The sequence below is a fragment of the Pogoniulus pusillus genome, chromosome 37 (assembly GCF_015220805.1).
Source record: "Pogoniulus pusillus isolate bPogPus1 chromosome 37, bPogPus1.pri, whole genome shotgun sequence".
Taxonomy (NCBI): Eukaryota; Metazoa; Chordata; class Aves; order Piciformes; family Lybiidae; genus Pogoniulus; species Pogoniulus pusillus.
In genome coordinates, this window is record NC_087300.1 from 5,148,166 (window position 1) to 5,285,768 (window position 137,603).

The 137,603-nt window shown below is 51.9% G+C and overlaps 7 protein-coding genes and 3 long non-coding RNA genes across 13 annotated transcripts in view; 3 read left to right on the forward strand and 7 right to left on the reverse strand.

Moving 5' to 3' along the window:
* Positions 1-15,490: 15,490 nt before the first annotated feature.
* On the reverse strand, positions 15,491-18,861 carry LOC135190977 (uncharacterized). Its single transcript, XR_010308702.1, has 3 exons — positions 18,795-18,861; positions 18,003-18,142; positions 15,491-15,565 (listed from the first exon to the last, which is right to left on the reverse strand). It is a non-coding gene; the product is annotated as an uncharacterized LOC135190977 (long non-coding RNA).
* Positions 18,862-27,764: 8,903 nt separating this feature from the next.
* On the reverse strand, positions 27,765-38,633 carry YRDC (yrdC N6-threonylcarbamoyltransferase domain containing). Of its 2 annotated transcripts, XR_010308610.1 has the most exons (7): positions 38,482-38,633; positions 38,153-38,348; positions 37,824-37,938; positions 37,389-37,508; positions 36,603-36,745; positions 36,278-36,408; positions 27,765-27,851 (listed from the first exon to the last, which is right to left on the reverse strand). XR_010308610.1 is itself a non-coding variant. In XM_064172385.1 (6 exons), exons 1-6 carry the CDS (start codon positions 38,624-38,626, stop codon positions 36,345-36,347), a joined length of 783 nt encoding a protein of 260 aa, XP_064028455.1. In that variant the 5' UTR covers positions 38,627-38,633; the 3' UTR covers positions 35,538-36,344. The 2 variants fall into 2 exon arrangements, 1 of the variants encoding a protein (XP_064028455.1); XM_064172385.1 differs by lacking the exon at positions 27,765-27,851 and having other exon boundaries at positions 35,538-36,408.
* MANEAL (mannosidase endo-alpha like) lies at positions 32,193-35,451 on the forward strand. Its single transcript, XM_064172384.1, has 4 exons — positions 32,193-32,675; positions 33,024-33,133; positions 33,469-33,545; positions 33,960-35,451. The coding sequence occupies exons 1-4, from the start codon at positions 32,252-32,254 to the stop codon at positions 34,594-34,596; spliced, it is 1,248 nt and encodes a 415-aa protein (XP_064028454.1). The 5' UTR covers positions 32,193-32,251; the 3' UTR covers positions 34,597-35,451.
* Positions 38,634-39,893: 1,260 nt separating the features above from the next.
* Positions 39,894-56,778, reverse strand: MTF1 (metal regulatory transcription factor 1). The gene is made up of 11 exons (XM_064172415.1): positions 56,690-56,778; positions 55,912-56,370; positions 51,742-51,980; positions 51,222-51,353; positions 50,610-50,683; positions 49,993-50,126; positions 49,637-49,714; positions 48,307-48,406; positions 47,594-48,153; positions 46,688-46,754; positions 39,894-46,012 (listed from the first exon to the last, which is right to left on the reverse strand). The coding sequence occupies exons 2-11, from the start codon at positions 56,323-56,325 to the stop codon at positions 45,630-45,632; spliced, it is 2,181 nt and encodes a 726-aa protein (XP_064028485.1). The 5' UTR covers positions 56,326-56,370; positions 56,690-56,778; the 3' UTR covers positions 39,894-45,629.
* Positions 56,779-58,696: 1,918 nt separating this feature from the next.
* On the reverse strand, positions 58,697-75,407 carry INPP5B (inositol polyphosphate-5-phosphatase B). Its single transcript, XM_064172405.1, has 22 exons — positions 75,245-75,407; positions 74,828-74,907; positions 74,299-74,396; positions 73,892-73,921; positions 73,350-73,460; positions 69,543-69,636; positions 67,900-68,070; positions 67,151-67,252; positions 66,637-66,751; positions 65,882-65,998; positions 64,927-65,114; positions 64,239-64,350; positions 63,965-64,074; positions 63,179-63,314; positions 62,505-62,615; positions 61,700-61,862; positions 61,313-61,548; positions 60,625-60,738; positions 59,958-60,042; positions 59,475-59,602; positions 59,114-59,225; positions 58,697-58,812 (listed from the first exon to the last, which is right to left on the reverse strand). The coding sequence occupies exons 1-22, from the start codon at positions 75,299-75,301 to the stop codon at positions 58,697-58,699; spliced, it is 2,586 nt and encodes an 861-aa protein (XP_064028475.1). The 5' UTR covers positions 75,302-75,407.
* Positions 75,408-82,264: 6,857 nt separating this feature from the next.
* SF3A3 (splicing factor 3a subunit 3) lies at positions 82,265-92,759 on the reverse strand. The gene is made up of 17 exons (XM_064172545.1): positions 92,477-92,759; positions 92,346-92,393; positions 92,101-92,153; positions 90,501-90,606; positions 90,000-90,072; positions 89,101-89,192; positions 88,647-88,729; positions 88,153-88,291; positions 87,413-87,481; positions 86,691-86,758; positions 86,378-86,485; positions 85,993-86,062; positions 85,412-85,576; positions 85,215-85,325; positions 84,156-84,246; positions 83,192-83,247; positions 82,265-82,568 (listed from the first exon to the last, which is right to left on the reverse strand). Exons 1-17 carry the CDS (start codon positions 92,570-92,572, stop codon positions 82,491-82,493), a joined length of 1,506 nt encoding a protein of 501 aa, XP_064028615.1. The 5' UTR covers positions 92,573-92,759; the 3' UTR covers positions 82,265-82,490.
* On the forward strand, positions 92,701-94,162 carry LOC135190805 (uncharacterized). The gene is made up of 2 exons (XR_010308638.1): positions 92,701-92,884; positions 93,757-94,162. It is a non-coding gene; the product is annotated as an uncharacterized LOC135190805 (long non-coding RNA).
* A 2,987-nt stretch (positions 94,163-97,149) lies between these two features.
* On the reverse strand, positions 97,150-128,225 carry FHL3 (four and a half LIM domains 3). Of its 3 annotated transcripts, none has more exons than XM_064172394.1 (6): positions 127,367-128,225; positions 101,678-101,859; positions 101,425-101,599; positions 100,525-100,694; positions 100,161-100,347; positions 97,150-98,983 (listed from the first exon to the last, which is right to left on the reverse strand). In XM_064172394.1, exons 2-6 carry the CDS (start codon positions 101,831-101,833, stop codon positions 98,832-98,834), a joined length of 840 nt encoding a protein of 279 aa, XP_064028464.1. In that variant the 5' UTR covers positions 101,834-101,859; positions 127,367-128,225; the 3' UTR covers positions 97,150-98,831. The 3 variants fall into 3 exon arrangements, with proteins under 3 accessions (XP_064028464.1, XP_064028463.1, XP_064028465.1); XM_064172393.1 differs by having other exon boundaries at positions 101,678-101,862; positions 127,367-128,223; XM_064172395.1 differs by lacking the exon at positions 127,367-128,225 and adding an exon at positions 104,718-104,739 and having other exon boundaries at positions 101,678-101,862.
* Positions 128,226-128,254: 29 nt separating this feature from the next.
* UTP11 (UTP11 small subunit processome component) lies at positions 128,255-134,438 on the forward strand. The gene is made up of 8 exons (XM_064172396.1): positions 128,255-128,426; positions 128,561-128,622; positions 129,160-129,262; positions 130,027-130,140; positions 130,872-130,970; positions 131,248-131,373; positions 133,052-133,162; positions 134,157-134,438. The coding sequence occupies exons 1-8, from the start codon at positions 128,364-128,366 to the stop codon at positions 134,238-134,240; spliced, it is 762 nt and encodes a 253-aa protein (XP_064028466.1). The 5' UTR covers positions 128,255-128,363; the 3' UTR covers positions 134,241-134,438.
* Positions 131,367-137,603, reverse strand: part of LOC135190716 (uncharacterized) — an 8,442-nt gene continuing 2,205 nt past the window's right edge. Inside the window, exons 3-4 of the long non-coding RNA XR_010308611.1 lie at positions 136,446-136,573; positions 131,367-131,616 (exon numbers count right to left, since the gene is read on the reverse strand). This is a non-coding gene — a long non-coding RNA (uncharacterized LOC135190716). The remainder of the gene's footprint in view (positions 131,617-136,445; positions 136,574-137,603) is intronic.

Below are 137,603 nucleotides of genomic sequence, written 5' to 3' on the forward strand. Positions count from 1 at the left end.
GGCGACGAGTCAAAGCCTTGTTTCTACGCTACAGCTCCGGAGGCAGTTGGGCAGGGCTCATTACTTCCCATGCCTGCAAGCGATGCCCAGGAATGCCAGGTTTATGTCAAACCCTCTACTCTGCCTTTTGGGGTTGAAGTTTGATTCCCAGCTTCACCTCAAGGACCTCCAAGCCCAGCAGATGCTACCACTGTCCAAACGGTCAGGGGAAATCCCAGGAAAAGGCAGCACCAGACAGGGTGGGTCCTGCCAGACCAGCATGACAGGCAGTGCCATAGCAGCAAATGCAGCACAGCTTGTTTGGGCTGCAGCACCCCATGCACAGCCTATGGTCATGGGTGCCAAGAAGGAACATCCCCAGCCTTGGCATCACTGCTGGACCCCCACTGTCACAGCTGACCACACAGGAATTTTGCTTTTCCAAGAGGACTGGGAGGCTTTGCATCCATGGATGCAAGATGATTCACAGTTGGATTTGACAATACCTGACTCTAATATTTTTACTCACTTTCCATGTCTTCCAGCACTCCACTCCCACTCCAAATGCTCTTCAGCCACCATCTTGGCTGTAGCCTGGCAGATATGGGGCAGAGACCTGTGACAATATGCAGACAGCCCTGCTGCGTGCCTGGAGCCAGAGGGTGTCTCCAGCTCTCCTTCCAACTCTCAGCCCCTCTGGACACATTGCTGCTACCTTTTCTCTTATGACCAAATTGGTGAGAAGTTGCTGGTCCATTTATCAATACTGTTCCTCGCTGGAAGCACTCAGCATGGGATCACAGACTCACAGGATGTCAGGGACTAGAAGGGACACAAAGAGATCACCAAATCCAACCCCCCCTGCCAGAGGAAGACCACACAATCTAGCTCAGGTCACAGAGAGACACATCCAGACAGGCCTGGAGAGGATCCAGAGAAGGAGACTCCACAATTCCTTTGGGCCACCAGTTCCAGTGCTCTGTCACCCTTACAAGTCAAGAAGTTCCCCCTTGTGTTGAGGTGGAACCTCCTGTGCTGCAGTTATATCCCTTGCTCCTTGTCCTATCACAGGGAGCAAGTGAGAAGAGCCTGTCTGCCCCCCACCTGACACCAGCCCTCAGGGCTGATACTTTGCCGCGGTGCTGCCACTGCACATCAGTGCTCCAAGCCCTGACGCTGCCAGCAAGCCCAGGGTCCAGCCCCGACGGCTGAGGTCACAAGTTCATACCACTAAAACCCTCTCCCCATCACATTAGAGGGCAGAAAAGCAAGAGACAGGGTTTATTTATAACCTTCCTCGAGTGGAAACCAGAAGTGACCCACTATTACCGGCGATTTCTCAAGCCTCCCAGGAAGAAAAGTGATATTTAGTTGTCGTTAAAGGCTCATAACTGCCTAACAATTTCATGCTATGTTAACTTCCAGGTTTTCTTTAGCATATAAATTTTTAAGGAGTAAACCAGAAAAAAAAAACAAAAAAAAAACCACCAGGCACTTGACCTTTAATCACAGTTATTTGTGTGATCAGTCAAGTGTGGGAAAAAGCCAGTTTGTGCTTGAAAGATGCCCTTTAAAACCAGATTGCTCTAATATGACACACGACTCACACAGTGTAATATATGGGATCTGGCTCACCAGCCCCTGGGGCACAGCAGCCTCCCATTCAGAATTCACGTGCTGGCTCTGGCTGGGGGAACGTTGGGAGGTGTTAATATCACCAAGCAGATCAATGCAGACCCCTGGGACAGCTCCATTCACCAAGGAGCCCCGTGGGAGCTGCACGCATCCCTGTCACTGAAGAGCCAGGCAGGAAAGAGCATTTTCAATGCATATGGAGGGTTTGATGTTAGAGATGTTTCACTAGAGGACAGGTCTGTCATGCTAATAGAGTAGGAAGCTTCTCTGCCTATCTGAAAAATTCTTCCAAGCGTTCAAAAAAGCTTAATATTAGAGCAGCCAGAGAGGTGTTCTAATTATGATTTTTGAAGTGTTGTGTTGTTCTGGGGAAATGATCTCATGAATTTTCCTTTGGTGAGGCTGGATGGCTAAAAGCCATCACTGGAGGAAAGGAAACAGAACACAGAACCATGGAATCAGTCAGGGTTGGAAGGGACCACAAAGATCAGCCAGTTCAAACTCCCCTGCCATGGGCAGGGACACCCTACCCTAGAGCAGCCTGCCCACAGCCTCAGCCAGCCTGGCCTTAAGCACCTCCAGACATGGGGCCTCAACCACCTCCCTGGGCAACCCATGCCAGCCTCTCACCACTCTCCTGCTCAACAACTTCCTCCTCACCTCCAACCTGACTCTCCCCACCTCCAGCTTTGCTCCATTCCCCCAAGTCCTGTCACTCCCTGATAGCCTAAAAAGTCCCTCCCCAGCTTTTTTGTAGGCCCCCTTCAGATCCTGGAAGGCCACAAGAAGGTCACCTGGGAGCCTCCTCTGCTCCAGACTGAACAGTCCCAACTCTTTCAGTCTGTCCTTATAGGAGAGGTGCTCCAGCTCCAGCCTTTAGATTTGAGACTATTGGTGGATGGGTTTGTTGTCAGGCACAGCTAATGATCAGCAGTGGTGCCCTGAGCCCAAAGACTGGCTGGGGCAGGAGAGAGGGACTGTTAATGTCAGCAGACACAGGGCAGGGTTGCTGTGCCAGGATGGCCCAGCATAGCAGCTTGTCCACAAGCAGCAGCAGCACACCACGGAGCTGCTTCTGTAAGTGAAGGAAGAGGCATGCCCCGGTTGTCTGGTCACTGCTGTCACTCACGTCCAACACACGAGCAGCTTCCCCTGCAATGCTGCCCAGTGCCACCACGGCCACAGGATGAGCTGAAGAGACAATAATGGGAAAGCAAAGATCCTTGGTTGTCCAGGTTCCATATTTCCAGGAGATCTTCTGCAAAGAGCTGGGGCCAGAGCAGCCCAGAAAACGTGTAATTCTCTGAGCTGAGCTATTACCTGCTGTAAGTGGAGACAGAAAGATAGTTTTGAAGCCACGGTGAAAATAACCCTCCTGGAAAAAAAGAAAATCGATACAAACACCAAGGAAAGAGGATCAGAATCCGAGACCATCAATTCCTGAGTCTCAGTGGGAGGACAGTCAGATCTGGACTGAAAACAAAACTTTGTTTCTTTTGCTGACAAATGACTTTTTATGCTAAAGGACAAAGGAACCCTCAGTATGTGGCTGTAAGCTGCCCTTGAAGAAAGGAGGAGCAGGCAGAAACCTCACAGAAGCTTTTGCACCTCTCCATCCTCTTCCACAGTTGAAAGGATTTTCTTACCACAGAAAACAAGGGATTTGTGCAATTTAGTGCTGTTTGGAGCATGCCACAAAAACCATGCTCCAGGACCAGGTTGGCTGCTTCTGCTGTGATGAGGCTAGGGCAGAGCAGAGCAAGCAGCAGCCAACGCAGCACAGACTTACCTGGCGTGGAGTGAACATCCCACGCCAGATGCAGCGAGGTTAGTGCAGCTCCGACGAACACGCAGCAGGTCCCTCCATGCCTCGCCAGCCCCTGCCTGGCTGATCCCGGGGCTCAGACACTGCCTCCCAGGAGGGTCACGCTCCAGCACCGTGCCGACAGTGCCGTCTCATCCTGCACCCTCTCGTCCCTGCTAACGGGTAGAAATCACAGCGAAAATAGAAGTTAAAGTAAAGCTTCCCCATAAATCTCCCGAGCAAAGCCTCCCAGCCCTGCCCTGTAGGCTGCCAGGCTCCGTCTCTTAACTCCTCTTAACTTCTGTGCTGTTTCTCTGAAAATAAAAGCAACCTGAGCTATGCCTTTGTTTTCAGAGGCTCGTTTTTTTCTGTCGGCTCTGCACTCCCTGCTCCGGCATCTCTGTGCTAGAAATGTTTTGCATTTGCAAGCTCTTTAGCTTTTAAGGTAATCACATAAAAGATCCTTGACTACATAAGGGCAGCTAATCTGGGTAAATGCCTTTAAGCATCTTTACATTTCTTGCTAATGGATTTCCAGGCAGCCCAGAGAGATCCATGTTCTAGAAAATAATATAAAATATAGTAAGTGTCTGATTGTTTTAAATGCCTCACATTTGTCACATACTGAGAAAATCCAGAGCTCCAGGCAGCCTAAGATCATTACACTTACATAAGTAATACCCCTGTTCTGTCATCATCAATAAGGAGCCAGCCTTTCACTGGGGGGCAGGGATCCACTCAGCATCAAATTCCAACTCAGTTGGAGACAAATTATCACACGCTATTAATTAGAGCCAGGCAGGAGGGATCCAGGCGTTGCAACCAGGTGTCAGCATCTGAAGGGCAAGCCAAGGCATTTGCTGAGCCCAGGAGTTCCCTCCCCATGCTGGCCAGATCCTGCCCACCTTTGGCCACAGCGCTCCACAAACACCCTGAGCACAGGGCAGTCGGGGACACACACACAACCCCTGAGGGCTGTGGCAGTCACCACTGACCTGTCACTGACCACAGCTCCCACACCCACCTGGCTGGCATTGATCAAGAGGAAACCATTTGGTGCTAATAGAAAAGCAATTCGGAGCTCCAGAGTAGATGTAATTTAGCGCTAATTAATGCCCAATTACTTTAAGTAAACATATTGACTTTGGGCAGGTGCCCTGCCCTACCCTTCCAGTCACTCCTGAGCACCAGGAGCAGAAATGACCTGCTGCACTCCCCCAGCCGATTAGCAGGGGCACCAGTGTCAAGGCCCTCCCAGACGGGCCCCGGAGTTGCAACCAGGCTGGGGATCCCAACCAGAGAAAGGCCCCAGGGAGAGTGGCCCTGCCCTGCAGAGACCCTTTGCTGACGGTGCCCAATACAGGACAGGACACTGCCACCTTGGTGCTCCTCACATGCAGCCCTTCTGCTGCTCTTCTTCCCCTGGCTGGGAGGCAGAACTTCAGGCTGAGAGCTCAGGTGCCTGAGCCTCCGAGAGCCCAGGTCTGTGATAGAAATGATGATATACTTCAAGCATAATGGTGCAAACAACCATTATCATAATTTTGATACCAATTACATGTAATTTGAACAAAGGAGTTGTCCTAGCTTTGATTTGCTCTCCTTGTATTCCTGGCTGGTTTCATTAAAATCACTTACAGAGATTTGCAGCAGTTCTGTTTGAAGTGCTGTCATTAGGATGCTCATTTTCAGTGGCGTCAGAAATCATCTCACAGCAGGCTGTTTATGTTTAACAAAGGGATCTGCAGCATGTGGCCCTTGCTTGTGGCCCCATGGGTTTCAGACAGACTAGCCCTGCTGGCCTTACAGCCAGACGAGACAAGTGCCCAGCCCTGGGTGCTAGGATGGATGCTCCAGAACAGCTACACCATAGCCCAGTGCCTCCCCTGGTGCTGAGTTCTCACCGCACCCCATGGACCTCCTGTGACTGCTCCCAGCAGCACTGTGCTGAATTCATGCCAGGCTGGATCGTGCTGCTCCTGAGGAGACCCACAGCTCTGTGCATGCTCCCCTGTGCAACCTCAAGGTTGCCTAGGGAGGTTGTGGCTGCTCCCTCCTTGGAGGTGTTCAAGACTAGGTTGGATGAAGCTTTGAGCAACCTGTTCTAGTGGGAAGTGTCCCTGCCTATGGCAAGGGGTTGGAACTCGATCTTTGAGGTAGTTTCCAACCTAACCCATTCTATGTTTCTATGATTCTATGGTGGTCCAGATGTGCCAGCTTGCCCCAGCTGTGCATTTCTCTTTTCCATGCTTTCCCTGCTTGTTAAGACCGTTTTTACATGCAAGTGTTTGCTAAATCCCCGTTCAAAACCAATTACCCGGGCTTCTGACTTCATTGGCCCCTCAATAAAGTGGCAGAGAACATCCCTGAGCAGCAAGGGCGCTGAAGTTGCGGCACCGAGCCGCCGCGGCTCTCCTTGGGGTGACACAGCCCCAGCTCCTGTTCATTAGGCAATCAAAGATGCAAGCTGCATGGCACACTGATGAAGAGAGACACCTCCAGCCTCAATCACCACAAGGCGCTCGACAATTATCCCTCAGCGGCCGGGTGAGGGTGATGGGGAGGTCGCACAGAGCGAGGCTTTTCATCTGTCCCTGCTAGGGGAGGGGAGAGCATTCTGCAAGTGATAATTAGCAATTTACTCCAAGCGGGGCTAATTCCGCCACGCGTTTTGCGCTCCAGGACTTCGCGCTTGGGCATGCTCTAAACAAGGCTCCAGCTCGGGGTGTCCAGCTTCATTAGAGCTCGCTGCTAATTGCAGGGCGCTCGATGCGCGGCAGAGAGCTGAGAGCTGGAGAGAGCTTCCCACGCCCGTAGGCGACTCCGTTCCACCTGCCACCAGCCCCAGAGAAGCCACCAGACCCTGGCCACGCTGTTGCCCAGGACACCTGCCTTAGGGGTCCTGCCACCTCTGTCACAGAATCACAGGCTCACAGAATTTCTTAGGTTGGAAAAGACCTTCAAGCTCCTCGAGTCCAATCATTACTTTCACACTGACAGGTCCTCGACTGAACCAAATCCCTCAGCACAACCTCTGATCACTCTGAATCGCTGTGGTTGGAAAGGACCACCAGGATCAATCCTGCTGTCCTGCTGCAAGAGAGGGACTCTCCTGGACCCACGCTTGGCTTTGCTGCCTGTCCCGGCTCAGCACAGCTGCTGGTGGAAGGAGTGGTGGGGAAGAGGCTGCAGCTCGGGGAAAACCATAAATTGGGTTTCATGACAACAGTGCAAGCACATCCCAGGGCAAGATTGCCGTGGAGGTTCACGAAAATACTGCTTAAATCAACAGAAAGGGAGGAAATGCTGGGGAGAGCGTCCAATCTGCATTGTAATTAGGGGAAAGAATAACAAACGGCAGAAACAACCTGTTCCCATCAGCAGCTGCGGTTTGTTGCTACTGTCTCCAAAAGGCCACGCACCACCCCTACCAGGAGCTTTCTCGGGATGAATTTTTCATTCAGCAAATGTGGAAGGAGAGGAGAAAAAAAAAAAAGGCAGCTTTTTTTTTTGCGTGTTTTGCAGATTCTGCTGGAATGAAGCATCAGGGAGAATTTAATCAACCCAGACACTTAACTGTTGTCTCCAGCCTGGGGGCTGTGCCCCTGAAAGAGGCTGCGTTGAAGCAGAGCCAACCTGGGCAGCGGTTTGGGATCACTCCAGTCACATCTGGCCACACTCAGTCAGAGGGTGCAGTGCTCAGTGGATGCATTTGGAGGCATCATCCAGTTCCAGACTGACTAATTTATCCATAAACCTTCCTAATGAGGCTGCTGGTGTAGAGATGGAGAGAAAGCAGCATTATTATCTGTAAACAGCAGTGGCTGACAGTGTGGTTAATCACAGGCTGTGCAGTGGTACCATCGGTGGAGGACAAGATTAGACACTTCTCCAATTAGTCATCACCAACGGCAGGATGCCTGAGGGTCACAATGCACAAGCCAGAGAAGCAGTGATCCAAGCTGGAGGCTGTCCTGGGATGTGGGGCAGGCAGGGCTGGAGCCATCCCTGACGCCTTGACTTGTGCCCCCAGTGAGCAGAAGAGCCCTGGCACTACCACAGAACTGAAGCCACTGCCTGGCACCCAGCACCCCTGTTGTCTTCCAGCCCTGCTCCTAAAAGGATTGTGCAATCTGTGGTGAATGTGCTAATGGGATAAAGAGGTAAAAAGTTCATCCCACTCAGTTTCCTCTGCTTCTTCCCTTCCTTTATTTTTTTTCTGAGCATCTCTCACTTTCTCTGGCTCAGCTCTCCCTGCCTGAGTGCTCCTGAGGTCTGCAGATTAAAAGCATTAATAAGAGCCAGAAATGATTATGTGATTCCTATTTATCACAGAGCAAGTGGTATTTAGAGTGCTGCAGCCTTGGGAGCCATGGCTACTGCTGCACAAGAACTGCTGTGGAGGCTGGGGGTTGTTTGTCCCTCTCCAGTCCCAGGTCTTGGCAAGGTGGCTGTGGGTGAGCACAAAGAGAGAGAGGAGAAAGCAGCTGCAGGAGCCCCTGCCCATGAATCACAGCAAGAGCACAAGAGGCAGGCCAGACTCTGAAGAAGACATCTCAGCACCATGATGGCCTGAGACTTGAGCTGGGAGAGGTTGGCAGAGCCTGCAGAAACTGGAGAGAGTCAGGCAATGTGCAAGGCATCACCAGGCAGCTGCAGGAGCCCTTGCCCATGGATCACAGCAAGAACAGCAACAGCACAAGAAGCAGCCCAGACTCTGATGAAGACATCTCAGCACCATAATGGCCTGAGACTTGATCTGGGAGAGGCTGGCAGAGCCTGCTGTGATGGTTTGGGTGTTCCCTGCCCCCACACACTTTGGAAAATCACCCAAAGTAGACTCAGCTGATCTGGAAATTAAGTGAAGCTTTCTATTTACAGCTGAGCACAACAGACGAGCAGCTATTTACAATTGATACAGAAATATACAGGTTAAAAAGTAACAGAGAAACACAGCAGCCCTCCCAGAAACCTGAGACCCCAGGAGGTGCTCCCAACCACCCTTCCACCTTCCTCCCACCCCTCTACTTTACCCAAAACTTTGCCTTACACTTAGGGTAGTTTGGAGGGTCAGTCAGAGGGGTTAGGAAGCAGATGGATTAGTCACACAGGCAGCAGGTTAGGTTAGAGAGAGAGGTTCAGCCCCAGAGAGACAGAGAGTGACTCCATTATCTATGCTTGTGTTCATCTCAGCAAGCCTGTGAGTGCAGCACACATCACCATTGGTTCATTTTCACAGCCTGTAATCTAATTCTTCTCACCAAAACATTCTAGCTAGCTCCAAACCAGCACACCTGCACAAACTGGAGAGAGGCAGGGAATGTGCAAAGCACCAGCAGGCAGCAGGGTATGGCCCTGACCCCAGGATAAATGGGAGCTGCAGCATTCCCACTGCCAAGCCTGCTTCCACAGCAGACAGATTTTAGCACATGCCCTCTCTTCTTTCTCACCCCAACATCTTGGGTTAAACCAGTAGCTCCTCCGTGGTGAAATCCAGGTGGTTTGATTTATCTGTGAGAGATCTCATTACCAGCCACGGCAACAGAGACTCTGACCTTTCATGTCAGGGCCCCTTTGAATTTACTTTCTGCCCCGAGGTACAAAAGAAACCATGAGAAATCAATTTTCTTCCCTCCAAGACCCCCTAGTTTTCAAGAACTTTTAAAGGGCAGAGAAACCATAACTGGGACATCTTCTACCTTTAAAAAGGTAGAATCTTCATCACATGAGATTTTGATTCATCAGCCTCCTACTCTCTCGTCACTTCCAAAAGAGAGAGCACCACAGACCTCCTTGCAGCACCTCTGCAGGGGAAGGGGAGAGGGAAAAGAGGAGCAGAGGGAGAGGGAGAGGGAGAGGGAGGAGAAAGAGGAGGGGGAAAAGGAGGAGGGGGAGGAGGAGGAGGAGGAGGAAGAGAAGGAGAGGAGGAAGAGAAGGAGAGGAGGAAGAGAAGGAGAAGGAAGGCTTCAGTGGCTGAGGAAGCCATGGCTGCCTGTGGGGAAGAATCTAGCCTCAGTGCCAGCCTGCCCTCCTGGTCCTGGTCCCACTCCCATCAGCAGGGCCATGGACACTCCCATGGACACTGCTAGTTGCTGATTCCTCCTCACTAATACCACTCTCCACGGCTGTCTCCAGGCTTTGAGATGGTTTCTGTGGCTGCAAACCCTGAGACTGCCCCACCAAGACTCCCCAGCTTGCTCCAGCAGATGCGGGCATCACACTCACCAATGAGACTGGCACCACAGGGCACAAGATTGGCTCACTCCAGCCCCAGCCCTAGCCCTGGCCAGCCAGCCTGAGGGCCTGGAAGCCCTGTAGGCTCTGAGTGGCAGCAGCAGCAGCCTCCCCTGCCGCAGATGACATCCATAATTCAGGTGAAATATTCATTTAAGAGCGTCTGAGCCATGGTAATAAAGCAGACATTATGACAATACAGATCAATAAGACCAGAGAGGATCCTTTGGTGAAACTCACTGCAATTGTTCAAACTCTTAATTGTGACAGGAATTGATTTCACTTTTCTAATATCCCTGACTTTTAATTAAAAGGTAGTTAAGTAGACGATACATTTCCAGAATCATTTAGAGGCAGGACAACATCAAGGAGCACACACTTAAAATGCAGAGATGGTGCCTTGTTAATACGAGGAACCTGCAGCCTGGGGAGTTGCTCCATGCTGCTTCAGGGATGACCACAGCTGAGTGGGGCACAGGGAAGCCAGGGTCCCCGTGCCAGCTACCACAGACTGTGCTCCTGCCACCCCAGCCCCAGAAGGGGCGTGGGCATATCCCCACTTGTTCTCTGCTGCTCCCCAGAGCCCTGCATCCATCTGTGTTTCACACCCTCTTGCACACACAAATGCTCTAATAGGTCTGATTATCCTACAGACTCCAGCGCTTGGCTTTGCCCTTGGACAGCAACACGCAACAGAGGCAGGCAGAGGCAGGCAAAGGCAGGCAGAGGCAGGCAGAGGCTGGCAGAGGCAGGCAAAGGCAGGCAAAGGCAGGCAGAGGCAGGCAAAGGCAGGCAGAGGCAGGCAAAGGCAGGCAAAGGCAGGCAGGACAGGCAGCCCTGCTGCCACAGCACACTGGGGAAGGTGATCACTGCAGCACCAGCTGCCCCAGGAGCTCAGCGAGGCAGCTGCAGCTCCAGCTCAGCCTTTGCCCCGCTCCCACCTCATGGCCATGTGCTCCTTGGGATGGTCCTGAGATGTGTCCACAGCAAGGAGGAGGCCTGGAGGAGGGAGCACTGGAGCCCTTGGAAAGGCAGGAAGGAGCTCCTCCAGGCCTTTTCAATTTGGTTTCCAGAAAGCTTCTCGTTAGCAGAGTGGCCACAGCACAGCAAGAGGTGTGAGGAAGCCAACTGTGACCCAGCCAGACTCTTCTCAATCATGCCCTATTAGAGCAAACCAGGCCAAAGCACCTTAATCTGACTGGAAAGAGGCCATTAACATCAGAGACTCCATTAAAAGAAGAAATGGGCCTTTTATCTACTCATCAAGAATCATAAAGGAGAAAACCTTGGAAGACACCCATAAATCCCCTAATGCATCCCAGGGGAAACCCCCATGCTGCAGCCCACAGCTGCCCCTCTGCCCACGCCCAGCAGCTCTGACTCAGCACTCAGGACAGCTCCATCCCCACTGCCCTCAGATGTGGCACCAGTGTGGCCAGCTCAGACACGGCACGGGCAGAGAAAAAGGGATGGGTCATCTCCTCATGAACTCCAGCCATGGAAATGGGAAATGCAGCTGGAGCAGTTGGGCATCCAGAGCACAACACTTCAGCTGTGAGATTCAAGGGACAGCACAGGGACGGTATGGGGACAGGCTGAGCACCAGTGAACAGCCAGAGGTGATGCAGAGCTCAGAACCCCCAGAGGAGCTTTCTCAAAGCAGCAGTGCAGCGCTGGAATTTGGAGCAGAAGCACAATGCAGGGAGAGGTCCAGGTTGCAGCCCTGTCTCTGCATTAGAAGGTGCTGGGAGAGCTTTTGGGCACTCTCGTGAAATCTCTCTGGTATTTACTCTGCTGGTGGGTCCCTAAGTGGTCAGACACTGCAGCAAATCCTGTTTTCCTAGGAGTGATTAGATTAGGGAGCAGAGGTGCCTGAGAGCTTGCTGATACTGCCAGGGAAGAAGAGCAAAGACTGCAAAGAAGATTCTCAGAAGCATCCACACCCTGCTCTCCCTCCCCAGAGCTGTTTGTCCACGCAGAGGTCTCCCCTTTGCAAACACAGCCCATTTATTTGCGTTACTTGGCCAAAACACAGACAGTGACAAATGCTTTCCTGGCTCTTTTGGGCCCCTCACCAGCTCACAACACACTGTGTGCCTGCCAAATACACCCAGCGTAAAGCGCCACTCCCTGCCCATTTCCTGGCTGCAGCATGTCCCCGAGCAAAAGGGCAAGCAGTGGCACTGCCACAGTCTGCAGTCCCCTACAGCTCCTTCCTAGAAAGGTGGAAATGGCAGTTCAGCCTCTGAAGAAGCCTGAGGGAAGCTGTCTGGCAGGGACACCAGTCTCAAAGAGTGGGATAGTCCAGACAAGTTCCCGAAGAATCTGTGATGCTTTAACACCTCTTCATGCTGTTAATCTTTTAATTTGCCCAGCTTTGTTACCCTGGCTGCTTCCTTCTCCAAATCAATGCAGCCCCCAGAATGATAAAACCCTTCATTAACACCACTGGGCTGCTGCCTAAAACAACAGCACACGAGCTGGTGCCTTTTAGTTTGATTTTGCTGTCGCTTGAGACAGGATTAGAGAGAAATATATCTACTAATTCTTCCAATATCCTTCAGCAAACATCAGCTCGGACCAAAGAGGACATGGGATGCCAGTGCTAGTAATTGGAAAGAAGCTCTTCACTTGCAGATGGTTGGAGACCCTTGATGGCACTGCAGGCTCTGACATAATTATGGCAGGCGCAGAGCAGCTGCCAGCCAGCGCAGTGCTCAAGTGCAAAGGGAGAGAGCTGCTTAATCACTCAGCCTCTCCTCCTAAAGCAGCCTTTCATCCTGGCTCAAACCCTTCGCGGGTGCTGCGGGACACACAAATCAAACACCGCGGCAGGGCTCACACACAACTGGTGCCTCCTCTTGCCCGGCTGGGAGCCAGCTGCTGCCTTTGAGTCAGGGGGGTGCACGACACCTCCTGCAGCAGCGTTGGGGTAGCTGTCAGCAGGAACCCAGACCCAGGTTACCAGGGCCTGCACCACGTCAGCTGGGTCCTTTCTGCCTCCATCTCTCTGACACTGTGCTGGCACTTTCCGTGGCACTGCTTGCAGTTGGGTCTCCTGCATTCCTGCTCTCTGGCATGTCACCACTCAGATGCCTACCTTGCCTGCCTAGGTCACTTGCTGAGGAGCCCGTGGTACATCTCACCTGCCTCTCCAGTTCCTGCTGGGTTTTTGGAGCTGATCATAACCCAGCTAGCTCAAGTGTTGCAGCATCACAGTGGCCCTTCCCAAACAAGGCAGAATTTTCCAGCCAGACACCTCTGGCTTTGTGTCAAGTTCCAGTTTGCCCAGCCAGCAGGTCCCGTTGCCTGCCAGTCATTAAGTCCACATCCAGTCATTAAGCCGAGCTGTTGGCCACCGTGGCAGGGCAGGGCTGGCCGTGCTCAGTGCTGACAGCTCTCCAGGGCTGTTTACAAGCCTGTTGGAAAGGTTTGGCCTCACTGGACATCCCCAGAAGGGAAGGTGACAGTGGGGACTGAGCTGATTTCCCATCCATCCTCATCCTTACGAAGGACAAGGAGCATGGACGTTGCTCTCACAGGCAGAGAGCTAATTAATAGAGGGCTGAAGACAGCCTGGGCAGGGAGCGGAGCTCTGGCACCCTCGAGCTGCCAGCGGAGCCCTGCGGCACCGGGCACAGAGCCGAGGGAGCAGCCTGGCCCCGCGTCAGCGCAGGGCTGCGGTTTGTCTCTTGTTTTCTCTTGCAACTCTCCCTTCCTGACCTCGCAACTGTTAACTCTCAAAACCTGACCTCCAGCCCCGCTAAATACATTTCTCCTCCGCGTTACCGTAAGGGCTGAGCGATGCCGGGAACGCTGCTCAATCAAGGCGAGCCGGAGCAGCAAAGGGTCTCCCCGGGGCACGCCAGGCACGCAGCTGCCAGGCTGAGCGGGGCCCGGCGGCTTTGCCAGCTGCCAGCACAGCCCAGCACCCTGTGAGGCATTTGCCTCCCTGCGCAACAGGGCAGCAGGGGAGTCCCCAGGGGGATCTGCAGGGTGAAAAGGCAGCACAAGAGGGATGTGGAGATGATGAAACCCTATCCAGAGAAGGGCCGTGAGGATGCTCAGAGGGCTGCAGCAGCTCTGCTATGAGGACAGACTGAAAGAGTTGGGGCTGTGCAGTCTGGAGAAGAGGCTCCCAGGTGACCTTCTTGTGGCCTTCCAGGATCTGAAGTGGGCTACAGAAAAGCTGGGAAGGCACTTTTTAGGCTCTCAGGGAATGACAGGACTGGGGGGAATGGAGCAAAGCTGGAGGTGGGGAGAGTCAGCCTGGTCATGAGGAGGCAGTTGTTGAGCATGAGAGTGGTTGAGGCCCCATCCCTGGAGGTGTTTAAGGCCAGGCTGGCTGAGGCTGTGGGCAGCCTGCTCTAGGGTAGGGTGTCTCTGCCCATGGCAGGGGGATTGGAATTAAATGATCCTTGTGGTCTCTTCCAATCCTGACTGACTCTACAATTCACTAACTGGGATCCATGGTCAAAGCCTTACAGGAGCTGAGCAGAACTGAGCAACTGGCACAGGTTGTGCCGAGAGTGTGCAGGACCAACACTGCACAGGCACTAACCAAGAGCCAGCTGTGAGCTGCTACAGCAAATCAGCCCCATAAGACACATCCCCCTGCCCCTCAGCTAAGTGGCAGCAGTCAGGGTGTTGGGGCAGGGGAGGGAAGGGAGAGGGGCAGGCAGATGCCAGGTAGACTTCAGAGAGCAGTAAAGTAATTAAGTATTGACTGTGAATGTCCTCGGCGTGCCCCGGATGCACATTACACTCTCTTCCACTCTATAATTACCATATATATTATCCCTTCCCACACTCTATCTTTATTAAGCTAAAAGGTCTGTAATTAGCTACTTGGTTTAAGTGTAAGGCTTTAATTAATTCGTGTAATGAAATATAATTGCTTATTAGAGATAATGTTGCAGGTTCTATCACGCCAGTATCTCTCTGTAGTATTTTGACTGAAATACAATGGTTTGTCACCAGTGGGTGAGCAGAGGTTTGATTAGTCAGGCATTGGGGTGCTAAATGTCTCCTACAGAGTCCAAAGAAACCAAAACCTGTGAAAGATTTGGTCCAAACCCACTTTCAGCACCGGATCCCCTTCCAAAGCCAAGCAGAGTTTTGTCCTCTCTGCCCTGGGAGAGGTTCTGTCCCAGTTGGACAAAGGTCTGCCATGGCTGCACAGCAAGTGCCCACGGGCACCAGCACCAGGAAGGGACTACAAAAGGACACTCCTGACAAGAGCTACACCGGCAGGCACCACGCAGAAACACGAGCAACAGCCACATCCTCACAAGCAGCCAAAAGCTATGCCCAGCAATTGCAACAGGCAGAGTTTCCACACTGTGCTCCCAGCAAAGAGGAGATGGCTCTGTAGTATCCCATCCACCCGAGCCCCATCCCAGCAGGGGCCAGGGCAGAGAGCAGTTAGCAGGAGGGGAGCAGTAGCTCCGTCACCCTTCCCAGCTATCCTGGCAAGGAGAGGAAGGCAAGGAATGCAGTTTGGAGGGAAACATGTTCTCCACTCTACCAGTTCTGTCAGCAAACCTCACCTGAACTCATACCTGAGCTTCATCACAGTATCACAGTATCACCAAGGTTGGAAGAGACCTCACAGATCATCAAGTCCAACCCTTTACCACAGTGCCCAAGGCTAGACCATGGCACCAAGTGCCACATCCAACCTTGCCTTGAACTGCCCCAGGGATGACGACTCCACCATCTCCCCAGGCAGCCCATTCCAGTGCCCAATGACTCTCTCAGTGAAGAATTTTCTCCTCACCTCGAGCCGAAATTTCCCCTGGCGCAGCCTGAGGCTGTGTCCTCTTGTTCTGGAGCTGGCCAGTGACCACAAGCGGAGCACAGTTCAGGAGAAGGTTGCAGCTCTGGAGTCCCTGACACAAGAAGGGCATGGAACTGTTGGAGCAAGTACAGAGAAGGGTCACAAAGATGCTCAGAAAGCTGCAGCAGCTCTGCTATGAGGAGAGGCTGAGAGAGTTTGGGATCTGCAGCCTGGAGAAGAGAAGGCTTCGAGGAGACCTTGGAGTGACCTTGCAGGATCTGAAGGGGGCCACAGGAAGGCTGGTAACAAGGTAACAAGGTCTTGTAATGACAGGAAGAGGAGGAATGGGTTTGAACTGGCAGAAGGAAGATTTAACTGGATGTTAGGAAGAAGCTGTTTGCAGTGAGGGTGGTGAGACACTGGAACAGGTTGCCCAGGGAGGTTGTTGCTGCTCCCTCCCTGGAGGTGTCCAAAGCTAAATTAGATGACCTGTTCTAGTGGGAGATGTCCCTGCCTATGTCAGGGGGTTGGAACTGGCTGATCTTTGAAGTCCCTTCCAACCTAACCCATTCTATGATTCCTGCTGCCCAGCCTAGCCTTGACACCACGACAGCCTGGCACCTGCAAACGTATTTACCTGATGATTTAAGGTTTTTTTTTTTATTCCATTTAATTCAGATGTTAGAAGAGCTTTATTTTGGGCCTAAATCTGTTATTTATGAAGGTATGTCAACACAGGACATCAATCTGGCAGCTGCTGCAGTCTGCCAGGAGGCGCAGCGGAAGGCAGGACAATCTGTCTCACCGCGTAACCTCAACTCTGTGGCACTCACACAAACGCAGACATCACTACAACATTAGGAACAAACAACAGACAGACCCGAGATGTGGAGAAATACCTCCTAAACAGCACGATAAATTATTGACTTTATGGCATTTGGTGCTGAATTCAAATGATAAACTGAAGTTTTTATCTGCCGAAAGCTGTTTCCATGGCGTTAAAGGAGCAGATGGTCTTTCCTGCAGATAAAGGGCTTCAAAGCTTTGCCAGAGCAGAGGAGAACTGGAGATTTAACATATGTATTGCAAAATTTAAGAGGAGAGCACCTGGTGCTGCAGCCTGGCTGGCTGGCAGGGTTCTGCCTCACAGGTGGCACTTTGCCCTGCCCCGGAGGGCTGAGCAAGGCCAGGAGCCAGCACCGCCGCAGAACGTCAGGGGTTGGAGGGGACCTCAAAAGATCTTCCAGTCCAACCCCTCTGCCTGAGCAGGGTCACCTAGGGCAGGTCATTCAGGAGGGCATCCAGGTGGGTTTTGAGTGGCTCCAGTAAGGGAGACTCCACAATTTCTCTGGGCAGCCTGCTCCAGGGCTTTGTCACCCTCACAGTGAAGAAGTTTTTCCTTATGTTCACCTGGAACCTCCTCTGCTCCTGCTTGCAGCCATTGCCCTTTGTCCTGTCACTGGACATCACTGAGAAGAGGCCAAGGTCTACAAGAGGCTGTAGAAATCATAGAATAGAATCATAGAATCAACCAGGTTGGAAGAGAGCTCCAAGCTCAGCCAGTCCAACCTAGCACCCAGCCCTGGCCAATCAACCAGACCATGGCACTAAGTGCCCCAGCCAGGCTTGGCTTCAACACCTCCAGCCACAGAGACTCCACCACCTCCCTGGGCAGCCCATTCCAATGCCAATCACTCTCTCTGCCAACAACTTCCTCCTAACATCCATCATAGACCTCCCCTGGCACAACTCAGAACTGTGTCCCCTTGTTCTGTTGCTGCTTGCCTGGCAGAAGAGACCAACCCCACCTGGCTGCAGTCTCCCTTCAGGTAATTGTAGACAGCAATGAGCTCTGCCCTGAGCCTCCTCTTCTGCAGGCTGCACACCCCCAGCTCCCTCAGCCTCTCCTCACAGGGCTGTGCTCCAGGCCCCTCCCCAGCCTTGCTGCCCTTCTCTGGACACCTTCCAGCACCTCAGCATGTCTCTTGAATTGAGGACTCCAGAACTGGACACAGCACTCAAGCTGTGGCCTGAGCAGTGCTGAGCACAGGGTCAGAAGAACCTCCCTTGTCCTGCTGCCTACACTGCTCCTGAGCCAGCCCAGGATGCCATTGGCTCTGCTGCCCACCTGGGCGCTCTGCTGCCTCATCTTCAGCTACTATCTACCAGTATCCCCAGGTAGAGGGTATAGGGACCCTGTGAGCTGCCAATCAGAGGTTTCTCCATAGTTGCTCAGCAGGGAAACCCCAGCAGCCACATCTTTCCCTTCATCCACACTCACAGCCTGTTCTGGCTCTGGTTTATGAGTCATTAATTCCTAATAAGTAGAAAACTGCATGATGGGCTTTGGATAGGAATAGTTTACTGTATCAGAGACAATCCATGATCTAAATTACCAGCTATAAATCAATTTTTGAATGTTGACATATCTTTAATAATGATAAATGAAGAATTTATGAATGCTGCTAAAGTTCACATCAAGATTCTGATTTATGAGCACACTGAGCTCAGGTGGAGCAATCAGCCTTAGGCCCAGCACCTTGTCCCAGCCACAACCAGTGTGTCCCTCACCTGCACTGTGGTGACTGCCAGCCCCATCACCTTCCTCTGCTATGGGGCTGGAACTCTCCATGGACCTGTCAGCTCCAGGTGAGTCTGAGTTTCAACAGCTTCTAGCTCCTTTGCCAGCTCCTGCCCTCTTCACCTCCAAGCTGCAACCAAGTGGGACAGTGAAAGATGCTCCCCCTTGTCCAGATCTTGTTGTTCTCAGGTGGTGCTCCCCCCTGCCCCTCTGTTTCTCTTGTCTTCACCTGCAGACACTCATTATCACCATCCATGAGGGTCCGTGAGGGGGACTAACACCAGCATAAGGTGAGCTTCCACAGAGTTCAGGACACCAAGCTGACACAGATCTACTGCTGAGAGCAGTCAGGCTGGAGCAGACAGCTGGGAGCCAGGAGACACTGAGACATTGGCTGCAGGAGGTCAACAGAGACCGAAACATGGGCTTGGTCCCCTGCAAGGCTGGAGATGGTCTCATTGTGCAGTAGCACCACGGCAATGGCAGGAGCTCCACCATGTACTGCACACACACATGACACATGAACAGCTACCAGCACAGCCCTCCTCTGTCCATCTGTCTGTCTGCTGGCTCTGCTTGTCTGTCTGTGCTACCTGGTGCTACAGGATGTGCCTCCCTGGCAGGGGCTGTTGTTCTCACGCATGTGTGCCAAGAAGGGCTCTGGGCTGGAAAGCTGCTTTTCATTTGATTTCAATTTACTGGTGGAATTAAGCTGGTGTAAAACAGTGTGTGAAGAGAAAAATTACCATGTCTGTTTAGAGAGCGTAAAATAAGTACTTAACTGTTTGGCCACTTTGATGGTGGGGTCCAAATCAATCTTCACCCAGCTCACGTCCTGCCACAATTAATAAGCTGAAAATTATGCTTGTTAGAAGCACACAGTAAACAATAAATAACCTCAGTGTCCCTCTCCTCTCCCCTTTTCTCGAGTTTTCCCTCTCCTCACCTTCTCCTCCCTCTCCTCTCCTCTTCTCTTCTCCCCTCCCCTTCCCTTTCCCCATCTCCTCTCCTCTCCTTCCCCTCCTCCTCTCCTCCCCTCCCTCTCCTCTCCTCTTCTCCCCTCCCCTTCCCTTTCCCCTTCCCTTTCCCCATCTCCTCTCCTCCCCTTCCCCTCTCCTCTCCTCACCCACTCTTGGCACTTCTCTCTCCTTTCCCAGCTGGCAGAGCCATCCCTGATCCATTTTCTCTAGTGAACACAGCCCAAGAGCTGCAGAGGACAAGGCAAGGTAGATGGGTGAGGAAGTGTTCTGTTCTCCATACCAAGGGCAAGAGCACAATCATTGCTACCAGCACCCCCACATGCACACTGGACCCTCAGGGCTAGAGCAGCACCCACCAGCCTTGTGGCAACAGATGGGTCACAAGAAGGGGACTCTCTTGCTCAGCTGCAGTGGTGCTGGGGCTATTTGGGGCCAAAGTGGGGTGCTGGACCCCTTCCCTGTGCAGCTCCACACCTGACAAGGTCTGGGAGCTGTGCAATGAGAAGCATCGAGCTTTCTGTCACCAACCATGGCCATGACAGCTCCCCAGCCAGAGAAACATTAATTGTGAAGCAAGTAATTAGTGGCTACAAAATATGACCAGTACAATTACACCCAGGATTTTTTCCTCTCTCTGTCTAACTCTTGGCACTGAACAGTCTTATAATTAGATGACAAAAGTGACAGGAAGCTCCAGTGAAACTGCTCGTCCTCGCCCTTTGCAGAGGCTCCCCCTGTGTTCTGCACCGATAATCACTAATCAGGTTCTTCCCTTAGGTATTAAAAGCCTCTTCCGTGGGTAATTTGATCCTAATAGCACAGGCTTGGCACTGGCAAATAGCCCCACACCTCCAGTGCCCAGTGGGTCTGGCACAGCTTCAGCATTGGGTTCAGCCCTTCTCTCAGCCAGGACCCTCCTGTGCTCCCATGCTCTGCACAGCTCCCTGAAATTGCCACCCAAGGGCACTCAGCATGGCACAGCACATGGCCCTGGTGATGGGAGCACTGTGGCACAGCCAGGACATGGGCAAGGCATGGGGCAGACAGGAGGAGTGAAGCAATGCCAGGCAAACCCTGCTGCCTTGGCCTGGTGTCAGGCACAAGGGCAACCAGCCTGGAGGAGGATGAACAGGCACAGGAGCAGCAAGGGTGCCCAAGCTGCCTCTCCAGAGGTCCAGCCTGCTGAAGTCAGGCTTGCCTGGTGCTCACCTGCACAGGGACACATCCTCCTCGGCACCTCCTCCACCTCAGGCAGGTAGTGGAGTTGCTGTCCCTGAAGGAGTTGAAGCAAAGCCTGGCTGGGGCACTTAGTGCCATGGTCTGGTTGATTGGCCAGGGCTGGGTGCTGGTTGGACTGGCTGAGCTTGGAGCTCTCTTCCAACCTGCCTGATTCTATGATTCTATTCTATGATTCATTCCATCCCAGATGTTCACAGCTGCTGCTGCTGCTGTGTCCTGGCTCACTGGCACTGTAATGATGTCATCCATCTGCATTTTCTAGGACTGTCTGGGGGGGGGGGGGGGGAAGCTCTGCCATTCCATAATCTGTCATTATAACCCAAAGCTGGAGAGCAGCAGAACAAACTACTAATATTGAACAAACAAACAAACCCAAGCCAATAATGGCTCCTATCGAGCAGAGACCCAAAGCTGATGGATGACCTGCAGCAGCACAGGAGAATTATTTGTGAATTGCAATTGATTTCCAAAATCAAAATGTAGATTTTGCCTCACAATTGAACTATCAGGGGAAGTTTTTGCTTTCAGAAAGTCTTTTCTCTCCCTTTGCCTTTTTTTTTGGGGGGGGAGGAAATCATAGAATCAACCAGGTTGGAAGAGACCTCCAAGATCATCCAGTCCAACCTAGCACCCAGCCCTACCCAGTCAACTAGACCATGGCACTAAGTGCCTCATCCAGTCTTTTCTTGAACACCTCCAGGGACGGTGACTCCACCACCTCCCTGGGCAGCCCATTCCAGTGCCAATCACTCTCTCTGTGAAGAACTTCCTCCTAACATCCAGCCTAGACCTACCCCGGCACAACTTGAGACTGTGTCCCCTTGTTCTGTTGCTGGGTGCCTGGGAGAAGAGGCAACCAGCAACAGAACTCATGGGCACAATGGTTAAACTCTGGAGCCACATCTGGAGGCTGGCCAGGACCAGAGCATCAGAAGGGCATCCTCAGAGCCTTCCTGGCCACTGGAATGCTGACAAAGGGGCAGGGCAAGCAGGGTGAGACTCAGAACAAAGGTCTGCAGGGCTGGTGTGGCACCAGGGCAAACCTGTGAGCCACCGCATCTGTCTGAGTAGCACCAACTGCTGTCCTGTGCCAGCGCCAGGAGGTCCCAAGACCTCGCTGGTTTCAGCATGGAGCAAGTGCTCACATCTCTGCTGCAGTGCATGAGCAGGCTGTCCAAGATGAAGCACCCAAGCCTGTATTTCAGAGCCAGATGGGTGCCCAGGGAGGTTTCTGAAGGACCAAGCCCCTGCCGCGCCACAGTACAAGACTCTGGCTGACCGCTTTACCCCAGCAGCCCTTGCCTGCGACCAACGAGCTCTGCAGCTCCTGCCCTGCTGCCTCCAGAGCTGGCTCTGCGCTCGGGCAGGAGCCGAGCACGTTGCTGCGAGATGCGAGCCCGCAGCGCTCGCCCCGAGCCGTTCCGTGTCATTAGCAGAACATCTGCCGCGCTGCCACCGCCGCTAACAGCATTAGTCCTGCTGCCACCAACCGAGCTTGCCGAGGCCACGGCCTGCCCACGCCTGCCAGCCTCGACACGCTAGGGACAACCCCTCTCTGCCCGGTGCCACCCGTGCGTCTGAGCCGCCCTGCCCTGCCGGCCCTAGGGTGGCACCTCCCGCACCAGCACCAGGCTGGTGGTAACTGCCACTGGTGCACTGCTCTGCTTCCAGCAACTCGGTGTTTTCCTTCCCCAGCCTTTTGTCATTACCCAGCCCGTGACAAACCCATTATGATGCTAAAGATTGGAATTACTGCGATCCCAGGCTGGTGCCCGGGAAGTGGCCCAGAGAAGCAGCAGCGTTTTGCACGAGGCAGTAATAAATTACTGAAGGTCACCTATGATTTATCACTGCTTTGGATTAGAGGCAGTGACACTGCTTCACCCAGGGAAGCAGCCCCATGGGTGCCAGAGCATCTGCTCTGGTTGAGCCTCTCACAGTGATGGTTTTGCTGGTGCATCTCCAGCAGCACACTGTTTGAGTGATGCCTCTGCCACGCAGCACTGTGCATTTACATCCTGGCCCCTGTGCACAACTGCTCTCACAACTGGGGGGAGGACAACCTCCAGGAGCTGCAGGCAGCCCCCATGCAGAGTGAACTCGGCTACATCAGCCCCCTGCTCTGCCCAGCAGAGAGAGCTAAGGGCATGGCTAAGCCAGCTTCCCTCCAGAGGAACATGGCACCTTCTGGCACCATCTCAGTGACACCAGGCCCTGCAGAGCTGGCCTGGCATGGGCTGGAGACACATCCTCTTCCTCCTGTGCTGCTCCACGTGCTTGGGCCACCCTCTTTTCCAGGGCTCTACTTCCTTCTGGAGCATCCCCATTCCTGAGGCTGGGTCTCCTGAGGTTTCCAGGAACACTGAGAGGGTCTTGGAGTCAGTGGAACCTCCTCCTCACTGGACACTTCCCTGCCAGGTAGGAGGCAGCACGGGCAACCCCCAGCCACGTCTCCTCTGATGGATGCCATTCCACACAGATGATCCCTCAAGATCTGCATCTGTGCAAGCCCCCAGGCCGTCCCCCTCTCCTGTCCCTACAACACTTTGCCCCAGGGCTGTCCTTCCTCCAGGCTCTCATTCTGCCTCTCCCAGGGCTGGGAGAGCCCAGCACAGACAGAGGGGACTGAAGAGCATAGGCAAAAACTCACAGCAAGACACTGCCAGTCTACACTGGCAGTTGCAGCCTCCCACTTTGGAAGCAGGAAAAACAATTACCAGCAAGTTTGGGAAGTAAATAAACAGTTGGTTAGCTGAGCTGCTTGAATTATTGATGGTCAGCTCAACTCTTCAGGCACCCTGGTTGCTGCTAACAAGAGTATCTGATGCCAGCAAAACCCTTTGCCTATCATTCTGCCAACATAAAATAATCCAAAGTGTGCATGATACCAGCTACCCTTCAGCACAAAGAAATTGCCTCAGAAACAAGCTCAGGAGCTGGCAACCCCCCAAGTGGTGCAGGCTGGGTCATTATCACCAGGACAGAGAAATGATGCACACAAAGAGGGGAGCAGGGCTCAGGCTGGGGACACCTGGGACATGCCAGCAGCAGTGGGAGGCTCAGAGGACCCAGAGACGCTGAGAAAACTTACAGATGCTTTTGTTGCAAGTGCAAAGGACAGACAACAGCACATCAGCTACCTGCCAGAGGCTGCTCTGTGCTGGGCCCAGCAGAGCTGCTGGAGACACGAGACACGTTCCTAGCTTCGTCCATGCAGCTCCCCAGACTCGGTCCCAGCAGGGATGGATCTTTGCTGTGCTCATGAACGTGCCAAGAAGGGCTGCAGGTGACAGGAACTGCCAGAGAGATAAGGACTGTGCAGCACTGTGCTGTGTTTTCACCTTCAAAGAGCTTTAAGATGCTAAGAAATTAACAGCAGCTTCTCCTGGGCACAGCTTTTGTCCCTGCGTGAAGGTCTTAGCTGCCAGGGCTGCTCTGCAGGCTTCAGCTGCTAGGTTAGGGATAACTGGACAAAAGGGCAGAGGCCCCAAAGGGAGAGGCTGCCTCTCACATGGGCTCTTGTCAGGGCTTCTGCTGCAGCTGCCACCGGGCAAGGCTGAAGTGGCACTTGTGCCAGTGCCATTAATGCTCCTGGAGCCTCCAATCTGTCAGGGAGCAAGGACAAACTGCTCTTAGCCAGCCTTTGCTCTGCCACCACCCACTTAGCAGGGGCAGGGTTTTGAACAGCCAGGTTTCCTCTGCAAACAGCTCTCCAAGTCACAGTATCACAGTATCACCAAGGTTGGAAGAGACCTCATAGATCATCAAGTCCAACCCTTTACCACAGAGCTCAAGGCTAGACCATGGCTCAAGGCTAGACCATGGCACCAAGTCCCTGCACAACTCCCCCAGCCCCTAGAGCCAGGAGCTCTCTTTCATCCACCCATCCCTCCAGGCTCTCCTGCCTGTGCCCTAGGTGTGAAGGGGCTGGGGACTGCAGCGCAGGTGGCAGTGGCTGTGCCTCCAGACACCCCTCTCATCTCATCAGGGGCTGCTACATTTAATTCTCTGCACTTTGGTGTAAAGTCAGGGTCCCATCCAGAAAGCAATTTGTGTCTCCCAGAGCAGGCAGTCGTAACATTTCCCATTAAAATGTAAATTGGGCTAAGTTTCCTGGCATCTCTTTCCCTTCCTTAAGGTAAGAAGAATATGAACTTGTATTATTTTTTCCATCAATGTTATCCTCCTCTCAGTTTTGTGCTGAGTAAAAGAGCTGCCCAATATACACCTTCTGCAAATTAAATTTGAATTGAGGCTGACAGCACAACAGGGATCCAGATTACAAAGAGATGTGCCAGCCTAATTGGAATCATTTCTAAGAGGTTATTCGCAGAAGCGTTAAGCACGGGAGGCACAAGTGGAGCCAGACGTGCTCTGCACCAAAGGCTCCTCGCAGCTGAGCCGCCCAGCTCGGCCAGCACAGCCCTGGTGCTGCAGGCAGGAGCAGGCAGCCACCCTCAACTAGCCTGCACTGACACCAGCAGCACCTTGCCGGTGGTGTCCCATCTTGGGAAGATGCTGGATGCTGAGTTTAGTTTTGCTGATGAATGCAACCCCCAACCAAACGCAGCCTTCTTCAGGCAGACACTGCAGACCCCACCACAGGTCCTGCTGGCAGCCCTTCAGGCTCCTGGAGCCAGGCACCAGGAGTCCCAGCTCCACCACCACTCCTGCTCCACCACGATGCCCACCACCATGGTCCCTGCTCCACCACGATGCCCACCACCACGGTCCCTGCTCCACCACGATGCCCACCACCACGGTCCCTGCTCCACCACGATGCCCACCACCACTCCTGCTCCACCACCACTCCTGCTCCACCACGATGCCCACCACCACTCCTGCTCCACCACGATGCCCACCACCACGGTCCCTGCTCCACCAGCAGTCCGTGCCCCACCACTTACCTCCCCAGCAGCTGCAACAAGGTGTCCTGTTCCCCGCAGCCCTAGCAGAGCAGGGAAGAGACCTCTTTAACAGGTGTAGGATTTTGGCCAAACAGGCTCAGAAATGCCAAGCCAATTGTCCTGCTCATGCTGTGGGTTTTTAAAATGATCTTTCATGATTAAAACCCCAAAGCCCTGGGGACTCACCACTCCTTTTGCCTTCAGACACCAGGAGGCAGGGAATTGCTCTCTCCACGCCTTGAGAAGCCTGTCAGAGTCTGAAGGGTATTTAAAGGAGACAACTACAAACCAAGGAGAAAAACCTGAAAACTATCTTTTGATGGTCAACTCCCCAGAAGCCAAGGGGGGACCAGACTGCTGCCCCCAGGACCAGGCTGCTGCCCCCAAGGGTTCCTGCCCAGAGCTGCTGCTGGACACAGCTCATCAAACCATGCTGGAGCAGAGCAGCTGCAGAATTAATACAGCAGCACAGCAAATTAATCAACCATCTCCAGCTGCATTCCTAGTGGGGGTAATTTCAGGTGCAGTGCTTTGAATGACAGCATTTCAAAGAAGAGTATCCCATTCTCCTGACTAATTTGAGGTTCACTAAATGTGTTTCTCACCAGGAGAGAGTTCATCAGCTCAGCCCACAGTAACAACAGCTCCACAAGCTCCCACACATCCTTGGGCAGCAGGAGATGCTCTGGGGCTGGTCCCCAAGAAGAAGTAAGGTCAAGTTGTGCCTTAGCCTGGCTTCCCATGCAGATCCCAGCACCCAGAGATGCAGCTGGCAGCCCTGGCACTGCTGCTCCAGAGCTGTCCCATTGTCCCATGCATGGCTGCTGGGCACCACACCATCGTAACACACTTTGGGCAGCCACATGGAGCTGGGGAGGCCCCCGCAGGCTGGGGAGCTCCTGTCTCCCCAGAAATCTCATGAAAGCAAGCTGTGGCTAATGAGCTTGCATCACAGGGTAATGAAGCTCCTGCACTTGACAGAGCTGCAGCCAGCCCACTTCCCAGCTACTTGTGGGCACAGTTAATGGAGAGCATCATCACAGACTCAGGGGAGAGTGGGCTTCTGAATTAAAATTAACAGCACTATTGCAAGAATCCTGGATGCCTGTGCCAGAAACTCTTATGCTCTGGGGACAAGGGTGCTCCCCAGGCAGCCCCAGGACTTTAGCCCAAGGCCTGGCTTTCCTGCAGGGCAGCTCCTGCACAATGCTGGCTCCTGGAAACCCGCACGTAGCTCAGACTGCAGCCGAAACCTCTGTCCCCTCAGCAGCAGTTAAGTGAATTAGCAGAACCAGCCAGCATTAATTATGCAAAGAATCATTTGCTGGTGAAATTAAAAGAAAAGGGAAAAAAAAAAAAAAGGAAGGATCTAATTTAATCAAAATATAATTAAATGAATAGTTAATTTAACAATTCTGCAGTGGAAACCCCTTGACCTCTGGAGCTCTCCTCCCAGTCGAGCACAGGCTGCTCACTGCTCCAGCACTTGGGCTCTGGCAGCAGGAGCACTTCACCTCATGGCACCTCTGGCCCCCACCTCGACCTGCTCTGCCCAGGGTCCTCTCCCCTGCAGCCAATCCCAGGTTGTCAAGACCAGAAAGGGTAGATGAGCGCCTGTTTGAAAATGGGAAGAGGGAAGAAAAGAGCTGGGTGTGCACAGACCGTGTCACCCTTGAGCCTCTGAAAAATTCCTGGTCCAGTAAGTATATTTTTTTTTAGGAACTGGAAAATAGGAAGATGAGCAGCAGCCAGGTGGAAATCCCTCCAGAAATGGGAGCTGAGTGCAAATCTGACAAATGTGTTTGGAGTGAGTGGGAAGAGGGGATGCTGTCTGGGGAAGCGGACTCTCCAGATGGCCTCAAGGTCCCTTCTGTCTCTCTCCTCTATGCTTCTACAGACTAATTCCTTAAATCAGCATCCTGTGGAAATCTGCCAGGCATCCTGCCAGCTCTGGAGCTGGAAGAAGGACTGGAGGACAGCATTAGTGGATATGCGTGCACAGCATGTGAAAGGAGACTGGGTTTTTGCAGCAGCCCCCTGTAATCTCCAGAGACAGACTCCAAGGAGCATTTCACAGCAGCCTCCTCTAAAGACAGCAAAGCTCTGCCTCAGAGCTGCCCGGGCTGAGAAGCTGAGCAGCCCCAGCCCAGCATTGGCTGCCTCACGGGTGCCCCCCTCCCACATGCTGCTGACAGCCCCCTCCTGCTGCAGGCAGACACATTCCTGCAGCAAACCAAGCAACTGCAGCTCAGCATCCCCCCTCTGCGTGCAAAAAGGGCCTAGATGGACAAGATATCTCTCCTGGCTGTACCCACTGTGAGTGACAAATTCTCACTCTGAGCTCCAAGCATCTGGCGAGGAGGACTGTGCTCCACCTGGAAGCTTTTCCCCATGCTCTGGACTATCTCCTAGTCCAGGCATTATAAGAAAATAAATCAGAAGGAGATTAACAGAGATATTGTTTGAAGGATTTAATCAGCTACGATTTGCAGTGTTATGTTTCCAGCTTAATTAGCCCAAGCCTGGTTTCCTTTGGTTCTGTATTATGAGGGCATTCAGAAGCAGCATTGCAGACCTCAGTTTGTTGGGATGGAGGGAAAATTCTTCCTGGCTGGAGCCAGCAGGTACCTTAGACAGCAGGATCTTGAGTAGAGGCTGCAGGATCTCAAGGAGGAGCTGTTTTTTGAAGCAAGAATGGTGGTCCAGAGGCTTCCTGTGTGAAAATGTGTAAAAATCATTAAAACAACTAACTACGTTCTCTGAGGCACCTTCCTGTAAGCAAGAGTTATTCCTGAGCTGCTGTGACTCGTGTCCTGCTTCCTACAGCACTCCAAACAATAACCAAAAGCCCACAAGGAAGGCTGCTCCTGCCACACCAGCTGTGAAAAGTTCTCAGCACAACTCCTCTGCCATGAAAGAGCTGCACAGGGTTAAAAAAAAATTAGAGTAGGGAAAGCCACCAACTGCAGCAGCAAGAATGACATTGTGGACATGGGGAAGCACTCAACAAACATCAGCTGCTAAGATCACAGTGAGGAGCAGGAGTTACCCAGCAACTGCCTGACATGAGGCTTCCAAACACAACTCCCTGACAGCATTTTCCCCGACAGCTTCAGCAGGCATGGCAAAGGGTCAGACACTCAGCAGCTTCACCTCTGCTACCAGCACAGACTAAGCCTGCCTGGGCTGTTGTTGCTCATTCGAATCATCACTCGATGAGTTTGAACTGGCCCTGCTAATGAGGTTCTAAAGATGCATTTTGATTCGGAGGGCGAGCGCTAATTAAGATGCAAGCTGTGTGCTTCCTGCTCCGAGCGCTCACGCCAATGTGATTTCAACAAGGGTTGCAAGCACAGGAGTCACCCTGATCCACACTGCTCCTGTGAATTGGCTCATGAAAGTGTTTAGAGTTCCACCTACTGGACCCAAGAAGGCATCTCTCTCCACTCCAGCAGAAGCTGTTTGTCTCATCATCCTCTCCTAACATGTCTACATTCACAGTTGACCTCAGCTAACAGCTCACAGTGTCCCAGATGTTCTGCACTGCTGTGCCCCCACCCACTGCACACACGGTTCCTGCCACCAAGTCTCCTCACTCAGCAGCAGGGTCCTGGGTTTGGAAAGGACCAAGAACATATCAATAAGCAACAAAGCCTGGGTTTGCTTTTTGGTCCTGTGTCCCAGAAGGGTTGACAATGTCCACATGCTGACACAAAGGCTGGGGATTTCAGCTAGTGCTGAGTACATCACCCTGACAGCTGCAGTGGCCTGCAGACACCAAGAGTCAGAAGAAAGAAGTAATTTATAGTGGCTGCATTTCCTGCAAGGGAACAAGGGCACCAGCTGCTTCACCCGTGCCTGACGTGCCCCTCGTCCTCTTGGTGCTGGTGCCACAAATAAAGCTGTCACCTGCAGGGACAGTGAATGCCAGCCAGAAGCAGAGAACTGCCTGAGATGCCAGTATGTTCCTCAGTTTTCTACCCATCAAGGCTGCTTGCAAAGGAGGCACCAGACTGTGGCAGAGACAGGCTTTGGGCACCCCAGAGGAGACTGCAGAGCCAGGCCCTTCCAAGCAAGCCTCAGGGCTTGGCCTCACCTTCTTGTGGATCATTACTGCCCACCCAGCTCCCTCTCTGGCTTCCCTCCATCTGCTGCCTTCAAAGTCCCCAAGGAGGGGACAACCTGGTGCAGTGTAGAACCATAGAATCAAGCAGGCTGGAAGAGACTTCCAAGCTCATCCAGTTTAGCACCCAGCCCTGTCCACTCAACCAGACCATGGCACTAAGTGCCTCACCCAGTCTTTTTTTGAACCCCTCCGGGGACAGAGATGCATCAGCTGGGGAACAGCTCGCAGGAGGCGCCAGCAGCTCAGCTGGCTCCAGCCACAGAGGGCAGAGCCGAGCGCGGGTGCTGCGGCAGTGGCAGCACAGAGGTCAGAAGCACAGCTGCACCCCTATTATTGATGGCACCAGATTAGCTTGTCTGAACAGGGAAATACATCACCGGAAAACAGGAAACATTTGGAAAGTGGACGGCGGGCGTGAGAGTGATGAACGAGCGCGGAGCGCCGCGGAGATCAATGAACAGCTGATGAGCCGCGGGGCGGGGGAGCTGCCTGCAGGTACAGAGGGAGCAGGTCTGCAGCGAAAGGGCTCGCCGTGGAGAGACACTACAGGGAACCTCGGAACAGCTCAGAGGTGCAGGGGGTGCCAGAGCTGATCCTGGCACTGCTCAGTGTGGGTGTGAACAGGAGGCTGTGATGAGCAGACCATCCTTACTCGCAGCCTCTCCTGTGCCCCACTCTGTCCGCTCTGCCGTGCCACAGCCTCTGCTCAGATCAGTGCCAACCAGCAGTGCAGGAACAGTGGGGGACAGGAGAGGCCCTGCACTGGCCAACAAAAGCAAAGAGATTCCTCTCACTTCCCTCGGACCCAGTTCAGCAAGGTGAGGTAAGAGCAAAGGCTCAGAGAAGGGAAGCACCCAGAGGCCACTCACGCACAGGCTTTGCAGATGATAGCAACCCAGCCAGCCTGGGGCTCCCGAGCAGAAGCTCCACGGACAGGCAGACTCTGTGAAGACATCATCTGGGGGTCAGCTCTCTGTGTATTCCAGTCCATTAGTAGCATCTGAGACAGCTGCTCATGAGCAATAGACACATAACCACTCCATGGCACTCAGGCACTGGGGAAAAAAAAAATCACTGCAGCATGGGGGCTGTGCAAGGACCAGACACGGGCAGGAGCGCAGAATCATGTCCTGCTCTCCCCAGCAGTCCAACACAGTGCGCTGAGCCCGTGGGCATGGCCCCAGCGCAGCACTTGCTTGTCAATGCCCTGAACAAGCAAGCACCATCGGCGGCCCCGGGGCCACCAGCAGTGACCGAGCACTATCTAGTGGTGGGAGACACAGCTTCAGCAGCTTGGCCACCCTAAAGCAAAAGGATGGAGGTCCAGGCCAGCTCCCAGGGCTGCTCAGAGAATGAAAGCCACATAGATGGAGGCACTGGGGAAGCAGGATGGTCGTTTGGGACAAGTGTCGTCTCCAGGATGTTGCAGTGAGAAGTGTCCTGGTGTGGTAATTTTGGGGAGCTCAGGTTTCTGGGCCTTCTGCATCACAGGGCAATTGAGTTGGGCAGGCTGAGGAATGGGGACTCCAGTAAAAGCTGATCCTTGAGAGGCTGCTCCAACACATTTCCCACAGGCAGCACAGACCCAGACTGGGCCACACCACTGTTTCACCAGGTGAGATGGGGCTGTTAGACCTGGAGATGCCAACTTGTACACTATGTACCCACTGCTCACTGCTTCCAAGTGATTTCTGTTCAGATGGTTCTGCCCTGCCTTCATCTCCTGTATCTGACAGGTCATAAATTAAACATCACAGAGTTTCTAGAGGCATTGTACTCACAGAGGGAGAACAGTGACAGCAAATTCACTGGTCTGCAGATTTCTGTCCAGTGTCCTTGTCCTTGGCAACAGATACAGAAAGAGAAAGCTCTTCCCACTTCCCTGGAGCATCCACCCTCTGCAGCCTGACCTCTCCGAGTAGCCTGAAGGTAGCTATTTGAAAGAAAATGACAGCAGCTACTTGTGGGATGATGGGCTGAAGAGGGCGATTTAAAGCTGTCCATCAAGAGGCAGTGGCATTTAGCTCAGCTGTCTCCTTCCCTGCAGTTGGCTCTTGGTGGCTCCTGCATGCTCAGTGCAAGGATCTGGTAACCAAAAGGTCACCACCAGCAGCATCTTTTGCACTGCATGTGCAGAGAGAAGTGAAGAGAGACAGGGGCATCACCCCCAGCCCCCCGACCCTGCTGGCCCTGCACAGTGCTTGTTGGACCCACAACAGGCAGCTATGAAATGACCTCCCAAAGTGTCCTTACCACCAGTAGCTGACAGCGAGTGAGGCAAAGCAGGGGAGGAGGAGGGGAAGCTCACAGGTCCCTGAGAATGCTGGAGTGGATGGAACCGATGAAAAAGGACACAGGAGTGACACTTCCAGACATGAATCAGGCCCTTAAAATGGCCACACCGGTCTAAAGAGATTTGAAAAACTAAGAAGGGGAGCAAGAGAGGCTCCTCCTTGCCTTACCCACCCTGAGGCTCTAAAAGAGTTTGCACCCTGGGTTCACATCTCTCTCTGAGATCCGAGGGAGGTCGCTCAGCTCCCACAGAAGGCTCAGCTGCATAGACCTAAAAAAGGGGACTGATCAGCTCCCTGCTCTCCCCAAGATGCAGCACTGGATGGATTTACGCCCGGGAATGAAACCCTCCTGCGGCGTCCCGGTTCAGACTCCAGCAGCACTCATTGCCGCATTCCCCTCCCCGCAACGAGACCGAGGCTAAGGACCGTGTTCCCCGCTATCGGGCTGGAAATGCGCCCCACTGCTTTCCCCGTAGCGGCTCTGCACGCCGCTCACAGGGAAATTCACCGGGGGACGGGACCGACCCTGCGACAGCTGCGGGCAGACACCCAGCCGGGGGTTCCTCCGGACCGGACAGCGGCGCTGCAGTCTCAACGCCGCCAGCAGGGGGCGCCAGCGCCCGGGGCTGAGGCTCCGCGGCGCCGGGCCGAGGAGAGCCGAACGGAGCCGAGCCGGGCCGGGCCGAGCAGGCGATGCGGCGGCGGCAGCGGCGGAGCGGGCGGGTGGTGCTGCTGGCCGCGTTGCTCGTTCTGGGCACGGCCCTGGTGCTGCGCACGCTCCGTGCTACCGCCGCCACCGGGGTCCCCGCCGAGCCCCTCGGGAACCCGCCCGCCCCGCCCGCGGCCCCCGCCCCGGCGGCGAGCGGCCCCTCCTATGACCTACACGCCTTCTACTACGCCTGGTACGGCAGCCCGCGCTTCGAGGGTCGGTACCGGCACTGGGACCACGCCCTGGTGCCGCACTGGGACCCGCGGGTCTCGGCCGGCTTCCCCCGCGGCCGCCACCTCCCGCCCGACGACATCGGCTCCAGCTTCTACCCCGCGCTCGGTCCCTACAGCTCCCGCGACCCCGCCGTGCTGGCCGAGCATATGGGCCAGCTCCGCGCCGCCGCCATCGGTAAGCGCCCCCCGGGCAGCGAGGGCCCCGATGCTGGGCGGCCAGCCCCCTAAGAGGTACACACCCGCTCCTCAGCCCCGCACCGCCTCTAGCAGCTGCGGTCCCTCCCCGGTGCCGGGCCGCGATGACCCAGCACCAGGCATTCCTCTTGCAGCCAGCGCCCCTTCCCGTCCCCCCGCACAGCGCTGCTAGCATCCAAGGCCCCCCTCATTGCCCCTACCTGGGAGCGGTGGTTGCGGGCTCGGTACCCGGGGATTAACCACGGCAGAACTTCGAGAGGACGGGAGAGGAGCTGCACAGGAGGGCTCAGGAGCAGCCCTGATCCCTGCTTCACCCGTGCCATTGCAGGAGTGCTGGTCCTGTCCTGGTATCCCCCTGGCCAAGGAGACGACTCCGAGGAGCTCTCGGACAGCCTGGTACCCGCCATCCTGGACGCCGCGCACAGCCAGGCCATCCAGGTGAGTCCCCGAAACTGGCCCCTTGTGCTCGGGCAAGGGCTGCCCTGCGTCAGTGACTGCTACAAGGGCACTGGCGTTTAAGGCAGTGGGATTCATTCTGCGATAGAGAGCTTTCCCTCGTCTTCATAACGGCGATTTTCAGTTTCCTCATTACTGGCACTGGGAAAGCCAGGGCCAGCCGCAGCAGTGCCAAGTGGGCAGGAGTATCCTGCGTGTCAGAGGGTTCTGCCCAGCCTGTGCACAGAAGGTTCTTTACAGCAGACCCAGGAGATCATAGTGCAGAAAAAGCAGCACCAGTGTGATGACAATTACCATCTCTGTGGTCTCTTTTGAAGGTTGCCTTTCATATCCAGCCATACAAAGGGCGTGATGACCACACCGTGCATGAGAACATCAAATACATCATGGACAAGTAAGTTTCTCAGAAGGCTAAATCCTGACATGCAGGGCTGCTTTAAACACCCACAGCAGGCAGAACTTTGAATTAAATGCATTAGAATAGTGTCCAAAAAACAGTGTAAGGGAAGGAGCTGCCTGGAGGGAGCCACTAATCAAACACTGCTTTCTCCAGCACTTAATATTTTGCCTTCAGAACCCAAAATTGCTTTCTTCTGCTCAGGTTTCTAAGCTTATCAGGCATAGCCCTTCTCTGCACTTCTGCCCTTTCTCTCAGAAAGCTGCAGGCACAGCACTCCATGAAGGCACAGATAAGGGCTGTGGGGAGGGAGTCCCCCACATCTCACACTGTGTTTGGCATGTAAGGGAAACAGCTGCCAAGGGCTCATCCCCCTGTACAGCCCCTAGACAGCTCTGGGCTCTCCTCTAGGTATGGATCACATGCAGCTTTCTACAAGTACAAGACCAGCACCGGCAGGAGCCTCCCACTGTTCTACATCTATGATTCCTACTTGACACCTGCTGAATCCTGGGCCAACCTTCTCACCCCATCAGGCTCCCACTCTCTCCGCAACACCGCGTACGATGCCGTGTTCATTGCGCTGCTGGTGGAGGAGGGACACAAGCACGACATCCTCTCAGCAGGCTACGATGGCATGTACACCTACTTTGCATCCAACGGTTTCTCTTTTGGCTCATCCCACCAGAACTGGAAAGCAATCAAAACTTTCTGTGATGCCAACAACCTGATGTTCATCCCTAGCGTGGGACCAGGCTACATCGACACCAGCATTCGCCCCTGGAACAACCACAACACTCGGAACAGAGTCAATGGGAAGTACTATGAGACAGCTCTGCAGGCTGCCCTGACAGTCAGGCCAGAGATTGTCTCCATCACATCTTTCAACGAGTGGCACGAGGGCACCCAGATCGAGAAGGCTGTACCCAAGAAGACACCAACACGCCTTTACCTGGACTACCTTCCCCACCAGCCCAGCATGTACCTGGAGCTGACGCGCAGGTGGGCAGAGCACTTCAGCAAAGAGAAGGAGCAGTGGCTGATGTGACCTCACTCAGGAAGCCATCCCTGCCCCGCTGATAGCACGGGGCAGTGCTGTAGGAGAGCACTCAAAGAGATGCAGCCACAGATCTATCAGCCTGACCAGGTGCTGGGCACGAGCAGCTACCCACCAGGATCCCAGGGACTGTGCAAGCCTCAGTCCCAGGCTCACAGAAGTGATGTTACAGGGGAGATCTGCCAGCAGCAGTCAGACGTGCAGATCTGGTACAGGGGACCCTTATGGAGCTCCTCTGAAATTCACAAGGGGTGCTGGTTGTTCTTATTGTGTGTTTGGTGGTATTGGATGTGGTCAGCTGGGCTTCAGCACACTTCACCACAAGCTCTTGGCCCACTGCCTGCAGCAATCAACAGATCCCTCCCTCCGTCAGCAACTGTCACAGCAAAGAGGAGAAAAGACTACTCCAGTAGGTGACACTGAGCTGTGTTGTTATCCATCTTTTACTTCACTCAGCCTCTCCTACACCAAGGAGTTCTGCGTTGGGCACTGTCACTGTGGTCCCTTGTACCCTAAAAACTACAGACAACTCAAGCTGGAACACCAGAGACTATTTCCTGCTGCTACTGTATGTGCTGGAAACCAGGGAAACACAGAGATCTATCCTAAAAGCTCTGACTGTTTAGTGTTCCAGGGTTTGAAAATTCAGATCTAGAATTGCTTTCTCTCCTTCTGAAACAGGGAGAAAAAAATACTTGCCATAAAAATGCAACTGAAAGCACCATTAGTTTGTGCTTTCTAAGAGGTGCAGCTCGCAGCAGCTTTCCCTTTCTTTCCTTGGACCCTTCTAAATTAGCCATAAAAATAATTTATACTTGTCTGTATCAATAAAATGAGAAGTGGCAACTCTGGGTGTGAAACAAGGTTTTGTTCATGGCTATCACACACTTTCTAAGCACTCAAGTCCCTCAAAAGTCATGAGCAACATCATCTAAAAAGCAGCATTTATACTCAAACCGTGCAAATTGTTCACCAATGTTTAAATTAAAAGCAGTTCCATACAGTTTGCATTGCATGAAGAGTAAATAACCAGCAGAAACTTTCATCCATTGCCCACTGCCTTCTGGCTCAGCAGTGCTTTGAGAATATGGAGAGTGGGAGGTCCACTAAGATCACACCAAAAGCTTGTTCTCAGTTGTATCCAGGGAAGCCAGTTCTGAGCAGCTCTGGTCCAGACAGTGAAGAGTGAATACTCTTCATTCTCAACAGCACTCAGTGGTTAAGTTTTGTTTTGGAGGTTTAGACATTTGGAACAGAAAAATGGTCAGTGGACCCCACAGCAGGGACACTGTGAGAGCTTGAAAAGCCTCTCTTCCATCTTTGCTTCTCTAAGTGCAGAGACAATAAACAAAGACCTGGGCTAGGTGTGATGGGGAGGGTGGGTCAGACACCATCACTCCATCTTGGAGCAGTCTGATGCTCACATCACTGGATTTCAAAAGCCTAATCACATGAATGAAGCAGGCAGGGATCTGGGAAGGGTACAGCACACAGCTCAGCAGACCTGTCTGGGTTGGTCTCCCAGACTGTAGCAGAGGAGACACAAATTAGCAGATACCCACCACCTGCTGCTCCTGGACTTATCTTTTTTCTTTCTCTCCCCCCTAAATCTTGTGTTTATTAACCTTGACATAATCCATTGACCTCACTAAACAAGGCCACCAGTGCCCACCTCCTGAGCACACAGGCACACAGTGCCCAGCTCCAGCAGCTCTGCAAAGCCTCCTCAGTCTGAAGTCTCAAGGTGACTCTGGTGTCAGGCCATACTTCTGCCTCAGGATCTCAACCGTGGATGCCAGAGCACTGTGGGGGCAACAGAACTGTCACAACAAGGCTTTGGGGTTCAAACTTTTTCTGAGCATGCTGGGAATTAAGATAAACAAGGTTAATGGGGAGGTTCAACTGCTATGGAAGAAGCAGCAAACCATTCCACTCTAACTGGAAGAACTTCATTTCACTGAAGGAAAAGCTGCTGTTAGTCAGCAGAGAGCACTCACCAGCCAGGACGAATGATGCTGAACTTCCCTGACACAGACAAGTCAACCACAGTGGACCCCAAACGACACTCTGGGCTCTGGATGTCCCCTATGGGGCCTCCATCGATGATTAAGGACAACTGAGGCCATAGGTCTTGGAATTCCTGTAAAACAGACAAGCAGCAGGCAGTTGTGTTTTGTGGATGTGCTAACAGTCACTGCAGGGAGTCCTGCTGCTGAGGGAGGTGAGGTCTCCTCTCTTTCAATCATGAACACATCTCAGTTTCTGAGCACAGTTTGTCTTGGATGTGCAGGAAAGCCACACAATCATCTGGCTAAAGACTTCTTGCTGCATCACTGTTGCTAAGCAGTGCATGAAAAAAGGCAAAAGCCTGCTAAGATATCTAAGGGAAGGACAAAGCATGTGCCTGGTCCTCTGCCCAACTACATGGTCACAGGCTTTGCAAAAACATCTCCTTGAGAGATGGCAGGTTACTGAGTTGCAAGGAGCTGCACAGACAGCAGCAGTCTCATTGCACACCCATCCCTCCAACAGTACTTTCTGCCTTTCAGATCTGACAGGCACTTCAAAAGATGCATAGAAGCCTTTCAATGTTACTTTTGAGCTCTGCTCTCCTTGCTTTTCAAGGTAAGGATCACACCAAGACACCTGTCCCACATCCCCTACCCACAGGCTGCTTTAACTCCAGACTGTAATTTAAAAAGCTCTTGCTAAAGCTTGCCCCCAGCTGAGAGCCCAGGCCCTGGCAGATGATTGCAAGGACCTCCACAGAGCCCTAGACTCACCGACACAGCCAGTGTGCTCCCTTGGCAGCTGATGTTGGCACTCGTTAATGCCAGTGGTCCAGAGCAGGCCCGTGCCAGCTCCCTGATAAAGGGGTGGTTTGGGACACGAACACCAACCAGCTGCAAGAGAAGACAATGAGTGTTAGACAGAGCAACTTGTGAATCCTGCACTGCCAGGCACCCTCCTGATGTAAAGCTGACACCCTGGAGTGAGCCAAGATCCAGCCTCTACTGCTGCAGCAGTGATTTGAGACCTTCGCAGCCTTATCCCAGTGTTAGGTTCTGGAGTGCTCAGTCCCAGTGAACACCACAGCACCAGAAGCAGCCTCAGGAAGTGCCAACTGCACAGAGGAGAAATAAAACCACTACAGCAGAAGCACAAAACCAGCACAATGTCCTTCAAAACCAGAAGTGTGCCCTGTGACAGAGACCTACCGACGTGAAAGGATTCAAGTCTTTATTCAGTTCTTCTGAACGTTTCAAGACCAGGGTCACAGGTCCTGGAAGCAGGTCCCGCAGCAACTCATCAGGCACATTCACCTGGCAGTACCTGCAGAGCACAGGGCAGCGTCACAGGCTGCACCCAGATCCCGGTAGTGGGCACTGAGAAACAGCTCCCATGCAGCCTGTCCCCTCAGCAAGCAGAAAGCAGCTGCTCTCTGCCACCGCCAGCCCCGTGGGCAGCACGGTGTCGCCGAGCTCCCACGGCAGCGCCACTCACACACGGTTGTAGGAGGGCTCAGGAGCGGAGCACCACAACCCACCTGTAGAGGTGGTCCACGTCCCCGAGGCAGATGGCCAGCGGCTTCTTTCCGTTCCGCCCCTTCAGGCTGTAAATGCTTCGCACAGCGCCGGAGTCCTGGGCCAGGCAGGCCACGCCGTACACCGTGTCCGTCGGCACCGCCACCAGCCCACCTGCCTGCAGGGCACCGGCAGCGGCTGCCACCGCCTCCCTCCAGCCTGCGCGGCACCGGCGGGTCAGCGGGGCGGCCAGCAGCTCCCGGCAGCAGCATCCCGCCCCAGGCCTCTCCCCGCCAGGTCGCTGCTCCTCCCGCCCCAGCCTCTCCCACCCGCCAGGTGACCACACACATACCTTGCGGGTCCGGCCGGGTCCCGCCGCCGGGCGGTAGCCGCTTCAGGCGGGCACCGCAAGCGCGGCCCGGGCCCGGGTCCCGGCCCGGAGCCTCCTCCCCGGCCCGAGCCAGCGCCGCCAGGGCTGCCCGCCCCACGCGCAGCATGCACCAGCCGCTTCCGGCCCGCCGTGACGCACATCCGGGGCCGAGGTGACGTCCATCCGGGGTGCGGCCGCCGCGCGGTTCCCATAGCGACGCGGGCAGGGCCGTGGCGGCGGCGGCGGCGGAGCGGGACCGGGACCGGGACCGGGACGTCCCCGGTGCTTGTTGTGCTCGGTCCTGGGAGAGCGCCGGCGCCCGGGAGCGGTACCTACATACCTGCGCCGCAAGTTACGAGGAGCTGACGGCGGAGACACTCGGCTCTTCGGGCCGTGCTGGTGCTGGCCGCCGTCCGCCTGGCTACGGCTCCGTCCCAAACGGCCCCGCCCGACAAGTCGAGCTCTGTGGCCGGCGGCGAAAGGGACCGGAGGAGCTGCGGCCGGAAGCGAGTGCAGGAGTTCGGCTTTGCGGGGCCGCGGCTGGAGCCGGCTGTCCCAAGCGAAACTAGGCAGGGCTTGGCTCAGCCCCAGGCTCCAGGGACGCCTCAGTTCGTGCCAAAGGCCAAACGCCTGCGGTCGACTGCCTCGGCTATGGCCCTGGACTTTGCTCTCTTGCTGCACCGATACCTTATCTTGCTGCAGCTGCAGTTTAAAACAGAGCAAGGTGGGTTCAGTATGTCTGTCATCGGCTCCTCAGTGGGGAAGGTACAGCCTTCAGACCTTGCAGCAGCTTGGCTCAAGTGCTGACTCCTCCTTAGCAGGATCAGGGCTAGTTAATGACTGACCTGATTTACTGGGGCAGGGGAGCACACAAGCTAGGCCTGTGGCTCTGTAGGTACCTTCAGCCTCTGTTGCTAACTGCAGGCCTGAAATCAGAGCCCTGAACAAGCTCCAAGTGCCCCAGGCTGGAGGTTTGGGGATGGGCAATGCAGATTCCCAGCATCTGCTCTAACTCCTAGAATCACAGAATCAAGCAGACCTCCAAGCTCAGCCAGTCCAACCTTTCACCCAGTCCTATCCAATCAAGTAGACCATGACCCTAAGTGCTCCACCCAGTCTTTTAAACACCTCCAGGGGTGGCAACTCCACCACCTCCCTGGGCAGCCCATTCCAACGCAAATCGCTCTCTGTGGCAAAGAACTTCCTCCTAATATCAGTATCTCCTCAACCTGAGGAGACAGAGCTGCTGAAGGTCACTTGGTAAGGAGGAAGGAGCCTGCCAAGGGAAATGACATGTCTTGGTCTGTCCAAAAGGGGCAGGGGAAGGGGGATACCCACACTCATCCCCCCCATATCATGTATAAATACTCTTAGGAATGACTCCTAACACGAAATTTAAATAAGCATTTAATTAGGATTCCATTAGTATTAATATTGCTTTCAATTCCAAAAAAAGTTAATAATTTCCACTTCTTTGCAGATATTTCAAAGTACAATATTAACTCCATACAAAATGAGCAATTAAGCAAACACCATTATTTCACATTTTACATTCTTCAAAAAAATACAAATTCATATTTACTTCTTTTTTTTTTTTTTTCTTCTTTTTCTCTTTTTTGGGGTTTTGGAGATGCTCTTCCTTTGGAAGTACTGTACGGGTAACTAACAACTTCACATTGCTCAATGTAAGCACATTTGTTCCCATGTTTCATAGTTAAATAAATTCCTTTGAACATCACACACACATTCTTGTAAAACTGGGGCTCTTTTGGCATCTCCACTGCCCAGTTCCCCATGCATGCCCACACGACACGGCACCAGCGGGCACCACTCGCAGCTCTCCTGCACTTCCCAGGCTGGCACCCACAGCCACCAGCACTGGGGACAACCCAAACCCCACCCAAGGCTCAGGCCTGCAGGTCCCTGCCTGCTGCTGCTCCGTCACACAACCACAACTCCACCTCTCCAGAACTAGGGCCAGACAGCTCTGGGTCAGCAAGCGAGCAAAGGGCACAAAGCTACACAGCAAGGAACACCAACTCCTGTGACTGGGGGACTGAAAAACAAAACCACCATACCCTTGGTTCTGCTGAAAAAGATCTTGTGAAAAAAATGTAAGAAAAAGTAGAAACTGCATTTAGTTGAAAGTGTACACTGCATAATGAACCAAATTTTGGCCAGCTTGCACACCAGCGAGGGCGTGGTGTGGGATTGTTACGCCAGTCCCAAGAACGCACACAGACTCTGAACACACCACTACATAAATATCCAGTTTAATTTGCATTTCTCAGTGCAGACAGAATCCAACTTCTAGGACAGAGGACAGCTTAAAAGACAAAGACACAAAAAAGGTTCAAAGTTCAGCCCTGTCCATGAGTATCAACTATAGGTAACAGGTATTAAAAAAAAATGGGTTGGATGTTGTTTCCAAAATGTGTTATGGAACAAAAAACAGTTTGCAATTAGAAACTCGTGATCAGAACTCACAGGGTCTCTTAAAGATATCTTTCTGGTTGGGTTTCTTTTTGCCTTACAGCCCAAACTGACTCGAGCAGCTCTGCCCAGCTACCTCAGATCACCAGTGCCAAGGACGTCCCACCCGTGCATCACGGAGCAGTTGATAAAGACAAGTTCATTGTCCTCATTTCATAGGGAGGAACCAAGGCACGGAGAGGTCAAGTGACTTGCCCGAGGTCTCTTGGCCAGTGAGCAGCAGAATCAAGGTGACACCAGAATGTCCTCTACACCATGGACCTGGCTGCCTCTCTTTTCAGCTGCCAGCCATGCTCCCCCCAAATCAGGAACAGCTTTTCAGCTCCAGTCAAGTCCAAGACAAATTACCCCTTTAACTCATCTCCCCAGCAGCCCCCCCAGGCCAACCAAGCTGCATTTACAGCCAGCACAGGCAGAGTTCTGTAAACAGTTTAACAATGCTGCTGCCACTGCAAACACAACACCCCAGATGGCTGCAGGAGCACCATCCCCCGTGAAGTAAGGCAGGTAACGACATCAAGAACGATCTCAAAGAGAAATTTCAAAGGTGCAACATGCCTGTTTCAGAACCACTTGTCACTTCTGTTGGTACTGGCGTGGCAGAGCAGAACAGAGGACAAGGGAGAAGGGAGACAGAGACCAGAACCTTGGCCGCATCCAACAGAAGTGACAAGCAGCCCCCCAGAAAGCATGAGAGAAAAGGCTGCAAAGCACAGTGCTCTCAGGAGTATTTGCATAGATTGGACGTTTGCTAATGGTGCATAATTTCTCTGGGGTCAGACAGGGAGGGGCAGGACATCACTGAGCTACTGACTACATCTACTCCAGCGACAGACACAGACAGACCACGTGGGACAATGATCTCCAGCTACAAGTATTGCACCAAGTTAAGTGCTCATCTTTGCACACCCCTGTTAACTTTTACTCAGAGCAAAAATAAACTTTGTGAAAGTATATACAAAAGAAATTGCAGCAATTGGGTTAAAGACAAAATAACCTAAAGTGCATTTTAGATATCAGTATGAGGTTCTGCAAACTAGTCTGGACACAGTCAGCATGACACAAGTGCCCAGTTCGTACTTTGTTCTATAGAATTCAGTACCAGCATTCAAACAGTGCTGATCTCCCAGCCCTCTACCACCTACGAGCATGAGAAGCAACTTCTACAGCCTCTAACTGCATGTCAAATCACTGTGTGGTGACCAGAGCTACTCATGTTGGTAATTTGATCCATTCTACACCTTCGAGCTTCTGCACCCCTGTCTAGACAGCACAGGTAACCAAGCAAATCCCCATGAGCCACAAAACAACAACACTTTTAACACAGAATGACCCAGAGCAGAGCAGCTTTGCTGTCTGATTGATAACTAAAGGGCTTCATGACGTGGAGGCTTTGAAGAGGAAGGGCAGATAGTTCTCAGAGGCTCTTTCTGTGAATCCCACATCTGCAACAGAGGAAGCTCCCCTTTACTAAAGATGCTATTGTGAATGTTCTAGATGCTGGGGTAGCAAGGGGGAGAGGACACAAAGCTCCCTGCCACTGAGAAATCCCAGGGCTTTGCTGTGACTGCCATCCCTTACCAGCCACTCGGGGATCTTTCCCATCCCAGTGTATTCACAGCCACCCCAGCAGCCTCAGGGATGATGAAATGTCCCCTGCCAGACATGCAGCATGGAACACTCTGGGAAGCAGACCAACAGCTGGACAGCAAAAGCACACATCTGTACAGCACAGTGGGGTGGAATGTGTGGTTTGTGATGCAGCAGCCTGTGCCTTCAGCCACACTCCTCTGACCTCCTTACCAGCTCTAATTAGTTTCATCTAAATTGCAGCCTGTCAGATGCACATGCAAGAGGTTAACAACAAACCCTACAGACCTAAAAGTGACAATTAAACTTGGAGCACACCATCAGAAAACAACAGAGGTTATCCTCTGGCATGTGCTCTGGTAGGACACCTGCAGCACCACCCTGCTGCCCATCGCTGTGCTCCCAGGCCAGCTTCTAAAGCCTGTGGCAGAAACTTCTACTAATTTGTATCACAAAGGAGTATTCTAAAGATGCTACCTGCCACAACCAGAAGCTTGTTTTACCTGGACTAAGTCACAAGTAGCAAAACTAACACTGAAAAACATCTCCCTGAAGGACAGCATGGCTCTGCAGAGGTTGCTAAATCCCCCAGCTGTCACCATTTCATCTCGTCTGGTACCCTCATCCCATCAGAGAAAACCCCAGCACTACAGGGGGATCTGCATGCTCCTGCACTAGCAGAATCTCACACTCATAAACCCTCTGAACCTCAACCATCACTGTCATGCTGTGCTATGAGAAGGCTGTGAGGCCTCTTGCAGTGAGCTCTGCTTCAGGGGAACCCCCATGGTTCCAGGCACCACTCACACTCCTCTGAAGCAGAGCTCTACCAGAGCTCGCAAAGGAATCATCCCACCAGGACAATCCCAGCCACACAGGCTTGAGACAATTTCTTTTGTGTTCAAGGCAGTTCTTGCTGCTCTGCAACCAAACTGCAGCACAAAATGAAGGAGAAAACCAAAGGAGGCCACCATTTCTCTGCCCTCTGCAGGGATCACCACTGCAGGGCCAAAACACAAACCACTTCATTAATCTGCTTTTCGGGGTGCAGGGCCCACCTCCCCGCTGGGACAGCACTGCACCACACACCAACACACCCCCAGAGGAAACACAAGTAGCAAGGGAACACAATCAGCCTGTTTCCAGCTCAGCTGCTGCCACCAAGCTCTCACCGCAATCCTCACCACAATTACCAAATGGAGCACTCTGCCCTGGCAGAGACACAGCATCCTCTGCATGGCCTCTCCTCACACACACCCACCCCAACAGGGTAGGATTTTGCCCTGCTGCTCTGGGCAGCTGGCAGCCAGCTGACAGAGGTGAAAAACCATCTTCCTGCAGCCTGCTCCCAGCTGTGCCACCGCAGCGCACTCACAAGGGAACAGCAGGAGATGGCCAAAGCCACTGTCCCAGCTGGGACGTGACAACAGTGTTGGTAAGGCTGCTGGTCACCCTGGGGGGCTGGTTGCACTCCTGCCACTCCCTCCAGCAGGTAGAGAGGGCAGCTCTGATCAAACACCCAGGGACACATCTCTACCCACTGGAGTCTGAGTTGCTAAACCTGGCGCACAGAGAGAGACTCCAGGCTAATTGGCTCTACAGTCGTTAGCTTTGCATCTCACTAATGACAACACTGTAAACTGAATAAAGACTATTTAATATTCTTTCTTTTAACATAAGAGACTGACAGCCAAAGCCAGAAAGATGGATAAAACACTATAAAATTACATCTTTTAAAATAATGCAGCATAAATAAACCATTTAGAATGAGACTGCATTTATTGCAACATTACAGGCTTTTTGGTGGAAGGGGAGAGGGGGTTGTGTTTTATTTACCCTGAGTAGGTTAGAATAGAGACTCTCAGTTTGATATGAAAGAAAAAACTACTATGTTGTGTAACATCTTTTAGTCAAGAAATAGCCCCGTGCACAAAAAGCTGGCATTGCAGTAGGGTGGAGGCAGAAATGATACAGTTTAACAGGAAAAAAAAAAGGAAGCATTTCTGGACAGCTGAAGGAGAGACTCACTGAATTCAAACGGAATTGAATCATTCTGAACATTTCCCTAGAGCTGCTCTTGACAAAAGATGAGAGTAACCAGCAAAGGCACCGTGCTCCTGATTGAAACAGTCGCAGGAGTTAAGAGGGTGACTTGTTTCTGAACAGAGCCAAACGAATCAGAAGAGCAGCAGACACCAAGCTGCCTACCCCTGGGACTCACTGCACCCTTCCAAAGAGAAGCAGACAAGCTCCTAAGCCTAAGGAAGCCAGGGCTCCAGCTGTGTTTCCATGCTGTGAAACAGGGTTTGCCACCACACTCCTAAGTCCTAATGAAATTAAATGAACACAAGAAACTTGTGCTGTCAGGAACACAAGGCACTTGTGCTCTCCTGAAAGGACTCCCCAAAAAGCTTCTGTAGGCTTCAGTAACAGCATTAGCACAAAGCAAACCTCAACATCAGCTCCCACTACTCAGTGACGTGACAATTCCATTTCAATTCAACTGCAGATAAACCATCTGCTACAGTAATGTCAGCTCCTACCACAGCAAAGTCCTCTCCCAGGCTCCCCTCGTAGTGCATGGTTAGCATCAGACATAAGAGACAGAGAAAAATCACAGACCCAAGGAGTTGTAACAAAGACCCACTTGCTGCCAGTACCTTTAACCCAAACATTAAGTGATGTGCAATTGGAGACAAACTAACCCCCCCTTTTTCTTTTTAAAAATCATTTTTTTTTGCACACAAGTAACTTTTTAACTTCTGTGTTCACATATGACAAGCAAAAGTGACAGACAGTGCAGCCAAAACAGTTCATATATAACTTAGCTTTTTTTTTTTCCTTTTTTTTTTACCTTTTTTTTAAGATAGATTCTCAAAGATGGATGTACCTGGGACGTGACTAAGATGACATCTGTGAAGCAGAAATAAGCCACAAAAACTTCCAAAGAGGGAGCTAAAAAACAAAGAAAGAATCGATCCTTCAGTTTCTGCTTCTAAGGAGAAGGGGTTTTACCCTCCAGGTGCAAAAGGAAATCTGGAACATCTTCACTTGGAGAAGCTGCTATTCAAACCAATTTCTTCCTCACCCTGCAGTAGTGCTTCGATTGGAATTATGTTAGAGGGAGTGTCAGGGCTCTGGAGGGACAGGAAGTCTGAGACATCCATGGCACTTAACGTTTCAGTCTGCGAGTCTGAAGGGGTCACTATCTGACTGCTCTGCCCACACGAAGGAGAAGGGGAAGGGAAGGTCTGAGGCTGCAGCTGGGGAGCTGGCTGCTCCAAAGCTTTAGAATCAGGTGAAGAACATTCCTTCTTAACAGTGGCTTTGTCCTTGGCAGAGTCTCGGCAGGCACACTGACACTGGCAGGCCTCCTCCTGCTTGATAATAATGACAGGAACACTGAGACCAATCTGCTGAACAGGGCTTCCTGAAGGTGAGACAAAGACAAAACACAACGGAACTACATCATTTCACAGCAGGGAGAGACAAATCACCTTTGGTAAATGAGATCGTGTGCCCCTGGCAGCAGAGATTAGCTGTTGCTTTGTTCAAGCACAACAAACACCTCCAGCAGATGATCAATAAGAAGAAAGTGGCAGGTACTCTCTGCCGTGAGAAATGAGCATAAGAAACCTTTTCAGTCTGCACCCAGGCATTAGAAGTCTGATCTAATATTTTTACACAGTAGAATGTCTCTTCTCTGACAACTACTGCAACTGTTACGGCATCAAATCAAATGAAGAGCAGTGTTCAACCCCCCAAGTCCCTAAGCACCAACTCGTGAAGATGCTACAACACTGCACTTTATTCCTCTCTGTGAGCTCCACTAAAATACAAATTTTTTATGGCTACTGGATCTAATTTGTGAACTTGATTATCTTAAAGTCATTGGAGAAACTCTCACAGGACAGAGCTCAGCACAAACCTATATGTCTACAGCAGACTGCACTTCAAACCTCAGAAAGTAGAAAAAAGAAAGGATTTTCTTCAACATTTTTGCAAGCAACAAAACCACCACAAATGCTGATCAAGCTAAATGTGCTACAGTGAGAGAAAGAGGGGATGGGGGGGCAAAGAAAAGCAAGTTCAGAGCCAGGCTTACCTGTGCTGCCAGCTACTGGTAATGCGGTGGTAAAAAAAACCTTTTCCACTACTTTTGGAACTTGTGGCTTTAAAGGGAAAAAAAAGAGGAAAAAAAAACATCTGAGTCGATTCCAATCAATTTTTTGTTGTTCTAAGTCTGAAAAACTGCAATCAAAAGAAAACAGCTGCACACATATTCCAGAGACAGTACACAGGAGAATTAATTCAAAATGGTAGCATTTAGCTTGGTTCTGAGCCATGCTGTGGCCATCCCAGAACTCAGTTATTGTTTCAGTAGTCCTAACCATAGGGAGCAGCCACCCTCCACACCCCACCCTCATTTACACAGCCTGGGGATTCTGACAACTGAATTCTTAAAGTTATCCCTGCAGCTATTCAATGCTGACCATCTGCAGCTGAGAAAGTCTACAACTGGCAAAAGTATTCCCAGAGCTGAAGCATGAGGGCTCAGCTCTGCAGATTTTTCAAGAGAACACAGCATGGGGGCTCTCTGCTCTCCAGATTTCCCAGAGAACAAAGCATGAGGGCTCAGCTCTCCAGATTTCCCAGAGAACACAGCATGGGGACTCCTCACACTCCAGATTTCATAGAGAACAAAGCATGGGGACTCTCTGCTCTCAAACTGATTAAACCCTAGATATGTTCTCAGGCCATGTGGTATTGTCTTGGATAAAGCAAGCTGTTGCCTGCTGTGACAAGTCTGTGACTGGCTCAAGACTTTCTTCAGTACTCTATTTTCTATTCATTTCTCTGCCTGCTTTAGGGTTCTACACACATTAATGTGACAGGCATTCCACAACACTGCATCTCAGCTTGTGGCTTACAGTTCCAAGTTTGATCCTTTCCCTTTTCAGGAGCAAGGGCTCTAGGAGGAAGAGCTCAAGGCCCTTCTGCACGCACTCACCATTTGTTCTTGGCTTTGTGGGGAACCAGTGGCACCGTTTAAGATCCATTGCAAGTTCTGCTCTCCCATGACAATGCTGGACTGCAGGATAGCAGTGCTCTGGGAAGGAGTAATGGTTATGGTCGGGTTACTGGTCAGAACAGGGTTTGCACCAACAGGCACAGTCTGAACCATAGCTGGCAGGGGCTCAGCAGCACCAGGCGCTGCCGGGGCAGGTGCCCCAGCCACCACTGAAAGTCCTTGCACCATGGGCTGCGGCGGGGGCTGCGGTGGGGGCTGCAGGAAGTCTTGGTGACTGGCTGCAAACTGTGTGCTGTGAGGAACAGGCACTTCTGGGGACTGTAAAACAGTTGCAGGATTTCCAAATGCAGCTTGCTGTGAGCTGGTTCCTATGGAGGAGGGAGCAGCAGGGGCTGCTGAGGCTTGTAGTGCTGAGTGGGAAGGCTCAGAGATGCCAAGCTGCAGGACCAGTGGAAGAGACAAGGACGCTGAGTCTCCTGCAGATGGTGGAGCAGCAGAGACCGAGTCCGTGTCACCATTAAAACCTTCCATCAAGGCAGCTGCCAAAAGAGACACATCAGTTCTTGTGAGATCTGAATCAAGGACTTTTCCAATGAGCTTATCAGGCAGCAGGTGGGTTTCTGCTCAGTGCAGCACTGCTACCTCCACACCTCTAGACCAAAGGCCCCTGTAAAACCAGACACAAGCCGCACCTGTCTGCTGCGAGTCGTCCTGGCCTGCAGGGTCTGGGCTCTGGAATATCGACTCGAAGATGCTTGCTGGTGAGATTGTGCTAAGGTCTTGTCCATGTGTCTAGTGAACAGAAAACAGAGGAAGACATCAGATAGTGCCTTGCCTCAGGTCTCCACAAACTTTGACAAGTCCCAGTCAGGCAACAAACGGATGTCAGAAATAACTCTCTAAGTATCAACCACCTTCAGGAAAGGCAAAAATTCCTGAACATGCTCCACTTACCTGAGGTAAAAGGACAGTTTTATTATCCACAACCAAGTTTATCAATATGAGGAGCAAGTCCTTAGTAAAATAAGTCTTTCAAAAGTAAAATATATTATTCTGCATCCACATTTTGTTTAACCCTTATTTCTTGTAATACTCTGTTAGAAACAGAAACAGACATTAAGCTGCTCTTGGTTGTTTGTGAGGCCTTTTCTGAAGCAGAAACAAACCAGCCCTAGATAGATTATATCTTGGAGTGTCACTCAGCCTGCCTTAGGAACAGACTAGATGAAAAAGCTTCACATTGCTTCCACACCAAAGCACAAAGGATGACTCTCTCATCAGTGGATGATTTTCCTCTATGGAAAATTTCAGCTCAGACAGCAATTATCAATGAGCAAGAACATGATTGCAGTAAAGTCACATGCAGAGCCTTTAAAGCTAGGCTGAATGAAAGTGCCTGTTTTGGAGGAAAATCCCTCTCCTCTTCACTCTGTCACTCTGCTTTTAGGCAGAAATGTATATATTTTGTTTCACCACTCAGAAAAAAAAGACAGCAATAATAGATCACATTTGCAGGCTCAATAGGGTGTATAAGAAACATACTCGGGTTTTTGTCAAGACACAAAGCAGAAGCATAGAATGGTTTAGGTTGGAAGGGAACTGAAAGCTCATTCAGTTCCAACCCCCTGCCATAGGCAGGGACACCTCCCACTAGAACAGGTCCCTCAAGGCCTCATCCAATCTGGCCTTGAACACCTCCAGGGAGGGAGCAGCCACAACCTCCCTGGGCAACCTGTGTCAGTGTCTCACCATCGTCACTGTAAAGAACCCTTTCCTAAGATCTAGTTTGAATGTCCCCTCTGCCAGTTTAAACCCATTACAAGACCAATAAAAAATGGCTCTATCCAAAGAACATCAGAATGAAAGCCTAAAGCAGAGCAGGCTGGAGGCTTGAACAAGCCACACACAAACCACCAGCCACCAGCATCTCATCTGCTGTGCTCTCCTGGACAGGATGAGCATGCTGCCAGCAAAAGCACAACCCAAATGTCAATTTGAGGACAATTAAGGCCAGTGACTCACTGTATTGGAGTTCTCCCGCAGCTCAGAATCTGTTGAAATGAGGCTCAGGTCACTCAGACAAAGTGAGTGGCTTGTATCCTGTACAGGAGAGAATGAAAGTTGAGTTACATATTTTTAAGTGTCAGAAATGCTTTCAATTCCTTTTCAGAATCCATACAATTCTGCCCATGTGGACTTGACTTTACCCAGGTCTCAGTTCTAAAATCAAAGGAGCAATATTGCTGAGCAAAAGGTATTTTGGTAGCTATCAGGATTTTTAACATCTCTTTCAAACCACTTCCAGAAAGCTAAATCATTTGCAGTTTTAATTTAGCAGAGGAACAGATCAGCCCACAGGAAAGAGAAGTGCTGCTAACCTCAGACACGTTGTTATTGGGAAGTGCATTATAGGACTGTCCTTTCTCGTGACCTTTCATGTGACTCTTGAGACTGTACTGGGTACTGAAAGTCTTCTCGCAGCCATTACTGGGACAGAAGAAAGGTTTCTCCCCTACAGGCAGCAGCAAAGACATGAAACAAAGTTACAAACATTTCAGCAGAGGTATTTTTAAAGCACTTAGGCGAGTCATATTTTACACATTCAGCATCTCTGGGAGTCTTGCAGAGAACAGCCTCTGTTTCCCCACCTGGACTGACACAAGAACACAGCACTAAGTTCTCACACATTATTACTGGCATGTGCTACACACGTAGGAAACTCAAGACTTGACAGGCAGAAATGGAGTATTGGAGGTTGCCTTGATTCAGGCCCAGGAGCTTGCACCTGGCCTTGTTACTTCACAGGGTTGACATAGGCACAGTCCTCAGGCCGCCCAGGTCCCTCTGGGTGACAGTCCTTCCCTCCAGAGCATTGACTGCACCACTCAGCTTATGTCACACATTATATAGAGCTATAAATACATATGAGGATTCTGAGAGTTGGTACCAACTGAATAAGCTCCATCAAAGAAAATAACAAGCCCCTGGGACTTACCAGTATGTGTCCTGACGTGTGTTTTAAGGTGGTGGCTTGCAGCAAAAGCTTTCCCACAGCCATCATGCTCACACCTAAATGAGGCATCATAGGAGGGTTAGCATCAGTGGCAGCAGGTTCCTCTGTTGCATTAGTTACAAGTTTAGATCATGCTGAAGAACAGACCCAGCACTAGTCTGTGTCAGAACCAAGGACTTCCCAACAGCTGCTCTGTGTGACACAGATAAGAGCAAGGCTCTGAACAGGGTGTAAAGAGTCAGTCATGAAGTCAGCATCTTGGGGGGAGGCTTTCTTCATGGAATAAACACTTACTGCATTACAGCAAAGCAACAACAACTTTTAAATACATTTCTGAAACATGCTCATCATGCCACACACTGATGTTTAAAACAACAGCCTGACTCTTGTCTGTGAAGACAACCATTTCACCCACTCACACCGGCAGCTGAGGGAGCTGCAGCACACACACACCCCCACACCAGCCACCTTCACCTCCACATAGAAGTTTTTCCACTCAGGGCAGCAATAGCTGCCTCATGTCACAGTCACAGCTGCCCTTTGGCACAGCTGCCCCTTTGCACAAGTCCCCCAGACCTGCCCACATCTGCTTACCTAAATGGCTTTTCTCCTGTGTGTGTCCGGATGTGCTTCCTAAGGTCGCTGTGCGTGGTGAAGTATTTACTGCAGCCTTCCGATTCACAGTTGAACGTTTTCCCCGTGTGAAGCCTCTGATGTGCTTTCAACCTGAAATGTATGCCACAAAAGTCCCTCTTAAGACTTGCAGGAAGAGACAGCCCCTGAGGCAAGAAAGCCATTTATTCAAACACGCAGGACAGGATCAAAGGCTGGATGTGTTTGGAAGTGAAGGTAAGTCACTCATGGAAATAACTGATGGCACTTCCCAAGTTCTTAAGCAGATCTGAGAGTTCCTCGTGCATCATTTTCAGCACTACTGTGATATAAATAAGCTATATATGTCATTACAGGTCCTGCCACCCTACTCCACATTTTGAGGGGACTTGTATTTCTATCTGTAGGAAGGAGGGTGACAATTCCATTCAGACACAAACAAAAAGTAGATGCCAGCTGTCAAACAGCGACAGCCAGCTCTGGAGAGACAGAGCCTGCCTACCTGTACAGGGTGTTGAACGCCTTCTCACAGCCCTGCACATCACATTCAAAAGGCTTTTCCTTAGTGTGCACTCGAACGTGGATTTTGAGGCTGTAGGAGGTAAGAAAGGCCTTGCCACAGCCCTCTTGATTGCAGACAAAAGTGTACTCCCCACGGTGAGTCTTCTGGTGAGTGCGCAGGTTGCCGGCAGTGCTGTAGGTGCGTGGGCAGCCCTCAAAGGTGCACTGATATCGCTTCACCTAAGGGGCAAAATGCTGCAGGCTTAACAATTCTGAAGCATTTCTGGAATCCAGACAGGGTAGAACTACAGTCAGACATCAAAGACAACGGACAAGATTTTGACCTCCAAGGCAAAGGGGGAAAAAACCCCAAAAATTCAAAATTGCTGTTTAATTATTTAGCTGACTTCAGATTTCTCTGCACTAGATGAGGAAGGGGTGGCACATTCTGGAGGCATGCTCACCTTACAGACTAACAGCAATCCAAGTGAAAAGAGAAGAGACAAAGAAAAACCCCACATTTTGAAATGTTTGTAGCTAAAAGCCTGATAAAATAGTTGGAAAGGATGCCAAGAGGCCATCGAAGCAATCCACTGTCCCCAGGTGTGGCACCTGCACTTCACCTGGGTGCTTCTGGCAGAGCTGCTTATGCAGAAAGGAGGAAGACAAGGGGAAATGTGCTTTCACAATCTGAGCCCCAAAACGTGCCCAGTTCCCATTCACACCTCAAACAAGAGCTGTAGCTTTCCCCATCCCCTTTAATCTAACCATCAGCCACACATTACTTCATTTTATCTCCAAAGCAGCCTTTGCTGTGCTTTGTTCTCTGCTGTGCTTGCTGACAGTCAGCACCTGAAGTGTAACAAATCAAAAAGGTGATTTCCATGCTACACATTTCTCAGCCAGCTATCTGCATCACCAAGAAGGAGCTTCACATTGAACTGAATCTGGTACCTTCACAGCGTCTGCAACAGGCAGGCAGAGACCATGCAGAGCCTCCCAGTGTCACCAAGTTTAATTAAATCTTATTCTCTCTCATGACACAGAAGGAATAAGCCAACTGATATCCCTGAATAACCTGATCTTCAGTATTAATTAGCAGACTGATGGCTGTAACAGTTGTGAAATCTTAACCTCTAAGAATGTTTACAGAGTCTAAGAGAGGACTCGATGGTTGGCAGGCAAGAAGTAGAAGAGTGTTCCAAGAGATGTTGATTTGGAATGTTCAGAAAGGCAACATGGACCACAAAAGAGGGTCAGGATCCTGCAGGTTTAGTGTACTAAGAGCTGGTCAGGGAGAGGACACAGCAGGAGCCAAGCCAGCAGCTCTCCTCCCTGTCAAGGCACAAAGCACCCATCTCACAGCACCCACCACGTTGCTGAGGAAAGGCTGGAGCCTGCCCCTAAAAAACAGACACTGAACTGAAGGCTGATACCAGAACTGATAAACCTGCACCCAACCAATGTGTCACACCTGTGGGGTTCTGCCCATCACATCACTCAACAGCTGCTTTTTTCCTTTACAGACACCCCTCAGAAAAGAGCATTTGCTACTCAGGGTTCTTTGCTGCCACGGCTGGCAGCTGAGAACAGAGTAACACAGGAAGCCTTCATCACTTGTCAGGGAAGTACAAAAACACTGTACTGGAAGTTGTGCTCCTCTCAGAACAACGGGAATTTCATCAGGAGTAGCTGCAAGAACATCATGGCTGGCGAGCAATGGGAGTGGTACACTACACCAAACCCAGATCCTCCCTTGGCTTTGCACAGGCAGTAAAAAGACAAAGATGACAAACATCTAGTGCTTAAATGGAACAAACCACCTCAATGAAACAACCAAGCAGTAACTTGAAGGGGAAGAGATTTTGGAGGACTGTGTATTTTTATTCAATCACTCAGCATTATTAGAATGAAAGTGATTTCAGTGAAAGGAGCTTGCCCTAAATTTATAGTTTCAACCAGGTAACAGCTATCACTAAACATTCAGACATTACAGTAATTAGCAAGATAATTAGTAAGTTTGGTTGTGTTGAGTCAGCCAAAACCCAAGGGCACAGATTGGTAACACACAGACACGAGATCTCAAAGTCCATTTTATCAGACAGGAAGGGGCAGATTATCTTCACCAGGGATCATCAGATTTAGTACAATTTATGTATCAGTACTGAAGTAAATGTTCCCTGTTGGAGTTTTAAGGCTGCAGGCAATTAACACTTTACAATCTGCATCCCAGGGCATTCTCCACAGCACTTCCTGTAACACACAAATGGTCTGACACGAGCAGGAACTACAGAAGAATCAGGTGGAGCCTATTAAGCTTTCTTGGTGTTCACATTAGGTCTAGAAAGTGAAAGGAGCACATTAACTACAGGTGAAGGATTTGGCTCCTAGCTGCCAGTGAACATAAGGAAAGTTGGCAATGATAGGTTCAGCTATTCACAGGTCTTGAAGTGTTCCCTCAATGGCCAAAGCTTCATTTCAGAAATCATTCTAAGAGAGATCCTGCAAGACAGAAGCAATGCTCCCACCATGCTTTAAGAAATAAAATGGTCTGTGAAGCAGCTCAGCATTTCTCTTTTCACATTAGGAACAGCAGCACATCACATAAATGCTGATTGCACACAAAAATCAGCTAAATATTTGCCTTAAAGGCTGGTGGTTACAGCAGCATTTGAGACAGAACAAAAAGCAATTTTACAAGATGGAGGAGTGTAATCCACACTTAAGGCTTATTTCAACTGCAATAAAATCATAGTGTAACTCGTCCTCAACCCCAGAAAATTCATTCAAGAGATGGAAACATCAATTTAGATAAAGGATTTCCTTAGGAAATCCCAGGGTTTGTACAGCTTTTCCTAAAAGGAGGGAAGAAGAAATAACATCAGTTGAGTTGCACATGCAGCCAGCAGCACCTGTTCAGCTGCACAGGCTGCTCTCAGACACTGCAGCTGCACACGTGGTACCCACAAAAGGAGAATGAAACACTGGTGTGGCTGACATACAAAACCGAGATCTTGGCAGCTAGCAAGGTAGCACAGAGCAGCTGCTGGTACAAATAACTGAGCAAAAGGAGTGCTTTAGGCCCAAATCTCTCTTGTTGAATAAACCTCTGGCCAGACATTTCGTAACTGCAGAGCTGACCTCCTGCAGCATCATCTCCTCACTGCCCAGCACGTGGTGGCAATGGTTCCCTGCTCACCTGAATTATTCAGTGCTCAAACCCAGCTTCCCTTCTCAGCAAGGGCTCACTTCTGCAGTACTTTGATACCAAGTATCAATTACACAAGGAGCTGATACCACTGATCCTGGCCCAGACCCTTGTACAGATCACCCCTTAGTGAACTAAGAGAGGACAAAAAAAAGAGCCCAACGTTGGCATTTCACTCAGCTCTGCATTGCTTTTGTGCCTAAAAACCCAGACTCAGCCTGCAGGAGTCCTTAACACTTTGCATGCAGGTAGAACTCATTAGGGAGACAGAACTAAAGGTAATTGCCATTTTAAATAGGTAAAATGATTTAAACTTTCAAAATCCAAGAAGTGATAGGTTACAGTTTCCCTTACTTTCATCTGACAATCCCTCTACAAGTGACACAATAAAAGAGTAAAGCAATTTCAAGCTTGGAATCTTAAATTTCACACTTCAGCTACCACCAACAGTCTGGGATTTAACTGACAGCTCAAGACAACAGTTAACTGCAGGAACAGCAGAGGCCATCTTCCTTTTAGTCATCTCTGAACTTGGGAAACAACTGCCCAACCAACCTAAAACCAGGAGAGCACTCAACTCACACATTACTGACCCAAGCACGTTTTCAGTACCTCAGTCTCCTACTCCCTGGTGTTACCACACCTCACAAAGTGCTTCCTGGCTGATTCACCAGGAATAATTAGGGCATTAAGACTGAAAACTGGTGACACTCACAGCTTTGCTGCTACCCCACTAAGTGACCCAGCAAAAGTTCTGCCCACCACCACAAAGCACTACAACAGCCAGAAGCAGCAACGGATCTAAGAGTGCAGTTCACTTCACCTGACAGGAACCTTTAAGAACAAGGCAAAATCTTTTCTGCTTTCTAGCAAAAAGCTTTAGGAAAAAAACATCTTCACAGCATTTAAAGCCACCAGGGGCAAAGCACATTAGGCATAAAATTCATGATCTCAGTCACTTACTTCTTTAAGCTTCGTTTCTGGGCATTCAGACTGCAAAGTGAGCGTTGCTCCTTCAATATTTCTTGGCATAGGAGTCGAACCAGGATTTATTGTTAGGTGAATCTGATCTGGAGAAATAATGTGTTGCACATAACCCTGGGACATTCCTTCATGATCTGCTATTAAATGAAATCCTTCTTCGTGACCCTCTGGCAAAAAAGGCAAGTGATCACCACATTGTCCTTCATCCTCATCGTCTTCCAACACACTGTGGTCCTGTTCTATGAGAACAGTCGTCCTGTCATACACCGTCCCGGATGACGAAGAAACCAGCCCGTTTTTATCGGCAAACCTCATCATATTATCGTCCTGGGTTAAATCGTCTTCCTCTACTTCATAGTAGATAACGTTGCCTTCAGGGCTGTTCTCCCCCATGGCTCAGCGCTTCTCAGGGCGACACCGTGCACCTTAGCGACTCATCTGCAACAGAAGGACGGGCGGCTGGGGTCAGACGCCTCTGCCTCGCCGGCCCGGGTCGCGCTCCGCCCTCACACGCAGCGCCTCGAGGCCGGGCCAGCGCTCCGCAGCAGCGGCCACCGCAGCAGCGGCTACAACCCCACCGGGCCCCGGGCGGCGGCGGGGCAGGTGCCGGGCCGTGCGCCGCGGCCTGTCACCCCGCGGGCCGGGGCGGGCGGCCCTTCCCCGAGCGCGGCGCTACCCCCGCCCCGCCGCCCGCAGGGCCTGCTGGGGCCACACCGCCCCCAGCCCGGGCGCCACGACGCGGCCCGGCGGCGCTCACCCAGCTCCCGGCGGCGGCGGCAGCTCCTTCCCCGCCCCAGCGGCACCATGATTTCCAGCGCACTCACTTCCGCTTCCGGCCGCGCACGGCCCGACGGGAGCGCCGCGCCCGCCGCGGGGCCTGACGGGAAGGGCGGGTGGGGGCTGCGCGGGCCGGGCCGGAGCTGCCGCCGGGACCGGGACCGGGACCCCTTAGCCGCAGCCCCGCTTGGTTGTCGCTGCTGTGGTGTTGACATAAGATGCAGAACATATTCCCCCGCCCCCAGCGTGGAGAGGAGGGGGAGCAGCGGCAGGACGCGGCGGTGGCGGAGCAAAGCCGCGGAGCTCCCGCGGCGCAGCGCAGCCGGTGTGGGACGCGGCCTCGCCCCCGGTTACACCGCAAACGGCTGCTGCAGCCGCGCCGAGCGCAGGTTCAAAGCAGGGCACGCTGGGCTCAGGTGGGCTTTCCGTGCCTCCCGTTTGGCGTCAGTGCTCTCCCCGCTCCCTCCAGGGATCCCCACAGGACGAGGCACAGCTGCTGTGCCCACCCAGCAAAGGGCTGCAAACACCTTCAGAGCTCGAAGCACATTCTGAAAGCCTGGGGCCGTGCTGGGGTAGAGGCCTCACCCCTCACACCCGCCTCTCCTCCCACACCGTTCCTACCGTCTGCAGCGTGACATCGCACTTGTGTTATTCCAAAGTAACTTCCTTTCCTGCAGGCCTGTCCCTTTACCTCCGCTGGGTCACCAGCGCAGGTTGCTGCCTGGTCTTAGGCAGGGACAAGTCCTCCAACGCCTCGACCTTGCCACCCACACCCTGTGTCAAACCCTGGCAGCACTGCTCCAGGCCTTCTACAGCAACTTCAATAAACCAAGAGCCTAAACTAACCAACACCAAAACCAGGCAAAGGCTGTAAGAATACACTGAGATCTTTTTATTTAAATAAGAAGGACTTAAAAATTCTTTTAAGACAAGTTAAATAAAATAGAGTGTAAATAGCAACTCTTTTTCTAGTTTTGCCTACACACAGCTTATTTAGAAATCTGATACACTTTACAGCATAAACAGTGACACCTGGTTCAAACTGCTTGAGCTATGCCTTCAAAAGCAATAGATTGTATAAAATACTGTGATAGAAAACCCCCCCCCCCAACACTATACTGTACAAAAAAATACCTTTACAGTCATTTGATCTCTAAAAATCAGATTAGTTATATCTGAAATTCATGGTGAATTGGATGGGTGGGCAGAGGCCAACAGGTTGACATTTAACAAGGCCATGTGCAGGGTTCTGCACTTTGGCCACAACAACCCCAAGCAGCACTGAAGGCTGGGGACTGAGTGGCTGAGAGCAGCCAGGAAGAAAAGGACCTGGGGGTACTGATAGATAGTAGCTGAAGATGAGCCAGCAGTGTGCCCAGGTGGCCAAGAGAGCCAATGGCATCCTGGCCTGCATCAGGAACAGTGTGGCCAGCAGGACAAGGGAGGTTCTGCCCCTGTACTCAGCACTGCTCAGGCCACACCTTGAGTACTGTGTCCAGTTCTGGGCCCCTCAATTCAAGAGAGATGTTGAGGTGCTGGAAGGTGTCCAGAGAAGGGCGACAAAGCTGGTGAGGGGCCTGGAACACAAACCCTATGAGGAGAGGCTGAGGGAGCTGGGGGTGTGCAGCCTAGAGAAGAGGAGGCTCAGGGCAGAGCTCATTGCTGTCTACAACTACCTGAAGGGAGGCTGTAGCCAGGTGGGGTTGGGCTCTTCTGCCAAGCACCCAGCAACAGAACAAGGGGACACAGTCTCAAGTTGTGCGGGGGAAGTATAGGCTGGATGTCAGGAGGAAGTTCTGCACAGAGAGAGTGATTGGCATTGGAATGGGCTGCCCAGGGAGGTGGTGGAGGCACCGTTCCTGGAGGTCTTCAAGAAAAGCCTGGATGAGGCACTCGGTGCCATGGTCTGGTTGACTGGATAGGGCTGGGGGATAGGTTGGACTGGATGATCTTGGAGGTCTCTTCCAACCTGGCTGATTCTATGATTCTATGATTCTCTCAAGAGGAACTGATGGATGAATTGCTGAGCTTTCCTCTTCTCTGCTATATCAGGTGTAGGGTGTCCAGGAGGAGGTCGAAGTAACAAGCCACCAAATATACTAGCTGCATTTGAAAAAAGCCAGAGACACACAGTGAGAGCCTGCCAGCAGCAAGAGATCAAAGGTAATTCCACCAACCCCACTCAAAGTGAGGGTGCCTGGCTTCAGAATGGAGTGAGCAACCACCTTTGAGTCCCTGCACTGCTGTTCCCACACTTCAGGGACATTTGCTGGTCATTTGGATGGTTTGCTCGGTTTTAAATGCCTCAAAACAACACAGGCTATATCCACGCTCACTCTGGAGACATCTTTTGTTATGCAGATTGCAAAACTCCTCTGAACAAAATGGTTGGTTTGTGCCTTACCAAGAATATTCACATCCAAATGGTTTCTCTCCGAATTTTTCAGCAGCTCTCGTAGAAATGCCATTAGATATTCAAACACATTTTTATGGCATCCTGGCAGGTCAGAGATAATCTGAAGAGGGGAAAAGAAAAAAGCTTCAAGCTTGTCTTGTTGAAGACAAGGCAATGGTTTAGCAGCTTTGCCTACTGGCAATATCACCCTGTCTGCAAATACCAGCAGCTCCTTATTACCAGGAAGCACCAGTTCTAGATCCTTTCTACTATCACATGATTGTTTCTGAGAACAAAAACATGTTACTGGTCCAGCACCTTCCCTCCCTCTGGAAGGGCAACAGGAGTCTTTCAGTGAAGCCTGCCATACCTGGCTGCTCAGCAGGTAGCTGTTGGCACTCTCCAAACAGCTGCTGTAGAAGCTGTAGCAGATGACAGGCTCGGGCAGGCTCTCCAGGAAGAGCAGCAGGGCTTCTGCCACTGAGTGGTTGCTGCCAACTGGTCCAAAGGCAGTTAAGGAAGAAGCAAGCACAGCATGATCTGTTTTAGTTGCATTTCTGCTGAAGCACTGTTTGCTCAGCTCTCCCAACAACTCCTGCCATTGTTCACAGCTTTGACTGCATATCTGCTTTCTGTTGGCAGCTGGACACTTGGGTAACTCATCAACAATCATCAGCAGCATAACAGGGACTCGGCAGAGACTTTTGCAGCAGGGAGAAATGCAGACTTTGGTCACCCCAAGATGAGACAGTAATTTAAAGACATGGTGGAGGACAGAAGACTGCTGACATTTTCCTCAGCTTCAGCCACTAAGGCTTGGAAAGCCTCACTGGACCCCACTCTAAAAGGATACAAAGGGTATCATACATTCCTGTGTCCAGACAGTCTCGGATCTGCTCAAATTCGGATCTGAGGCCCGGCTGCTGAAACAGGTCCTCCTGCAGAGAAGGTCAGTCAGCCATTCAAGTTATTTGAATAAATAGAGCAATATCATTATAAGCTGGATGGAAAAATGCCTCCAAATCAGTCATCAGCACAGATTTCACCATGAGCAGCTCTAGTAAGGCTGCAGGGCTGAAGCAGAGAGCGGTGCAGAAGGATGGCTGCTGATGCATGCCACATACAGACAAGGTCACCACTACAGAACAATGCAACCAGGGGCACCAGGATCAGTGGTCAGAGATCCTTTACCTTTCTTACCATTGACCACACATCCACAGTTAACAATGAGCATCATTAGGAAGAAGTTCTCAACCATGAGGGTGGTGATACACTGGCACAGGATGCCCAGAGAGGTGGTAGAAGCCCCATCCCTGGAAGTTTTTAAGGCCAGGTTGGATGTGACTCTGAGCAACCTGCTCTACTGTGAGGTGTCCCTTCCCAGGGCAGGGGAGTTGGAGCTAGATGATCCTTGAGGTCCCTTCCAGCCCTGACAATCCTCTGATTCTATGATTACCAGTGTCTTCAAAAGCAAACCTGACACAGGCAGCTGATGTGTGTACAGTACAAACAGTGCCCACCTGCTGGGAAGCATTGCGGTGCAAGTGTTCCACCATCATCCATAGCTCCTTTGGGATGTCCATAGGCTTCTCAGCTTCAGCAGCATCTTCACTCATTTCTAGTGGCATCAGGGTCTGAGACAGGAAGGTATGGGGAGAAGGGGAAATAAATGATAGAAAAGGTAGCCATGTTGTTATTCAGCTCTGCAAAAATGCTTCACAGAGGTTATACCTGAGAATGAAGAGCTGTTAAGAAACTGTGGAGCTCCCCTCCCCAGTCCTCATACAGACTTATCTCACAGCCACACTGATACCAAAAGTCCAGTTAGAAGAACCAAGCTGCTCTCACAAACACACTTCTCAGCATCTCACTATGGAAACATTACATTGTCCCCCACAGACACACATCTCTCTCCATTTCAGTGCAGAGAAAGCTAAAGCCTGCAGGGAAAGGTCCACATGTGGAAGCTGCACACCTTTGTGCAACGTACAGGCAGAGCAGCTGGGATATTATTGTCAGTGCTCTCATATGGAATAGGTTGGTTCAACCACGTGAAGCAAGGTTTGGAGACAACAGAGCCCTAGAGAGCACAAGCTACATCAGCATTCTCAGGCTATGGACCAGGGAAGTGGAAGGTGGCTCTTTTATCAATAACAGGACTTCACATTCAGTAGGTAGGTTTGAGAGGGAATCTTGCCTTTAACTCACAAGTTTCCGAATGGATTCAGCTGACATGTCCTGGATCGGTTCCCTCATGTAGCAGAGTGTGTGAATAGGAGACCCAAAGCAACTTGGCAAGTAGTTGCCTGTTACAGACAGAAAATAATCCTTCCCCCCAATAAGATGCAGGACCAAGATATCTTCAAGCTTTTCCTCTCCAGAGTTTAAGTGTGTAGCTGTTGACTTATTAACAAACACCTCCAACTCAATTGTGATCTCAGCATCTGCCAGAGAGTGACAGAAAAAAAAACCCCACATTCAGTTAAAAAAGGTATTAAACCAATAAGCCTGCCAACAGAGACAGCAGTCCCAAAACAGCAGAGAGCTGAACCAGATGGTGACACTATTAGCTCATTAAGAAGGAGCTGAGCTCACCTTCCAGCAGAAAGCCCTTACTGGGATTAGCAATCAGCCACTCCTTGCAGTAAGTTTCCTCATTTAGTTTGCTGATGAATTCGAACTGGCAGGGCACTGGCCCATTGCGGACTGTAAACTTCTCCACCTGCAGCTGCATGTATTTAACATCCTCGAAATGGAACTAGAAACAAACAGTCAACAATCAACAGCCAGTTCCACCTTGCCCAGCACCAACTCTTGTCCTGTGGTTTAATCATTAAGCAGCAAGATAGCCAGATTAACCTTCTTGCTCCTTCACCCCAGCTCTTCCAGGACTCTGCAGGGTTACATCTGCTTACTCTGGATGCCTAAGTTTGTTTGCATCAATGGGCCCTTTAAAACCAACACTCCCCTCAACAAAACTCAAAACTAAGATAGCTGCAGCCTCAGAGGTCTCATTTGCTTATCTTTTTTAGTCCTCGACATGCAAAGCAATTGCTGGTGTTATGAGCCTCTCCAAATCCTTCATGGTTTACGTTTTATGTTTCAAAGAACAAGTCAGAGGCAAGGGCCACAAACTACCTTTTTACTTCTCCCCACCTCAGGGAGTAACACACCCTGCATTTCAGCAAGGTACTGTGGATGGAATTTACCTGCATCTGACCAGAATCAAGTATTTCTAGGGCTTGTAAACACAGTGCCTGGAAGTCAGAATATTCTGCTTCTTTGGAACTAGACTCTGGAGTCCAGAATCCACCTCATGTCTTTTTACAGCTGGAGACACTTCTGGGATGAGGGAGTACTCAGCTCTCCAGTGAGTCACAGCAGTCACACCATGACCTACCTCTCCCCTGGACAGGGTCACTGAGGGGATGTTGGCATTCTCCTCCTTATCCAGGGAGCGGACTATTTCTTCAAAGGCTTTTCGGTGGAGCTCCTTGTTCACCACCTTCACCTGAAAAGGATACACACACCTCACCCACTGGCATCGCAGCGCCTCTGCAGGAGAGCTGGGACACAGCTGGGAACACAGCATGAAGTGGTTGGACTTCAGCAGCACACTAGTGCATACAACACCTGTAATGAACAGAGCCAGTGCTCCTCAGGATCCAGGGGTGAGCCAGCCCACTAAAACTAGCAAGAGAGTTGCCCTGTCAGGACCAGATCAGCTTCCTTTTAAAAAACAAAAGAATACTGACAACACAGGCAGTGTTGTGTTATCAGTGATGCAGCACTGCCACACTGCAAGCTTCTGTCAAAATTATTTGCAAAAATAGGAAAAATAAAGGCCAAAGATCACTCCTGGAAAACCACCTATGGATGTTCACGTTCTGCTTGACTGAAGTACCTCTGAGCACAGCCCTGGCTTACAGTGAACAATCCTGTCAGGGTTTCTTCTCTAGCCCACCTTTTAGGCCATTGCTCTCTGTGGGTGTCATAAAGGCAGAAGGAGAACCTCTCCCCTCTTCCCCTCCTCCCCAGGCAGAGGCCAGGGGAGCAGAGTGATTTCCTCCTCACCCCGATGTCGAACAGGGAGCTGACAGGCTTGTGGTCGCTGATCTTCAGAGCCATGTGGCTGCGGTAGCTGCGCTGTGCGATGTTCTGCCCCTTCCAGAGGATCCGGTCACACCAGGCTGGCACACGGCACTTCTCACTAGGGCAGAGGCAAGCATTGCAGCTTCCAAATACAGTTCAAGGGCAGCATCACAGGGCAGGGTCCTGCTCTCCCAGAGACTCTTCGTGACGCAGCCCAGAGCCAGTTCTGTGTTCAGGTTCGTTTGAGTGGTTATAAAGGGTTTGTTTGTCTGCCGTTGGGGATCTCTGTATCACATTTCACTCGCTACTTCTCCAAAGACACAATTGTTTGCTGTTCTCTCAATACAATTGACACACAAAGCAACACTCAGAGACTTTTAAATAAGAACCATGAAAAGTAAGAGCTCAGGCTTTGGAGCACACACTCAACTACAGACAGCACAAATGCACCATTTCGAACCTCAGCTGGCCTGACCCAAGTAGGTAGAGCAAGTACCAGCAAAGAAAAGATGCTCAAAATTTTGCTTGGGAAAAAGAAATGAACCAAACCAAACTAGCTAAAATGACTTCTCAATTTTGTGCACCTCTAACAAATAGGAAAGCCAAAGGATCCTGGGGAAAAAAATCAGGACTATCTAAGAAATGAACTGGAGAGGGATTTGAGAGTCAAGGGAGTGGAACAGCAATAATCTCAGAACTGTTCCTTTTTAGCTGTTTTTAGTCCCTTCATTGATAACACCAGCATCACAGACCAGGTGACCACTGTACCTTGTGTCCCAGTCATCACAGCCTGCATCATATTTGTAGGTTGGCTGGAAAGAAATCTCTCCCTCTGTAAAGCCTTCAAAGACCGCATGTGCATTCATCTGCCTCTTCAGCTAGGAGAGAGAACAAAAGGCAAAGCCCAGTAAATTGTAAACAAGCCCAAGCACAGTTCCCATCTGAGTTCAAAAGGAGGTGTTTGGCACCAAGAAGGTCAAGGATTATTGGGCAGTTTTTAGCCAGCACCCTCAGCACCACCTGAAGGTAGAGACATCAGTACCTGATCATACTGACACAGCTCTGGAAATGCTTTCTCATCCACAAGCTGCTTCACTTTTGCCACATTCAGTTCCTCCAGCCGATAGTTGAGGTCACCCAACCATAAAATCACACTGGAAGAGAATGTAGAGTGGAGGTCTGCAGAAGGACCTAAAGATGTCAGAACACAAGCACAGCTCCAAAGCAGTGCCTTCAAGCACCTAATGCAAGCATGAGTTGTTCTAATCTCAACACCAAGCTGAGAACAAATAAGAGTGAACACTTAGAATCACAGATTCATAGAATCATAGAATCAGTCAGGGTTGGAAGGGACCACAAGGATCACCTAGTCTCAACACCCCTGCCATGGGCAGGGACACCCTACCCTACTTGAAAAAGAAGTTACATCTTCCACCTCTGCCATTTTTATGCTTTTAATATTCCATACCAACTGAATCCCACAGCCCACTGGGGAAATGACTGCCTCTTTCCCACTTCATGTTTGAAAATGAAACAAGGCCTGAAGAGCATAAGGTGGCAGCTGACTTGTCAGAGCTCTACATGGTTAGCCAGGTTAGAGTAAAACATTTTTGGCCCTTCCAGGCTGACAATGGATCACTGGGTACCCTTCTCACACCCCTGCTGAGAAGCCTACTCCCCAGTACACCCACAAGGCTCTGCCTTGCCATGGGCAGCCATGGGATGCTTACTCATGTTTGCCAATAGTGAGAGGGGGCAAATCTGAATCTGTCTGGTAGAACTGCATCCGGGAGCAGATGTCTTTGAAGTCCTGGTTCCTCCGCTCATATTCCTCCGTGTGAGCTGCCAGGTGAGAATTCACAACACACACACTGGTGTTGTGGAATCTAAACCTTATGGCAACACCACCTTTGTTACCCTGAAAGATAAAGAAGCTTCTGCACAAGAGATAAATCCACAAATGAGTTGCCAGCAGTAGACAAGCCAGAAGACACTGAGGCAGAGCATTTAATTCCAAGGGAAAGAAAAGGCTGAAAACACCAGTTAGTGACAACTACTTAGTGAATCCAAATCAGTAACTCAATTAAGGGTTGCACATGGAATTTGGTTTGTAATCAGGGAATCTGTAGCAGTAGAGCAGGTGATCAGTTATTTCAGCAAACCCTGAAACCTATTTAGAAATAAACTGGATCCTTCAACACATAAGAAAAGTTGTAAGTGGAGAAGGAGGCACAAAGCTCAGCTGACCAGAGTGCCCTTCACGAGTCAGAGCTGCAGTGTTCACAGAAACTACATTCAGAATGCACAGAGTACATTCTGGTCATGTGGAATACCAGGAGGCCAGGAAGTCCTCAGGAAAACTAATCTGGACAGACATGATTCTTCTCCTCATGTTTCCTTGTGTTATTTGCTTTGGGCAAACTCAGCCAGCATCAAAATCACCTGAGAGCAAGGCCCCACACAGCCCAGCACACGCAATCGGAACGAAAAACCTTCAGGGAAGATTCTCCCTGGAGGTCTCTGAGCCTTGGTGAGCACAAAGCAATTGCCTGAGCTGTGAGGACTCTCTGCTTCTGAAAGCAGCTGCATCCCTCAGCTGGAGGAACAACCGCTGCAGCTAAAGAGAGGGGCCCTCCAGGGCTCTTCTGACTCTCACCCCTCCTCACGCATAGTCGCCATTCTCACCATCCTCCCCATGATTCCAGTTCCCACAGTCTCGACTTCCACCTCGGAGATGTTCAGCGCCAGGTCTGCTTTCACATACAGCAGAAGCATGATCCCCACAAGCCGCACGAGTTTCACCTGAAAAACAAATCCTGTTCCATAGATACTGGGACAAGAGAGGTATGACGAGAGAAGGCACACTGCCCCCACTCCAGAATGCAGGCCACCAAATGCAGATGAAGAAAAGAGAGGGCCAGGCTCATCCAACAGGGCAGCTGGGTTCCTGCTACCCAGGCACTCCAGCAGCACAGCACAGGAAGGAGACAGAGAAGAAGAAAGAACATCCCAGTAGATGAAGCTGAAGACCAAAGCAAAGCCTACAGGCACAGGTACAGCCCATGGAGCTTCCCTTCAACAGCAGGGACAACAGGCAGACCTGAGGAGCAGAAGCCAAAGCATACACAGTATTCCTACCAGAACACCTTCCCAGTTCATTGTGAAGATGACAGACATGAAAGAAGCCAAGACCCTTCCTATTCTCCTCCCCAAGGCAGCTGGAGCTTCTTCTATGCATAGGTGCCTAGCTCTGGTCTCCTGTCCTGCTCCTGCACAGCAACACTATCAACTACACCTTCAGAGCACTCCTGGCTGAGCAAAAGCCTGCAGATCACAAGCCTCTGGCAGACACAGCAATTGAAGACAGCAAAAAGCAAAGGGAAAAGAGACCAAACTGGAAAATTATTCTAGACTCAACCCTCCCCAAAAGCCACATTTACCTTTGCATATTTGGCATCTGGGTGCAGACTATCAGTTACAGCTTTAAACCACTCCTCTTCCTTCGGTGTGTCATTGAAAAAGAAGGCCTCTTTACTCAGATCAAGCTCCTGGAAACTGTGTTAGAGGAAGGAACCCATGGATGCATGCATTTGTTTATAACTCTCCAGCCCTTTCCTCTGGGAAAGAACTCAATCAATTTATACTCACTAAATTTATAATTGAAAACTCAAATTCAGTTATGCTGATTTCAGAGCCATGTTAAATGTTAATTACTGTTAGTGTGCACTGATTGACATTAAAGAGTCTATAACACTACAGTGCTAGAGAGTGCAAACACTACCAGAGTGACAGCTTCAGACTGCAGAAACACTCCAGAGCTGTGCAGTGGGAGGGAGGCAGCACAAACATTCCTCAGCTGCAGCGTTCTGGCAGAACACCCCCATGCTACAGACTGACCAGCAAGCAACCCTCAGTCAAGGCTTGGAATGGCAGACCAGAGAGAGAGACACTCACCCCACACAGTAGACATCTGGAGGCTCAGCATCACAGCTCAGCCAAGGCTGGAGGCTCTCTCTGGGTGACTGACCATTCACATTGTATGTCCCAACAAAAAACCTGCAATGCAATTTAACTAAATCCCAGAGCTGAAAACTGCAGAGCTGATGGAAATGTCACCATGACTAACCCATGCACTTACCACTACATGTAACTGTTTAGGAGTAACACGTTTCTAGGAGGGAATTAGTCTAAATGTCTAAAATGATTTAACTGCAGCAGCACCTTACAGAAGGACAGAGAGTTTTATATAGAGTATATACATTAAAAATGAAAAGCAGACTAGAGCTGTTTGTGGCAGTTTGAAATGATCAATTCACAGACTGATACACATAAAAGGATTTTGACCACAGTAAAGTCTTGGTCCTAAATATGTATTTCACCCAAGCTCTTATGGGCTCATTGGAATAACACCATGGATTAGTGTAGTGGGGGGAGAGAGAGGGCCAGAGGTACACAGGACTGATGCATTTTCAGACGTGCATGAGATAAGCACAGGAAAAAGTCTTTTCAAAAGAGACATTTTCTCAGCAAGAACCGTGGAGGGAAGCCTTGGCAGAGACACAAATGCCTAAGTGAGGAAAGCAAAGCTGCATGGACCACACTCTTCTGCAGTGTCTCCTATTGGCAAGGGTATCAGGTGAAAAAACAAACACATTTTAACTTATTCTGCATGAAACCAAAGTCTTCTCAGGACTGGCCATTACCTGAAGTTCTGGATGTGTGTGTAGGAGTCTTCCATTTGCACAAGCTGAGATTTAATAATGGTATCTCTGAGTCCAAACTTTGGCTCTGATGCAATGGAAGTCTTATTTGAAACCATGATGCTAGAGGACTGCACTGCTTCAGCTGTCGGTTCAGGTTTGAGTTTGTTTTGCCTGCAAAAGAAAGCAAAACTGCTTGATGAAACCCAGGACATACACACCCCAACCAGCTTATTTCTGCCACCAAGGACTTGATTTGCATTCATCTGTTTCACTAAACATAGATAATCAATGTTTGGGACAAGCATCAAAACCAAAAGAAGCATTTCTTGGAATGATTCAGATCTCTAGATAAAGTAGTTTAATAAACTGAAATCACAAAGGGTTTTCACTAACCCAGTGCAGCCTATTGATTCAGAGCAGGCCTTACTCACACCTGGATGCTGGTACAAAACCTTTCCACTTTTTCTGCTCACATGCAAATCCCATCTTCCACTGTCTCTGCTCAGCTCTTCTGACCTCAGTAGAAGACTGAAAAATTCTGTGTGTTTAAAAAACTTTCTAGTGGAAAATCCCAGCTCTGTTGAGAAAGGAGGCAAAACAGCATGGGTGGAGGTGGAGGATCCTGTGGCTCTGCAAACTCCTTTTGCAACACTAACAGTGCCCCAGCTTGGGAGTTCCCACAGTAAGTGGATGGTATAAATTTAAGGTCAACAACCTACACACGAGTGCCAAGGACAGCAGCACACAGACAGACTTTGAAGGATATGCAGCAGGGTCGACAAAGTCCTGGGAACTGGAAAAATCAAACTCTAACATTTTAAGAGTGTATCTATGAGACACTGTGGCCCCAAGCCAAAGGTCTCTGAATTCAAAATAAACAATGCTGGTGAGTCCTGCCCCACTAACAGCAAATATATGCCCAAATAGGGGACTAGCAGGACCAGCTCCAAGAGACTGCACTGAAATTCCCGCTGAGGTTCTGACAGCCTGCTCATGCTGAACTTTTTCTCCCTTCTAACTAGAATCTGCAGATTCTTGGCTCAAAAAATTGCCAATTTCTGCTCTAGATCCCACCACCTGTAGGGACTGCAGCCAGCATGGTCACCAGCACATGGAAGGAGACAATGCAGCTGCCAGGTCGCTTGAGCACTGGTGTGTGCATAGACTTCACTAGGTGCCACCAGAGACACCAACTTCCTCCGGTGGTTCCCAGCTGAAGACCAGGAAACCCTGACAGAAAGCTCTCTGCAATTCCTTTTTGTTCCTGGAGATATCCAAGCATTTGCCCACCACATACACCCACAAGAACTCAGAACTTTGGTGCTCTGCATAGGTACCGTCACTAAACAGACCTTCTGTGGAAGGGAGGCACAGCCAAGCCAGCAGAGGAAGATTACAACTACATTTACTCATCACTAGACCTTCCCCAAAGAGCTGACATGCACAAGTCACCAACTCTGGATGTGTTTAAAAGTCGTTTAGATGTGACACTTGGTGATATGGTTTAGGGTGAGCCTTGTGGAGTAGGGAGATGGCTTGGACTTGGTCATCCTGAGGGTCTTTCGCAACCTGAATGTTTCCATGATTCTGTGACTCTCATCTGCTCCACCAAACCCACACAAGAAGCACCAGACACAACATACCTGGGAGCACTTTTACTGGTGCTGTTGTGGCTCTGATCCTCACTAACCACAAGCTTTTTTCCATTCAGTTTCACACCTTCAGAGTCAACCACATCTGGGGGAAAAAAATAACAACCAAAACCCAGAAAGTTCCACATTAAACACAACCACAACTGTGTTCTTTCATTTAGCAACACACTAGGTGAGTGCTGGCAAAGATGTTTGAGCAGAATATCATTTGGTTTCTCCACACAAATTCAAGTGCACCACAGTCTCTCTCCCTCTGTTATCTGGAGATTTACCCTATTTTGACAGAACTGTTCTACGACCATGCAGCTTCTCCTCCAGAGAATGAAGGGATATGAATGTACTGTGTGACTGTGGAGAGTGGCACAATGGTTGTGTGCTGCCTGCCCATGTGCTGTTGGTTCTCCCTTGCAGCTAAGCCAAACCAAGACTCAACAGCAAAAAACCCAGGACTTATCCCAGGAATGCAAAAAAAAATGTGTTAGTGACAGGTTTTGCCTTTCTGAAGCAAGATTGGAGGTCTGAAGGAGGGAAGAGAAAAGGGGGGAAAATAACAATTAAAAAAGAACCTCACAAACCAAACCAAAACAACTCCACAAACACCAGAACCCCACAATACCATTCCAAGGGTTTCTAACTCTGCAGACAGGCAGCAAAGTGCAAGTGCCTCCTCACTCAAGGCAGTGAGCACAGTCACCACAAGAACCCTCTGTCTCCAGCAGAAGTGAGTGCCTGGGTGCAAGCTGAGGGCTGCTCCCACGCAATCACAACAAAACTGAACTGAATACACCACGCTGGGCTTGCACAGACCCAACCAGTCCTTCACTTACATCATTCAGCTCCTCCAAGTGGCAAAATAACAGTTAAGAAAATGAAGGTTCTGCATGAGGGGTCTCCACATTTAGGATGCACAAACAGCAACCTCAAGATTATGCTGCTTAGCACACAAATCTAATGATGATATAGAGACTGTTCTTAAGGTTCTAGTCACTGAGCTGAGCTTCTCCTCGACTCAAGAGAATTAAAATGTCACTGCTGTCATAGGACATTGTCCAGGATAAGAGCACAAACCAGGCACAGAACATGAAGTACTTGACCTAAGCAGAGTATAAACAAGCTGGTAAAAAGTGGCCATATTCTCAGCTTGGAAAACCTCTTCTGCCCAAGAGCCCTCTGAGGATAAAGGCTGTGTAAGAGGATTTGTCAGAGGCTGACCCAGACCTCATTACAGATCACATCACTGAAGTCACACAGGGCTGACCAAGAGCCATAAGCATTCTGAGATGCACTGCCAACATGTGGCCCCACTGAGCTGGGCCTTCAATATTTAATCAGTGCTGCCCCAGCCCCACCAAGTTCTCCTGACCATGCAGTCTGTCTTGACAGTGCCAAGAACCAGCATGGACTTTCACTTGCAGCAGGAAGCAGCAGCCCAGGCTCTGTCACCCACACAGCATAACACCACTTGCCAGCATGCACGAGGTGTCAGTGGCCGCTCTGTGCTGCTGACACGGTTGCTACACCATCCAAAGATCATGGTCACACCCCACATCTTTCTAACCTCTTTAGCACAGATCAGGTTCAGGTAGTATTCTTCCAAGAAAGAGATTTGTCCTGGAAAAGGGCTGTTTCCTACAGATAAATGTGCATCTCTGCACATCACTGTAGCCAGAGGGACTTAACACAGCAGCAACTTGAAGTGGAATGTTTCAGCAAGATAATGGTCTTGTTCAAAACTAAACTGGGCACAGAAATGCTGAGCTGTGTGCAGAGATTACAGAACAGAGGAAGGCATCTGGCCTCAATCAGGCAGGATTTGCATTAAAGAGATTTAAGCAGTAATAAAGAGCTTCTTGTTAAAATGTGCAATAACATTTTAGTGCTGCTCTACCACAGGAAAACATATCCTATCATCTGGATAAAGCAGGATCCATGCCCAGTGCTCAGAAGGTGAATTAAATTGGCCCTGCCACTGGTGATAGAAGTCTTTACTTAACCAATGCATGAGCAGCAGCTGTGTGATGCTGCTCTGCTCCAGGCTGGAGGGGGTAGGTTTGCTCTGCTTAGGATTCCACTGAGGCAGTACTGCAGGTGTGCCTGTGGCTGCACACCCAGACACACTTTAGGGAGGGGTTCTGCTGAAATGTTGAAGGTAAACCATACAGGGTAAAGAACACCTAAAGCCTTTAGATTCCTTCATAGATGCTCTCATTCATCAGCCAGCCTTAAGTCACAAAAGGTGTCATGAACCAATAGCACTCTAAGAGCAAGTGGCAGCAGTTACACGGCAATGAAAGATGCTTTGATTTGCATGTGGAAGTTGCTCTCTCAGTGCATGTGTTCACTGAAGTAGTTATACCTATTCCTGGAGGACAGCAGACAAAACCTCATTCTAGATCAATTTGTTTCAAAAGACCCCAAATGATGACAGAGAGCATTTTCTTCTGTTAGCATTAGGGGGGGGGAAATCCCTAGAGTCCTCTGACTCAAGAAAAACACAATGAAGCCTTGAAAGGCAACTCTGTCAAAGCTCAAAAGTGTGGTTTGATAAGAGAACTACTCCCCAAGGAGCTCATCACTGAAAGAGTGCTGCTGTGCTCCAGATACAACACAAACACCACAGAACAGCAGGGCTGTGCTTCCTTCAGCCTTCCCTCCTAACCATGGGGAAATGCCCAGGTCTCTCCCAGTCAATTCCAAGCTACATCCACAACCAAGGGGACATTCCCATACCCAGACTAGCTCAGGCCACACCACTCCCCGAGTTATAGGGCTCGTCCCTTCCCTGGTTTTGCTGATGGACACAGAGCAAAGGAATGCCAGCAGCACCAAAACGCATGGAGGAGCCCAGCCAAAATCAAACTGGGTAAACTGGGACATGCACAACTGAGATTTTGCATCCCACACTGCCTCCCGGGAATGCCCCAGCTCCCCGCATCTCCCCACGCGTGCTCCGCAAAGGGACACACGGCAAAAGGCGCCGACACCCGCCGGAGCAGTCAGCGAGCACCGACCCGCGCCGTGCAGAGCCTGACGACATCCCGGGGTCGGGGACCGGCACGACCGGGGCAAGCGGCGCGCAAGGAGCGGCGGCGGCGCGCCAGGGAAAGTGCCGGGAACCCCAACGACTTGCGATCGGGGCGATACGGACCGAACCCCGCGGTACCTGCGCGGTTTGCGCTGCCCCTGGATAGCTCTGCCCACGGGATGCGCCGGCAGCCTCCCCCGGCCCCAAGCCGCGGGCGATCTCCGTGCAGGACGACCGAGCCGAGCCCCCGGACAGACGCCGGGTACCGCGGCTTCCCCTCCCGGTTCCGTCCCAACCCGCGGCGGCAGCAGCCTGCCTGGCCCCACTCTCACCTCGACGGGACCGACCGCCCTTGGACATTACCGCCGCTCGTTCCGCCACTCGAACCGCCCCCGGGAGCCACCCCCGAGAACCGCCCCGTTCCCGCCCCGGCGGCAGCTCGGGGCGCATTCCCCGCGCAGCCGGTCCCGGCTCTCCGAGCTCCGCGGGTTGACGGCCCTGGGTGAACGCCGCGGAGGCGAAAGGACACGAAGGGAGGCGCCTGCTCGGTCTGTCACTGCACCGACCCCATGCACAAGCTGGCTGTCGCTTGTGGCCCCTGTTCAGCCCAGCTCCGATCTCTGGCCGTGCGGCATCGTCACCGCGACCGCCGCGGCCCTGGCAAGCTCCCGCCGGCACCGCACATCCGCACCGAGCAGCAGCGGAGCACCACCGCGGGACCACCGCACCTCCATCCCTGCCCAAACCCGCGTCTAGCACCCGGCAGCTCCTACCTGGGCTGCACCTGCCAACCTCCGTAAGAAACGCGCGGGTGTGGGAGCCGAAGGGCAGCTGCACCGTGAGCCGGTCACCTCCCGAACGGATCTGGACAGTGACGTCAGAGCCTAGGGACACCGGGAGAAGAGCTGCTCTGGTGGTGCCCTGGGAGCCCAGCACCTGCTGCACTCCATGCAGCGGTGCATGCACGCAGCTTCAGCAGCAGGTCCCCCCCCGTGCCTCCTTACCCAGGTCCTTCCCCACGTTTCACATCAGAGTGCCATGCAGAGATACAAAAATCAGTGTTTGTAATAATTAGGATTCTGCTCACTCAGTGACAATAATTAACCTCCCAGGAGCAGTTTTAACAGCATTTGGGAAAGCCCTTCCCATGGCTGCGCTGGGGTGATAATTCTCCTTAGCATGAGCTGAGTTGTGACACACAAAGCACGAAAAGACCCCCCTCCCCAGTCACTAAAGCCTCTCCCCACCTCACTGAGCACAGCTGGCACAGGGCTGAGGACACCTGGAACAGTGCTTAAAGCAGTGACAGACTCACCAATGACAGGAAGGTCACTGTCGAGCACAACTGCAAAGGCAAAACAAAGTCTAGTTACAAAGCCAGGTACAGGCTAGGAGACTGTGCTGCTTCGAGGGTTGCAAGCTCAGGAAGCATCTCAAGCCCTACAAGCTCCTTGTAGAGCCAGAGAGTGACACCACCACCTGTGAGGCAGGAGGCCACAGCCAGTGCTGGGAGGACACTGGGCTCTGGGCTGCAAGGCAGGTAATCTAGCAGGGCCCTCCAGCCAGATTTTGTGACATGAGCACCACCAGGGATTACAAAGTGAGGAAGAAATGTGCAGGTTGAGTAGACCTTGAGTCTCAACAAGGAGAACACCAAAATATAGAGTCCAAACCCCTTCATCCTCTTAGGAGGTGACCACTAAGCCATGAAAGCGTAAGTACCTTCTTGCACTGCAAACCCTTCTGTGATGGGGATGACTTTCTCCAGGCAGACATCCTCAGCCGTGATGGCCATCCGCCGGTGGGTGTACACATGGATCCTGCAAGCATGGAGCAGACATGGAACCAACGCCTCCTCGACTCTGGCATCTCTGCAGCTATGGGCAGACTCATCCCACCCAGCAGTGCTTGCAGCACAGCCTCATGTGAGCCCTCGAGCAGCCTGACGTGCCCACCACTGCCCACGCCATCACTGAAACGACAGTGTGTTTACACCACTGGCAAAACCCACCAGACCAAAACCTGGAGAGCCTGGGCTTCGTCCCAGCCCACCCGACACATGCAGGAGGGGAAATGCCACAGCACCACCCCATGGACTCCTGCCCAGAGGAATGAATGCCTTTGGGACAGGAAGGGGTTTTCAGATGGTTTCCAAGGCCTGTGGAAGACCAGCAGAGCTCTTGGCTTCTGCATGGATGCTCCCCACGGGGCCCCCTGCCCTCCCAGCCGCGGACTGAGCCCCAGCACCCACGCGTGCTGCCCGCCGCTCTGCACCAGGCCCAGCAGCCGGCTCTCCACGCTGTCCCCGGCAGCCAGGGCGCCCTGCACGGCCTTCGGCGCGGGTCAAGGAAGGACCGGGACAGACGGAGCCGGCGGGGCCGCCGCGAGAGGGCGAGACGGGAGGGAAAGGAAGGCGACCCGCAGGGGAGAGGAGGGAGCCCGGCGAGAGGGGAAGGGAGGGAGCCGACCCGGAGGGCAGAGGAGAGAGCCCGGCGAGAGGGGAAGGGAGGGAGCCGACCCGCAGGGGAGAGGAGAGAGCCCGGCGAGAGGGGAAGGGAGGGAGCCGACCCGCAGGGGAGAGGAGAGAGCCCGGCGGGAGGGGAGGGGAAGGGAAGGGAGTGAGCCAGGCCTCCCCCGCCGCGCAAGCCACGGCCGCAGCAAAGGATACGATCCGGCAAGTGGCGCCCTCAGCCAGGCTCTCCTGGATGGCGACTGACTGGTCCATTCCGGGTGCCGGGGACAGCGGATGCCGCCCCCCGGGCCCGGCCCCGGGACTTGACAGCGGCACCCCCGGCCCAGCCGCTCGGCGCTGCTGTCGCGACGCGTCGCGCCCGGCCCCGCCCCGCCCCGCTCGGCCGGAGCCTGCCCCGCGGCCTTTCCCGCTGCCTCGGCCCCGCCGCTGCCGTCCTGCCCCGCGGCCTTTCCCGCTGCCTCGGCCCCGCCGCTGCCGTCCTGCCCCGGCGCTCCCCGAGGCCTTGGCTCTGGGCCCGGCCGCAGGCGCGGTCCGCAGCTCCGGACGCTGAATGAAGTGCCTGGGCCGCGAAAATAGCGGCACGGGCCCGGGAACGGCCAGAGGCCTGCACGGTGCGGCCGGGACCCTGCCCGATCCCCGCCCTGGGCAGCGGGTTCGCAGCCGCCCGGATCCCACGCATCCTCCCGGCGGGGTGCAGGCGGAGGGAGGGCACGGAACCGCTGGAGCTAGCGGAGACCAGGCGGGTGCTTCCCTCAGAGCAATCCCGGCAGGGTAGGGAAAGGAGGGGAGGAGACGCTAGGGTCAGCGGGAACTGGGGAGGTTCATTCCCGGTACACCGAGGAAAGCTGCTCAGCAGCACCTGGAGTGACCTGGGCGGAATTCCGAGAGTGACCTTGCAGAGTGAATCCGCGGGTGCCAGGACGTGTCCCCAGGATTTTGTGCGGTAGAGGTGGTAGAGTTTGGCCCAAGTCAGCGCTTTTCCGTGGATGCAGAAGCAGCAGCCAAGATCTAGAGATTAGGGAACACCGAACGATCCCTGCTGCAGCCCCTGCCTGCTGCAGCCCCTGCCTGCTGCAGCCCCTGCCTGCTGCAGCCCCTGCCTGCTGCAGCCCCTGCCTGCTGCAGCCCCTGCCTGCTGCAGCCCCTGCCTGCTGCAGCCCCTGCCTGCTGCCCGCCGGCGTCCCAGCCGCATGGGCTGGAGCCTACCAAGAGGAAACAATAGGAGAACTGTCTGAGATGTCTGCTGCAAACACTAAACCTCTGTTCTTCGCAGACGCGGTGCTGGATGATGTTTCTGAGGCGGAGCACCTCCGAGTCTCACCCTGGTGTCACTGGCTGCGGACGCGCCGACACTGTAGCTCAACAGACACATCCCAGTTGCCGTGCTGCAGTTTGAGGCAGAGCAGCTCTGCCCGAGGCTGCCCTGCACCGTGAAAGCGGCACCACTGTTCCTGTGAGCCTTGTCCCATCCACCCCACACACCTGCCCAGGGCTGCTGAGCGAGGCCCTTCTGTGGGCTGAGGCACAGGGGACCACAGGCGTTCAGTGCCTCAGACCAGTGCCCCTCGGCTCGCCCTCCCCACCAGCGTGTTCAGCCACTCTCGAAACACCTGGCACTGACCCACGGCTGTGTTTATTGATTTATTGAAAGAGAAAAGGGGCAGAAGGCAGTGGAGCATTTGCACGATCCCAGCACACGGACACCACGGGTGGGAGGCACCTGCAGAGGGGGAGCAGCAGCCACCTGCAGCTGAACCACCTTGTTCTTGGGACAGGGATGTAACTGAGGGCATTCGATAGCGACTGGCTGGAGTCAGAAGGCAGCAGGGATCCAGCAAGTGCTGTGGAGCGCTGCTGCAGGAGAGCCGGCAGTGGAGCACCTGGATGGCTGCTTATCCCCAGAGGGAAGTGGAGACCCTGCAGTTCAGAACAACCACCCCAAATGCCATGAGCTTCAGGAGTGGGGCCAGAATGAGCTGCCCAGCGCTGTTGACGTGAACTTTGCCATCCAGTTTCAGACAGCTAGCCTTCAGGGTAGCTGGGCAGCACTCCTGGAAACAGGCAGCCTTCATCCCACTGGCACAGACTGGTTTGGCAGCCTTGCAGGCTTTGCTGCATCCTGCCACGTAATTCAAGCCTGTCTTCTTCATCTGGAAGGAGGAGTGAGACATTAGCCTGGGGGCCCTGCCAAGCTTTTGGTATTCACATTACAAGAACCACACAGGCTCCTGAACACAGCCCAGCTCCTGGACTGCCCTGTTCCTTAGTCCCAAGGCCATACCTCACAGAAGTCCTGCCCAACAATGCATCTAGCAATAGTCTTCTTGCCTTTGAAACATCCATCCCCGTGACAGGAGAATGCTGCACACATCTTCCCCTGCAAGAGAGCACCAGAGGAGAGCAGGACTTCCAGGACAAGAACTGAACTTCTTTCTCATGGTCTCCTTTCTAACCCTGCTCTGTTCTGCAGTGTTTGGCCAGTGCTATCTGAGGTGCTTCAGATACAGAGATAAAGACTACCAGCACCTTGTCTGAAACTGCAGGAACCTTTAGTGAAGCAGCAGCATAGCAGGCAAGTTTCAAGCCTCCTTTTCCTTCCTCTTAACAGACCTCTGCAAAGATAAGCACCTTCCCCTCCCTGGAGGCTCAAAAGAAAGGCTGCAGTGCCTGGTTGGTCCTCACGTCCTCCTTGCAGCTGTGAGGATGCTGCCCTGCAAGGAAGGCTCCCAGCCAGCTCAGACTGGGCTTTGGGAGCAGGCTGGTTTGGCAGGGTACATTACAGGCTCTTCTTTCAAAGCTTGGTAAGGATTTATTCCCCTTCCAGGGGCAACTTTTGACCCTGTAAAGAAGGCACAGAAGGGACTTTTCTCTCTCCCTCCACTCCAGTGGAGCTCAGCAGCCCCAGGAGCAGGTACCTACATTTCGGGGGGGAGCTCGGGTGGCTGTGGTGGTCATAGGTGGCACAGTGGTGGATGGTAGATCACCTGCAGACACACAAGGAGCCCTGTGAGGCTGTGCACAGAGCCCTCCATGGTCACACATGGCACAGATTCGCCAGCACAGCTCAGCATGAGCCAGATGTGCTGGGCCACCCTGTCCCCTCACCCAGCTCTGCAGGCAGAGCAGCCACAGCCAGCCCTCTGCTGTGGGTTTTGCCCACTCGTGTCCCTCCTGTGCAGGGGACTGACCTCATCCCCCATGGGCAGTTACCGTAGGCGCTGGCATTGAGGCGCAGGCAGAGCGGGGTGGCACAGCAGTCCAGGGCACAGGGCTGCCTGCCCCTGCTGCTGTTGCTGCTGCACATCTCCTCCTTGCACCTGCTGCTGCACCTGGCCGTGTAGTTCGTGCTGGAGAAACGGTAAAGCTGCAAGGCAGAGCCAAGGGAAACAATGCTGGGAGTCTGAAGAGGTTCCAAAGGAAAGAAGCAACTGTCAGAGAAGGGACACAGAAGACTGGCACAGGCCTAACTGAGTGCTGTGGATACCTGACATAAAGAGGGGGAAAGCAGACTCACTGCAGCCCCCTGCACCCCTGTCTCAGCCAGCTCCATACCTCACAGTGAGTCTCGTTGTGGCAGGTCACAGTCTCGTTGATGTGGGCTCCATGCTGGTAACACCTCTCCCCAGAGCACTGAAAACTCTGGCAGGTGAGCTGCAGGGAGAGCACACCACGATGTCACCATGCAGCACAACCTCCTCTCGTGGCACCAGGGTGCCATCTCCAGTCATCACCTTACTGGAGGGGCTGCCTCTGCACCCCCACCCTCCATGCCCAAGGTGCTCCCCTTCTACCTCAGGAGATGCTCTCATGGAACTCCTGACTCAGCTGAGCTATAGATCTTGGCCTCTCCCTTTTCTTACCAGTGTTTCTTCTGTGCCATTCACAGAGGCGTTGGTGGCCACCGAGGCATTGTTGGCAGTGGCCACCGAGATGTTGTTGGCTGTAGCCATTGAGGGGCTGCTGGTGGCCTCTGGGGTCTTGGTGGTGGTAGCCACAGAAGTCTTGCTGGCAGCAGCCACTGAAGTCTTGCTGGCAGCAGCCACTGAGGCCTTGATAGTAGTGGCCACCAAGGCACTACTGGTGGCCTCTGAGGTCTTGGTGGTGGTAGACACTGAAGCCTTGTTGGTAGTGGCCATCAAGGCACTACTGGTGGCTTCTGAGGTCTTGGTGGTGGTAGCCACAGAGGTCTTAGTGGTAGCCACAGAGGCCTTGCTGTTGGCAGCCACTGGTGCCTTGCTGTTGGCAGCCACTGGTGCCTTGCTGGTGGCAGCCACTGGTGCCTTGCTGGTGGCAGCCACTGGTGCCTTGCTGGTGGCAGCCACTGGTGCCTTGCTGGTGGCAGCCACTGGTGCCTTGCTGGTGGCAGCTACTGAGGTGCTGGCAACTGCATTGTGCTCTGGAAGACACAAAATCCCCTTTAAGTGAAGGAAACACCAACTTCACCTTCAGCAAGTTCTGCATCCCTTCTTGAGCCACAGCTGGGATCAGAGAGACCTGCAGGGTCACTGTGGCTGGGATTTGGATGGCAGCAGTGACAAGGTCTGTTTGCAGCCAGGGACCAGAGAGCCTATCAAGCAGGCCAGAGACAGTAGGCCACCAGAGCATGTTAAAATAGCTTCTCCCAGCCCCTTCCACCTCTCTATATCTGAGGAACAGGCTTTTCTGAGGACAATACCTTAAAAAAAGTTCCTCAGTGCAACTCCCTCCTACAGAATGCACCCTGGAGGGGGCAGTGAAAAGTCCCCTTTGCACCATGCTGCCTTTGCCCTGCTCCCCACAGGATCTCCAGGTTTCCCTTGGAATTCAGAGCTCACCTGCAGTGACCAGAGGGTCCTGGATGCAGAGGTGCAGAGCCAAGATGCAGAGCAGCAAGCCTAGAATGGAGTGGGGACGACTGAGACCACCAAGTCTGCTGTCTGCTTTACCAACAGCCTGAAAAACCTGCCCAGTGGCACAGGCAGCTCAGCCTCAGAGCACCAATCCCAGCTCCCACCAACATCCCTGAAGCAGGGCAGGGGTCAGATCCCTCAGGGAGGCTGCAGGGAGTCCCCCAGACACATCTAGGGACAGAGGCCCACACAGGCTGCAGCAGACCAGCCCTGCTGCAGAAAGACTCCCTAACAACCTGCTCAGAGTCCCAAGGACCAGTGGCCACCCCTTGCCCCAGAGACTCTCTGGCACAGCCTCCAAAAGCTAAGGCAGGGATGGACATCCTGGGCACGGTGGGACAGACACTGCTGTCCATGCAGCAGCACAGCCCACGTTACCTCGAGCAGGGGCTGCCAGCTGTTGGTGACCTGCCATCTTCATCCACCAGCAACTGCACCCAGGACCTGGCAAGAAGAGACATGGTCAGAGCTGGGCAGCAGGAGGGGACAGTCTGGTGGTTGCTGCCACAGGCACCACAGCACTGCCTGGCACAGCTCCAGAGCAAGTGGCAGGAACAACCTCTGGACAAGTTGCAAAAAAGACTTTCCCTGCTGAGGCTTAAGAACCCTTTCTCCTAGGAAACTCTGCAGCCTCTATTCTGGCCACCATGGGACACCAGAGAAACTCAGGCTGTTCAGTACCTGGGTTTTGGTCTCTGCAGTGGCAGGACATACTGACAAGTGCAGCCCAGGCCTTCTCAACAGGCTCTCAACCCAGAATTCATCTAACAAGTCAATAACCATGCAATTAGCACCCTTGTCACTGTGCTTCCCTGGGCTTTAGGGAGCAGCAGCCAAGTCCTTTCAGCCACAACATCAGCAGCAGGTGACTGAACAAGTGCAGAAGTGGCCTGGGAGCTGCCTACCCCAAGCTGTGCCTGCTGAGCCACTAGCATGGTACTGCCAACGCAGCTTCAGAGCCCAGCAGTGCTGAGTGCCCACTCCTGAGAGCAGGGTGCCTCTCCCCAGCACTTTGGCCCAACACAATCTCTATCCCCATCTCTGGTGCCAAAAGCCTTGGGGACAGCCCCAGGAGGCCCAATTGCTTCTTCTTAAGAGACTCCAGAGCCACTGATGCTGCCACAGCCACTAACAGGTCCCAGGGGCACAGAGTGGGAGGCCTCCAAGAGCCCCATGCTGCTGCTGGTATGGTTACCCTCCAGTGTGTGTGGAGCTGTGGCAGCTGCACAGTGGCAGGGCATTAGAGATGACCCTTGGCACCACACAGCTGCCTGTTGGCACTGTTACAAATGGAGATGTGACCCACCAGCAGCAGGACCCATCACAGTTGGACCCAAGCCTACAAGTCCTCAGAGCTCAGGGCACCCTGCACAGCAGCTCTTGCTGTGGATGGACAAAGTCTGCCAGGAATAAAGCTCTTTTCCAGAGATGCTGACAAAACAGGCCCTGGGGATCTGGCCAAGAGCAGAACAGCCCTGCTAGTTCTGACACACACAGCTCGTGTGGAACAGGAACATTCACAGCCCCCAGCTTTCCCTAGCTAGAGGTGGAAGTGCTCTGGATCCTGAAGAGCCATCACACTGCTGATACTCAAATATTTCTGTTAGCTCTGTCCTTCCCACCTGCCTGTCGCTGTGTGTCTGCCCTCCCTGCCAGCCCACGGCAGCTGTAACCCTCCCCTCTTGTCCCATGATCAGTCACCACTGAGCACTCCCCAAGGACCAGAGGGGCTGAAGCTTGGGCAGAGACTGCTGAAGCCATTCAGACAACTCAGGTTGGCATCGCTCTGACCTTCCAAACCAAAGCAACCACCACCCAGAGCAGGTTTGGACAATGATGCTGAGCAGGGTACCACTCCCAAAGCCCAGCTCCAGGGCTGGCTGGAAGCAAACCCCCACCAGACACATCTCTGTCCCAAGAACATTCCCAGAGCACAGCAGAAGCCCACAGCACTGACTCACCCTTCCTGCTGCCCGAAGCCTGAGCGTCTGCCAGCGGTGGAGTCGAGCACTGACAGCAACAGTGGCACCAGCCCCACCGACCTGAGCCCTGAGGCCAGCAACCAGCCCCACCCCTGCCAACCACCAACTGCGCAAAACCAGCACCCAGGGGAAGCGTTTGTCACCTGCTGCTTTGCAGCATCTGGAGATGCTAACAGCCCTGCTGCGGAGGCAGAGATGTCACACAGCTCCATGTCAAAATGAAACCCCACCAGAGCAGGGTCAGGTTGGTTTGTGACAGCACAAACTGCATACAAATCGTTTAGAAGGCACCGTAGCCAAACCTCTTCCTTCCAGCCCAGAAAAGGAGACAAACTGCTCAGCACTTCCTAAATTAAAATCAGTTTATTTTTCAAGGTGGGTATTTTTTTTAATATAAAAGAACCTCACAAGTCTGCTTTTCACAAGGGGCTCACTAGAAATGGACTCTATATAAAGTATTCTTGAAATCTATACTCATGCACATACAAAATCCAGAAACTGAAGAAGGAAAGTCAGAGCTGCTGTCACTTCTCCTGCTTTTCAGGGGTGAAATCCTTCACTTAGGAGACACTACAGCAGCCCTTGGCGTTTCAGGTCTTCGTAGGTCTTTTTATTCACCACGTTCCCACTGGAATCCTCATATTCCTCCTATAACAGAATAAAGTTTAGAGACACCTGGACACAGCCTGACTCAGGTTGTCCCACAGCATTTGAATTTCACAACATCCACCCTGCCAACAACCTCTCCACTTGAAAGGTCTGCAATGTTCTACCCATGAGAGGAGCTTACTCAGAGCCAGGACACCCACAGTTGCCCCACAGGCTGTATGCAGCCCCCATAGGTAGTATGCAGCCCCCCATGGCTGCCCCACAGGCTGTATGCAGCCCCCATGGCTGCCCTGCACACTGCTGAGCAATGGTCAGAAGCAGAAGTTCAAGAGAAGGCACTGATGTGAGCATCCTGCTTCCCACAGCTGTTTTTCCTTCTCTCGCACACAAGAGGACTTCAGTGCTGTAAAGCAGCCTATGAGAAGATCCTTACACAAGGGCTGATCTGTCCCATCAGAGCTGCTTTTCAGCACTGCACAAGAAGTGCTTTTCTCACACCACCATGAGCAGGAGCTGCACAACCAGCAGCACAGGCTCCTGACATCCCTCCAGCACTAGAGATTCCCTTAGGAATTCTCATGCCAGAGACAGACAGTTCCTGAGAGGTCAGGGGGGACTCCCACACAAGACTAGGGACAGCCCAGTGCTCTGGAAGGTCTCACCTCTGTATCTGGCTGCCATCTCTCTGAAGCCTTCTGCTGTTTCAGCTTTGCCCACACTGTAAGTACAAAGTCACACAGGATCTGATGCTGTTTAGCACTTTCCAAACTAGTCACAGATGGGATTTCTTTCCTTTTTAAAGCCTGTCACTCAGCAGCTCAGGAACACATCTGACACCCATTGTGAATTCCTCATTCCTCTGCATGCTTTACTGAAAGGCACAATCCCAGCAAACATACTCCTGCATGTGTCCCACAGAGACAGCCACTCTCATTCCTTAGAAGGAGCTGGGAGCTCTTCCCTGGACCATCCCACATGCACCACGTGCTTCACCCTCTTTCCCCAAACTACTCTCTGGTCATAGTGCAAGACAAATTTCTCTTGAGAGCAAATACAAGGCTTCTTGTGGCACTGTGCTAGTTTGAAGCAGGGTAGAATGTTTTGGTGAGAAAAAGCAGATTACAGGCTGTGAAAGGAAAACAGTGGTGATGTCTACTTCCCTCAGAGGAGTTTGGGAAGGGGAAATGAAAACATTAGATAACACTCACGTCATAATTTTTCACTCACTCTGCCTTGGGCTCTGACTGAGCTGCATCTCTCTAACACACCATCCACTCACCTTTGCTTCCTAACCTCTTGGCCGAACCTCTGTTCTTCCTTGGGACTGGGCTAAGGTTGAGCGGGGCAGGGGGAAGGTGCAGGGGTGGTTGAGAGCCCCTCCTGGGGACTCAGGTTTCTAGGAGGGGAGATGTGTTTCTGTATCACCTTTTACCTTGTCTATTTCTGTCTATAACTGTATATACTGTAAATATCTGCTTGTATATTGTGCTAGCTGTAAATAAACAGCTTCATTTATATTCCCAGAGCCGGCTGAGTCTAGTCTGGGTATTTCTAAAGTGGGGGGGGGGGGGCGGGGAACACCCAAACCATCACAGGCACCTTCCTGGTTCTGCCATCACCACTTACGTGAGACTGCATCCTCGATCTGGGTGACGTTGGCAAAATGGGCTGTGTTGGGAATGCCCAAGCACCTCATGCCGTGAGCGTGCCGCCACTCCTGGGGAGAGAGGGGCAAGACGTCAGAGCACAAGGGGAAAGCCCTGGCCAAAGAGACTTCAACATCTGGACAGAGTAAAACATATCCTATCACAACATCCATCCCAAGAACCCCAGCAAAGATACTCTGTGTGTATTTCAGACAGTCACAACACACTGGTGGTCAACAGGCACTATCTGCAAAGATATTCTCTGTGTGTATTTCAGACAGTCACAACACACTGGTGGTCAACAGGCACTATCTGCAAAGCTATTCTGTGTGTATTTCAGACAGTCACAACACACTGGTGGTCAACAGGCACTATCTGCAAAGCTATTCTGTGTGTATTTCAGACAGTCACAACACACTGGTGGTCAACAGGCACTATCTGCAAAGATATTCTGTGTGTATTTCAGACAGTCACAACACACTGGTGGTCAACAGGCACTATCTGCAAAGATATTCTCTATGTATTTCAGACAGTCACAACACACTGGTGGTCAACAGGCACTATCTGCAAAGATATTCTCTATGTATTTCAGACAGTCACAACACACTGGTGGTCAACAGGCACGATCTGCAAAGATACTCTGTGTGTATTTCAGTCACAACACACTGGTGGTCAACAGGCACTATCTGCAAAGATATTCTCTGTGTATTTCAGACAGTCACAACACACTGGTGGTCAACAGGCACTATCTGCAAAGCTATTCTCTGTGTATTTCAGACAGTCACAACACACTGGTGGTCAACAGGCACTCTGCACCCACCAGACCTGGATACTGGAATTGGTGTTCAAACAAGAAGGGATTCATATAGAAAGGGGCATAAGAGAGCTGGGCATGTCCTGCCATCATGTCCAGCTCCTGCCACAGTGCCCTGCAGCACAGCTCAGAAGAGGAGGAGGTGTCCCTTGGGCACCCAGTGACTGACTGGGGATAAAGATTCTCTGAGCATGCACTGATGGTTTGTAGGAAAACTTTACTCACTGCAAAGTGACGCTGGAAGGCCTTGGGCCCTCGGTAGGTGTAGTTGCCACAGATCTCACAGTTGTAGTTGATGTTCAACCCATGCAGTTTGTACAACCAGTACGGGATGGGCTAAGGAGCAAAGAGAAACTGGAGTCAGGTTGAGTGAAGTTATCAGGACCAGCTCCCACTGCTCCACACCTGGCAATCACCCCTACCTTGCCATCCCAGCCAAGAGGCAGATTTTTAGGATTATAAATTATTTCATTTTCTTCATCTTCACTCTCACTCTCACTTATTTGCTCTTCCTCCTCCTCTTCCCTCTCTTCCCCTGTCCGTGCTTGCTTACGCTGCACGTTCTCATGGGTGAGATGTCTCTGCTCCTGGAGTGAGAAGGAATTGTTCACATAACGTGTCAGGGACAAAGTAACTCATGTTTTACTTGGCTAACAACTAAAGCTTTTAGTGTGACATTTCCTGCTTCCACAGACTGAAAACCCTGTGCTACCACCAGCACCTCCAAGGTGACACCTAAAGGCAACAGCTAAGAGCAATCACCCCAAACACATGCAAGGACTTAAGGCGAGTATCAAGGTAAAGCAGGGCAGTTTATGCAGGCATAAACCAGAAATTATCTATATGGATCTGGTGCCTAAAGAAAGAAAAAAAACAACAACCAAGAAAGGACAAGCCAAAGGGAACATGCACATGAAAGCACTGAGTAAAGCTTTGCAAGATCTTTCAGCCACTATTTGACAGCTCTGAAATTAAAAGCTCAAAGACCAAACACAATCCTTACCCCAAGAACTTCCACATATTCATAAATCTGAGCTTCCAGGAATGCAAGATCTTTATTTCTTTCAGTGTCTCTGGAAATAGATAAAGCAACTTCATGAAGTCCATTCCCAAACTGCAAACACCCTGTGCACTCTGAGGACACATGTGAGGAGTGCACAGCAAGAAAACAGAGACGAGTGTCCCAGCTGCTCCTGTCCAACTAGCACAAAACTGAACAGGAGCCCAGCTCTGGGATCTTCCATCTGCTTCAGGACTATTTGCTCCAAAACAAAAAGCTTCTAACACTCAAAGAACCTCTATCAGAACTGCAAGAGAATAACATTTACAGGACACTTCTCAATCAAATGAGAACAGCACCAAGCTCAGCATGGCCTTTAGGAGCTCACCTTTTGCTGCCTTTTGTTTTTGGGTTCTTAGCAAACAAGGACGCATCGAGCGCTTCCAGGGATTTGCCTTTAGTGCTGAAAAGCCTCTGAGCACGTTCCTCCAGAGTCCTGTGGAGAAGAGGGCAGAGATGAGTGCAAACCAGAGTGTTACACCTTCCAAGAGCTGTCTGAATTCATGCCACGAAATGTCTTTCAGACATCACTAAGGTAATTCTTGTATAACAGAGATGACAAAGCAAGTATCCCCATAAAGGAATTCAAGACAGGAAGACCTCAAGAACTCAGAAGGAACTGTAAGAAGATGGCATCTTACCCGCCACATTTTAGTCCCAGAGCCAGCAGAGCTGATTTCAACCTGTCCAGTCCCAGGGAGGCCAATTCCTGTTCAATTAAAGCAAATCACAATGAGAGAGGAGCTATGAAACAAATACAATATAGATGTACCTGAAGGGGGCCTACAGGAAGGCAGGGGAGGGACTATTGACAAGGTCTTGTAATGACAGGACAAGGGGTAATGGGTTTGAACTGGCAGAGGGGAGATTCAAACTAGATTTTAGGAAAGGGTTCTTTACAGTGAGGGTGGTGAGACACTGGAACAGGTTGCCCAGGGAGATAGTGGCTGCTGCCTCCCTGGAGGTGTTCAAGGCCAGGTTGGATGAGGCCTTGAGCAACCTGTTCTAGTGTGAGGTGTCCCTGCCTATGGTGAGGGATTGGAACTGTATGGGCTTTGAGGTCCCTTCCAACCTAAGCCATTCTATGACTCTATATTTCTACATATGTCCACTTTAACTCATTAGAAAAGGTGAATAGCATTAAAAAATGTTTATCAAGGTTGCACCACTCCTTTGCTGAAAAATAAGGAATGGGGAGAAAAACTAGGAATGGGAAGAAAAATAAGGAATGGGAAGAAAGTGATCAGCAGAATCAGTTTTTATCTGAGCACAGAGCCAGAGACAAAAGCACAGCACATAAGGTTATTGAAGAAACAAAATTAAGCTCCTAGCTGCACTGAGAGTAGAGCACTGAAAGCATTACCTCCCAAGAGGAAAATGCTGAGAGGTCCAGATGGGCTCCAGCATGAGTAAGTGCACTGCTGGTTTCTTTCTGTCAAGACAAAACACACACAAGATCTTTGTGACATCCTGCTATGCAATATCCCAGCCTCAAGAGCAGGTTGGTTCACACAGAAAGAGTCTCTCACTGAACTGATCAATGGGACAATGGGAAAGATACCAAGTTAAGTGGGATACACATGTGCCATGATCTCCATAAAGCATTTCCTTCACAGCAAACTCCTTCAGAAGCTTAATTCCCTGCTCAGTGGTGTTCCACTTCTTAGCTGCCCATGGTATATCATCTCAGGAAGGGTATCTCACAACCACAGTCAACAGGAGGCATGTCCACAAGCTAAGCTTACTGAGAGGACTTGCTAGATGTTTGTCCACTCCACTCTCCTTTGTGAGTGGCCCTAGCTGCTTTGCAGACTTGTCTCCTACCTGTAAAGCACCTGCACCCATTTGCTAGAATTTCTCAAGCTGATACAAACTGTGATCGTCACCTTGACTGGAAACACCAAGGCGAACTCTTCTTAGCTTGGCCAAAAAAAGGCCAGTTTCAAATGGGTTAGTTGGTTCTCAGATTCAAGTCAGTGTTAAACTGCATCCTTGTGAAACACAACTGCTGAAATGTCACCTCAGAGGTGACTTCACTCAAACGATTGACAGAAAATCCTTCCCAAACAGAGAAGCACTCGAAGCGGCTTCAGCGCTGCTCACCGGCCAGCCAGGGAAGGTTCCATTCTCCCACTTCTTCTCAAACTCTGTCTGGATTTTCCCAAAAAGTTCATTCTGGTCCAGCAAGGGCTTCACTCGGTCTGTGTAATCCTGCAGGTACTCAAGAAGCATTTCAAGGTACCTATTGGAGTAATGAGCACAGGCGATTCAACACCGACCTCCAAGGTCTCTCTAACCACACTTATGGAATGCAATTAGCCTCTAGATCTCTGAGGGGAAGTCATCAAGAGTGTGTTTTCAACACACAGTTTCTAGATGCAGCAGTTACATGGCCAAAGTAAAGTCCCTCCACAGAGTAGGGAGTGGCTTTCACATTCCTACTGAGCTGTGTGTCACCTCAGGGCTTAGGCAGCTGAGTTAGTAAAGCTCATTGACCCAATGGGCACAGGCTAACTGCTGTTAACTGCTCTTGGCAGCTCTACACTTAAGAAGCAAATTCCTCCTCGTGAAAAAAGCAGGCAGGCAAAAAGGCTCACCTCTTATACTCAGCATTTTTCCTCTCCTTGGGAATATCAAAGAGCTGGTCGAATGTGGATAAATAGGTGATGTAGTCCAGTTTCTAAGGATGAAAAGGTCTGAGTCAGACTTTAGATACATGCAGACAAATTAACAGCCAGCTCCTAGACCAGGAAGACAGGCACCAGCTCATGCCACCACTCTGGACTGCAGAGGACTCTGCACTGGCATGTATCAGCACTCTGCAGGAAACAGGCTTTAGGACAGAAGGATTTTAGCTGAGGAGAGTCACAAACAGCATTCAGAATTCAGATGCTGTCAAGCCCCCTGTGCAACAAACTGACTCTGAAATAGCAACCTAGAAATAAACTTTACACAAGGAAAAAAGAAAACAATCAATCATGAACCTAGCAAAAGAGAAAAACCAAACCCCCCAGCCTTAAGCATTGAAGTTGCCCACACAAGGCCACCTACCTCTGAAGACTTGAGATTAATGTACTTGAGGTAACAGTCATGCAGGTCCAGGTACCGCCCATACCCTTCCTCATCAGTGAACTCCACCAGATCTAGAGGAATGATCAAGAAGAGCTTTAGAGGCCACCAAGATGCTCAGAGGGCTGGAGCAGCTCTGCTATGAGGACAAGCTACTAGAGTTGGGACTCTTCAGCATGGGGAAGAAAAGGTTTTGAGGAGACCTTACAGTAGCCTTTCAGTATCTGAAGGGGGCCTACAGGAAGGCAGGGGAGGGACTGTTGACAAGGTCTTGTAATGACAAGACAAGGGGTGATGGGTTTGAACTGGCAGAGGGGAGATTCAAACTAGATCTTAGGAAAAAGTTCTCTACAGTGAAGGTGGTGCAACACTGGAACAAGTTGCTCAGGGAGGCTGTGGCTGCTCCCTCCCTGGAGGTGTTCAAGGCCAGGTTGGATGAGGCCTTGAGTGAACTGCTGTAGTGGGAGGTGTCCCTGCCTATGGCAGGGGGTTGGAACTGGACGAGCTTTGAGGTCCCTTCCAACCTAAACCATTCTATGATTCACATGACCTTAACCTCCCCTATTTATAAAACAGATACTTCAGATTTTGAAGAGGTTTAACTGGGGAGTAATTTATGCTTAATGAAGATGTTTACAACACAAGTGGGACACATCTGAATGCTCCTCTGTGTGAGCACACCAGAACAGGCCTAAGGAGAAGCACCACCACTGTAGAATGTCCCAGGGGCTGCAGAATTCAATTCATAAGCATTGGAACACAAGAGCAATTGTCAGAAGTTGTTTAGTCAAAGGTAAGCAGAACTCTGAGACATGCAAACCAGACCAAACTCCTCTACATTTTCACTTCAACTGGCCTCAGAGGAAAAGCTCCAAACTTACTCTGAGCTTCTTCACTTGGGTTGTCTCTGGCCTTCAACAGTTCCTCAAACTCCACTGACATTGGAACACAGATCTTTAATGACAGACAAAAGTCACACAAGAAATTATTACTTCAGCTCATGTCCCAGAATCATTAATACACAGTTACAATAAAACAACTGCAAACATCAAGACTAGGAACTGGAAAGGCTTCCAAAACATTGCTTCACCACTAATTTTGCACAGGACTGACTTTAGCCAGCAGAAGAAAGGCCAAGACCAGACACCCTGAGCTGTGAGCAGAGAAACCACTTGCTCCTTGTGTCTCCTCCTGCCCACAGGAGCTGACAAGCTGCCTCTGACACACCACCTAACCACAGGCATCTTCTTAAGTGAAGTGTTAGCTTAACATTTGTACACTAAGGCAATAAAACTGTGGGGAGGGGAAAGTCTGTTAATTGTTAGGGATGAGGTCCAGCAGGCCACAAACCACCAGCTCCTGTGAAGCAGGTAACTACTGACCTCATTGGGGTGCTTCCGGTGAAACTCCTTAATTTGCTTCAGCCTGTTGTAGAACTCTGCAAATTCATTTGGCCCTGAAATGGCACTGAGCTCTTCCTTCCTTAAGCTACAAAGGCATGAAAACACAGAGGAGAAGACATTAGCACTGACACAGCCTTTTCCAGGTCTAGTGCTGCACGCTGATCACACAAATGATGCAATCACAGAATGCCAGGGGCTGGAAGGGACCTCAAAAGCTCATCTGGTCCAGCCCTCCTGTCAGAGCAGGATCACCCAGAGCAGATCACACAGGAACACATCCAGATGGCTCTTGAATATCTCCAGAGAGAGAGACTCCACAACATCCCATGGCAGCCTGTTCCAGGGCTCTCTCACCCTTACAGGGAAAAAATCCAACCCACAGGTTCACATGGAACCTCCTGTGCCTCAACTTCCACCCACTGCCCCATCACTGAGCAGAGCCTGGCTCCATCCTCCTGGCACTTGCCCCTTACATATTTTCAAACATTAATGAGGTCACTCCTTAGGCTCGGGGCAGGCTGACTACAAACCCTCAGACCATCACATCAGATCTCACAACCCAGCAGATTCTCAATCTGAAGTTCTGGGTGACATGCTGCGGTCCCCTCTTAGAAACCTTCAAGGGCTTCCTCCCTGAGTTAATCCAAGCAGGTAACACAGCACATACATCCAGCATGCACATATCCAATGTGTGACCTGGATCATGCTCCAAGTGATTGTTCCAAACAGTTGTTGCTGGTCTCATGCTGCTGCCTTGGCCATACTGACTGAAAAAATCCCCCCAAGCAACGCTACAGGCTGGGGACTGAGTGGCTGGAAAGCAGCCAGGAGGAAAGGGACCTGGGGGTACTGTTACATAGTAGGCTGAAGATGAGCCAGCAGTGTGCCCAGGTGACCAAGAGAGCCAATGGCATCCTGGCCTGCATCAGGAACAGTGTGGCCAGCAGGACAAGGGAGGTTATTCTTCCCCTGTACTCAGCACTGCTCAGGCCACACCTTGAGACCTGTGTCCAGTTCTGGGCCCCCTCAATTCAAGAGAGATGTTGAGGTGCTGGAAGGTGTCCAGAGAAAGGCAACAAAGCTGGTGAGGGGCCTGGAACACAAACCCTACAAGGAGAGGCTGAGGGAGCTGGGGGTGTGCAGCCTGCAGAAGAGGAGGCTCAGGGCAGAGCTCATTGCTGTCTACAACGACATTAAGGGACATTGTAGCCAGGTGGGGTTGGCCTCTTCTGCCAGGCAACCAGCAACAGAACAAGGGGACACAGTCTCAAGTTGTGCCGGGGTAGGTCTAGGCTGGATTGTTAGGAGGAAGTTGTTGGCAGAGAGAGTGATTGGCATTGGAATGGGCTGCCCAGGGAGGTGGTGGAGGCACCGTCCCTGGAGGTCTTCAAGAAAAGCCTGGATGAGGCACTCGGTGCCATGGTCTGGTTAACTGGGTAGGGCTGGGGGATGGGTTGGACTGGCTGAGCTTGGAGCTCTCTTCCAACCTGCTTGATTCTGTGCTTCTGTGATTCCCCTGCAGAACACATTCTGCAGAGATGCCAGGCGATAGGCAGCAAAGGGTTTTACAAGTTCTTACCCATCCTTGTCATCGTACAGGTCTCTCAGGTTGCCGCTGACTTCCATGTACCTCTGCAAAGACAAGACAGAGCTCCAAGCCCCACAGGAAGCTACCAGAGCCAGGAGCGGCCCAGCCGCACTCCAGCAGCACACGGCAGAGGCCTGGCCTGCTTCGCGCTATCCCGCGGCGTGGGGATACCCACGGGACCCACCCTAGGCCTGCCAGCGCCGCCGCCCGCCCTGCCCCGCTCCCGGCGCACTCACGTCCTGCATGGCCCTCGTCCGGTGGTCAGAGTTGATCTGGTCGCGGAGCTACGGGAGGAGGCGAAAGGTCAGTGAGAGGGAGGGCCTAGGCCGCCACCATCTCCCCCCCGTCCCCGCGGCCCCGGGCTCACCGTGGACTTCTTGGTGAGCATCTCCTTCACCATCACGTCCATGAGCCGCTCCCGCTCCTCATGGTAGCGCCGCTGCTGCTCCAGGATGGTCTCCATCCTGCCGCGCTCCGCCGGAACCCGCTGCTGACCACCTCCGGTCCCGCCTGGGCCTCGCCGGAAGGTTCCGCCACGGCCTGTGTCCTGCGAAAAGGCTCCGGCCGCGTCCCGGGCCTGGCACAGAGGTTCCGGCCCAGCCGCGATGCAGCGGGGCAGGAGCGGCTCCGGTCTCCGGTGCTGCGGGAGGTTTGTGAGGTTGCCTGTCGGCGTGGGGCCGCAGCGCACGGCCCGCAGAGGCGCGGCCTCGAGGCTGCCGGTAGGAGGTGGCTCTGGCCTGGCCGTGCGCCTGCGTCTCGGAGCTATCTCAGGCCGGTGAGTTCCCGTGCCCAGGCGGGACCGGACCGGTGCCTCTCGGCTCCTCCCTGCTCCGGCGGCCACGCTCATGACGAGCCCCGAGCGTCATCGCCCATCCCTAGCGCTGCCCGCAGCCGCGGCGGGGCTGTGCTGCCCGCTGATGCCCCGGCTCCGGCGGTGCGGCTTGGCGTGAGCGGCGCGGGGGCTGCGAACGACCCCCGCCGGAGCGGGGAGGCTTTGGGGTGTCCACCTGCACGTGGAGAACCGGCCCCGTGCCGCGGGAGCTGCTCGGCCGCACAGGTGGCTCAGACTGCCAAGGCGGCGGCGCCCCGCAGGAGCTGCTGCTGGTTCTCTGCCCGCACAAGAACGCAGAAGCAGGGCTGAGACCAGCGGGGCAGAGGTTTCCCAGGCCCGAAGACTTCGGTGGTAGCCACCGGGCACACTGCAGCCACAGTCGGGGGCAGCAGAGCTGGGGAGCCCAAAGCCCCGGGCAGTGGAGGCCTGAGGAGCTGGAGTGTCCTTAGAGCAAGTCCCTGGCGTTTCTGTGGTCTCAGTGCTCCTCAGTCCTGCCGTTGCCAGGCAGAGACAGATCACTGCACAAGTGCCAGGTAACAACAGACCCAAAGGTGCCGACAGCATGACCTGGACAGAATCTGGACACTAGAGCCCAAAGAAGGGCGTGCAAAGCTCCCTGGCACCCCTCTCCCCACCCCTTCCACCAGTGCTGTTATTAACAGGCTCTGGCACGGCCCTTGAGTGCCCATCGCTGCTGAGGCCACAGGGATGCATGGGCCAGACCCAGAGCTCCGTCAGGGTGAGTGGGTTCCTGCCTGCTTGCTGGAGCCCTCCGGCCCCATGGCCAGCACCCTGTACCTTCCCCATGCCTGCAGGTGGGACACCAGCAGCAGCTGGCAGGGCTGACAGCTTCCAGCAGCATTACATGGCCATGAATCAGAGTCCGACCTGGAACATGCCTGGAAGGAATCAGCGTGTCAGATCTGGTGTGCAGCTCCCACAGGCCAGAGCTGTTGCCTTCAGTACCTGGGAAGTGCAGACATTTGTTGCCTAACAAGCTTTAACAACATGACTGTGCTTGACTGTCATGATCCTGGTGGAAGTCCTCCCACAGAAGTGGTGGCTGCAACCTTCCCATTTCATCTGGATTTTAATTGCCTCCTGCAGATCCACCCTAAATGCCAAGGAGAGGTTGTGCCAGTGCTTTGCCCCCCACTTTGCCAAATGCAAAGCTGTAATTCAATTCTAACTCACAAATAAACTACTCATATTTTTCCACGATGCATGGTAAATTACTTCAAGCCAAAAGCAGCAGCAACAACAACAACAACAAAATTGGCTTAATTGTGGCAGACAAACATGACTGCTCTGGGAACAGCCACTGACTGAGAAGAGAATGGTACTGGAGGTAAGAATATTGCCTTCAGTTACTCCCTTGCACAACAGCCTGCCCCAAAGTACGTCATTTCTTCCTCATGAATGCCTCTCTAAAAATAAGAACAGAGATAAGATGCTGAACTTAGTGTTCTTCCATTTCCCCTTCAGCCCTGCAAAGGGGAAGAGTTGAAATGTTAGCCATGTCCCGTCCAGCTTCTTTATTTTGGGTGTTAGAAGGGTCGAGGTGGGACAAGACTAGACCCTGCGTTCCCTCCCTCCTGATGGCAGGAAACCTGGGAGAAGGTTTGCTCTGGCGGGAGAAGGCTGCTCCAGGAGGTGCCTTTTGGTCCTGGGACAGCAGTGGTGCCATGTGCCACGGCGGCAGCCTTTGTGCAGATGGCTGCGGGACAGATCAAGGAGGGATATCAGTTTTCCTGGAAGGAAAGGTGGGATCATGGGAACAAGCCAACCTCTGCTGAGCTGCTGCTCCTTCCCCACCTCCCCAGGACCTTCACCCTCTGTGGTAAAGGGTTGGACTTGATGATCTGTGAGGTCTCTTCCAACCCTAATGATACTGTGATACTGTGATACCCTGCCCTGGCAGGGTGGGGACAAAAGGACAAAAGGACAATAAAAAAGACCTGGGGGATTATTCGCGGGATGCCTACGGGATTCAGCTCGGCTATAAACACATTCCCATCCCCTAACACTAGAGACAAAGGAGCCTCTTTAGCCTTTTACAGCAGCATTCCCACCAGCCATGGAGACCTGCCTGTTGCCACCGTGGGGCCAAGCCCAGCCCTCCAGCTTCACCCAGCACCGGTGCAGCCTCCTGACCGGTCCCTGGGAGTGACGCAGGAGCAGCCAGGGCAGGTCTGTGCTTGGTTTGGGGAGCTCAGCCAAGGCACTACTGGCTGGGTGGACCCGTGTGCAGCTGGAGAAGGGGCAAACGGCAGCAGGCGGCTGGGAGATGGAATTGGCCCTTCCCTCCTGCCCCTCTGGCAGGCAGAGTTCCTCCAGCCCTGCATCTCCGGGACACCCGCACACGTCACTCCTGCACAGACTGTGCCCAGCACACCCACGGCTCAGCTCTCCTGGGGAAACTCTGGCTGGAAAGAGAACAAACCTCTGGGAACCGAAAACGCTGCCTGCAGCAAGCCCGAGCCAGCAGCAGCCACGTCCATTTCCAGAGCAGGAAGCATGCGGCCGGCATGTGCCCAGCACTGGCACTGCTGCCCCTGTTGTGCTGAGCTGCTTCTGGTGCCCTGAGCTGTGGCAGAAGGTCATTTCCAGGCACTGAGGAGCACCGTGTCCTTAACCCAGTCCTCATCCCTGCAGCTGCATCAGCCAGCCCCTGTTCTCATCCTGGCATTTGCCCTGGCCCAGGGCCAGCAGCCCTTCAGGGGCACCTTGCTGGGCCCTCTGCGGGCAGCGGCTTGGCCCTGGCTCTGGCCAAGGGGGTTGCAAATGCAGTCTCTGCCACTCTCCTGCAGTGCAGGCAAGGCAAGATGGGCACATTTCATTAATGCCAGGGCCTCTTTCCATACCCTAGAACTTCCCTGGACCTACAGCCAGTTTCCCTGTATCCCCATCATCCCGTTCAGCATCCCCAGCCCCCCCTGCACTGCTCCTCTCTGCTTGATGATATTTTCATGACTGTTCTGGACCCGCACTCTGGGAGTCTCGGGGGATGTTTGTGCATGACATCAGCCTCCCCCTCCCGTAAATCAGGCACTGGGCTGTGCATAGCCATGACCCATTCATGACAGGGATAAAATCCAGATGTTCCAGGGCTACGTGCAGCTGGGTCATTTCCTTTTTTGGCTAAAAACGTGAGGCTCTTGAGGCTGGCTGAAAGAGGAGCCCGGGGGCCCTTTGTACAGAAACCTTTTGTGGTTAATCCCTGGAAACAGCGCCGCAGAAACAAGGGCTTGTGCAGCTTCTGCTGGAGGACAGACTCAGCTGGAAACCTCCCGGGCTGGAGCTGCCTACTCACCCTTTGGGGCCGAGCAGCAGCAAACCCACAGCCCGGCGCAGGTCACAGGGTGGCAATGAAAATCTTACTTGCAAAACCCTGCCAGAGCAGGGAGCCTCCGAGGGAGCCAAGAATGTGCCCGCACAGAGCCCTTCCGAGGTCCCACACGGCCCCGCAGGCAGCCCCCAGCAGGCAGCCCCCAGCACAGGAGCCGTGCAAGGGGAATGGAGCGGGGGGCTGGGGCCAGAGGAGGCAAGCCCAGAGGAAGCTGTGGCAGCTGTTAGTAAATGTAAAGGAATCTGTGGAAAACAGTTTCAGATGTGAGAGGGATAAACGGCTCCCAGCAGAGAGCAGGGAGCAGCGAGCGAGCACTGCCCCGGGCGCCCGGCCGGGAGGAGACTGCGCTGACCCGACGGGAGGAGACTGCGCTGACCCGACGGGAGAGCACAGCAGCTAACCCATGGAAACCTCCTCCCCAAAGCTCACCTGTGCGGAGTGCGGAGCTCGCATCACGGGGAGGAAGGATGCCAGCGGCATGCCAGTGGGCACCGCAGTGATCCCGACCTGCTCTCGCAGCACAGCAGCAGTTCGGCTGCCACAGAGTCCGGCCCACAGCCAGCCCGGAGGCTGAGTCCTACTCAGGCTTGTCCTGCAGAGCAGCCGGCCCAGACAGACAGCAGGCACGGACAGCCAGCCAGCCCTGGCAGCAGAAACACACTGCATCCTCACAGCAGAAGCCTGGAGCTGCTGCTCCTCTGCCATAACCCAGGAGACAGGTCCAGCTGATGCTGAAGGGCTCCAGAACAGCAGCTCTGTGGGTACTGGGGCCAAGGAACAGGCAGAGCATGGAGCCATGGCACAGACTTGGGCAGTGCCCTGCCCCATGCCTGCTGTTTGAGAAACACAGGAGAGCAAGTGTCACTGAAACGGTTTATTATATAAAACCGTGGGAAATACAGAGGGGACTGAGGTTTAGGACACTTCCTTCTATAGACTGGTCCAAGCTCCTCAGAACAGCAAACACACAAACTCTGATTTGCCTGCATCAAAGCTTTCAAATGAGGGTTCATCTGTATACACAGTCAGTAACACTTCAACATGCATAACATTTTCCGTTCCTAAATAAAGCTGGGGGGTGGGTAGGGGTTAAGAGGGGGAGCCCCTTCATCATCCTGCAGTTGGTTACAAAATGACAGATTTCATGACAAAAGAGTACAAAAGAAACACAAAATGCTTTCAGAAAGCACGTGGGTGTCTGAGCAGGAAAGCAGGGTCGCCACAGGTGCCCCAGCAAGACAAGCAAAAAGATGTAGAGACAAACAAGGCAGGCATGAGCACCCCACTGCAGAGGGGCCTCAGGGGACCCAGGGGCAGCTCAGCATCAGGCAAAGGATGTCTCAAGCCTTTGTGTGAGCCTGGGGTGGCTCAAGATGTCTTATTTTGCAACATTAGGAGCAACGCAGGGACTTGGGAGATGCAAAGCCCCTCCTCAGGGCAGCCCGAGTGCCACTTTTGTTTTGTTTCTCATTTGGGACACAGTGAGGGATGAGTGTGGCTGGAGGCAGCTGCTGGCAGCAGGTACGCTCAGCCTGGGCAGGAGCAAGCCATGGACATCCCAACTGCCCCCTCTCAGCTGATCTTTTTGCTGGAGCCCTGTACACTGCTGACCTTCCTGTCCCACAGCCCACAGGACAAACTGCCCTCCCTGAGTTAAGGGAAGGTCTGGTGAGTTACTGGTGCCGCTGGTGGCAGGGCTTGGGGGGCAGCCCCTCATGAGATGGAGTAAAGGCCTTGGTAGTCTCAGCCTTCAGCGTGCTCCTCTCTGGGGCTTCGCCAGGCACATTTCAGGGGGGACCATCAGCAGGCTAACAGCCACCTGTGTGCAAACTGAGCTCCTTATCCAGAGAGACATGCAAAGGGCCTGGCCTGCAAACGGTGAGGTGGCAACAGAAACCTGGAGATAGATCCCACCTGGCAGGACACACGCTCTGCTCCTGGCCACGCTCCAGCCTGCTGTTCCCAGACTCCCCAACCAGGGCAGGCAGTGCCCTTCATGCCCAGCTTACCACAGGCCGACCACAAACACAGGAAGGCTGCGCTCTGCAAAGCCATCTGCTCCGCAGGCCAGCACAGCCAAGCCACACAACCAGGAGCTGCTGCCTTCTATCACACAGAGCAAGAGAAGCACACGGGGGGCAAGAAGTCAGCACCGTGCTGCAGAGCAGGGACCTGCTGCCAGCGTGCAGATCCAGCCGCCAACCAGCGCGGAAGCTGCTGCTGCCCTTTGTCCAGCTGGGGCCCTGCACTCAGCTCGTGCCGTGGCAGGCAGGAAGCAAAAGGAAAGAGTAAATAATGGGGGGGTGGGGGGTGGGTGTCTTGAAGCTCCTTTTTCAACTTTATTGAGCTGTGACTCCGCGCGGAGCCGCAGCGTAGCATACTCTAGCCTTCAGGAAGCGACACAGGCACCCCCGACACTGCGGGTCAGGGTCAGCCCCCATCTCCTGTGCCTTGTGCCCTGCCCCTGGAAGTGTTGTCGGGTGTCTGGCACAAAGAGCTGAAGAACAGAGAAAGGCCCTGCCCCACGGTGCCCGCGGAGGCTCATAGGTCGCTGCTGCAGTCGCGGCACAGGATCTCCTCGTTGTCAGGGATGAAGCCTTTCCCCACCAGCGAGGTGTTGCAGCGGGCACAGTTAAAGCAGTTATGGTGCCAGTGACGGTCCTCAAAGGAGACGTATTTACCACCCCCAAAGCCTGCAGGAGGGACAAAGTGGAGTGTCAGAATCCCTGGGGAAACTGGGACAAGCTTCCTGCACGGACCGAGCCTTGGCTTGCTCATCTCTGCTCTGTGGGACCCAACACACCCAGTCTGGAGTCTCCACTTCTGGTGGGCAGAGAAGCAAAATGATCTCACACTGCAGGGTTGAGATCCTCAGACCAGAATCACCATTTTCTCCCCAAAGAGGAGCAGGAACAGAGCTGCACCATCAGAGTGAAGGAGCAGACTGTCAGTAGAAGTCCTGGCAGCTGTGCCTAAAGCAGCTCTTTCCAGGGACAGTGCTAGTGAAATCCTGGGAAGAGTCTTCCTGCCACCAGCCCAGGCCTGGGCTTCTGCAGAGGCTCCACAGGCAACTTCCTTCCTCTACTCAGCAGTGTTGGATCTGTAGGCTGTGACACCCTTCTCCCATGTACTGTGACAACCTGATAAGGACCAGAAGGGAAGCATCGTGCCCAGGAGCTGCCTTGTCCTCAGCCAGAGTCATCCTCTGAGTCACCAGAGCTGATTCACAGCTCTGCCTGCTGCTCAGAAGCAAGAGACATGGGCTGCCAAGGGAAAGGTCAAGTCAGGGAGGACAGGAAAAAGCCTGACACCCCCAAGGTTTTCTACAGAAGAGGACCCTCTGCTTCCCCTGTCTTAGGTATAACTGGTCCAGACTGCCCTGCAGCAGGTGCTGCTCCAGCCATGGCTGGCAGTCCAGCTTTCCCTGTCTGTGAGCAGTCTTTCCACAGTACATGACAACCAGCCTCAAAGCAGGCAAGCTAGAGACAGGAGGTTATGCTGTGATAGGTCATGCTGGGCAGAGGGAATTCTTCCCAAGGAGCACAGTTCACTGCTTTGAAAGACACAGATGAAGGCATGAATGTGGTCATAGGACCACTACAATGAAGAGATCTTCACTCTTTGGGTCCCTTGAAGGTATTTCTGCAGGGGACATGCCTGAGGGCATCTTGCACTCCCCAGCATTTGTCCCTGAGAGGCCTGGAAACACTTGAGCAACCCTGCTTGGTTGAGATGTGTCTAACTATCATAAGGGCCTGGGTCCCAGGTGCACCCAAGAGGACAGCTTTACTTTACATGTGCAAACAGGGCAGGCAGGTCATGCCCTGCTCTGCAGACGTGTAGCCCAGTAGCTGGGGCCATCCTGCTCACCTGTGATGGGCTTTGTGCAAGCGCTGCACTTCTTGGCATAGAGGTTCCCAAAGCACTTGACACAGTACGGGTTGTCATCCTGGGAGGTGAACTGCTGGCCAGCCAGGGGGGTCTTGCAGCCTGTGCAGACGAAACACTCCTTGTGCCAGGGCTCGTCCCGGTAAGTCACTCCTCCCTTGGTCAGGGTCTGCAGGAGGAGAGCACACAGGTGATGCCTGGGCAAAGGGAACGGGCCGAAGGGCACAACCAGCAGCTGGCTTGGGTGCTGGCACCTGAACCCTTCTGTGGTGGGGCTTGGGCAGAAGTAGGAAGAGGTTTCTGGGCCAGAGAGCTCAGGGCCTTTGGGCCTTCAGGCCACCTGTACCTTTTTGCAGCGAGTGCAGCGCGGAGCAAACTTGCTCTCGTAGCAGGGGACACAGTAATAATCCTTCTTGTCTGGGATGAAGGACCTCGACCCGATGGGCTGCTGGCAGCTGCTGCAGATGAAGCAGTGCTCATGCCAGGTCTGCCCATTGTACTCCAGCTTACGGGACCCTGCGGAGAGAGGCATTCACAGTGGCAGGAGGGAGCAGCACATGCACATGGGCACAAGGAGGGCTGTGCACGATGAACTGTGGTCCTGCACGCCTGGCTCTGTGCCTGCCTTCCCCATTGCAGCGTAGGGCTGCAGGCAGCTGGAGAGGGGAGCCCCCAGGCCCACCCCAGGGCTGCAGGAGCATGCCCCCAGCACTGGCACACAGGCTGAATAAAGAGCCTGTTGCAACCTACATCTGAGGATGGTGCCAGAATAGCCAAACAGAGACACTCCTTTGCCTCAGGCCATCTCCAGAGACGTTCACACACCCTCCCTCTTTCCCTCTCTTAGTCAGCACAAAATGCTCAGGAAACCCCCGGTGATCTCTCCACCCGGGAGGTGGGGGAGTCACCATCCCTGGAGGTGTTTAAAAGGAGACCGAATGAGGCACTTGGTGCCATGATTTAGTTGATTGGCTTGTGTTGGGCGATAGGTTGGACTTGATAATCACGAAGGTCTTTTCCAACCTGCTTAATTCTGCAATCTCCTCCCCAGCTTGCTTCCCCACAGAAGCAGGGAACAGACAAACAGAGCTGCTGTGGTGCTGTCTTACCAGACAAGAAAAGCACCCATCCCACTCTGCAATGACAGCAGGGCAAGAAAGCAGAAGTTCAGCTCTTCTTCTTGTTGCCCTGGCCAGTGCCACTGGCACCAGAACACGCTGCAGCGCTTGAGCCTGCCTGCTCCTACCTGGCATGACTGTCTTCTCGCAGGCAACGCATTTGGAGGAGAACTCGCTGCAGTAGCAGTCGTTGCACAGCAGCTCCTGGCCCTGGCAGGTGAAGGGCTCATCGGCCAGAGAGCGGTCGCAGCGGAAGCAGCGGAAGCAGTGCTCGTGGTAGTGGCGGTCCTCGTAGTACAGCTCCTGAGGAGAACAGCCAGGGTGAGGAGGGGACCCATCACCCCTGGAACCACCCTGCCCGGCCAGCCGGCCCCTACTCACCCTGCAGTCGTGGCCGATCAGCTCTTTGCACTCGTCACAGGTGTTGGCAAAGTGGGCGTCGTAGCAGGGGATGCAGTAGGGGCCATTGTCCATCTGGATGTACTTGCGCCCATACAAGGACTCCTTGCAGTTGTCGCAGTCGAAGCACTCTGTCATGGTGCCAGCCTGAGGGTCTCCTTCACCTGCTACGAGATGAGCGAGGAGCTGGGTCAGTGTCAGCTTACACTGCCTGAGATGTCCCTGCACAGCTCTGCTGTCCCCAGAGGACAAGGCCCAGGGCTCCTGCACTGAGCCAACCATCAGCTGCTGTCAGGAGAGGACACAGACCCAAGTTGGAGCCCCTGCTCCATGGCTGCACACTCTCCCAACGAAGCCTGCACACAGCCAGGGCCTGGGGCAAGTCTCACTTTGGGTTTATAACACAGTTCAAGGCACCACTCACAGAACCCAGACGTGGGCTCTTCTCCCAGGCAACCAGTGACAGGACAAAAGGGCATGGTCTGGAGCTGTGCCAAGGGAGGTTTAGGCTGGATATTAGGAAGCACTTCCTCATGGAAAGGGTGATTAGGCACTGGAATGGACTACCCAGGGAGGTGGTGGAGTCACCATCCCTGGAGGTCTTTAAGAAAAGACTGGATGTGGCACTTGGTAGCATGGTTTAGCTGATGTTGTGGGGTTAGGTCATAGGCTGGACTTGATCTCAGAGCTCTTTTCCAGCCTCAATGATTCTGTGGGAAATGTGCAGTTCAGCATCTCACTGTCTGCCTCCTTGCTTGGAAGCAAAGTGTTAAACGATGACCAAAAAAGAGCATTTTTAGCATGAAAAGTTTTGACCTGGCACTGAAAGCAGAACTCTGTAGCTGCTGTGTGGGTGCAAAGCCACTGTCACAGCAGAGAGCCAGCCACCTTGAGAGAGATCTGTCTGCCAGGCAGTCCTTCAGAGACCCAGCTGAGCCACCAGCATGGCCCTGGACCAACGGCAAGATTCCTCCTGAGCCTGTGAGCTGATGCTCTCCCTGATGGGGCTGTCAGCGCTCCGACGTCTGGAACTGCTCCAGACCTTTAAAGCAGCTGCTCTGCAGGGAAGCAGAAATCAGGCACCTCATGCTGTGCCTGGCTACGAAGCCACATCCCAGCAAATAATTCTGCACATATTGCTCCAACTACAAACGCTCTTCAGGGAGAGGGGTGGGGGTTTTATAAGCAGTGGAGGTGCTGGGGTTTTGAGTGCAGGAAAGAAGACATCTCGGGTTGCCCCTTTGCCTCTCTCTCTCAAACAAGAACCCTTTAACTTTCTCTGCAGCACTAACTCCAGAGCAAGAGTATCTTCCATCTGTTTGCTTTAACCTGGGTATTCCTAAACACGGAGTTTTCCACTTGCAAAACACCCCCCCCTCTCTAACACGGGTTGCTATCAAGTGTGGACAAGCCCATGGAGTTGCCCCGGCAGTCAGTGGCAGAGTGCTGCACGCTGCAGTTTTCCTCATCAACTCACCCACTTCAGAAAGAGCTTTTACAGCTCAGTCTGCAGCTGAGCACTGAACGGGGCAGGGAGCTCACCGCCAGCCTCCGTCCTCAGGGCTCCTCAGGCTTGCAGGCAGCCTCCGGGGCAGAAGCCGACCCAGACAGCTCTGACTCACGCAGCTCCCCCAGGGCTATTCTTGGTCAAGCCACAGCTCCCAGCTGCCGTCAAGCCTGGTATGTGCGATAGGGCTGCTGGTGAATAACGCCACTGTTCCCACATGGCTACGTGACCAGCGGCGGGGGAACAAAGTCCCTTTTATGATGCTCTCCTTACCCAGCTGCTGCCCGGCCGCTGCCTGCACCGCTGCCCACCCTGTGCCCTCTGCTGTGGCAGGCTGGCACGCGTGGCTGTGTCTCTGGCAGCAGCTCCTCAACGTGGCCCTGTGACTCCACCAAGCCCAGCGGGTGTTAGGATGCCCCAAACTCTGCTTCCAGCACGGGCTGGCCCCTTGCAGTGCCTGTTCCCTCTGGGGCATTCCATGAGGTGCTTGACCAGCCATGTGGCAGCTCCCACACCCCCAGCACCCTGCATGGCTTCTGGCTACTTCTCACCCAGCACCACCTCCTCTGCTGCCTCACTTTGCCGTTGCTCCCTGAAGCCACTCAGGACCTTTCTCTCTGGCAGTGAAAGAAACTTAAACTAATAACCCTCCTCCTCCCAGCCCTGTCGAAGGGAACTTTCCAAGGTGTGTCTCTAATGAGCACCCCTTCCCTGAGAGCCCTGGCACTGCCAGAGCAGGGAGCTGCCACGTTTGCTCAGTGGGCTCTGCAAGATGGGGTGAAAGGACATCAGAAAATGTGAGGGAAGCAAAAGCAACGTGAATGGAGGAGCCTTGAGTGTTACCAGTGACAGACTCAGCCTCCAAAGCACTGCTGTGCCTGATGCTGCCCCCAGACTCAAAGCCAGAGACAGCATTTCCCTGTGCTGCAGGGGCAGGGGGTAGGCAGGACAGACCCACCAAGCTCTGATGTGCTCTCACAGCCCTGAACCATTCCAACGAGGCAGCTGCTGCACCCCAAGGGCAGGTCCTGTCCCCTTGCTTCATGTGCACCCACGGGACCTAGTGCCAGGCAGCAAACTACAGGAGAGCTATGGGTTTGAGCACCAGCTCCACAGCAAGAGCTCAGCACCACGGTATGGCCAGAGCAGATCCTGCTCTCCCTGGGGCAGCCGAGCTAACGCCATCATCGAAACAGGGATTAAAAGGAGTGACTGGACTTTTCAGTCCCCAGTGCTCCTTGCCACCCAGGCTCCTGGCAGTGCCAGCCCTCCTTCTCTGCCACTGCCAAGAGCAGCTGGCATTCCTGAGCCCACCAGGACCCACAGCTAGCTGCGTGCTGGCCAAAGCCTCTGGCTGGCATGCACCAGCAGCGCCACAGTGGCTGCCCCGCAGTGCCGCACGCACCACAGGGTGAAGGACACGGAGCACCCCTCTGAAAGAGCTGTGCCAAGGAGGACCCTAAGGCAGCATGCCACACTTGCCTCTGCGCTCGGCAGTCTCTCCCCAAAGCCCACCTACGTCTGTCGCTCCCGGTGTGACCAAGCTCCTGCTCCCCAGGCTGCGAGTCTGTGCTGCCAAGGCAGGGGCTGCCAGCTGAGCAGGTCCCACGAGTGTCACATAGCCGAGGCTGCTCCGAGAACGTGGGGATCAGACTCCACACTGCCTTGTCCACAGAAAAAAAGAGCAGGCCCAGGAAGTTTGCGCAGGGTTATTTGTGTTAGATAAGCTGTTTGCTCCCTTTGTTCTGCTCTCAAAGCAGTGCTGGGCAAGGGTGTCAAAGCCAAAGCAAACTCTGCATCTTCACCCCTGGGGGCACGGCGCTGCTGAGAGCAGGACGAAAGTGGGACGGAAGAAACAGAGTAAAAGAAACAGTACAAAAGCTCCAAAGCTCACAGCTCTTACTGTGATTGTAGTGAGGAACCTGGAAGTTTTCTCCATTCACGGAGAAAAGAGCTGGGGGCGTTAAAACGCCTTCAACAAAAGACCGAAATGGGGCTCAGATGCAGCAGGCAGTCGCTATCTGTGCTAATTAGCATGTGCTCATTACTTTGCCATCTGCACCACCCTCAAACATCAGCTGTGTGCTGGGCCGACGTGAGCAACGCCTTCGAATACTAACCAAGGTGTTGCACTTGCAAGGCGAGCCTGTGTTTGCCCATTACCAGATGGCCATTGTGGGCCCTGGGGGACAAAGGTCTGCTGAAGCAGGTCCCTCCTAGGTGGGGACAGCGGAGCTGGCCGTGGGGTATTCTCTCAGCTGTCCCACTGGCTGTCCGAGGGCAAAAATAAACAACAGATATATATGTGCCAGCTGCTTACCCTTCCCCTTGGACAGATATAGCTGTGCTCATGGAAGAAAGGAAGTTCAGTTCCTCTCCTGTGCCCACGAACAAACAGCTCTGGGAACAAGAGCTCCTCTCACAAACAACATTTAAAGTGCTCCGGGGTGCAAATCTGATCAGTCTGGAACAGAGCTCAGAATAGTTTCACGTATGAGAAAGGTCAACGATTTGTCAAGGGCACACAACAGAGTCCACTTTCTAATTAGAGAGTAACAGGCACCTCATCCCACCCCGGTGGCATTGTCTGCGGTAACACAGCAGATGGCTCAGCAATAGCCCCAGGAGATTATTACATTAACTTTGGTGTCAATAAACCAGGCACCTATTATGTAAAGGAGGCAGCCCAGGCCGTCCAGGGGCAGGCTCTCTGCTGCACACAGCCTTAGAAGACAGCTCCTGTGAGGACAAAACTCCTTCAGTGAGAGGTCTCATGTATGCGGTGAACCTATCACCCTTTGTAACATCACACCACTCTGTTTGTTGTCAGGTCACAACCAGCTGCTCCACGAAGTGATCCTGGAGTAACACACCAGGCTATTCCTAGGGAAACACTTAATCTTCCCAGGACACAGGAACAGACCTGCCTTTGACTGTCTGTCGGGGTGTTGCCTATTCTCACCTCCCTGGGGTGCTCCCAGCGTGGCTCAAGCAGTTGCAGCTCACACCTAAAGAGATGTGCAGAAGAGACAGCCCCAGCCTGGCTGGGGCAGGGCAGCCCTCCCCATGTAAGGATGAAACTATCCAGGGACAAGGCTTTGGAAGACGGTCCTCAACACGCTCCAAGGTCAAAAGAGGAGAACACTTTCTGTTCCTGTTGGCTTTCCAGAACCAATATGGGTCCTGGAATCTGCCTGAGATTGTTTTTGCCTGCCACCGATCCTAAAAGGGAAATCAGCTGCTTGCTCTGAGGAGCAGCTCCAGCCCCTCCGTGAGGCTGGGAACTTTTTCAGTCCACACTTCCTGACATGGCTTTTGCAGATCACTCAGGGTCACTGCACACCCCAGCTGGGGCCCAGCAGGGGCCAGCCTGGGCTCTCGCTGGGGGTAGGGGCCAATTCCCCTGGTAGGTGCCTCCACACCTCCTCATGCTACTGCCTCTGTACCCTCTCGTTCCTGTTCCCAAACCCAGGAGAGCAGCTGCAGACCTGGTACGGTGCAAACAACGTCCTGCATCTGCTGTTAGAGTAGATCCTCCTTTTGGTGAGAGGCTGGAGGCAGCTTGCCAGAGGTGCCCAGTGCTCCACCAGGGCAGCCCAGCCAGACCCAGCTTGCTCTGAGCACCCCGAGGGGCTGCGTTGCATCAAGCCTTCACCCGCCTGCTCGCAGCACCACTGACTCACTTCCTGCCACCAGATCTTGCCTCCCAGCTGCCTCCCAGCCCCAGCCTGCCTGGGGACAGCTTGCAAAAAGAGCTGCTCTGCTGGGGGCTCTGGCACAGTGAGGAGCAGAGTCCTTGTGGGGACCACTGGCACAGCCACGGACCTCACCTGACAGCTTCCCATCACTAGCACAGCAGCAGGGTGCTGCAGATGGTGTTGAGTGCTGACAGTTGGCTGGGTGGAGGTAGCAGAAGTGCAAGGCCATGCAGACTCCACCTGCTCACTTGCACCTGCCTGCGCCGAGCTGTGCCCAGGAGGCTGCAGCCTGAGCATGGGGCAGACCAACCTCCTGCCCAGAGCACTCACGGGCTGCTCTGGGCTCTTGCAAACAGATTTGGCAAAACAGCTGGCACAGCTGCAAGGCAACACCCTGCATTTAAAAGGACATAAGTGCTGTCAGAGTCACCCTTCCACAGCAGCGTGGGCAGCTGCCTGGAAATGCCTACAGCTTTGAGAGGAAGAAGTGGCAGAAACTGTTAAAGCGCCTCAGAAGTCACAAGCAGACCTGCACTGGTTTTAACACAGTGTTAGAATGACAAATTGAGGGTCTCCTGATGTTCAGAAGACATTTCCAAGGTACCCTCCATGCATGCCCACATCACACAGGCTCCTCCTGACAGCTCTGCATACCGACCAAGATGAGTTCCAGGGGCAGGACTGTCTCACGAAGGTCTGACCTCACCCTTAAACCCAGGGCATTTCACCTGATGCCAGCACACAGCCTGCCCAGAGTAGCCCTGCAGAAGGTTTTGCACTGTCTGGAGAACTGTGACAGAGGCATCATGGCCAGACCAAGGTGAGCAATGGGGACCAGGCACAATGCAGGGCACTGCCACCCTGCCAGCCTCACACAAAGTCCTGGCAGCATGGGCAGAGGCAAGGACTCACCAAGGCTGAGCATTGCTCTCACCCATAGCACTGCCTGCACGGAGCAAGAGGGTTCCAGCCCCATCCTACCCAAAACCAGATTCCCTCAGAGGGGAGAAGCTGAAGAGTGAGGCTGCAAGCACAGTGAGAACACTGAAGACCTACTGGAGACAAAGCTCAGCAGTCAGTGCAGCAAGAGCTGGCCTTTGCCCCACACGACAGGCTGACACGGGAGGGGACAGGAAGCATCTTTATCACTGCCTGCAATAGTGGCAGGGCACAATATGTCTGGCAATATTTGTTTTCTCTATCAGCAGTATTCCATGGGAGGAGGTGATGGGATGCATTTCCAGGAGGTCAGGCTAACTTTCACAATTTCTTGTAACACCAGCAGTGCTGATTCTGGGTAGAAAATGCCTACTGATGCCTGGTCTAAGTACCTGACCAGGCATCAGGTCTGGAAGGCAGCAATGATTCTTTAAAGTTTTGAATTACCATGAGTGACTGGCCAGGTCTCTCAGGAAGACCAATAAACCTTAAGGAGACCACACACAGATGCAGCTATCTGCACATGGAAAGACTTTTGACCTTGCTGTGCTTACAGCCTCCCCCAGCAGACGTGGCTGGGTCTACAAGAAACCTTGACCCCCTTGGCCATGAGCCGTGGTGCCTATGCACTGGGACCTGGAGCTGCCAGGAAGTTCAGCGTCCTAAGGAACTCCCCAAACTCTGCTCTGGTTTCAAAACACCAAGGAGTTCATAGACCTTTCTCATTTAGTATTGCATTCCCCATTCTTTCTGGGAAGATAAGGAAAAATAAAGCAAAACTTTTCCTGTGTGAAAGGAAACCTGCTGCTGGTAAGACATCTCTGACGGGGCAGCATCCCCATACAAGGTAACAGGACAAAGCTCTGCGCCAGTATTTGTGCACCCTGGGACATTTGTCTCTTCTCTACCCTATAAAGAAAGAGTCTCTGTTTAATGAGGCTGCAGTTGCAAGGGAATCCAATTTTCCATGCTACAGTGGAAAACCAGGAGGGTTTGCCCATCTGAGGCTCAGATTCTCAATTCTAGTGGCCAAGACCTTGCCTTGTGTTTAGGTTTTGCTGCTTCCATCTCTTTCTTCTCCACATCCCTCCTGTGTAAGTGGGTTCCCTGAATCCAGCTGTGAGTTGAAGCATGCACACAGAAGAGACGTGGTTTGGAGGAAGAGAAACAGAAGATCTATTCAAACACCACCAGTGAGAAATGATGAGCTCCTTGTGGGTGTCCATCTTTACTGTGTCCATCCACCTTCCAGAACCCCAACAGAGGGACAGCAGAGTGCTGGCTGACAAGGAGAGAGGCAACTGACAATTCAGTCCTTGCTCTGGACTCACTCTAGGGAAAATTCATTCTACTAAGAGCTGAGAGAGAAGCTAAGGAGTCCCCACTGTGAAACCATAAAAACCCTCCCCAAAGAATAAAAGATGAAAAAAAAAGAGGAAACTATTTCAGTGACAAATTTATTACCAAACACCTGAAAAAGTTAATTAACTATTTCATGTTCTGAACAAAATCCTCCCTCTTCAGAGGGCTGTTTGGACCAAGGGTGCAGCTAACAGCAGCCGAGCTGTTGGGACACATTCAGAACAAGCAGCTTGTGTCATTCTGCTGACATTAAAACTGGATATTTGCTCAAGAACTCAGCTGTTAATCTTACTTAAAATGTATACCAAGTAAGCAAATTCTGGGCACTCAAGAGGAAGTCAGGAATTGGAAACACTTGGGCAGTTTGGACTTGTCATGACCCAGACAGGCACTTAAGGAAGAAGTTCAAGAGTACAGGACTAAGATGAACACATCAGAAACTTCTCCTCAGGCAAATGAAATCCCTTTTACCAAGTGGTTAAGAAACCTATGGCTTAAAATGGCCCTACAAATTAATCTGGTCAGTTTTGAAGAGGCTTGGGAGAAAAAGAAAAGAGACAACCTGGCCCAAGCTGCACATCACAGGTACCTTCCCCTGCTATGGGCAACACTGACCGAGCAGGAGCCCGCTGGCAGCAGCAGCCTGCACCAAGTCCACTGCTGAGGCTGGTGAGTGGCTGTAGGGCAGCAGCTGCAGACATGGCCAGGGTGACCATAATAGGAAGAACGATGCTGAAGGCAGGTTTCAGGGAGTGTGACTGATCGCAGGAGCTTCAGTGTGACCAGAAGAGTAGGAAGCACAGGCCAAGGAAATGTGCACTCAATCAGTTCTTAGAGCAAGTCACAGGCGTGCAATTGCCTTCTGAACTCCTGCTCCTTTCTCCTCTCTAGCACTAGTGAGAGAATGAGGGGCAATGGCTTCAAAGTAGACAAGATTTAGATAGGATGTTAGGAACAAGTTCTGCACCATGAGGGTAGTGGAACACTGGAACAGGTTGCCTGGGGAGGTGGTTGAGGCCCCATCCCTAGAGATATTCAAGGTGAGGCTCAACAGGGCTCTGGGCAACTTGATCCAGTTGAGGATATCCCTGCTGACTGCAGAGGGGGCTGGACTAGATGACCTTGGGATGACCCTTCCAAGCCAAACCATTCTGTGGCTCTGTTTAAGAGAAAAGGATGTGCTCCCCCTCCATTATGGTAACAGTGATGCCAAAAACACCAGAGTGCAGTAAGTGCGGCCAGTGACAGCAAGGACACCCAGCCCTCAGGCTCTCCTCCTTGGTGCCAGCCAGTGCCCTAACAGCAGCCCAGCAGCAGCACTTCCAGCACCACCAGCTCACACTGCACCAACACCAGGACACGACTCCCAGTTGTTTCTGCTGTCTCAGCCTTGACAGCCTGGGCAAAGATGCCAGCAGCAAGCAGGTGCAAGAAGAGTCTGCCAATGCCAAATTCACAGGATCCTTTAGTTTTCCTCCTTTAGCTAGCAAATTGGGCAAGAATGAGGAACTCCATTGCTTGTGCAGGGCTGAACAGGCCCTTCAGACACACTGAACCATCACCCTGCTGGCAACAAGCAGTAATTCAAGAACACAAAACAAACCCTAAAGATAGTCACCAACCATATAAAACCTATTCATGGGCAGTGGCTGGGGCTGGCCTCCAGGCCCCAGGTTTCACACCAGGTCTAGGCAGAAGCTAATCTGGGCAGTGAAATGCCTGTTGCTGAGAAGGGATATAGTTTATCTGTGAACCTTCTTTACTCATGTCATTAGGAGGTGATGGACAAGAAAAGGTGGTGGAAAGGGATCATAACTGGATAAGGTTTTGTCAGGAAAGACAGAGAGTATCTAAATGTACATGAAACCACACTGGTAGGTAAGGTAGGTAACTGCACACTGCTACTCGCCTGTTGCTGTTCTGTGTACTACAGCCTCTCAACACCACACACCTCTGCAATCACAACCTCACACCAGGTGCAGGGCCTCTTCATGAAGTCAGTGTTCTCTAGAAACAAAGATACAACCCCACAGATCCCATAGGAAAATGCATCCATCCCCCACACTCAAGGCAGAACTCTCACAAAGCTTCCAAATGCAGAAACCCAGCGAGAGCCTTTATAATGTCCTGGCTATTGCAGAAAGAGAAAGGGAGTACCAAACACTAAGCATGTTCTGAGGATTATAATTTAGCTAAGAAAGTTTAATTTTGGACTAAATTGATACATGCCCAAAGCCATATAAATGCTTAACTGCTTAAACAGCTGCACAAACCCAGAGCTCTGGCAACGGCACTTCAAAATCCCTTTGCCCCATGAAATAAAGGTCATATCCAGCACACTCAAATTCAAACGTGAAAGCATGACAGGAAATGACTAACTGCACACTGAGGCCAATCTACCTTCATCTTAGATCTGCTCAGCACACAGGAATCTTGCAATTCAAACAGACATCACAGCCTAGATGCAGAAAAAACAACCCAGCTGCTCTTGGGGTCTGTGCATCTCAGTGCAGAGAGCACTGCAAAATGATGGAATTCTGCTCTATTTCCCCAAAGTTCTTTTACAATTCTAACCTCACACTACAGTTTTCACTTTTCTTTCCTTTAGAGGCAGCTGTTTAAACTGAGGATCATAGAATCACAGAGTCAACCAGGCTGGAAGAGACCTCCAAGCTCATCCAGTCCAACCTAGCACCCAGCCCTATTCAATCAACTAGACCATGGCACTAAGTGCCTCATCCAGTCTTTTCCTGAACACCTCCAGCCACTCTTCTTCCTGAGGTGATCCATGACTTGAGTCAGTGTTTACAAAGCTGTTTGCAGTCCCTGAAGGAAGGGTGCTTGTGTTTTGCCCATGAAGGTGACCAAGGGGCTGCTCCAGCTTTCCTCTGAACGCTGCTGAGCACATGGACAGGCTGCAGGATGGCTGCAGGCACAGGGCAGATGCTTTGTGCTCATCTGCTGAAAGGCAAACCTGCCTGGTCTGAACCCTATCCCTCAACAACTCTTTTCTCCAGAAAGCCTGGCAGCTCTTTTACTGATTAAGGCTCTGCTCAACTTCAGTTTTGTTTCTTTTTCTTGAATAAACAAAACAACTTTGACTCACAGTAGCAGGAAAAGATTTAAAGCAGACATGTTTTATTTAATGCATGCCTGCTACATAAAAGGCAAAGTGAATTTTCTCACCAAATTTGGTAAAAATGCTCCCTTTTCTCAATTATTTTCCAAACATGAGTATTTGTAGCTGGCTTCTTGCATGCAAGCAGGTACACAGGCTATGAAAGGTAACCTGCACTGCCTTTTGTGCCTGCATAACCTTCTGTGCCTTTTGGGGCTCTCCACCTGCATGCAAAAATCAGCAGAGTGAAGAGAAAGCCAGTAAGGTGACAAGGAGATGCTATGATGACACTTGTGTGCCACACACCAGCCTCCCTCCACCATCCCCATCACTACCTGTGGGCTGTTTGCAGGAGAATTAGGACGGTCTCCATCTGAAGGACTTGGCACAGCTGCTGGTGTCTCTTGCAAGAAAAGGCCATGACAGCTCTGCAGCCCGCACCATGTGAGCAGCTTCTAAATCTGGGGAAGGACTGAACCCTGGCACAGACAAATTGTCTCAGGTTACTATCATTTGTTGCCTGGGAGATGCTGTGTGTGCCAGCTGCAGCCCTCCTGAAAGAGGCAGCACTCTGCCAAGAGCCCAAGAAAGTACACAACGGGGACAGCTCACAGAGAGGAAGCCCAAAGAAGATTTAAGCTCTTCTTTAGCCACTGTCACACCAACGTCGAAGAGAAACAAGCTTCCTCCTCCAGCAGCTGAAGACTTCTCTGCTAGGTGATCTGGTCATCAGCTGCCATTTACTTCTCTGCAGAGCTACTTGTCTTCAAATCAGTCTCCTCCTTAAAGCATTCCTGATCAGCACCTGTACAATTACTTTGAAGAACTGCACATTTTAGGTAGCAGAAGCCCTCAGTTGTCACCGTCACATATTTTACATAAAGCCTCTAAGAGCTCCTTGCAGGCACTAAAGGGCACCACTGCCCTCCAGCCTCTGCTGTGCTGCACTGACCCAGTCCAACATCAAAGGTCGTTGTTGGTGCCCATGAGAGGGAAAACTGGCCTGGGAGCAGCTATTTTAAGGGGTATGGATGCTCACAAAAAGCTGTGAATGCCTTTTTACCCCACAGCTACACATCCAGTTCTCAGGTCTATGCCCCTGCCCGGGGGATGTGCCCATCTCCAGGGCAGGGCTCAGAGCGCTGGCAGGATGTCAGCCCGGGGAGCACAGAGCACTGCTGCTGGCAGGCAGCACAGTGACACACGTGTGCTGGTTGTGTCCAGAAATTCATGAAGAGAAGGAAAATTGCTCCTTTACAGAAAAAAAAATCCCCAAACCAAACACACACAAGCCTCACATGAGCAGAGGAACGGCAGTATCACAGAGCTCCTGGTCCAGGTCTGTGGCTCCTTTACAGAATCTCATCCTCACATTCAAATTGGAGATTTCCACCCAAATTTACATGAAACAGACTTTGCAGACGATAAAGGGATCAGAAGGTCAGAATTTTAGCTAAGAACAGCTCCTCCCATGACAACATTCAGGTAAAGACCAAGAAGAGTTGATGTTCCAGCCCCTGAAGCAGCAGATCGGAAGCTGTGCCCTGTTTCTTTGCTGCTGAGAAGATGCTCCTCACTCATTTACTGGAGGAAGCAACATCAACCTGCTCTCTGTCATAGGTGAAAAGACTTTCCAAAGCTGTTTTCATGCTCAGGCAGTTCCAAGATCGTGGGCTTCACTGCAGCAAGACACCAGCCCCCCCCCCCCCCCCCCCCCCAAGACCCTCCCTCTGTTCTCCTAACTGACCAGAACAAAAATGCCCTATTTACAAGCAGTTTGTCCCAAAGTGGCAACCCCCTGGAAATACCAACTCAGAGCAGTTCTCTGTTACCTTGCATTGCTGGATGGGGTGGCCCAGGCAGAGCTGCAGAGCCCAAGAGCCTTGAGGGGAGCAGCACAGCAGGTGGGGGCGATTCTGCCAGTGCCTTGCGCTGCAGCCGCGGTCACAGCAGGTGCGACCAGCCAGAGGTGTCACCAGTAAATCACCACTTCCCCAGCAAAACACACACTGCTTGCCCAGGAACAAAAGCAGTCACATCATAAACCAGAGGGTGACATCAGCAGGGGGATTGCATTTCCTACAGAGGTTTAAATGTCATTACTTGTGACTGGAAATTGGATGCTTACAATTCAAGTTAGCGAACTCTGAACTTACAGGAGACCTAAGAGTCCCAGTTTGGCACAGATGTATTGCACTCCTATTCCTCAGTGTCACGATGAAAGGATAGAAAAAAAACAACAAAGAGGAAGAAAAAAGAAAAGAGAACAAGCAAAACTCTCAACAGCTAATGAACATCATTATTAGCCTGACTTAGCAAGAGAGGAGCTAATGAGGTGAGCAGCAGAGCTCGCTGATTTCCATTGGAAAGGGACAGTGTTATTCAGAATGCATGTTCTGCTTGGGGCCCAGCTACCCAGACTCTCTTCATTGCCCTCTTCCACTCATGTTCTGCTCTCTCTCTTCTCCTAAAACTAAACCCCCAAAGCTCTCGAGGACCTTGAAGCATTTATTTCATCACTCCTCAGTCGAGTCACTGCTTCACAGAGCATGAAGCATGACACAGCCTGTGCTTATGGTCTGACACCTTCACCCACCTGAAGTGCCTTTGTGATTTTCCACGCAGCTCTCCAGGCTCTCCAAAAGCAACACATCCCAGGCTTCCTTACAAGCACAATGGGCCAGATTTAATCTTCTCATGAGTTACACCATGTTTGCATAAGGTTGAGAAATAGTAGAAATAAAACTTCTCTTGGCTGTGTTACATGCAGCACACTCTGTGTTTTTGCTATTAATGACACTTTTGCAAGCACCATTATTACTCTACATATTCCAGAACTCTCTGGCTTAGGCATTACAGCAGTTTTCTTGATCTGAAGTCAAAGGCAGCCACTGAAATGCTTTAAACACTGACAGTTTCCATGCACTGAGAGAAGAGGCAGATGAGAATAATCCAGGTTTAAGGACTAAAGTAAAGATTTTTGTTTTCACTTGGACAGCAGTTTAGCTCCCTGACTCCCTTCTGCAAGCAACACCAATATATATATGATGATCCAGGGCCAGACCATAAATGTAGCAGTTCAGTTTCTACAGCTCTGACCTCTCAGAGGATTATTGCTTCCTCAATTCCCTACCAGCTGTCACCAGCAAAAACATAATTTACCCTTAGAATACCTGCAGGACAGGGAGTTATATTATCTCCCCCCTGGGATTTGCACCTCAGAGGGTTTTGGCAGAAGGCAAGCCTGGCAGAACTAAAAATGGAATCAAGATCCAAGACTCTGTCCATCTTCCTCCTTCTGAGATGTAGCACCTGCACTCATCAGCCTGGAATCCATGACACCTACTAATGCATCTTGGAGACCTCTGTCCAAACAGATTCCACGAACTGAACTCTTTGTGAGCTGGGGGAAAAGGAAATAAGAGAAGGAAGAGAAGGACATGATCTTTAAGGTCTCTTCCATGCCAAACCATTCTGTGACAGGCAGAACTGTGCAGTTACAAAGTACAGTTAATCCAGACTCCAGATCTTTCACCATGCCTGTTCCTGCTAGTCAAACTTGGAGCTTTAAAAGCGAGCAGCCTGAGCTGGAAGAAGGCACTGGAGCAATGCAGCACCGGGAGTTATGCACCACTTCAAACTGTGTTAGCCCTTCAGAAGAGGAAAAGCCACATTTCCCTTAAATGAGGGTAGTGGAATGCCGAGGTGAGGTCAAAAGCCTGGCACAAGTCAGCAGTTTAGGCTGGAATGTGGGCTCCTGATGCTGAGAGAAGCACTCCCTGCACTCCAAAACAGCTCAGAATCTAATTTCTTATTGCTGTTCTTTCTCCTGTCTCTTCTCCCAGGCAACCAGCAACAGAACAAGGGGACACAGTCTCAAGTTGTGCCAGGGGAGGTCTAGGCTGGATGTGAGGAGGAAGTTGTTGTCAGAGAGAGTGATTGGCATTGGAATGGGCTGCCCAGGGAGGTGGTGGAGTCTGTGTGGCTGGAGGTGTTGAAGCCAAGCCTGGCTGGGGCACTTAGTGCCATGGTCTGGTTGGTTGGGCAGGGCTGGGTGCTAGGTTGGACTGGCTGAGCTTGGAGCTCTCTTCCAACCTGCTTGATTCTGTGATTCCCATCCTAGAGTAACAACCAGGGACACTGCTATCAGATGTGGACTTCAGAGAGGAAATTTTGTCTTCAACCATGCTGAAGTTAGGCCTTCCAGACAGACAGCTGATATTATTATTCAACTGCTTTCTCTTCAGAAGAGCCTCAAACCCCAGCCACTTTCTCCAGCAGGACTGAGTTAGTTTGCACGCTGAGGACATCACCACCTGCAGCCACACAGATCTGAATGACAACAGAAGCCCTCTGAGATAACCTCACACAGGGAAAATCCTGTGGGCTTGAATCATTCAAGAAATAATGTGGGTTTACAGTTGTAGTAACTATGTCTGCCCAGAATGGCTCTGAACTGGCAAGATGCAACTTAAAAACTATTTTTCATTATTTAATTATCTTTACATTGCATTTTATATTAAAAAACAAACCCAAACCCTCCTCAAGAGCTCAGGAGGCAGAGCTCAGTCTGGAAATGATTTTTATGGCTATATTGTAAGCCCACAGAGAGCAGGGAGGTAGAACAGGAACAGTTCCTTGCAGCTTTTTAGTTGATGTTGAATTCTGCCCGAAACAGCTGAGATTATTTCTCCAGTTAACCAAACTGCTGTTACTGAAACTCACTCTGATAGTTAAAGAAAACTGGTGAGGATGCTGAGTCGACCCCTTTCTGCCCAGACAACAAGATAAGAACTTCATTAATTAATTGAAGTGAACACTTGCAATTTGGGTAAACAAAGTCAAAAGAACCAAGGTCCTGTTTATAGTCTGGGGGGAATAATTAAGTATTTACTGTCTCGTGGTTCCCCTGTTCTAGGTTTCTGGAAGACATTCAGTTGGTCTGCTAAGATTCATTAGTTTAAAATCAAAAATACATAAACAGTGCTCCTTTTATTTACAGAAAGCTCTCACTGCTGCTTCCAGCTCTATTAAGGCACTTGGTGAATAATCTGTAAGCAATGCTCTTAGCAGGAGGTATCAGATGCTGGCTTCACAAATGCACACCGATATCTGAGGGGTATATGATGAGGCTGAGGGAGCTGGGGGTGTGCAGCCTGGAGAAGAGGAGGCTCAGGAGGGACCTCATTGCTCTCTACAAGGGAGGTTGTAGCTAGGTGAGGTTGGTCTCTTCTGCCAGGCAAACAGCAACAGAACAGGGGGACACAGTCTCAAGCAGTGCCAGGGGAGGTCTAGGCTGGATGTTGTTAGGAAGTTGTTGTCAGAGAGAGTGATTGGCATTGGAATGGGCTGCCCAGGGAGGTGGTGGAGTTGCTGTGGCTGGAGGTGTTGAAGCCAAGCCTGGCTGGGGCACTTAGGGCCATGGTCTGGTTGATTGGACAGGAGTGGGTGCTAGGTTGGACTGGCTGAGCTTGGAGGTCTCTTCCAACCTGGTTGATTCTATATGTTAGATACTTCATAACATTTTAAAGACTTTTTAATGTGTTCTGTGTTGAACTGCAAACAGTTTTGTAAACACTGACTCAAATCATGGATCACCTCAGGAGGAAGAGTGGCTGGAGGTGTTCAAGAAAAGCCTGGCTGGGGCACTTAGTGCCATGGTCTGGTTGACTGGATAGAGCTGGGTGCTAGGTTGGACTGGCTGAGCTTGGAGGTCTCTCCCAACCTTCCTGACTCTATGATTATCTGTTAAGTAAAACAAGTCTTGCATGTAGTTAATACTCTTCTGCACTAAGCAGAGTCATTATTCACAGCAATATGAAACCAAACTTGTGGGTTCAATTCCCATCTTCATTCTGTCCCCCATGCTCCCCAAATCCCCAGTGCTGAAACTGACTTGTAAAAACAACTGCTGAAATGTCTCTGCAGAGCTTGGATTCAGATACTTGTGCTGAAGGATTACAACACACAAGCCTCCAAGCCTGCCCTTTCTCTGCAAGAAGTTCCTGCATAACCTCAATACAGCTTTTAAAAATCAAGTAAACAAGAGGCACAGCTGAGATTATATTAAAGAGTTGGATTTGGTTTAGTACCCATAGGGATCCCTTTTTTTGGCTAGCAGTTTGGAAAGGGTTATTTACTGGATAGCCATTTTCCTTTCTCTGGAAGATGCTGAGGTTTCAGCACAGTTTCTGTGGAGTATGCAACAGAATTCAGCCTTTGCTCAGCTAAGGAGTTAAATCACTGCAGCTCTTGAAGATTATGGGTGTAGGAAAAGGGAATGCTCCAGAGGGGAACTTTCAGCAGTCACCACCAAACTGCGGTTAAAACAGACACCAATGACTCTATTCAGCTCCCAAACCTCAGACAGTTTCCATTTTCTCAATAACAAAGCATTTTTGTGGAATGAGGTAACAGCTTCCATCTGCCAGGTCTAACTCTCCACTAAGATTTCTCTAGAGCATGGCTGAGCCAGGGCTGGCTGGCTGAGTGGAGGCTGGAGTCCTCAGCCTGGGAAACAAAGGCACAGAGCTGCAGGACAGACCTGGAGAGGAGCCTCTGGGACCCTCACAGGAACTGCCTTGGGAGTCTGCATCAAAAGTAGCCTCGAGCGAGCTCCAGTGGGTGCATGCTGGAGACTGAAAAAGGCCAAGGAAAAAGGGAGACTTTTCTCTGAGGATGCTGTGGGACAGGCAGGAGAGAGCAGAAGACAATTGGGTGCCACAGGTTCAGCAGTCTGACATAAAAGCGTCAGGAGGATGGAGCAGTGTGAGAAGTGAGGAGGAGGCTGTGTGCACCCACTGCAAGATGCTGAGTGTGAGCAGCAGCACAGACTCCCTGCTTCCAAGGAGTGATCCTGGGACCTGAAACACTGCAAACCCAAGCCTCAGAACAGAGGCTGGGAGCAGTCTGGGGGGTTGTTTTTGTCAACCTCTTTCTTGGCCTTTCAGCTCCAGGGATGCTGAGCTCCTGCTCGTTCTTTTGATTCAGGCAAAGCCAGCTCAGCTCCTCTGAAAAGCAGACTGTTGAACCTCCCTGGGACTCCAAGCCTCAGCTCCAGGTTCAACACATGCCAGCTGTCTGGCCTAAAAAAGAATGAGCAAAACAGAAGACCACAACTTCAGGGTCACTCATGCAAGCAAAGGTAAAAACCTTGGAATAGCATAGAGGATGTACAGAGCACATAACAGCAGGAAAGCATCTCCATGGTATCTGCAGGTCTTCTGGATCTACTTTTGCCCCTGCATATATAAATCCTTAAAAGAGCAATGCAGGAACTTCACCAGCACACTGCAGCAGCTGATGAAACCCAACTCATCTGCAACCCAAATTGAGCAACCTGCTGATTAGGAGAAAGATTTCACTGCCAAAGATGCCAATTCTCTAACCACCAATCTTGGTTTCTGCAGCTGAGATGCTGCCTCCCAGACATGCACTGATGCAAATGAAGGAGGAGCTTCTTTAGATCAGAAAATTTGGGGCACATTCCTACCATGCTTGCTCAGCTGAATGGTCTCATGCAACTTCCCCAGCTCTACATGCAGTTCTGTCCTCTAAAGCAAAGCATTTTTTCAGTTGGTTTTCCGAGGCCCTTGCATTCCTGCAGCACTTTCTCCTCAAGTTTTGAAAACATTAACCACCTGGAGCTGCTCATTCTCTAGTTCAATACCACACACCCAGTGTGATGGTTTGGGTGTTACCTGCCCCCCTACTCTTAAGAAAAATCACCCAGACTAGACTCAACTGAGCTGGAAATTAGAATGAAGCTTTATCTTTACAGCTGAGCACAACAGACAAGCAGCTATTTACAATCTATGCAGCTATAGACAGAAATATGCAGGTTAAAAAGTAATACAGACACACAGCAGCCCTCCCAGAAACCGAGTCCCCAGGAGGGGCTCCCAACCACCCTTCCACCTCCTTTTCACCCTCCACCTTATCCCAGACTTTGCCTTATATTCAAGGTGAGTTTGGAGAATTGGCCAGGGAGGTTAGGAAGCAGAAGGATTACACAGACAGCAGGTTAGAGAGAGAACAGAGGCAGCCAGAGAGCAACTCTGTTATCTATATTCATGATCCTGTTTTATCCATCTTAGCAAGCCTATGAGTGCAGTAGACATCACCACTCTTTCCTTTTCACAGCCTATAACCTAATTCCTCTCACTAAAATATCCCAGCTAGGCTCAAACTAGCACACCCAGCTGGATACCTGCAGAACGTGGCTGGCAAGTGGCTGACCTTCTTTCCCAGCCAGGACAAAACATTTCCCAAGCCAGTTTTCTTCCTAAGAAGAATGCTGCTGTCAAATCTCAAAACTCCATGCTGCTAATACTAGCCTCAGTGCAAGGTCAGCCAGAGAGGACTTCCATCAGCGATGAGCTCTGCTGGAGAAGGCTCCCTGGAGGTTATAAGAATAGTACAGTCAAGCCCAGATGGCAACAATGTGCAGAGCACATTTCCAGCACACGGTGAAGGGGCAGAGGGACTGTGCAAACTGGAGTCCCTCCTGATTTCTGCCATCTGATAGCTGAGCACTGAACTCTAGGCTGAGGCCTTTGGGAAAGGTCAGGATGGTCTTACACATTCTCCAGATACTGCTTTCCTTCTCACTCTCTGCTTCTCAATGCCTTCGTTAAAAGATACTAATCTCTTTGTAAGGCAACTATTTGGAGCCAAGAGTTTAGCTATTCTTGCAAAACATATGCTTAGGAGAGACTGGAAATGATGCTGGCAGCGTTACAGAGGGGAGCAAAGCGCAGCTTTGGGTCAAAACAAGAGAAAATAAAACTAAGCTAGTAAGCAATTCCCATGTGATAGTGTAGGAGAGCCAGCAAAAGCTTCTTCTAGAAAGAAAACAATACTGTGAGAACGAAGCTAACAAGAGCTGGCTCTTGGAAAAATAAAATGGGCTGTAATGAGCCAGAGTATTGCCAACAGAATCTATCCAAGAGGATCTTTCTGGGAAACCGACCCAAGAAATAACGCTGGAAAGCTCTAAGGGACCAGGGACCTGGAGGCTGGAAGCTGGCAAACTGCTCCATCAGTGAAGGCTGGACCCACTCTGTTCTGCTGTGTAAGAATAATTTGGTTTAGCCTACAGGTCTCTCAAGAGCAATGGGGAAACTCAGGCTGCTTCCTCTGGGGAGGGAAACGGAGCACCAGGCAGAGCCCTGCCCAGTGGGATGGCTTTCAAAGACTCCCCACCATCACTGACATCCCTCTGGCACAGCCCCCGACCCAGCACACCCAGGCTGTGGCTGCCTTTGACTCCTGGGCAGCCCAGAGCTTGGTGGTGCAGCTGCTGTGCACCAGGCTCTGCCCACCTGCTGGGAAGTCACCCCAGAGACCTCAGGCAGTGCTCCACCAGCCAGCAGTTGCCACAGAAATGCCACAAAACCATCTTCTGGAGATCTGTTTGCCCCAAAGGAATGCAGTTAGAGGCATCTTTTTTTTTTCCAGAGGGACAAAGGAGATGACCTTGCTCTGTCTGTGCTTCAGAGGGATGAGGTAACACAGAAGCAAATAGGAACACTGATGCAAAGAGATAAAGGCAAGGCTTTTCTTTGCAGGCTTTTCGCTTCCAGTCCAGCTCCTCATAGCTACAGGAGCACACAGAGAGCACAGAAGACAATGAATGTGATCTCCTAGCGTTTTTCTGTGCTGGCAGTAAAGAATCCTGCCTTGGCAGGGGACATTGAGATGCTGTCTAATGACTTTCCTCCTCTTCCAACTCTTCTTCTGATTCATGTTGCCATCTTCCTTGCAACTGACCCAAATAACTTGTTCAGGCAGCACTGGGAGCAGCTCTGCCTCATACTTCAATAGCAGCAAGATCTCCACATCTGGAGAGGGCCTTCCTCAGGGAAGTCAGAGCACAGGTGGCTTCGGAGCAGCTTTCCTGAGAAAGGAAGAGCAGCACCCTGTCTTGTCTCATTCCATCAGGAAGACTTCCCGGCTGCAGAAGAACAAAGGTTGCCCAGGAGCAGAGCAAACACAGGCTGCATCTGTGCCCAAGGCTCAGCAGATCTGAACAATGTGGGCAAAGTATTCAGTTACCTCATTTCCAGGTGCGCTGTCAGCATGAGCCATGACTGGCTTGGGATGAAAGAAGAAAAACTGTTCCTAGATCTGGACTTGTCTGCAGCATTTATGGTAATTATTGCCCAGCAGCCTTTAATTCATAATACACTCAAGCCCTCAGCTTCTCTCTAACCATTTGATCACTGCTTGCCATTCCACCAAAGAGGCTGGAGGGCAAGACTGGACTGTGCCACCAGAGCCAAAGGCATGCTGACCCTGGCCTCAGGAAGAGGAAAACAAAGCAAGCCCTTGCAAAAGGACTTCAGCAGGTCAGCCATGCTCAGACACACAGTGATTACTCATGCTAGCAACACACAAGCACTTAAACCAGCTGTGGATTCACACAGCCACAGCACCTCTCCAGCTATTCACTTCAGCACTTCTGTAACAGAGCTCAGCAGCACTGCACCACTCGGTACAGGGACAACCCAACCCCTGTCCCTCCACACTGTCTGCACACAGTCAAAGATTGCCTGTCCTCTCCCAGGCTCATTCTTCCCTCTACCACACATTTAGGCACTCCTGATAGCCACTCACCTCCTTACAACCCCCAACAGACTCCTGATCTCAGTGTTACAGCAACAGCCTTCCCTGGCTCTGTACAGAGGACATGAAAAAGTGAACACAAAATGGATTTATTGCCAAGGAAACAGACTGTGGGAGATACAGGAAAGTATTCCAGGACTGCATGGACTACCAGAGCACTTCTAGCTCTCCAGCTAGCCCAGGGCTTGCATGCTGTACCTTGCAAGGCAGGCAGAAGACCCTCAGCAGCCTAACAGATCCCTTTGTGGTTCAAAGGGTACACACAGACAAAGGAAGTTATGAGCTGTACCACCTCTTTTCCAGGTAACTGAGCTTCAAAACTAAAGAGAAGGAGCTAGCAGAACTCACCCATCTTTGTGCTGCAGCATGTCTGTTGAGTCTACAACAGCTAGCCTGTATCTCTTATCTCTACATTTTTTATTGGCTCATGTTTACTTTGGCTGCACATCCAAGCAGTCATTGAAACAGGGCGAGAGAGGAAAATCTTGGACTCTCAACAATGGCCAAGCACTTTAATCTGCCACTGGGGACAATGACTTGACTCCTATTGGCGTTTAGTGCTGGCAAGGTCAAGTGTAACATGTGCTGCAGGAAGCACTAGGGAAGCAGATCTGCAGCCATTCCAACAACACTGAGCATTTCCTTGAGCTATTCAGAGGTCCCTTTCCTCCTCGTGTAGAGAGAATGGCCCCAGCTGTCCCATCACCTGCATTGGCTTCTCCACTCACTGGATTTATGGCGTTAGAGACTGCTAACAGCTCCAGGTTAGATGCAGCACATTCCTCTGGCTTACAGCTCAGATGTTCAAAACTAAGTAAGGAAGCACTTCAGATGATGTCCTTGGCATCAGCCACCAGGTTGGTGCTGGAATTTATATTCTTGAACAGATCCAGCACTGGGCAGGTTGAGCATAACCATCAACAAACTCTTGCTCAGCAAGGACACCAAGCAGAAGGCAGAGATGTGAGTTAATGGTAACAGTCAGATGACCAGGGGCCAAATAAAACCGAAGTGAGACTGTACAAAGAACAAGAACATCAACTCCAGGATTTTTCATTCCATTGGCATTTGGATTCTGTGTTAACACATTTCTAATAACTCTTAATTGACTATTAATTTAACCCCACTGGAGACATCTTTCTGATTCCACTCAGAGTAACATCATCCCCTCTGTGGGCTCCTGTTGAGTAAGGGCAGAATCATCTACTAAAACTGTTCTCCATTTAGCAAAAAAAATCAACAGACACAAAGTGAGTCACTCAGCAGAGGCAGCTCTGCTAGGATGAAATACAGGAAGGTGGAAGCCATGTGGCATTCTTCAATTTCCCCTTTCCTTTCACAATCAGACCCTTGATATTTTCCTCAACAGGAAAGCTGACACTCCCCCCTCTGTAAACTGCTGACAATTGTATTTTACACCTGGCAAAACCAGGGCAGAACGGAAGGAAGAGAAGAAACAAAGGCCAAGGACTTTCTTCTCTGCAGCTCCATCTCCACGGAACAGAGCATTTTGCTTTCCATCTGGAGCTAAAGACCCACTAGTTCTTAATCATAGAATCAATCAGGTTGGAAGAGACCTCCAAGATCATCCAGTCCAACCTATCACCCAGCCCTATCCAGTCAACTTAAGTAACTCTACATCAGCCTTCATGGGAAATGCCACCTCCTCTCTGCCAGATGTCAGCAGAACAGGGAATGCTGCAGCAGCAGCTCCACAGAGTGCAGAAGAGCTGTCAAGTCCCCTCAAAACCAACAGAGCTGGGTGCTCTAAGGTGGGCAGGAGCAATCCAGGAACAATGGCTGTCAACAAGGGGTACTGAACACTGAACACCAGAGGAGGAAGGATCTCCTTCCTTGAGCAGGTACAAGAAATTCTGAAGCTGATTGCCTGTTTGAGAAGTTTGGCTTTCATTCAGACCAGCCAGTCCCCAGCTTTCCATAAACACCTTCTTTGTCTATGGAAACTCTCACACAGAAGGTGAGGCAGAGGTAAGAAGGTTGGCACTTGTGCTTCTCTCCCGAGGCGACTGCTGCAATTAAGGCTCTTCAAGCATGACCTCATACAAGCCAAGGACAGTGAAAACCCCACAGACCTGAACGAGGAGCCCAGCAGGCCACTGTGAAAGTCTTATGAGGACCACAGAAGTGTTTTTCTGGGGAGAGGAGTTAGGAATCACTTGAGCACTACAAGTAATCACTTTATTCCATTTTCCTGCTGGCACTTCAGAACACAGCAGGTCATGCAACAGGACCAACTCAGCTGCAATCAGGACCCAGCAAATGCATCTTACCCTACAGAGCAAGCGAGTCCTGGCTGTGAACAGAACCAAGAGCTTCAAAGTGGGAATTTCAGTAACCTGTCCACAGAGATGTTCTTGGCTCCATCAGCTAAGGGTTCATCTCTATTATAAAGGCGTTTGGTCCAAAAACCCAAGAGAACATCTCTGAGCTCGTACACGTCACAAAACTATTGACCTGTGGGCACTGCCTGTAGCTACACAAGGATTTCTTGTTCATCTGTGGAGTACCAGCCTGTGTCATCAGGGCAACCACAGCAACACAGGCCACCAAAGAGACTCCAGCCTAAGAAAGGAAGAAGCCCATGATGGCCTCAAGTGCTGAGCCACCCAGCTGCTGGCTGCGTCCTTGGACAGCATGGCTGTCTCAGAGCCCACTCTAAAACAAACTGCAGTGTAAACAGGACACAGAGCTGACAGCAGACATGCTGCAGATGGCTGAAGCAGATCCTGCAGTGACCTGCTGTCCTCCCAAAGACCAGAGAACCAGCCTGACCTTCAGCACACGAGTCACTGTTGAGCTCTCTGGATGCTCTTCTGAAGGCTGGGAAGATGCAGAGACCTTCCCTCAAGAGGCATCTCAAAAGCATCTGATGTGGAGAGACAGTGGTTTCTCCAGAAGCTGAGACCATAGAACTGTACACAGGATTCCACTTAGGGAATTCTGGATATTTCCAAGCACCACCCAGCCTTTGGTGTGTCCCTGCCACTCCCTATGACAGGTTTAAGGAGTTCTTATTGCAAAACATACCTTTTGCTGCAGAGCATCCACTTTAATTAGTGCCCACAACTAACTATATTGCCAACATTTTTGTCTCCTATGCTATGCCACGAGTCTTAAAAGCAGACAAAAATGCAGCTCTGGCTGGGCAGGAATTAAACTAATGCTCACAACTCCATGCCTCCAAGGAAGAGCCTGCAAGAGAACCACATGGTCACCACCCCAGGAAAAGGAAAGATGATAGTACAAAAATAAGACAGCAGTCAGGCTTCACTTTTCCCACTGCCCAGCATCTTGACAAAGCAAATTAGGACAATGAGGCAGCTTCAACACCTCTATGGACACCAGAAGAAGATTACTGATGGCAAAGGCAGATATTTAAATATGAGAGACTGAGGAAACAGGCGAGAAAACGCTCCTCAGAAGTGGACACTAAACGAGTATTTGACAATCACACCTCCGCAGCAGCTCAAGAAACCTTCCCTGAGCTGCCACCAGCACATGGCATTCACCAGACCCTCAGCCTGGTCCATGGGGCCTTCCCCATGCCCCGGGAAAAGGCTTTTCATGTGCGAATCATCACTATGATTTCCCAAGACGGGGAAGCAGTGGAGGTGCTAAGGCCATCACCGGAGATGCGAGTCAGCGGAGAGCAATTCCCCCAACGCAACTCACCGCACCCAGGGGTAACTGTAAAACAAACCCAACACTGCCCTCGGTTCTCACGAAAGAGCCACAGGTACAAGCACTGACACAGCTGGAAACCAGACCAGAAAACGTTACCTTTTCTTAGGAAAACTTAATCGACGGCAAGAGAATTGCGTTCATTTAACAAACCAACCCACCAGCACCAGTCTGAAGGGTGCTGAGCCGTCTGTTAAGCGCAGGATGCAAACCGTGACTCTGAGCCTTTGTTTAACCCACACACACGCACAAAAAGCAAAGCTTTGCCTGGCCCTTCCCAACCCCTGGGAACCTCTGGACACAGCAGCCGAGGAGGGGCTGTTGGAAACGTCTCTGCTATGCGTGCGAGCGTTTGGGTTATTCCCTACTGTAATGGCTGGGTAAAGTTTCAGCTTTCTTTAATAAAAGACAGCTCAAGCGCTGCAGCTGCACGGCCCGGAGCGGGCACGGCCCCGAGGACTTTTTCCTTCGGCAAACGGTTCAGGCTGTGCTTCCCGGGACAGCCGGCGCAGAGCTCTCCGGGCCAGATACATCCCGGGTAGGGACGCAGCAAACGCGGCCAAGGCCGGTGCTGCCCAGTCGCCCCAGAGCGCCAGGGAGCCAGGGAGCCTCGCCGCAGGGACACCTTCCTTCCAGCCTCTCCCCGCTTCCCTGGGCCGCAGCGGACGTTGGCTCCCGCCGCCGGTCCCGGACTCCCGCCACTACCCGTCCCGACCCACCTGGTCCGTGTCCCGGAGCCGTATCCGGCTCGCTGCTCGCCCGGCGGTGAGAAAACTCCTCTCGATTCGGCTCTCCTCGACTCTACTCGCCAGCCCCACGGCGCGGCGCGGAGCCCGACCCGGGGCGGGGCCGAGGGGCGGCGGGCTGGGCTGGGCCGGGCCGGGGGCGGTGGACTCAGTCGCCCGGTGCCCGCCCCGCACAAGCTCCCGCTCCGAGTGGATGCGAGCGGCACCCTGCCGACAGCTCGGGCATCCGTCCCCGACCCCAGCGGGATGCGCACCGCGGTGCAGCGGTACGCCCCTCCTGGGGCAGCCAGTCCGGCGTTAGTGCTTTCGCCTCTCCGTTCGCTCCCGGGCCGCCATCCCAGAGCCCAGCTGCGGCGGACCCGCCCGCCCCTCGTTCTCTCTGCGAGGCAAGGCAAAGCGCAGCGCCGTCAGCGGCTCGGGAGTGTGCCGGTGCCGGGCTCCAGCAGAACTGGCCGGCTACGGGCTCTTCTGTCCCCGAGCAGGCCATGGAGAAACGCACCAGCTCCCGACCCCAGGGCAGTCCCGGTCTCGGTTCCCGGCACCGAGCAGCACGGAGCAGCGCCCCGGCGCTGCCCACACCGCCTCCTGCCCCGTGGTTCCCCCTTCTGGCCGCGCCGGCTCCACGCAATGGGCTGGGGGAAGACACGCGTAGAGCTCGGCGGGTGCCCGGTCATACCGGCCCCCGAACGGGGCTCGGAGCGCGGCGGACAAGCCGCACCAGGCAAACAGAAAGGCCCGGCTATGCCGCCACGGCAGGAGCCTTTGAAGGATGCGCCCGGCGCCGCGGGGAGCCCCGGTCAGGCCGGCGAGGGGGCGGGACCGGCCGTGGCCATGGAGACGGAGCCGTCTCTGCCCCCGCGGCGCCGCCCCTTCCGCCTCCCGGGCAGCGTGGGGCTGCCGCGGCACCGGGACCCGCCGGGGCACCGCAGCCGGGCGTGGATCTGGGATCGGACGAGCAGAGGCCATCGCCATGTCGTCCGCCTTCAAGAAAGCTGCCAAATCCGGGCAGCGCCCGCATCGGGAGCGGGCACAGGTCGGTGCGCGGGGCCAGGCCGAGCCGGGCCGGGCCGGGCTGGTTTGGAATGTGCCAGGCCGGGCCAGGCCTGCCGCGGGGGGCTGGGGTCAGCGCCGGCAGCCACCCATGGCCCTTCTGCCTTTCTCCCCTAGCCTGCCTCCCGGAAGAAGCTCGGCTTGCTGGAGAAGAAGAAGGATTACCGGATCCGCGCCCGGTGAGTGGCGGCGCCGCCGGGGGAGGGCGGCTGGGGTGAGCCGGGGCTGGCCCGAGCGGCTTCCGCAGCGCAGCGCCGGGATGGCGGCGGCGGTCCGCAGGCAGCGCGGGCGGTAGTCCCGGCATGGCTGTCCCCGATCCGCCTGCCAGGCTCTTTGGTGGAACCGTGACAGCGAAAGATCCCTGCGCTGAGGCAGGGGAAGGGCAGCGTGGAGGGCGAAAGCATTATAGTGTAGCTACTGCTGTGATTAGTGCTGAACTGAGCTGTATCCTCCGTCTTTAATGGCTGGTTCTGAAGAAGATCCAGGAGTTCGAAGCAGCTCAGTAAGCTTTGCAGAATAGGGAAGGTGCTCCCAGTGCTCCCTTAACACGGTTGGACACTATTCATTTCCTCCAAAGCTGTTTGTTGGTGTACAGCTCCATATTTGGAGGCTTATCAAAGTGCTGAGCGTCACGTTGAAGGACCCAGCATCTCCTCAGGGAGTGTGAACATGGAGAAGCTGCTGAACAACTTCTGATTTGCTTTTGTTTTTGCCAGTGACTACCACAAGAAACAAAATGCACTCAGAGCACTTGAAAAGAAAGCTCTGGACAAGAATCCCGATGAGTTCTACTTTAAAATGATACGTTCACAGCTCAAGGTGAGAATCTGAATTGCTTTCAAGCAGGGTTATGACTGTTGCTCTAAGTAACTTCTTTTTTGTTTACCTTGGGTTTGGTTTAATTTACAAGGTAGTAAATCACAGTATCACAGTATCACAGTATGGGGGGTTGATAGCAATTTTCTAGTCTCACAGTATCACCAAGGTTGGAAGAGACCTCACAGCTCATCAAGTCCAACCCTTTACCACAGAGCTCAAGGCCAGACCATGGCACCAAGTGCCACGTCCAGTCCTGCCTTGAACAGCTCCAGGGACGGCGACTCCACCACCTCCCCGGGCAGCCCATTCCAGTGTCCAATGACTCTCTCAGTGAAGAACTTTCTCCTCACCTCGAGCCTAAATTTCCCCTGGCACAGCTTGAGGCTGTGTCCTCTCGTTCTGGTGCTGGCCACCTGAGAGAAGAAAGCAACCTCCCCCTGGCCACAACTACCCCTCAGGTAGTTGCAGACAGCAATAAGGTCACCCCTGAGCCTCCTCTTCTCCAGGCTAACCAATCCCAGCTCCCTCAGCCTCTCCTCATAGGGCTGTGCTCAAGGCCTCTCCCCAGCCTCGTCGCCCTTCTCTGGACACACCTAAGCATCTCAATGTCCCTCCTAAATCAGCAGAGTTGGTTTGGTGCCTGTGGAAGGCTTTGAAGAGAATGAGGGGCAAAGGACAAAAGGTTCTTTTGCTTTTGCTATTAGGACCCATAGTGCAGTGTAACTGGAGTGGTATCTGTAAGTGTTGTGTCTGCCTGATTGCAGGATGGAGTTCATGTAGTGAAGCAGCCAAAGGATGAAGTGACCCCAGAACAGATGAAACTGATGAGGACCCAGGATATTAAATATGTGGAAACAAAAAGAGTGGCAGAAGCCAAGGTAATGCTTCACTTCTTCAGTGTTTCCCAGTTTGCTCAGAATTGTTCTGTTTTATGGTAGTGATTGCTGTGGTGTTTAGGTTTAGTGAGATCTGACTGGGTAGTGCTGCAAGTGACAGATGGAAATGTGAGTGGAGTTGAGCATATAGGACCTGAAGGTACACTGAGTAACAAAAACTGTACTACACATGATAAAACAGTAACTTCTGATGTGGATTTCAGGCATCAAAGATGTGCTTTTGCTTCTCTTCTTTTGTAAAGAACTGAGGGTTGTTAAAAAACTTATATATATATATAAGAACTTATGTGTACTATAAAGAGCTTGAGTGTTGTGGGCAGGCAATCAGTAGAAAATGTGTCCCACTGAAAATGTTTTTCTGGTCCCACATTGATCCACGCTGCAGATAAAAAGTTAAAGCAAGTCAGTCAGCTTTGAATTTTCCTTCCTCACTTTGCTGGTGATCTGGTGGCAACTGTCCCCTCTTTTGCCTTTTGCCATACATGTAACTTAATGCTTTGAAAAGGGCTTTGTGCATGTTTGGGGGGGTTAACACCTGAAAGCAGCTAGCATCTACTCAGAAGGCTTACGGGAACGTGGTATAAACGTGGGCTGGATGTATTGTCTAAGATCCCATGGGAAGGAAGGGTTTGGACGCTCGACGAGCAGACAGGCACTGTCGGGGGGGTGTTCTGTGCCCGGCTTGGCAGTGCCCATGAATTCTCTTCCCGCAGAAAATCGAGCGGCTGAAGTCCGAGCTCCATCTGCTGGACGCCGAGGGGAAGAGCCCCAACAAGCATCTCTTCTTCCTGGACAGCCGCAAAGAAGGCAAGGTTCAGACTGCTGCTGGCAGAAGCCTTCTGGGATGATCCGTTGGTGGCTGTTTGAAACAGTACAGTGCTTCCTTCGTGCTTTTGTCATACAGAAGACTGGTTTTGCCTACTTCAGGTGGTCTAGACATCTCTCTTGGGATCTAGATCAGACCTCAGTTTTGCAGGAGCTGTGTTGCTGGGGTGCCCTTTGCTGACCCTGCTTAAGCTGCATGTTTGGAAGGTTTGCTGAGCATCCAAGAAGTCCATGTGAGTTTCTCTCTTTTTATTTACAGTTCAGGAGTTTGATATTGCAACTCACCTGGATACGCTCCCAGAGCTTGTGGGTAGGGTGTACAACCGACCGACCATTGCGACGCTGCAGAAGGAGACTCTGAAGGGAGCTACTGATCCTGTCCAGTTAAAGGTACTGTTGCTGTTTGTGTTCTGATTACCTTAATGTTCTACATCTTTTGGGTAATAAGCACTAAAGAGGATTCCTTGGACTTGTGGAGGACAACAAAGTTCATCCTGGTGACACAGGGCTGTAGTGGAAGTCACTGAATCATCAAGCGCCTGGAGGTTACAATCAGATCTTCTCCTGGACCAACATGGAAATTGTGATCAGTTGTATTCTAGTTCCCATGGATTATAAATCAAGAGTTGTGGCCTATGGACCAGAAGGGAATAGTAGAAATCTGATTAGGCAGTTTCCTTGGCAACACTGGATATATTTGCTGCACTGCATGACATGCACCTATGGGATTGGCTTTTCACTGGATTGCTGCAATTTTAAGTGTGAGTTTTGCAGCATCCACTGTTAAGTCTTCCCTCATGCCTCCCCAGAAACACCCTTACATCCCTGAACAGGGATGTGGAGAAGCTTATTCCAACATAGATGTGTTTGTTGTTGGGCATTTTTCATTTAGATTCTGAGTCTGAAGTGTTTTGAAGTTCAATATTTGTCTCCCTCCTTTTCTTCTCGAAGACATCCAAGCTGTAGTCTCACTTCCTGGCTTTCCTAATTTAAAGTTTTGGGGTCCTTCAGGATTGCTTATGCAATCAGCTTTGATTGTGATGTTTTAACATCACAGCACTTCTATCCTAGAAGTGGCTATATACAGCTTGAACGTGGCAAACACCTCTGAAGTAGGTTAGATCTGTTGGGCAGGCCTATGAGCCTGAGCTTATCTGTGCGAGACAAAAGCAAAGTTGTCTGAAATTGCCAATCAGTAAATTTGTAACCTGCTGTTTTCTGAACCAGATGGCAGATAACAACCCCTCCTGTGGTCCCTTTTTTCCTTGCCAGCTTTCTCATGTTGGCTTGTCAGTAAAGCAGTTGGGCAAGTTGTAGGCTGACAAGTTTTCTTTTCCAAATGCCTGAGTCATATTTTAGACGTGTTGGGATTCGCTCTCCTTAGTTTAATTACTTGAATCACACCTGCAGTAATGCCACTTTTGTGCTGGAAAAGCCATCTGCTCTTCCTAGGTAAAACATGACCAAACAAGTTGCATTTTGGGAGGCCTCTGTGCAGTTCCTAAGCACTTCAGGAATTGATCTCAGGTCTTTTTCTTTGTCCTTTTTGTTTGTTTGGGTTTTTTTGTCCCTCCTCTGGATAAGTTTAGGTTTCGTTAGGGAGTTAAACATTACCTGGCAATCAACAATGAAATGCAGACAGCTTAGAAGAATGAAATTCTAACCACTTACTGAGCAGCATCTAAACTGGGTTAGAAGAGGTTCAGGGTTTTATGTGTGGATTTAGGAGATCAAAACAAGCACAAAGAAGGCCCAACTAGAAAACCTCCAGTATGACAATCAAGATTTTAAAATGGTTCTCTGAAATCTAGCCATATCACTGAAGCAGCATTCTTTAACAGATCCACAGAAACATCCAGGTTGGCAAAGCCCCTCAAGATCACCAAGTCTAACCTCTAACCCTACTCTGCAAGATTCGCCTGAAACCATATCTCTAAGCACCCCAAAGATTAGTAAATGTATGCAAAGTTTGTGAGGTCCAAGTGCCTCAGAAGTCAGTCAGCTACAGACCATAGTGTCTTGCTCCTCTCTCTGTCTTAAAAAAGCTTCTTTTTGTTTTTCCCTCCAGAAATTAGCCCAGCAAAGGAAGAATCAGTACAACCTCCTGAGGCAGCGCATTGAAAGAGAGAAGGCCATGTTTGTTGTGGCACAGAAAATCCAGACACGTAAAGATCTTTTGGTGAGAGATTTAGTTCTGGTTCTTTGGTTTTGCTTGCGCATTTTGTCACTCTGATCTCAGCCTGACGCTTCCAGGTAACTCCAAAAAACTAAGTGATCCTCTTACAGCATGGAAAAAGGGGATAAAGCATTCCAGTTGTGCCATGGCTGGTAAATAGTATCTGCTAGTTGAACTCATAGAATCAGTCAAGGTTGGAAGGAACCACAAGGAGCAGCCAGTTCCAACCCCCCTGCCATGCCCAGGGACACCCTACCCTAGAGCAGACTGCCCACAGCCTCAGCCAGCCTGGCTTTAAACATCTTCAGGCCTGGGGCCTCAACCACCTCCCTGGGCAACCCATTCCAGGCTTTCACCACTCTCATTCTCAACAATTCCTCCTCACATCCAGTCTGACTCTCCCCACCTCCAGCTTTGCTCCATTCCCCCCAGTCCTGTCACTACCTGATAGCCTACAAAGTCCCTCCCCAGCTTTTTTGTAGGCCCCCTTCAGATACTGGGAGGCCACAAGAAGGTCACCTGGGGCCTGCACAGCCCCAACTCTTTCAGTCTATGCTCACAGCAGAGCTGCTACAGCCCTCTGATCATCCTCCTGGCCCTGCTCTGGACACGCCCCATCATCTCCACATCCAGCAGAGAGAAAGACTTAGCTTTGGAATGGTGCTCACAAGTCTCTAAAGTGCTGTTGCCACCCTCAAGTACAAGCAGAGCATGAGGAGCAGCAGGGGCAGGGAACTGTTTCTGTAGGTTATGAGAAGACCTTAAAAAGCCCAATGGCCAATAAATGGTTTGTCTTACTGGGACTCACCCTTTACTGGCACCTGTGAACAGAGCATGTTGTGCTTGAGAATCAAGAGGTGAAAAAGCAGATGGAGACAACAGCTCTCATCTGAACAGTGCAAAGTGCCTTGTCAGTCCAAGCCAGGGCCTTCTGTATGAAGTGGGAATTTTCTTCTTAATTGGCAACAAATCTTTTTCCTTGTTCTTTTTTTTCCAGGACAAAACCCATAAAGTAAAGGTGAAGAAAGAGACAACAAACAGTCCAGCTATTTATAAATTCAAGTTTCAGCGTAAGCGTTAACCATCCCAGCAAACAACTCTTACCATCCTTGCTTACAAAGGAAGAGAAGGAAGAGGATTCTCCTCATGAGGGACCGAGGCACCATTCGTGCTTCACTGCAGTCTCCTACTGCTGTTACAATTACTGTGGGCCTGCAGTATACATATTGTATCTAATTAATTGATTAATAAATCAGAGTTTGTTCTCTTGGTATTTGCAGTGGGGAGCCTCGGGTGGTGCCTGAACAGTCTGGTAATACACACCATAAGCAATCACTGAGAAGTCAAGGTCAGAATTTGGCCTAGAGATGGGTTCGTGCAGCACGTGCTGCACTGGGACCCTGATGTGACACATCCAAAACCACCAGAGGCTTCAGATCAGCTTTTCCATCTGTCTTTTTCCTATCAGGTTAAAAGCTGAATTATTTATTACCTTTCTAATAACTTACCCACCCTTCCCCCCTTTAAATCTCTTAAATCTTCCATTCCACTTAATCTGCACCAAGCATTGCACTTTAGAACCTAAGAGGCAAAAGGCATCGCTGAGGGCATGTGGCCACTTTTGGGCACTGCGTTAGCAGTGGGGATTGTTTCTGCCACGATGGAGAACGAAAGGAGAACTTAACCTTTACGGATGAACTTGAGGGCTGAGGAGCTGTTTGTGCTTTCCCTGCTTTCTCCCATGCAGTTCCCGGTGCTGCCAACCAGGTGTGACAGATGATACTGAAACACACACACAGAGGCAGTGCGGGAGCCAAGCGCGGGGCAAAGCTCAGGTGCTTGTTGCAGCGTTGGTGGTTGGAGGGGGTGTCAGTGAGAACAATGGAGCGTCCTGGAGCAGTTGGGGCAAGTTGGGAGCCTGGGCGTAAGCATTCCTGCTCTTATCTCACTCACCCGTGCCGTGCCTGCCAGCACGCAGCGCAGGCCCGTGCAGGATGGGGACTGTTCCCGGGCGCTTCCCACGGCGGGAGCTCTCCCTGCTGCTCCCTGCAAGGAACGTGGCGTTTTTGGCTGCTGAGGGACAGCTGCAGACCGGGTTTCTGGGATATTTCCTCTGGGAAGGGATTTAGGGAGGCTTTTCCCTTAAAGCAGATGCGGTACGCCCGTGCACCAGATTCCACCGGTAACAGCGCGGGTGTCAGGCGGCCGGGGCGGGGCAGGCAGCGAACTGCACCGTGTGGGAACCTTCCTGGTTCTTCTCCCTGCCGAAGAAGCACGCACGGCTGGAGGCTGCAATGCATTTCCCCGGCAGTTACCTCCTCGCCGCCAGCAGAATCGGCAGTGGGTCCCCGGTGCGGACGCAGTGGCTCGGCCCGGCCGGCAGGGGGCAGCAGCGCCTCGCCGCGTCGCGACCAGCGCGGCAGGCTCGGGAGCAGCGGTTCCCGCGGTCCCAGCGCTTCCTTCGGGCCGTTGTCGCCGGTGTCCCCGGGTGCCCCGGGCAGGGCTCTCCAGCCGATCCTGCCGGAGCAGCTCGCTCTGGCTCGGTGGTGTTCACGGGAGGTCCGTTCCCCGCTGTCGCCAGTCCCGCGCCGTCGGGGTTTGCCCTGAACCCCGCGTTCCGCGGCGAGGGTAACCAAAGCCCCGAACCCACCTCCTCTACAGCCGCTAAGTCCCGAGGCTGCGCATCCAGCCCCGGCAGAGCACGGGCTCGTTTCACGGTGGCTCGGAACGGAAGCCAGGGGATGTGTAACGGCAGCTCCCTGACCGGCAGCCGGAGCGGGCACATCCCGAGGGACGCCGAGAGCCAGACTTTGGGAAAGCTGCCGAGTTCACCTCTGGTTCTGGGCACCTTTTGTTTCTGAAGCAGAGAGCTCCCATCCTCACCGGCTGGGGCTCGTTGAAGAGAGATGATTAGACTGAGATTGAGGTGGATAAATATTTGATCCTTATCCCGGGTTAATTTTACTTGCATTGGGAGAGTTACTGGAAAGGATGGGAAGCAAAACGGCAGTTCCAGGGGGAGATCTGAGGAGCTGCTGCCTGCCAGGAACTGGGGCGGGACAACCCGAACAGGAGCAGCCCAAGAGCCTGATGCTGCAAGTGCCCAGTGCAGTGTGGGTTGCGATGGGCACAAATGATCTAAACCCTGGAAGAGAGCCATCTCTTCCCCGTGAACGAGCGAGGTATTATTGGATGCATTAAGTAGCTGGGAGGCTTTGAGTGATCATTGCTCTCACCATGGTAATCACAGATCAAATGCCACACCACTTCTGGTGGTGGCCCTCACCTGTCTGCTGGCACACAGGAGCTGCGAGCTCTCGGTGAGATGTGGCAATTTCATCTTCACTGTACAGGGTACGAGGAGCAAAAGTGGTGCCTGTTCCAAGTTACTTTTCCCTGGAAACCTATGAAAGTCTTAAAGGGAAACAAGAGCCTTGTTAGACTGGTGGTGTTACATCAAGCAGACCTCTTGCTGGATCCCAACCACAAAAGCCTAGGCACAAATCCAGTTAGCTATGGTTTATCATGTGGCCACAACAGACAGAAAGGAGGCAGCAGCTCTTGTGCTCAACCATGTTTCATCTACTACCTGCAATGTTCAATGATTTGATGGGTGCTGATCTCTGACCTTCCACCTTAGCAGACAGGGTTGACCCACACCTACTAACCTTCAAAACTCCCACCAGCTACCAGCAAAAGAACTGCACCAGCTGAAAGAGCAAATCCAAACCAAAGAAAAAGCTCTTTTACCACTGTGGAATTTCACAACATTACTGTGGCTCACTGTCCAGAGAAACATTCCCAGGCAAGTTAATACTGAAGATGGGTTAAACACTGTCTTCTGCTGCCATGACCTGGTTCCCTATAGCACAGATGAAAGGGGCTCTGATGGGAGGGAGAATCCACTTTGGTTTTTCTTGGCAGACAAGCCTGTACACTTTTGAAAGTGTGAGGAGCAAAAGTAGTGTCCAGGTTCTATTTCTCAGGAAAATCTGCAGTCTTATTTCACATCTGGACAGGACCTATCTGTAAATAGCTTCCCACATCCAACATCCCATTCAGCCCTAAACCACTGAAAGGGTCCAGGAAGACTCAACATCTTAACAGCACAAAACACACAACCAGCTCAGCCACAGTGCATCATCTGAAGGGAGACATTGGTGGGATCTGGCATCCTCTTAGCTGGGCCCTCATGGGGAAGAACAGAGGGAAACGGCCCACAGCTATTTTCTGCTTGTGATAATTATAGTATCAAAGTCTGAACCAACAGGTTCTTTAAGCAAGGAGATTCCCAGCAGCTTGCAAGATACAGATATCAAAATATCCCACAGATTCATGGCTCAGGTTTCAGGTGACTCAGAATAATATTGTGCTATATAATAATTCCATGTAATTCCTTATTCAAGCTGAAGAACTCAATTGGTAATGACTGTCCATAAAAGTT

Excerpts from the sequence above, each read along its gene's own strand:
- FHL3 (XM_064172394.1), bottom strand. The coding sequence starts at position 101,833 with ATGACAGAGTGCTTCGACTGCGACAACTGCAAGGAGTCCTTGTATGGG. Across the intron at positions 100,695-101,424 it reads CGAGAAGACAGTCATGCCAG|GGTCCCGTAAGCTGGAGTAC; the intron begins GTAGGAGCAGGC and ends CTCTCTCCGCAG. Across the intron at positions 98,984-100,160 it reads TTGCACAAAGCCCATCACAG|GCTTTGGGGGTGGTAAATAC; the intron begins GTGAGCAGGATG and ends TCCCTCCTGCAG.
- SF3A3 (XM_064172545.1), bottom strand. The coding sequence starts at position 92,572 with ATGGAGACCATCCTGGAGCAGCAGCGGCGCTACCATGAGGAGCGGGAG. Across the intron at positions 92,154-92,345 it reads GGACGAGGGCCATGCAGGAC|AGGTACATGGAAGTCAGCGG; the intron begins GTGAGTGCGCCG and ends TTGTCTTTGCAG. Across the intron at positions 83,248-84,155 it reads GATCGAGGATGCAGTCTCAC|TGTGGGCAAAGCTGAAACAG; the intron begins GTAAGTGGTGAT and ends TTGTACTTACAG.
- YRDC (XM_064172385.1), bottom strand. The coding sequence starts at position 38,626 with ATGCTGCGCGTGGGGCGGGCAGCCCTGGCGGCGCTGGCTCGGGCCGGG. Across the intron at positions 36,746-37,388 it reads GGAGCACACTGGCTGTGTCG|GAATTCCAAGACCTATGGCC; the intron begins GTGAGTCTAGGG and ends TCTGTTTTACAG. Across the intron at positions 36,409-36,602 it reads AGCATCATTCGTCCTGGCTG|TGCTCTGGCATCCACGGTTG; the intron begins GTGAGTGCTCTC and ends TTGCCCCCACAG.
- INPP5B (XM_064172405.1), bottom strand. The coding sequence starts at position 75,301 with ATGGACCAGTCAGTCGCCATCCAGGAGAGCCTGGCTGAGGGCGCCACT. Across the intron at positions 73,922-74,298 it reads AGGGTTTGCAGTGCAAGAAG|TTGTGCTCGACAGTGACCTT; the intron begins GTACTTACGCTT and ends TTGCCTTTGCAG. Across the intron at positions 60,043-60,624 it reads ACCGCAATGCTTCCCAGCAG|GAGGACCTGTTTCAGCAGCC; the intron begins GTGGGCACTGTT and ends CCTTCTCTGCAG.
- UTP11 (XM_064172396.1), top strand. The coding sequence starts at position 128,364 with ATGTCGTCCGCCTTCAAGAAAGCTGCCAAATCCGGGCAGCGCCCGCAT. Across the intron at positions 128,623-129,159 it reads GATTACCGGATCCGCGCCCG|TGACTACCACAAGAAACAAA; the intron begins GTGAGTGGCGGC and ends TGTTTTTGCCAG. Across the intron at positions 129,263-130,026 it reads TGATACGTTCACAGCTCAAG|GATGGAGTTCATGTAGTGAA; the intron begins GTGAGAATCTGA and ends GCCTGATTGCAG.
- MTF1 (XM_064172415.1), bottom strand. The coding sequence starts at position 56,325 with ATGGGGGAGAACAGCCCTGAAGGCAACGTTATCTACTATGAAGTAGAG. Across the intron at positions 48,407-49,636 it reads TGCGGGAGAACTCCAATACA|ACACATGGACAAGACCTTAG; the intron begins GTGAGTCACTGG and ends TCTGTTCACTAG. Across the intron at positions 46,013-46,687 it reads ACCAGTAGCTGGCAGCACAG|GAAGCCCTGTTCAGCAGATT; the intron begins GTAAGCCTGGCT and ends TCTCACCTTCAG.
- MANEAL (XM_064172384.1), top strand. The coding sequence starts at position 32,252 with ATGCGGCGGCGGCAGCGGCGGAGCGGGCGGGTGGTGCTGCTGGCCGCG. Across the intron at positions 32,676-33,023 it reads GCTCCGCGCCGCCGCCATCG|GAGTGCTGGTCCTGTCCTGG; the intron begins GTAAGCGCCCCC and ends GTGCCATTGCAG. Across the intron at positions 33,546-33,959 it reads ATCAAATACATCATGGACAA|GTATGGATCACATGCAGCTT; the intron begins GTAAGTTTCTCA and ends GCTCTCCTCTAG.